Source organism: Setaria viridis, chromosome 3 (genome assembly GCF_005286985.2).
Source record: "Setaria viridis chromosome 3, Setaria_viridis_v4.0, whole genome shotgun sequence".
Classification (NCBI taxonomy): Eukaryota; Viridiplantae; Streptophyta; class Magnoliopsida; order Poales; family Poaceae; genus Setaria; species Setaria viridis.
The window spans coordinates 20,370,535-20,508,662 of record NC_048265.2 but is presented as its reverse complement, the minus strand read 5'-3'; the positions used below and the strand labels follow the sequence as shown (position 1 = coordinate 20,508,662).

Genomic DNA, 138,128 nt, shown 5'->3' with positions numbered 1-138,128 from the left:
CCGCGCGGGAGGCGGCGTGGATCGGCGGCGGCGGTGGCCGCCGCGCCGCGACTTTGGCGGTTCGAGCCGACCCGGCCTCGATCCGCGCCGGTGCCCGGCGGCCGCGCCCCTATCTCCGGGTGGCACGTGTTCTGGCGGACGGAGAAGGATGAGGACGAGAGGGGCCTCGAGGCAACGAAGGCCGCCGTGCGCGTGGTCGCCACGTCCGACTGCATCGAGGAGGACAACACGGCGGCCGCATCCACGGCGGTGTACCTGGCACGCGTGATGCGCCGAGCCGCATCTCGCGGAGCTGGTTCGCCTCATCAGCTCCGCCGACTTGAAGAGCGGGCTTGACAGGGGCACCAGGGCGGCGGGGCTTTCGTGCCTCGTGGCCGTCGCGGCGATGCGGCGGGGCCCCAACTCCGGCCTTCCCCATCGATCCATGGAGAGGGTGCACATCGGCGACCTCGTCTTCTACTTCCTGCAGGGACACCTCGAGCAGGTACCCTCCCCCGTTTCCACCCCCTCCTATCTGCTTCCATTGGAGTTAGCTCCGCATTTGATATTTCCATGGACGATGCCCTCAATATGTTCGATGAAATGGGTACACAGTACAATTTTCTTCTTTTGCCGTTCAATTTTGCTTGCTGTTTTGTACAGTCCCCATCTCTATAAGTTGTGCTTGTATATTCAGGTTCAAAATTTAGAGTTCAATAGAGAGATTGACATGAGCTCTATGAGTTCAGCGGAACTGCAATTGTTCAGTGCAATTGATTCAATTTGTGGTGTAGAGATGTAGTTGTTTGAACTTGTGCAGAGAGCGTCCACATCATCTCACTCTAATGTACGCTATTCTGTCTTTTCTGGGTTCAATCTTCTATAGGTGTATGTGTATCCCATCAATACTTACGACATCTTTTTTTTCTTTTCTGCACGTAACACGAATTATCATTTGATGTGCTCATGAAAACATATGACATAGCCTTGATGGATCAAGATTTTCTTTCACAAATTCCCTGGCACTATGCAATTATTGATGAGGCCCAACGTCTAAAAAATCCATCCAGTGTAAGTGGCCATTTTATTTATGTAGTTCTTTTGAATTCAGGGTTTGACTGGTTCCTTACCGTTACTACTGCTTTTGCCACCAAGCACCTCTTGGTACTACTGCTAAGCTACACAGGATGTACCTCCCCTCGTATTTGTGCATTATGTGATGTTTTTAGTTTTGATTCAGTAGCACGGAAGCTCAGACTTTCAGTACTGTTTGGGAAAAGAAACATCTTCACTTTCGAGCGCTGTATTGGTAAAGCATAATGACAGAGGTAAATTGGGCACTGTGACTAAGAGAAAACTAAAGAATATGACTTGGTGGCACGAAGTGGAAATATTCATATTTCACTAGCAGTTTGTGGACTTCAGGTTCAGCTGATTAGTTACAACCTGTGTTGAGCTTGAGAGGGCTGCAACCATAAAATTGCTCAAAAAACAACCCCATCAATTTCCATTACTTGTAACGAGAATATCAGAGTTTAGTTACATTGCCAGATAAAGGAAACAGAGGAAAGAGCAGACACCCCTAGGAGTTCTAACCTGATTCAAGCTAAAATCCTAGGTGCAATTCTGCATTTTTATTGGTTCATTGAGCTTGTAATCCAAGCATTAGTGTTAAAAGGAATTAGATTAATAGGTGTGCATGTGTCAAACACTCAAATGCTATATGTTACACCCTTTTCCTTTTCTCCTTTTGGTTACGATCGATTAAAATACACATATATTTTGTAACAAACCTTCCAAGTTTAACTCAGAAAGTTCTTTGCCAGGTACTGTATAATGTCCTTGAGCAACGCTTCATCATGCCAAGACGTCTACTACTAACAGGCACTCCTATCCAGAACAACCTTTCTGAATTATGGGCGTTGATGCACTTTTGTTTGCCTTCAATATTTGGAAAGCTAGATGAGTTCCTTTCCACCTTCAAGGAAGCAGGGGACTCATTAATAGGTATTACTTTCAAATTCTAGAGGGGCGCATTTTAGCATATGTCAATTGCCAGGTACCTTTTGTGCTGAACAACATTGCATTTGTGCACTCTTGCTATGAACACTATATTCTCCATGTAGCTTATGCACTGGTTTATTGTCCTTATGCAGTCTGTTCTATTGCTAAAATTTTGCATAGTTTATTCATGATTCGTGTTGTATCACATTTGTGTAGGTGAATTGCTGTTGGATGCTTAATGTTTTTACTTCTTGATTCCTTTCAGTGTCCTTCAAAAGACATTCAAAGTTGAGATCAATACTTACAGCCGGAGTGAGGTTGTTGCCATGGAGTGGCTGGTTCAGGAGGTCCTGAACTTCAAGTGTTTCGTCACAACAACTCACCATTTCCTCTGGTACCACAAACTTCCTGCTTTCTTATCTGTATCAGCTGAGCATAACGACAGGCTAACACCATTGTGTTCAAATTTCGTAGGTTCTATCTGAAGGCTGCAAAGGCAGATGACAGGGTAGTGGACCTGGCAAAATACCTGTCCTTGCTCTCACTTCTCAAACATAAGCAGCTCTCCTTCTGGCCCTAAACTGTGGCAGCCACTGTGGTAGCCCTTGCTTGCCTTGCCACAGACAAGGAGTCCTAATGCCATTTAGTCATGGAGGTGAACACCTCAGTCCTCCATTTCTAGCTATAAATTGTCATTACACTTGCTATTGTTTAGAACTCGATAAACATAAGCAAAATATGAACTGTAACATTCAGAATCTCTTGTCAGTCAGCTGCTAAACATACACCAACTCCAATTTTACATGTTCTGATTCTAGCTAGACTGGAAATGCCTAACGAGTAGCTCTTTGCATGTATGTAGACTCACATGAGGACGCAGGATGACGATCTGCCTAAATGTATAATGGTACATTTTTCTCCTCTGATTTTTTATAAGTTACTGAGCACAAAACACCATGAACCATGCTCTTACAGTTCCAGCAATAGGCATAAATCTACTTTTATCACAATACATTCATTACCCCGTGCAATCTTCTTTCATGCAGAGCCTACAGTGGCTGATCAACTACGCTTCGTGATACCCGTGACTCCCAGGTGACGAAATTGATCCACAGTTTCCCGATTCCAAAATACACAGCACAGTTCAAGCGGTCAGACGGTCATGAGGATGCGTAGGCCATACGTGAATCTTAGCATTAACAGATTATTCTGTACATGCCATAAGCCAAGGCAGCATAAAACGAAGCCTGTGATTAAACGACTTTCTGGCTAGGAGCAAGGCAAGGATCGAGAGTTTGGTATTGAGATGTCGGCCTTTAGGAACTACTGAATGACCTATTGCGCTGTCTATTATCCTTGGGTAGGCTTGGTTGTCGCCACGTCGGGAAAAAATGGGGAAAGCAGACGGTGGTCGGTGGATGGATGACTGTGCTTCACTGCACTTGTGCCATGCCACGACTTCTATTGTAGTTTACTGCAGTTGATGCGTGTGCTGTGCACGTAGATAGATGTTAAGGCATTCAGTATTACTGATGATGTCTCTGTTGTTTCATATGTAGTATTTGCTGATATCTTCCTATAAGTTTCATATTTGGTGGTAATTGTTGTTTCCTTCATAATGGTGATGGAGTAATGGTCTTTTCTGCCACTCATCTTTGATGAATTGTCTACAATATATTATGAAGCGAAGCTAACATATTATAAACAAACGTATAATAACGTGAGAGCAAGTAATGACCCGTAGCAACGCACGGGCATTTCTGCTAGTAGTGTTAAAATAACATCCAACCGACCCTCTCAACCCTTTCAACTAAACATGAGATAGCTTAGACCTATCCCTTTCAATCCAATACTAGATAAATTGGATCAAACAAAAAAAATGGAACAGAGCCAACCCCTGGTCAAAACCAAACATGCTAATATGTCCGCGGCTGGGGCGACGGAAGCATCAGCTCCTCACAGAACTCGTCCGCCTCAGCGCCGGAGTGCAAGATGACCTCATCGTGGCATTAACCTCACACCACGCGCTCTCTCCCCATCCACCTCGCGTCCCTCCATTCCCCACACCTCTACCTCAGATCCAGCGCAGGGGCAGCATCCTGGCGACCTGGGCGTGCTTGCTCGGAGGTGCCGGGGCGAGCTCTAGCTCTCGCACGCGCGGGCAGCGGCGAGCTCCTGCCCCTCGCCGAGAGCGGCGGCGCACGGCACCCTGGGGCGAGCTGCGGCCCCGGCCGGGAGCGGTGGCGTGTGGCCCCCCAGCCGAGCTCTCCCGCGCGGGAGCGGCGGGGCGTGGCCTCCCCGGCAGGAGCTCCCCCGCCGGGCGAGCGTGAGCCCCGGCGGCGAGGTCCACCGCCTGGAGCGCCGGTGCGGGCACGAGGGGAGCTCCCCCCACCGGCGGCGGCAGCGCGCGGGGCCCCGCCGCATGGAGTGCTCGCCCGCCGGTAGCGGTCGCGCCAGGCCGATTTGTTTTTTTTTCTTTTCGTTTCATTCTTCCAAAAAATTCTCTAAATTTCTAGATTTTTCCATAAATCTTTGTTACAAATTTTGCTCATAAATTTTTGTTTCATTTTTTTTAATTTTTTTTTGCTGTATCTTTCCTAAATTTTCTTCAAAACTTTTTTGCCCAAATTTTTCCTATAGTTTTGTTCCGATTTTTTTCAACAACTTCTTTCTACAAAAGTTGGTTCGCAAATTTTTGCATGCAAATAATTTTGCACGGAAATATTGTGTGTAAAAGTTTATATATAGTTTTTCTTGATGATTTGAGAAGCACGTAGGAGGATGGAGTGCCCAGGAGATGCACGTGGGCACGGGCCGATAGGTTGTCGGATCGACGGGACTCGCCTGTAAATTAGCCATGCTCGCACTTTTGTTTGTCAGCATATCCAGCTCAGCTGATCCGGCTTGGCATCTAATGAGCTTCGTTCCACGATCTGATCACCCCTAACCATGCCTGATCACCCCTAATCATGCCTGCCTATACATTGACGATCTTAGATCTAGGACAAGAACAAATTTTAAAAGGTTTATTGGGATATGGACCGCTAGATAAATTACTGAATTTCTGAGTTCTGACACATTCTTCTTGGTGAGTAACTGGATTATAAGCAGTAATATTTGTAAACATGCAAATATCATAGTGGAATTATTATACGCGCATGATTCTTTCTCACGATTTGTTCATTGAAAAGTTTTATCCATCTGGCAGATGGCTTCACGTAGTGTATGGGAGATCCCTTATTTGTTTGATCTTCCAAGCTTCGAGGAGGAGATACCTTTTTTGTTTGATGATACAAGCTTCCCGGAGGACATCCTTTTTTTTTTGTTTGAGAACCCTTGAACGTATTTTCAAAGGGTTCTAAAAAATTCGAGGGCCGAAAACAGGTGGACGAAAAAAAGTTGAATACAAGTATCTACCATGTTTAGAAAAAAATGATTTCTAAAGATTTTGTTGTAATTCTTCGAATCCAATAGAATAAAAAAAAATTCATCGTATTGTGCTCTCCAAAGAGTAACTCTTCTCAAAATCTCATTATTTTCTCTGGACCCCAGTATGGTATAAACCCAAATGTTTTAATATTTCAGGCACTTGTTGTCCTCGTCCACGACATGGGTGAAAACTGGGAGCTAGTAAGCGATGCAATAAATAACATTGTGCAGTTTAAGGTAGCCAAACATGTCGTGATAAAATCTTTTCCACTACTAGGATGATACTCCCTCCGTTCCAAATTATAAGTCATTCCAACTTTCTTGGAGAGTCAAATATTTTTATGTTTGACCAAAATTATAGAGAAAATTACAAAAGTTTATGGCACCGAATAAATATACTATGAAAATATATTTAATGAAGAAACCAATGGTACCTATTTGATATCATGAATGTTAGCACTTTATTGTATAAATTTGGTCAAACTTGAGATGCTTTGACTCTCCAAGAAAGTTGGAATGACTTATAATTTGGAACGGAGGGAGTATAATATAATTCTCATGTTTTCCTAGGGTTACAAAACCGTGGGATACAAAACCGTGGGATATAAAACTTAATTTACATCTGAAACTGTAAGGGCACATCCTTTGCGCTAGATGAACACACGTCGGGCATGGGCATCAGGGCATGATATAATACTTATCTTTTCTGTATTTTTTCAAGTGACGCAATGTTCAGTACGTTAGCCAATTTTATGATAATCAACGCCATTGTGATTAGTATACTTTCCCATTTTTATTCTGAGTTTCCATGTTTATGATTGTATCCCTAATTTCTCATACTGCACATTGAAAACCTGAGGAATGCAAGGAGCGCGCAATGCTTTTGTCGTGTAGAAGATCTTGATGGTGTACAAATACAAGACATCACCATTTATTGAAGGCCATTGAAGGAGATCAGCACTCCATCTCCATCCACTACGGCCCTATCTCTATCGCCTCTATGCCATTACATCAGTTAGATTCTTCTCCTAAATTATGCATGAATACTTTCATGGTTTGAAAGTGCACCTAGTCCCTTAAGTGAATTTTGGTTAATTGAATAATACTTAAGGGTGTTAGAGGAAGTGAGCCTAGCTCAATTGATTAGGATGGAAGGTGTGATCGTGCACCCTAACCACCCAGGTTCAAATCCCCTCTAGCTTGAATTTAGGTGCTTATTTTCTTCTTCTTAATTCTTAATGAAAACCACCTAGTTCCTCCTAAGTTGGATCCATTTTTATACTTAAGGGTGGAATAATGTATTATATGGTTGCATTTCTGCAGGGAGATAGAGAGGAAAATGCATGGATGTTGATTCCACTTAAGACCATTGTTGTTGTCAAGATTAGCGGATCAAGACTACGGCTAGTAAATTTCTTTTATGCGCGTAAGGCTTCGGATGGTGGCGTGAGAGGACACGGGGTAGACTGGTTCGGGCAAAGAAAGCCCTACGTCCAGTATGAGGAGCTGCTCGTGTTACTCACACGAGGTCTGTAGTAGGGGTTACAAACAGGCGAGAGAGGGAGCCGGTCCCAAGTCTCTTGGGTGTGTACTGATGCTCTAGAGGTGAGTGTGTGGGTTCTGTTGGCTTGAGAGTCCTGCCGGTCTCGGGCCCCCTGGTTCTCCTTTTATAGCACAAGGAGAGCTCAAGGGTTACAGGTGAGCCAGGTGTCAGGAGAAGTAAAAGAGATAAGCTAAGTAAAGTAAAGTACAAGGAGAAGGACCAAGTCCCCGGGTCGCCACCTCCTGCTCCGGCCTCGGGCTCCTGTCAGCACAGCCATCGGGGGAGGGCGGCTGTCGCCGGATCCTGTCGCCGGTCCTCTAGGCGACCGTCGCCGCCGGGCATGATGATGGTGTCCGGTCGTGGCAACTGTGCACGTTGGGGGAGACGGCTGACCCCTGTTGTCCTGCTTACGTCTCGTGGAACACGGACGTCGCGTCCCTATCGCCGGATACGCTGGGCGCGAGGAACGGGCGGCGCTCCCTCCTATGCCGGGCGGCGCATGCTATGAGTGCCCTATGGCGAATCAGAGGGAGCCGCGGCCACTGTAGCCTGTGCGGTCGTGGCTACAGTGTTCCGCTCGGGTACTTATGGCGGGTCACATCGAGGGGCGCGGGCGCCTTTCTGCGCGCTAGAGCCGCGGTGCATTTATGGCAAGATCGACGGGGGGTCCACGAGATCCACGCCCTCGTCTGCTAGTCTGCGCCCGAGGCGGATACTTGTCTTGTGGGCCCGGATGAGTCCGACCCCCTACACCTAGGGTCGGGCGAGGCGGAGCCTTGCGGCGAGGGGTCGGGCGCACCCGACCCTGGGACCGTGGGTCGGGCGAGGCGGAGTTCTGCCATCGAGGGTTCGGGAGTGTCCGACCCCGGAACCCTGGGTCGGGCGAGATGGAGTGGGATGTTCCCTACCCATGCTGGGTCGGTGGCAATCGTCATTACCGCAGGTGGGCCTAGGCCTTTATGATTTGTTGTTTAAGGGGCTTAAGGAGGTCGTTAATATTTCCCCCCAACAGTAGCCCCCGAGCCTTTGGTGGAGCAAAGGATGCTCCTCCAGAGGCTGCCTTCACCGTCCGTCGGAGACTCTTGTTTGTCCTGCAAACTGTTGTTGATCAGGGAGAAAGAATTTCCTTCATTCGGCTTGGCCGAGGAGTTTAGTTAGGCAGGGTATCCTGAGGATGGCTCGGCGCGGGAGGATTCTCTATTGTTTTGCCGACCACTTCTGCTCCAAGACTCCAAATCGCGACCACACGCGTGGTTGTTGGTTACGAGGCTAGCCCCCGAGCCCCCACGTGTTGCGGGAGACCGATCGGGAGGCTAGATCGACTTCTGATCGTTACCCCTCAAGCGTTTGTTCGCTGGGACGGAGGGGTTGAGCCGTGCCATGCTATCCTCGCTGGACGAACCGTGGTGCTCGTTGAGCTGCGAACGGGTCAGTTCGAGTGGAGTCCCGGTCCCCGTTCGGGGGGTCCGGCTCAGACCAAGCTGGTGGCGTACCCCAGATTCCGGCCAACCAGTTCATATAGTTCCCGAGTCCGTTCGATCGGATCCGGGGGCTCGTTGCCTTTCTTCGGGGAAAAACCATGAACTTTGATGCCAGTCCGGATTCGAACGTGAGGTCAGGAGGCCCTAGTGTAACGGTCCTGGACAAATATCCTTCGCGTCAATCTTAATCCGAGCTCCTGATCAACTGTCTTAGTTTTTCCAAGCCTAAGGGTTTAACCTCCAGATCTTCCGACCCCTGCGATCCGACCCCTCGTCGTGGTCTCCCCAGTTCCGACCCCGCCGACCCCCAACCCACCGTCGGATCTTCCTAAGCCATCCCGCAGCATCGCCCTCCAGTTCGAGCAGCGGACCACCGAGACTGACCGGTGGGCCCACGAGATCTTTTCCCCCAGATCTCCCGTGACAGGCGCACTCGAGTTGCATGCCCGCTTCAGTTTTCCCCCGCCGCGTGGCTCAACTCCTCCGACGTCCGCCGCTCCGCCTCGTCTTCGGCCCGCGACCGGATGGATTCTCGCGCCCCCTTCCCCAATCGCGGCGGAAGCTCCCCTGCTACCCTTTTTGCAGCACCTCGCCACCCGCGCCCATCATCACATCGCCAGATCCCGCCCGTAGAGCCTGATGCCGCCCGTCTTTTCCGTCACCTCGCCACAGTCGCACCGCCCCGGTCTTCGCTACATGACGATTCCTCCTCCGCCAACCCAGACCGCGGCAGCGACAGCTCCTTTTTCCCGCCCTATCAGAAGCCGCCCCGACAGTCTGTTGCTCCACGCTCGCCCGCGCGACCGCAGCCGCCTGTCTTCTCACCTGTGCGCCCTCGTTTCTAGCGCCGTTTTTCCGGTCACTTCCATCAGATCCACCGCACGACGACGCCCACCTTCGCCAAATCTCAACCACCGGCAAACCCGCGCCTGCGCCGCCCTGACGTCGGTGCCCAATGACCGCCGGTGTCATCCCCGAAGTCCTGCTCCACCGCCCTCGTCGCTCAATCGCCGCCCTAGCAGAGCACTCCATCGCTTCTTCCCGGCCTTCACGCCGCTCCCCCTTATCACTTCCGCGCAGCTATAAAATGGGATGCCGGAGTCCCGCCGGAGTTCCCCTTGCCCTAGCTGCCATCTCTCTTGCTCCCTATTCGAGTTCACAGCGCCACCACCTAAGTCTGAGGAACTCTCCTCTCTGCTCAAGCACCATCTTTTCTCCAATCCACCAGCCACTGCTTTCAGTGCTGCCCAAGAGTTGCTTGTGATCCACAAGAAGCACCGCCGCCGTCGGACATTCTCGCCGCCGTCCCAAGCCCTTAGTTCTTCCGCCCCAGCCTCCTCTGTGAGATGAAGGTAGGCTGTCGACCCTTGTTCGTCTCGCCCGACCCCTTTTATCCGCCCGACCCCGGTTCCGTCTCGCCCGACCCTGTCTGTTTCGCCGACCCTTCTCCGCCTTGCCCGAGGGCTCGGCTGTATCTTTTTCTTTGAACCGAGGGTGTATGTGTAAAACTCGGGGACCTTTCAGCGTTGAGTCTGAGGACCCCTAGTACATCAAACCCTCTAGATTAAGGGTCAGATCATAAGTTCCTTCCCTCCGACCCTTACCTCTTGACCTCCATCAACTCCATTGAACCTCCCCACCCTCCTGTAACTTGTCGCAAGTTTCTGGGCTCAGGCTTGCAAGTGTTGCTGTTGAAATAACCGTCTACGCTAACTAATGCATTGCATTCGTGTAGAGCTACGTCTCGCCGACGGCTACTACGAGCTGCACCTGGCGCCAGAAGACAACGGTGTAGCTGAGCTCCTGCCCCCAGAAGTCGAAGCTACCCCAGAAGTCGGGCAGTTCCCTTCCTCTTTGCTCGAAGTCAAGCCCCGGATGCATGAATCCCCTGTGTTTTACCAAACTTGCACATGCCTTCTTTAACATGCTTGTGCATTTACGTATAGGAGTTGTTTGGAACCCTAGATGCATAACTTAGCTCCCCTGATTTGAACACTAGCTGTTGGACCGAGTAGATGCTTGCTTAAATAGGAAACGGTAAAAGCCGAGTGATTCCCTGTCACTCGCGAGTTGTAGGAGTTGGATGTTTACCCTTCTGTCACAACTATAAGGACGATGGATGGGGCAGGGTTTTGGGTAACTCTTTGGTGGTCGGTTGATCGCCCCGTCTGTCTATGAAACTTGCTAAGGCCCGACAGTGGTGGTGTTCGCGATTAAGTGTTTGAAGGTACTAATCTCATACCTAGTATGGGATAGGGAAGCCTAGTACCTGATTGAACTAGGGCGTGGCTTATACCCCTGATGTCCCTAGAACGAGGTTCCCATGGTGCATCATGTGGGTGCAAGTGCGGTCACAGTACGGTAGAGGCCGGGACTGTGGAGCATTGCATGCCAAGGGAAGTTTGGACCTGACACGCGCCTGGGAATTGATGGGGACGGCCGACATAGGAAGCGGCCCTTGTGGTGCGTGGATGTCGTGAGATTAGGTTCGCCATGCATGGTTAAGAAACTCGAATCGATTCGTCTGCCTCTCACAGTTTGAGACTACTTGATCGCTATGTCACCCTGAGTAAATAAGAAATCTGATGATGACATGATTTTGTTGATGATGTATATATACCCTTTGGTTGGTTCTATGTTTGTTTAGAATAGGTTGCAAACTTAGAACGTATAATGAACTTAGAACCGGAGCTAAAACTTGAAAGTAGGTTTACATCTAGCGCTTTTGGCAAACAAACCCCTCAGCCAAAAAGCCTTGCATGTCTAGAAGAGGTAGTTTAGCGCGCTCCCTGTCGGTTAAGTCTTGTTGAGCTTAGTAGCTCAACCTTGTTGTGGCTCTTCTTTTTCAGGTGAAGTTGTTGCCCCTGAGCTTCCCTCTGTTGGCACTTGGCCGTCCCAACTCCCTCCGGGTTGGACGGTTGAGTGGGATCCCTCCTCGGACGGTGAGGAGCGGGATCACGGATGTCCCGATTGGCCTCACCAGGGATGTCCGACCCCGACGAAGTAGCTTCCGCTTGTTGTTTTATCTTCTGTGGTTTTCTTTCAAACTTGTAAACTCTGATGGTGTTTTATAACCAAACTAGATGGTTAAATTGTTTAACTTAGTGGACTTTCTGTATTCTCTGGAACCGCTCACCTTCGTGTGGGTTTGCTATTCGGTCCTGTTAAAGTGGTTAAATCGGATGAAATCCGACGGCACTTCGTGTTTACTTGGTTAAGGCATGAGTGTCGCATATCAGGCGGCTTAATCATGTTTAATCAAGCAAATCCGAAGTGGATCCGCCACACCTAGGCTGTCGTGCGCCCGGGTGATGGCCGCTAGCGGACCCGTCCCTTCGGTGTCGTCGACGGCCCCAGCACATGCGCTGCCCAAAGTCACTTGGCTTCTTCTCAAAACACCATTTTTTTTCCGAACCGACCCTTTTCTTAAACGTTTGGGCATGAAAAGGAAGGAGTGCACGAACGATGCTCAGGCAAGACTGATCGGACTGTGAAAAACCTACGCCCCAGCAGCTACGGTGCCTTCGCTCATCAGCGCTTACTGACACGCTCGACCCGCACTCTAAACTTTTCAAACCCAAAAAATAGAAAGAGGATCGAAACTTTTGTCGACAAATTATAGAAAAGGCCTCCGCGGCCATCACAAAAGCAAGTTCAAAGTTAACTAACATATTTACACATTTTGGGGCATCTAAGCCCGATACAGCTAACTCGTCCTTGGGTCCTCGGGCGGGACGGCTTCATCCTCCAGAAGCTTTGCCAAGGTACGTGGTCAAGGGTATGATGGAGCTAGTAATATGAAGGGTCATGTTAATGGTTTGAAGAAACTAATTATGGATGAGTCCCCTTCTGCTTATTATGTTCATTGCTTCGCCCATCAACTTCAACTAACACTTGTAGCGGTTGCTAAGGAGAATACTAATTGTGATTGGTTCTTTGGGCAACTTGCTTATTTGTTGAATGTTCTAGGGATGTCTTGTAAAAAGATCCGTATGCTTCGCATTGCTCAAGCTGAATACATGATTGAAGCATTGAAATTGGGTGAAATTGAAACCGGGCAAGGATTGAATCAAGAGATGGGCTTAGCAAGGCCAGGTGATACACGATGGGGATCTCACTACAGAACTGTAATGCATGTTATGTTCTTGTATCCTTCAATCAAGAAAGTTCTCTTTAGGATTGGGAATGAAAGTAAAGGGGCTGAGGCTAATGGGGCTCAAACTATGCTCACAGTATTTAAGTCCTTTGAGTTTGTTTTCCTGCTACACTTGATGAATGAAATATTTGGATACACCAATGACTTGTGCAATGCTTTGTAAAAGAGGGAGCAAGATATCGTAAATGCAATGGATCTTCTGGAGTTCACAAAGGTAGAACTGGATGTTTTGAGACAAGATTCTGGATGGCAAGAATTTCTTACCAAGGTCACTTTTTTTTGTGAGAAGCAGAATGTTAAAGTTGTTGAAATGAATGGGAAGTATATTCCTATGCAAAGATCAAGGCAGTTCTACAGAGGTGCCATTAATTATCACCGGTTTCATGCTGATATGTTTTTGAGTGTCATTGATAGACAAGTTCAAGAGCTCAATAATAGGTTTGATGAGGTAAACACAGAGCTACTTAGATGCATGGCATCATTCAGTCCAGCTAATTCCTTTTCTGCTTTTAATGTTGAGAACTTGGTTAAGCTTGCTGGGTTCTATCCATATGACTTTGAATTTCAATCAATGATGTCAGAAATGATGAAAACTTCAAAAATTTGAGAAGTCTAGCAGAGTTGTCTATGATGCTAGTTAAAGAAGGAAAGGTTTCTCGGTATGACATTGTTTATAAACTTCTCAAATTGGTGCTTGTTCTCCCTGTTGCAACTGCTGGTGTTGAGAGGGTCTTTTCTATAATGAATTTGATAAAGAACAAGAAAAGAAGTAAGATGGGGCAGAAATATTTGAATGGTTGCTTGGTCACATTGATTGAAAGGGAATTCTTCATGCAAGCTAAGGATAAGGACATCATCGCTCATTTTCAAAGCATTGCAGAACGGAAAGTTGTCCTATAGCTTGTAAGTTGTAATCTTTGTTACCATTTTACTGTTTTAGCCTCTATTTATTTCACATGTTGCCACTTTGATATGTTGATCATTAGTGGCCGGACAATTTCAATTTCTGATAAATTTTATTAATCAATGATGCTGCTACCACTTAATTATTATGTGTTATAAAACTATAATTTAGTCTGTCATTTTTTTTCCTCCATCTTCAATTTTGAATACCCATAGTCCAAATCCTGCGCCCGCCACTGGTCACCACCGTCGTCAACACCGTCATCACCACCATGGGAAGCTCGTCGACCAAGCCCGATGGTCGTGCTCTTGCTCACTCTCTCTCCCTCACTCTCGGTTGCGTCTGTTTAGATCAACCCTTGGCGGTGCCGCTTTCTGCCAGCGCCACGGCACAAGAGCGAGGCTACACATGGTTGATGGAAGCTAGCGGATCGGCGGAGGGGAGGAGGATGGACAGAACTGGGAACGGATGGTTGGATGGATCGGCGAATTTGGAAGACGGGGACGGCCATATTTATGGGAGAGATGGTGGCTCCGGCTCCGACTCCGAGTTGCTTTCGAATCTGTGTGTCAGCTGGCAGCGGGCGGACAGGACGCGGCTTCGTTTCCGATCGGTTGCCGAAGACTTCGAATCCGAATCGAAGTAACTAATCCGACTTGCAGGCTTGTACAGATTCGTTTCGACGGGGAACGAGAACGAAGGAGTAATTAATGGTGAAAAGAGAAAAACAGAGTCCTTGCCCCGGAGGATAGTTTCAGGTAGTTGCAGTGTCACAGCACTTGTGCAGGTGCCTGAAGAGAGCAATGATAAGAGGCCACATCCTGCCACAAGCACCACTATATTTCTCTCTTCTCCAATTCAACCTCTGGATCCTCGGTTTTGCCCAATTTTGAAGCCGTGACTCCAGATCAAGCATGCATACGCTGATACCCAAGGACAAGCTGAAGGTGCAGTTTCTTAATCCAATGGCAAGCAAACACAAACGAAAAAAAAAACAAAGGCTCAGCTGAAAACGAAGGTCTAAACATGCCAGGACCACAATCACTTCAGGTATTTATCAAACCAGTGGATCATGTCTTGCAGTTGCAGAGCTTCTTCAGCATTCCTTACAGCAGCCAACATCATTGTCGTTGTACCTCCACAGCCCATCCATGCGCTAGGGAAATTTTTTACGAACTGACCAATCTGTGCCGCAAAATGAACTATTGGAGAAATGATGGCTCCTCGAAAGGTTCAAGCTGAACTGAAGCGATTGCAGTTCAAAATCGGTGTTTTCACGTAAATACGAAATTTATGTTTGAGAGGATTTGATCGTCGACGGTGAAATGTCAAGATCAATCTTACATAAGTGTTCTGGGTGCACACATGCTTGTATTTCTGACGCTCGCTAATCATGAACTGTTTAATTTTTTAGTGGGAGTGCTTAAATATTGATACACCTTTGCAACTGATATACTCCAACTAAAGCAAACAAGTGCGGAGCATAACTACAGCAAACTTGTGCGGAGTACCAAATAAAGCATCATATTAATCGCGCTGAAATTAACAGCACGTTCACGTACGCGCGTACTTCATTTTCGATCACATTCAAATTGCAATCCACGACGGGCACGCCCTACTTGGGCGTGAACTTGGACTTGATGCTCTCGACCACTCCGCCGTCGATCTGGAACGCCCGCGCCAGCACGTCCGTGGGCACCGCCGGCGCGGCGCCGAACAGCGCCCCGGCGGCCGCCTGCGTCCCCGGCAGCTGGCTGTTGAACGCCGAGATCGCCACGGCGGGCGCCGCCCCGACGCTCCGCTGGAAGTGCAAGAGGCCACGGGGGAACACGAACACCTCGCCGGCGCGGACGGTGCGGCCCAGGAGCCTCCGGTTCGCCGCGGTGACGAAGCCCACCTCGAGGGCGCCCTCGACGACGAAGAGGATCTCCGTGGCGCGTGGGTGCGAGTGCGGCGGGCTGACGCCGCCCGACGGCGCGAAGTCCGTGCGCGCCATGGACACGCCCAGCGTGTTGAGCCCCGGCAGCACCTCCACGTCCGCCGCCGTCACCGCCGACCCCACCGGGTTGCCGGTGTACACGTCGGCGGCCTTCGCCAGCCCACCGAAGAAGAAGTCCTCCGCCGTCACGTTCGCCTCGCGTTTGCAGGGGAACCCGTTCACACGCAGCGCTGAATGGACAGTTGCAATTTGCAAAAACGTGCAGCACATCAGGATGAACAAATTAAAGTGAAATGATCGGTGCAGTAGAGTGGCGGCGGGGGTCACTCACGGCCCTGGATCGATTTGTAGTCGGCGACGCAGATGTCCTGGAGCATGTCGGGGTCGCCGGCGAGCAGCGGCGCGGCGAGCGCGAGGAGGACGGCGCAGGCGGCGACGAGAACGGCGGCGAGCTTGGGCGCCATGGTTCTCTCAAGTGTGAGGTGCGGGTATTTAAGCTCAGTACGAAGATGAGACTTGAGAGGCAGGGAGCTGGTATTTATAGATCGACCCCCGATGCATGGAGTTGGTTTCGTACTCTCATCAAGTCGATAGAAAGAGTCATGTCACCGGTTTCCTAATATGTGCAGTGCGATGAGGATTGGAGTACGTGAGCGTGATGAACAGTGTTACTTTCTCACGCCAAGTATCAATTGAAGTCGTGACCGTACCTGTGTTTATTTGTGCAGCAAATTAAACCATCACGCCTGCATTAACGTACTCCCGGCCACTCAGAAAGAGACGGATAGCTTAATCCCGATCCCTCATCCGCAGAAAACAAAAAACGCACAGCTTGTTGATTCCCATGCTTACTCCAAATTGTACCTCGTGTTTTTCTAATAGCTTGTACGCTACACATATTGTGTGCAGGTGCACGTATTTTCCATTATTGCAGATACTAGCGTGACTCAACTGAAATCTTCCTTTTGGAGAAACACTACTATTATGGGGCGACTGGTAGTCTGGTACGTGGGGTAGAAAATTATGTCAGTCCGTTGTGGAATTTGAATTTTTTGCATAATGGGTCCTTCTAATGACTTTTTCAGGAGCAAGAGGAAATGCTCAAGTACAATTTATCGATATACCAGTTTAGAGCAATTTACGTGGGGCTCTCTTTTTTATATTGGACGGCACCGAAGGACAGTACTCAGTGGCTAGTCCAAGTAGGCCTAGGACTACCCTGGATTTTAGCTCATCGAGTTTTTAGTAGTTCGCTTTTGTACTCAAAAATGAAAAATTGGCCCAACAGGCCAACATCTGCTCATCAACCAACCTCTCCGTGCACCGTAGCACTTGGCCCTGGCCTACCTTCAAATCCTAAGTCCGCCACTGACAATACTATTTTAAATATTATGTTGGAAAAAAAATATATCTGCAGTGTTATGAGGAAGTAGGCTCAATTAAAAGAAATATCATAGAACCAAAAGTAATTAAGAGAAATTACAAACAACTATTCAAGCTCCAATTTTAAAGAGGGCTTTTGCTCTATGCAAAATAAGAGCAAACTCATCCTTAAAGATACTCCTCCAAGTAGAGCCCAAAAGCGGGGCTGTACAGCCTGTTCGCTTCAGCTTATTCAGCCGGCTTATCAGCCACCAAACAGTGTTTTTCTCTCACAACAAATCAGCCGTTTCAGCTTTTCAGCCGGCTTATAAGCTGAAGCGAACAGGTACTTTTTAACTGATTGATGACTTCGATCTCCAAAACTTAATATATTCTAGCTCCATCAATTGATTGATAAATTCTAGCCCAAAAACACAAGCTCGATGGCGTGCAGGCAACAGTGAAATGTGCAAGTACAGAGTTGATGGAGCGAGATTTCCCATCTTAAACAAAAGTTATTCAATTGGAATAATAGTAAATATAAAACAAGTACTTGTGGAGTAAAAATTAAAGAAAATAAAGTAAATTGGTGATATAATAGTCCAAACAAATGAAATGTCTCTATTATAGAGCATGCATAATGTAGAATAACGATGTAAAGAACAGATCTAATCCCCAAACAATCGAATCAGCAGCATATACATCAATACCATCACAATCACACACTGCTACATGTCTTCACTGCAGAAAGTAGCAACCGGACAAGCATGAACGACCAGCCACGGCACTATCTACAATGGACTTGCGTCAGCAGTGAGGTCAGAGCACTCATTCTTTCCTACTCCCTCCGGTTCCACAATTTGAAAAAATTAAAACGACATATATTTGGGACGGAGGGAGTACCAAAGAATATCGTGCTGAATCTCGTCTGCACGCGCCGCCCACTAGCTTCAGCATCCACAGACAAGAACAGTGGAGGAAACAATAAAGAAAGAACTGAGAGCATGGCGAGCTCCCACTGCTTTGAGAACCCGCCGGCGCTGAACTCGGCCGGCGGACTCGGTGAGGTCGTCGACGACTTCGGCGGGCAGAAGGCCTACATCGCCGGCTCCGCCGGATCGAAGGCCGCCGTCGTCCTCATCTCTGACGCCTTCGGTAATCTCCCCAAGTAAAGCTTCAAGGATCTCCAAGTATATCTTGTGCCATTGCAAGCTCTGAAATTCATTCCCCTTCCTTGCAGGGTTTGAAGCGCCAAACCTGAGGTACGCTCTGATGATCCTTTTTACCTTTGCCCTCTCTTGTAAGCTCTGTTTTTTTCCGGGAGTAGTGATCCTTGTACCGTGTTCAATTCTCAATTTATCATTATTCTGGAACCATTTTTACTTTGCGCCACCTTCATACCTTTGAAAATGTGCCCTCCCTAGCTCCCCTTCCATATCAAATGCTAATTTATAGGTTTCTAGCTGATTTAGTGCAAGCTTTAGCATTGCTGCATACTGATGTGGGTGGAATGTGAAGTGTCTCTACCTTTAGGATTTGTATTTTTTTTTTGCCATTAAAAATCATGAGACGACGAGCAAGGTAAGGTTTTGAAAAACTTTACTTCATGTCAATGCTAATAATACGATGTGTTGCTTTTGTATTGTTAATCCTAATTTTAGCACCCTAGTACTATCGTATCGATCTCACTCTCACCTTTCAAGTCTGAGCTGTGGACGGTTGCTATAGACCATAGTGCAAACCGCTAATCGCTTTGCTCGGCTTCGGGTTTTAAATTTGTGCAGTGTGTTATTTGAACTTTGAATTGCATTAGTTTTCTACCAGTACTAACCTTTATTTATGTTTTGATACTGATGCTACATGTTTATCTCATCAAGGAAGATAGCCGACAAAGTCGCTTCATCTGGTTACTTCGTTGTGGTGCCAGATTTCCTGCATGGGGATCCATATGACCCCAGCAATCCCAATAACCCTGGAATGTGGTTGCAATCACATAATCCGGTTTGTTTTCCCTTGAGACTTTTCTGGTACTTCTTTGGTACAGGATTTAGGACACCTTATTTTTCAACTAATTTTAGTAAACTCTTTGTGTGGAAATGTGCAATGTCCATGTCGTCCTTGGTCTTGGAGTTCAGACAGTAATATTTATCAACCATATAGAAATCACGGCGAAACTCCCAAGGTCTGAACCTAATTAATAATGTTTCAATTTGACTTAGCATTTTATCGATAACATACTGAGTTATAAGTTCTTTTGGCATCCTGTTCAATAATTATCCTGACAGAAATTTATTGTTTATATATATCGTATTTAGGACGTAATCCTCTTCTAATTTTAGGAGAACAGCTGTTTTTTGTTTGTTTTACTTTGGCTAGCAGCATATTCTTTTTTGTTCCAAAGCAATGTTTCTTGCGGTGCGCACCTTGGCTTGAATACCTCTGCACTTTTACATTGCCTTCTTTGCAAAAGAATGATTTTAGAAAAAGGCCATGACGTGCACTTCTTTATATGTGAATATAGATAAATGGTGGTATTTTGTTGAGGCCTCAAATAAACAACTAGTTCTGCACTTTTACATTGCCTTCTCTGCAAAAGAATGATTTTAGAAATAGGCCATGACGTGCTCTTGTTTTCTTTTGTCTGATTTCGGATATCCTGAATAATTTAACTAAGCCCTGCCTTCATCTCTTAGCAAAAAGCATTTGAAGAGGCAAAACCAGTAATTGCTGCTATAAAGGAGAAGGGAGTGTCGAACATTGGGGCTGCTGGCTATTGTTGGGGTGGTAAATATGATTCTTCACAGCATTTTAATTTTGAAGGAACCTGAAACATTGCCATGAAGTGCATTAATTTGTGTGTTTTTTCTATTCATTCTTAAACAATGTGTACTTAAAATTTTATCTATTTCCAGCAAAGGTGGTTGTGGAGCTGGCGAAAGTTCATGAGATCCAAGCTGCTGTATTGTTACATCCTTCTTTACTAACTGTTGATGACATCGAAGGTCAGTTATTTCAGAAGAGTTTTTTCCCTGACACATTAAACTTGTTCTACTGAAAGAGCTTGAAATGCTTACTCATTGATATGCTATCTAATATTCAGAGGTCAAATGTCCCATTTCTGTACTTGGAGCTGAAATCGACAAATCATCACCGCCTGAATTGTTAAAGCAGTTTGAGCAGGTTCTTTCAGCTAACTCTGGGGTACGTTCAGTATGTTTGAAACCTTGATCTTTAAACTAGAAAATTTACTTGCTTACAGCAGTGTTCAGACTCCAACTGACCATTCAACACTGGCTAAATTGTCATATGCAAACCCCCATGAATCCCAATTACTTGGCTTTGATGGTATAATTTTTTATTATTTACTAGCAATAGAGCAGGGATGTGTTAGTAAGTATATAACTGTTCTTCATCCAAATATTTAGCCTGCAGAACCATGCGATAAGGTTTAATATACAGTAGAGATTGTGAACCCACCAAAGTGAACATTTTTTTTCCAGTTTTGTTCCTGATTAAGCCCTTAATCACTACAATTCAAAAGGTTTGGCATGCTTGGATCACGATGTGAGCATTTTAGTTGAGCTAAACCTTTCAAAGAGCCATCAGTTCTTTAATACTATTTCTTTTTTGCACTGCAGATCGATCACATTGTCAAGATTTTTCCTGGAGTAACGCATGGATGGGCTGTGAGATACAGTGAAGAAGACGCAGCTGCAGTCGCGAGTGCGGAGGAAGCTCTGCAAGACATGAGCCACTGGTTTAATAAGTACCTAAACTGAAATCTGAAGTGATCATTAGGACCTGCGTTTTCGGTTGAGTAGGTGGCATTGTTTCTATACTTGAGCTTCTGCTTGTGTATGCGTACTAGCCATGTAATTATCAGTCCACCTGTTTGTCATACATATCCTGGTATTTGTTATTTTTGTTTTGCTGCCATTGAATTAAGAACTGCGTCTTCAGTTGGAGTTTGTGTCCTTGTGTCAATACTTCAGGTTGTGCCTTTGTGTACGTATGATATGTTGTATATCCCAGTTTACCTGCCTGTGGTAGTACTTCTGTTACTTGTGTGCTGGGAAGTGGGAACCTGTCTTGTGGTCTTCATCCAAACTTGTAACTCCCAAAAATTGAACTTATGTTCGACAAAACTTCTTCGATCGCAAATTATAGGTTTATAAACTGATCAAGGGAGCTTCGAAGTATGATCAGTTAAGTATCTGTTTATTTGAATAATATAATTCAAGGCAAGATTACTTGCTGATCATAGTGTCGTATGCTAGAACTGGAATAGAAAGCCATTTGCACTCACCTTAATTAACACTCTGGATGATGGAGATAACATTTCTTTTGCTCTTTCTTTTACTCTGGTACAAGCTTTCATCATCATACATCTCTTCATTTACTGTCCTAGAATACTTAACTGTAGACAATTGATGCAACTTTATCTCTGAAAATGAGTAAATAAGTTGTCGATTGTACTTGCACGGCACGAAGAAGACTCAATTCAAAACACTGAGAAATGCAATCAGCTTCCAGTTTGACGAGGTCCAAAGGTGTGTCACCCACACCTACTCCAATCTTTTGACGAAAAACATGTATTGAATCTCGTCAGCTTCACTGGATATCATTTCTTCTTGGAAATAGAGCTCCCGATCCCAAGTATAAATGTATAGGAAGAGCCGAGGAGGAAACTAAGAAGAAGTAGCTCGAGTTGAAGCAAAGAAAGATAAATGGCGAGCTCGCACTGCTTCCAGAACCCGCCGGAGCTGGACCCGGCCTGCGGAGGGGGCGAGGTCGTCGAAGACTTCGGCGGCCAGAAGGCCTACGTCGCCGGCTCCGCCGAGGCCAAGGCCGCCGTCGTTCTCATCTCGGACGCCTTCGGTAACTGATGGAAAAGAAAAAAAAGATCAAATTTCTGATTCTTTTGTGCTCTCCTGCTGATGACTGCCAATGACCATTTCCCTATTTGCAGGATTTGAAGCGCCAAAGCTGAGGTACTTTTGTGCGCTCTAAGTTTGAAGCGCATTAGTTTTTTTGCTAGTGCAATCTTCATATATGAATTGGTACTGATCCTAAACATTTGTCTCGTGAAGGGAGATAGCCGATAAAGTTGCTTCGTCCGGTTACTTTGTTGTGGTGCCAGATTTCCTGCATGGGGATCCATACGAACCCAGCAATCCCAATCCTTTACAGTGGTTACAATCACATGATCCGGTTCGTTGTGACCTCATACTTTTTTATTCCAAGTGAAGTTTCAACACGCCTTGTTTCAACTTCCAACTACATTTGATTGTTTCCCAAAAAAAATCATAAAAAAATCCTCCTCCGGTGACATCTATATATCGCCGTCATAAGATAACTTTTCAACACTACCACAACTCCTCAAGTTCGATTGACCTTAGTGTTGAGGTTTAGGACATCGAGTAATTTGTGGGTATCTATTAGCAAAGATTAATAATATTTAAATTTATATGTTTGTTTACGAGTGACTATAAGAAGAAAAAATTAATTATTAAAACATCTAAAAATGATAAGTATACACATATCTGTACGTACATTCTTCATTCTTGCGTCTTTTGTGTTATATCTCCAACAATAAATTCATTCCATTGAAAATATTCATAAACATTAAAAAGTTCCTTTTTCTAGGAAAAAGCCTTTGAGGAGGCAAAACCAGTTATTGCTGCTCTAAAGGAGAAGGGGATGCCTACTATTGGGGCTGCAGGATATTGCTGGGGTGGTGAGTACCATTTGTTCCTTGTACTGGGCTTCTGTAATTGTGACCTCGTATTCAGGTTTGGCATGCTGAGCATTGTGTGTCTTACTGTCTTCTCTCATGTTCAGCAAAGGTAGTCGTCGAGTTGGCTAAAGCTCGTGAGATCCAGGCTGTTGTGATGTCGCACCCCGCGTTAGTTACTGTTGATGATATCAAAGGTTTAAGTTCCTTTCTTCAGAGTTTTGGACACGCAATGTCATTATTTTTCTATATAGTTCTATTGCAAAAGGTTCCTTAGTGTGAAATACTTTTTATATATAATATCAGAAGTCAAATGCCCAATTTGCGTACTTGGAGCTGAGATTGACCAATTTTCCCCACAAGAATTAGTCAAACAGTTTGAGCATGTTCTTTCTGCAACTGCGGTAAAATATCATTATTTTCAGCAATTTAATCCTCGAGCAGACAGATTTTGAGCTGCCATTATCGTTTCCACTGAGGTTTTAATTCAGAAATGCTTTGGCATACCCTTGCGGTTCACAGGTTGCTCACTTTGTCAAGATCTTTCCTGGCGTTTCGCATGGATGGGCTGTGAGATACAACGACGATGACGAAGCCGCTGTCAAGAGTGCCGAGGAAGCCTTTGCGGACATGACCGGCTGGTTTGATAAATACCTGAAGTAAAGGGAAACATGAACTAGTAGCTCTCCAGTAATAAGCACCTGTCAGGACTTGCTATATACTGTATCTTCATACTTCAGTTAAACGTCAGTGTGACTGTGTCGGTGCTTGAGCTTGTTTTTATATATCTGATGGCTAGTGTGATTTACGTTTATCGACACTGGGCAGTTGCTATTTTAGTAGCCTACCTTTGTGGTAGTAGTTCCACTGCTTTGATATATGCTTGTCTGCCATTGAGTTAATACATGATTTTTCAATTGAATCAATTGACGATTCCGCTTAGGCCATTCATATTTTTATTTATTTATTTTGTGAAAGGATATAGATCATTCACCTAGAGTGCAGAATATGGAGACTGACGTACTGCAGAAGCAAATCGTCAGACTTGAAGTGCAGCATTCTTTACTGAATACTTTTCCTGTTCCGTGCAAGCTCAAGCATAGTTGATTTGCTTCTTCTGCAGTAGGTCAGTCTCCTTATTCTACACTATAGGGCATTTGTTTACTCACTATAAATAATAAAGCCACAAAGCATCTGTTTGAATCCTTAGCAGCCCATGCACTGTAGTTTTTTTTCTCTCTATAAGAACTCTTTTTTTAGCCATTCTTATCGAGTAGGTTCACATAGGGGGTGTTTGCTTGCCAGCTTCACCCTGCCACGCCGCAGGTGAGGTGGCGCCACAGCTTGTGGTATCCAAAATCGGCGCCGCGGCCGTGGCGAAAAAAATACGAAGGAAGCCGTTGTTTTCCGCGTGGCGCACCAAAGGTTAAGTGTTAAACAAGCAGCGCTAGAGATTTTTCGGTGGCGTCGTAATTTAGGCGTGGCCAATGGAATCAATGAATGATGAGACTGCTACTTGCCTACCTCTGACAGACTGAGGCCCTGTTTGTTTGAGCTTTCTAGCAGCTTTCCACCCTGGAAGCTGGAAAGCTCAAACAAACAGTTAGCTTCTGAGCTGAGCTTTCCGAAAGCCGAAAGCCCACAGAAGCTATGTTTACATGGAAAGCTCAGAAGTAGTGAAATGTGAGCTTTCCGCAGCTTTCCACGTAAAGATTGCAAAAATTACCCACCTGCCATCGTTTATGTTGCGAACCGTTATTTTTCTTTCAGCTACATCTCCATCTGCGCCATCTCCCCCTCCTCATGTCTCCTCCCCGCTTGCGCAGCACCCTCCTCCCCGCTAGCGCACACCCGCTGCCGCCCCTCCTTCCCCTCCTCGCGTCATCTCCCTCTCCTCCGGTCTCCTCCGGTGAGCTTCTCCGGCGCGCGCCCCTCCTCCTTGCGAGCTCCTCCCCGTCCGGCGCCTCCTCCTCCGCGCAGGCTCCTCCCCGTTCGGCGCCTCCTCCTCGACGCGTGGCCTCAGCGGCGTCCCCCGCCGGCGCACGCCTGCCGCCGCCGTCCCTCCTTGTCCCCTCCTCCACGTCGTCTCCCTCTCCTCCGGCGAGCTACTCCGGCGCGGATCCGCGCACCCCTCTGGTCTCCTCCGCGAGGCACAAGCCGCCACTGGCAGGATCCGGCCACTCCACCTCCCAAGGAAGACGAACTTCGTCGCCCGCAGCCCCTCCTCGCCCGCCGTCACTCCTCCTCGCCCGCCTCCCCTCCCTGGCCGCCCGCAGCCCCTCCTTGGCCGCCGCCTCCCGAATCTCCCCCTCCGGCCGGCATCCAAGGTTGAAGAAACCATTCCAAAAGCTAGTTGCCAAACGGTGTTAGCTTTCCGAAAGCTAGCTTTCGGAAAGCCACCCTTCTAGGGAGCAGAAGCCAAAAGCTAGCTTTCTTGAAAGCTTGGAAAGCTAAAGCTCAAACAAACAGGGCCTGAAACCTTTCCACAGAGGAACTGCCCCTTGCAGCGTGGTTTTTCGATAAACGTCCAGTTCTTACGGGGTGTTTGCATTTTAGTTGCGACTAAAATTTATATCACATTAAATATTCGGATTCAGAGACTAATTAGAAGGACTAAATATGAGCTAATTATAAAACTAATTATACAGATGGAGACTAATTCTCGAGACGAATCTATTAAGCCTAATTAATTCATCATTAGCACATGTTTACTGTAGCACCACATTATCAAATCATAAACTAATTAGGCTTAATAGATTCGTCTCGTAAATTAGCCTCCATCTATGCAATTGGTTTTGTAATTAGTTTATATTAATATTCCTAATTAGTATCTAAACATTCGATGTGATTGAAATTTTATGAGGTCCTAAAGAAACAAACGGGATCTTATCTCTACACATGGAGTAGATCCACATGAGTGTCCATCACTAATATGTGGTTACATTGAACTAACAAGATATTAGTCAATGGAATCAATGAATGATGTGACTCAGGTCCGTCCATTAGGCAGCGCAACTGGAGCGACCGAGCTGGGCCCCCAAAAATTAGAGCCCCAACTATTGGACTTTAACTCGGCCAATCTACTATCCATAGAAGTGGAACAGGCGGCCGTCGGAATGTGTACCGTGAATTCCAGGGATCATCGTGGGGTACTGAAACGACGCGGACGTGTATCGTGCGAACCTTCCCATCGCAGTTCCCGTTGAAGCCGTCGTTTGTGTGATCCGCGCCGGCACCCGGCGTGGCGTAGGTTTGGTCGTCAGCGGCGGCCGGCTCCGACGGCGGGCGTCCTGCTGGCCTGCTTGTGGTACACTGGTACAGACGTACAGTGGTACACCGGGTCTCCGTATGAGGTGTGTGCATGCATCTGTGACAGGCCCGTCCATTAGGCAGCGTAACTGGAGCGATCGAGCCAGGCCCCCAAAAAATAGGGGCCCCAACTATTGGACTTTAACTCGGCCCATCTACTATCCAAAGAAGTGGAATAGGCGGCTGTCGGGATGTGTACCGTGAATTCCAGGGGTCATTGCGGGGTACTGAAATGATGCGGACGTGTATCGTGCGAACCTTCCCGTCACAGTTCCCGTTGAACCTGTCGTTCGTGTGATCCGCGCCGGCACCCGGCGCAGGTTTGGTCGTCAGCGGTGGCTGGCTCCGACGGCGGGCGTCCTGATTGCCTGCTTGTGGTACACTGGTACAGACGTACAGTGGTACGCCGGGTCTCTGTATGAGGTGTGTGCATGCATCTGTGATCTGTCATCTCTTCCCTTTCCTCACTTTTTTTTTAATCCGCGTGTCTTGGTCTTTGTCGTCACTCGTCAGCTGATCAAGTATTCAAGTATTCAAGTGAGATTGTGAGAGTATTAAAGTATTCAAGTCTTTCCTCACCTTTTTTTTAACAGCTGCGACTCTGCAGTCCGTTGGACATCTAATCAAGTATTCAAGTGATCACTGATCATCGACAATGAAAGTAGGTCAGTGAGATTGTGAGAATTCTAAACTCATTACATTAATGATTGTCGCACAAGTGCACATCCATTTAATTTGTTCTATTTTGTTTGTGATTAATTTGTTCTATTTTGTTTGTGATTCATGAAACAGGTTGGTCTATTTATTTACGATGTCTTCTAGAGTTAGAAAATATGATTCCGGTTGTGAAAAGCGTAAGAAGACAAAAAGACTAGCTCTTGCTGCTCAGGCTCAGAAGGGTGCACTTGAGAGATTTGTTGTTACAGAACGTCAAACTAGTACAGAAAATCAAACTCAGGAAGATAATGATGGGAATTGTGGTGGTAACACAAACAATGTTGAGGCTCACACTCCTGAACTTGGTTCACCTGCAACTGATCCTAACAATGTTGAGGCTCACACTCTTGAAAATCAAACTCAGGAAAATGCCAATGTTGGCGATGCTAGCCTTGATAGATCACCTAATATTGAAAGTGAAAATGATTTGAGGGTTCCTTTTCAGCCTGATATTTTTGATCCAAGATATTGGGATGGACTTGATCAAAAAATGATTGATACTTTGATCCAAAAGGGTCCTAAAAGGGACTTGTCTATTCAAAAAGGTCCAACTGACAGATTATTCAGAAGGTTTTCTGCATCACTATATACTAGAGTTCTATCAAATGGAGAAAAGAGTGATAGAGAATGGCTGGTATATTCCAAAGAGCTTGACAGAGTATTTTGTTTTTGCTGCAAATTATTGAGAAAGGGGCATTTAAGAAGTTAGCTGGCAAATGAGGGTTTTAATGATTGGTCACATGTTAACATCAGACTTAAAGAACATGAAACTAGTGTAGACCATATTACAAATACGACATCTTGGTACGACATGCGTCTCAGGTTTAATGAAAATCAGACTATTGATAAAGTTGCTCAGAGAGAACTGGAGAAAGAAAAGGACCATTGGAGGAGAGGAGAGTTTTGTGAAGAATTATTTTGATTGTTAAATTCCTTGCCAAACATAATTTAGCATTTCGTGGCACTAATAGCAAGTTGTATCAATATAGCAATGGGAATTTCTTAGGCATGGTTGAATTGATGGCTGAATTTGATCTAGTTATTCGGGAGCACGTGCAACACAAACATTACCTTGGTCATGGCATCCAAAATGAGTTGATTAATTTGCTTGCTACTACTGTGAAGTCTGAGATAATTAGAAAAATAAAGGAATCAAAGTATTTTTCAGTTATACTTGATTGTACCCCTGATATAAGCAACCAAGAACAAATGTCTTTGATCATAAGATATGTTGATACTTCTTCAGATTCAATTTGCATCAAGGAATCATTCTTAGATTTTTTGATATAAATGATACAACAGGGCAAGGAATATTTGATGTTTTGCAAGATGAATTGAAAAATCTTAGCCTTGATATAGACAATGTGAGAGGACAAGGATATGATAATGGATCAAATATGAAAGGGAAAAATCAAGGGGTACAAAGGAAACTTTTGGATATCAATCCTAGGGTATTTTATTCTGCTTGTGGTTGTCATAGTCTTAATTTAACACTATGTGATATGTCAAAGAGTTGTGGTAAGACTAAAGATTTTTTTTGGAATCATACAGCGTATCTATACAACATTTGCTAAATCCACAAAGAGATGGCAAATTTTGAAAGATAACATATCAGGATTGACTCTCAAACCACTATCAACCACTCGTTGGGAGAGTCGTGTTGATAGTGTTAAGGCTATAAGGTTCCAAATGCAGGAAATAAGAGAAGCTTTACTCCAAGTATCAGATACGGATAATGATGCAACAATAAGCAGTGAAGCTAAATCCTTGGCAACTAATGAGCTTGGTGACTTTGAATTTTTTTGTGACAATAATTATTTGGTACGAAATATTATCTGCTATTAATTTGGTCAGCAAACGGTTACAACCAAAGGATATGCTTATTGATATTGCAATAGAGAAAGTGCAGGGGCTGATTTCCTTCTTCAGTAAGTATAGAGAAACTGGTTTTGCAAAAGCATTAGAATCTGCAAAAGAAATAGCACACGAGATGGATATTGAGCCAGCATTTCATACCAAGCGTAAAATCAAAAGGAAAAGGCAATTTGATGAGACACCTGATGATGCATCTATTGCTTCACAGTCTGAAGAGGAATCATTTAGGCTCAAGTATTTTTTGCCTGTTGTTGATCAAGCAATTGATACAGTAACTAGGAGGTTTGAGCAATACCAGGGGTATGAAAAGACTTTTGGTTCTTTGTTCACTTCACGTAAATTGTGCTCCTTAGGTGATAAGAGTTTGTTATCTTCTTGTGCTCGTCTTGAGGAAGCACTTAAGAGTGGTGAACATTCTGATATTGATGGCAAAGAATTACTTGTGGAGTTAAAGTTCCTCCAAGATTTCATCCCTAAGGAAGATATGGGCCCTCTTGATATTCTGAAGTTTGTGAAACGGATGGGCTGTTTCCCAAATGCCCTTATTGCATACAGAATTTTGTTGACTATTTCTGTAACAGTTACATCTGCGGAGCGGAGCTTTTCAAAATTGAAGTTATTAAAGTCCTACATGCGCAGTACAATGACACAAGAAAGACTCAATGGGCTGGCAACAATTGCACTTGAAATTGATGTTTTGGAGAAGATCAAATATGAAGATATAATTGAAGATTTCATTTCAAAGAACACCAAATGAATGATGCTTTTTACTAGAGGTTAAGAAGATATTGGTATGTACTATTCGCCCTTTAATCCTATAACATGAGTACCTAATTTCATATTGCTGTTATTTGTATGCAAAAAGCATGTACTTGTTACTCATATACTGGAATCCAAATATATCTCGATTATTTGTATTTCACTGGTCACTACTATATAGGGTCCCATTTCTTGGTTTGTTCCGGGGCCTCAAAATCTCTGGTACGGCCCTGATGTGACTGCTACTTGCGAAAGACTGAAACCATTCCACAGAAGAGTTGGTGAGAGCCTCGATTGACCTTGCATCCAGCACAAGTTCTTTATTATCCAGCACAAAATTTTACATGAACATTATTCAAACTGAGGAATCCATGCCTTTGCAGATCGGTGCAAAAACACACCCACACAGTAAATCCTCGATTTTATTGGGTGATCACATTGACGATCTACCACGACTACACGAGTAGCAGTCCCCTCGCCGATCGAGGCGCGCAGCAACGTGTACAGTGTACTCACTGCGCCGCCAGGCCGGCAGCCACGGCGGCGTTGAACGGCCTCTGGCCGTCGCAGTCGAGGTCGCTCCCGTAGCCGATGCGGAAGGCGTGGTAGTAGCGCTTGTAGAACCCGATCCGGTCGGCGACGCGGAGGTCCGGGCCGCGCCCGCACTCGAGCCCGCCGTTGATGATGTTGGTGATGACGCCGTAGCCCGGCGCGCCCCGGCCGGCCGCCCTGTCGGCGTCCGTGGGCGTCCACTGCCCCGTGATCACGGCGTGGCACGACGGCTTGTTGTCCCGCGGCGTCATCCAGAACCACAGCGCCATCTTAAAGGACACCACGGCGTCCGTCGCCTCGAGGTCCGGGTTGTTGAGGAGGTCCACGCCGATGACTCGCCCCGCCGGCCCGTAGTTGTAGTTGCTGACGGATCAGTTTGGAACGGAGAGGCGAGAGCACGTCAGGATTGCACTCGAAAAAGCTCGATCCCCGATCGGAGAACATGGTGAACGCTACATTAAATTTGACGAGTGAAATGGATGGTTTTGCTTACAAGGAGAGCTGGATGGGGCCGCGGCCGAAGTACTTCTTGCCCGGCGCGCACGGCCACTCAGGCCGGGGGTCGCAGTAGTCGGACGGCGGGCTCCGCTCCTGCCTGAAGAACTAGCCCCACGAGAAGGGCCCGTCGGGGGCGGTCGCCCACCCGCCGGTGGTCCCGTGGGAGGTCTGGCCCAGGAACGCGGCGACCTCCCGCTTCCGCTGCTCGTCGCTGCCCGTGGTGCCGAAGCCCGGGAAGGCGGCCGCGGCGGCGATGAACGCGTCGTAGGTGTAGAACCCGCGCGCGGGGCACGCGGCGTCGTTGCGGTGGAGGAGGAGACGCTCGAAGAGATCCCGCGGCACCACGGACGCCACGTCGCCGGGGACGGGCCGGGGCCCCGGAGGGGTAACGCAGCCGGCGCCGCAGTACGGGTCGGTGTCGCCGCAGAAGCCGAAGCGGCTGCAGCAGAGGCAGTTGTGGCACAGTTTGCCGCCGGCCTGCGACCCGCACTGCTGGGCGCGCGCGACTGACGCCGCCGCGGCGGCCAGGACGACGCACAGGAACAGCCGTCGCTATCGCGGCCGGGCTCGGGGCGCCCGATGACGTCGACATGCTTTTGATCTTTTGCTGCAGCGGAGAAGGCGAGAACTTGGCCCCCTTTTTATACACACGGATTCTGTGGTCGATGGATCAAAGTCGTTGCACGCTGGTTCGTGGAACGTTCGTGGAACATGGAACATCTGCAGATGCTAGAGGGTCTCTGTGCCCAGGCAAGTCCCATGTTTGGTTTGGAGGGATCATGGATCAATGTACTTATATACCCTTATCCCAAATGTCCAGTAAGAAACCTAAGGTTGGTCTCGAAAAAAAAAGTAAACAATCAAAGGATGATCATCATCGTACTACAAGCTTTCCACCGCAAAAACCACGCAGCAAAATAGCAAGAGAGCAGAGGCACAAGGCTATAAGAGATCTTTAGGCACACGTGAACATGTTTTTTTATAGTTTCTCTGACTTGAATTTGTGTGCACAATTTGATATAATCTTTGTGCAAACTTGAATGATTCATTTTTAAATGGGATTATACACACAAAATGAAACGTGCAATGAAAAAACTAAGATATGCATTTTTTTAAACAATCTTTGTGCGGTTTCCAAAGGTGTACATGAAGGATCCATAAATGATTAATTTAATGTGATTTTTTTTGTTCATGTGTTCTTGAAAATATTAGACATTCATAACGCGTACACCTGATGAAAAATTATTACAAGTTTCAAAATGATATTTTGATAATTCTTATGTTGTCTTGGTTCATTAGGATGTTTTCATGGTAGAAATCAAATTAAGATGAATATTAGTTGGATAAAACATTGTCGATTATGTATATAAGAGAACTTTGTTCTAATATTTTAATTTCAAGTCATCATTTTTGTTTGATTCATTGGCCAATCGAGTAAGAGAACTTGATGTTAATCGGCAATACATTATAGATATTAAATGATTTTATTGTGTTTATATTTTTGTTTCATGTGGCTTTGGTCGGATCCATATTTAGTACATGCAGTTGTAGATATGGTATTTGGATAAATGTTGTCAAGATTTTTTATTTGTCTACATATGGCTTTTGATCCAATTGAACTTCCATGAATATGAACGTTTACTTATTTTAATAAGTTATGAGTTCATGTTAAAAATCAATTGTATATGCATGCTACTTGAATAATACAATATTAAGAATTGGGTGATGGCCTTCTAGTTATTAGGCTTACATAGCTACAACGAAACTAGCCCAAACTCCGGCTTCTGTCATTACTGTTAGAGAACATTTACCATATGATCTAATTCCAAAGGGTGTGAACATGTACATATCCTAATGGATATGTACCTTCGTAGTGCCCTTTCATCATATATATATTTAGCGTTAAGATGCCTTTTTGGTAAATTAGGGTACAATCGATTTATAATAAATTACGACATACAAGAATGGACATATCAATTCTAGTAAGTCGACTACGTTGTTGCCTGAAACCATTCAAGTTATTGTAACCATCCTAGTGTGTTGGATAGGCTGATCACAGAATAAGCTATTCTATAGCCGACCAAAGAGTATACTCTCCCTGTATATATGTATATATATGTATATATATAGCATGCATGCATGTATGTATATGCATAGACTTCATGAGATTAATACAACAATCCATTCACTACTCTCTTTGCCTATTGATTACATTTTACTCTTTACACGTTATCAGCACTTTTGCTCTTCCTGAGTTCGCACGTCCGAAGAAACGAAGGAGAGAGGACCGAGTGCTATACAGCCTGGGAAGAAAACGGATCAGCACTTTTGCTCTCCACCGAGCAGTTAGCGAGTTCGCGAGAACGGCAAGACGCACACCGGCGACGACGTCGAAGATCATCACGACGCAGCACACTCATCATGAGATTTTCGGTCCCTCAACGATGAAGGCACCCAACCTCTGCGTGAGGACGAAAACTTCATCAACTCGATGAACTACGACGATGTTTTCTATGCATCTCCAGTTCATCCTTGCCGGAACATCCAGAAAAGAGATAATCGGCACCCACCACAAAAAGAAGAACGGCACCATCGAAACATGTAAGCATTTATTATGCTCTACCATTTTGGTACATTCTTCATGCAAATGGAACTGCCGTTCTTCGATTTCTCCTGCAACAAGCACTACGGGAAACCTTAAATTTGCCGAGTGTTTTCTTTTTGCCGAGTGTTTTTTTCGGACACTCGGCAAACAAGCTCTTTGCCGAGTGCCAAGCCAAAAACACTCGGCAAAAAAAAAACACTCGGCAAATCGGAGCTTTGCCGAGTGTCAAATAAAAAACACTCGGCAAAGCCCCCTCTTTGCCGAGTGTCAAAAAAAACACTCGGCAAAGAGGGGGGTTTGCCGAGTGTCAAAAAAAACACTCGGCAAAGAGGGGGGTTTGCCTAGTGTTTTTTTTGACACTCGGCAAAAAAATAATGTTTTTTTTCTTTTCACCATGAAATTTTTTCTACTCCCCACATACAACATGTGGTACTCCATGTTAAAATTTGGTATATTTTTGAATTTATTTGGTATATTTATTTAATTAATTGCATTTCAAGGGAATTTTTGGTATAAGTCAAATTTGAACTGCAAGTGATTCAAATTATGGAATAAAATGAGTAGAAAAATGATATTCATGTTATTTGGACCAATTTGAGACCTGACCCATGAAATGAAAAGAAATTTCGAACATCTTGTTCAGGAAACACGACCATGAACGTGTGGCAGTAGTATTTTTAAATTGTAAAAAAAACAATCAAAGTCTAAAAATTATGAGATTTGCCATGATGTGATGATATAATACGTGGAGGCTGTGGAAAAAAATTGAGAAGGTTTTCACATTTCATCATGTACGATGATTACAAACCGAAGCATCTCAGAAGAAGAATAGTAACTTTGAGAAGGATTGCATAAGATTTGAAGTCAAAATGACGGTCCAGTTTTGATTTGACTACAAAACTTTTTGTGCAGTCAATAGAGAATATATATTATTTCATGTAAATTTTTGACAATTTTTTGAAACTGTTAGATATTTTTAAATTTTTTTTTAAAATAGCTTTGCCGAGTGTCCTAGGGTAGACACTCGGCAAAGAACCCTTCACCGAGTGTCACCCTAGACACTCGGCGACTTAATTCCCCAGCCCCAAGGACTAAGTCCCGGCCGCACCTTAAGTCCCGGCCGCACCCACTCATCCCCCCGTCACTCCCACTCGTCCTCCCACCTCTTCCTCTGATCTCCCTCCCGCCGCCGCCCGCCGCCCAGCGGCCCCCGCCGCCGCCCGGCGCCCCCGGCCCCGCCGCCAGCGCCGCCCGACGCCCGGCGCCCCCGGCCCCGCCGCCCGCCGCCCGCCACCCCCGACCCCGCCGCCCGGCGCCCCCGGCCCCGGATCCGCCGCCGCCCGCCGCCCCCGGCCCCGAATCCGCCGCCCGCCCGGCCCCTCCACCGGATCTGCTTCATGGCGTGGCGGCGGGAAGCAGTGGCTGGCGGCGGTGTGGATGGTAGCGGCGGCGGCGGCAGAGCAGGTGGCGGCGGCGGCGGCGGAGCAGGATGTGCTGGTTTGGAACATGATTTTTTTTTTATTTTTTTCAATAATTGTTCGCCGAGTGTTTTGTGGGCACTCGGCAAAGTCTTTGCCGAGTGGCCGACACAAAACACTCGGCGAACCAGTGTTTGCCGTCAAGATTTTTGCCGTGTGTCGTTTGCCGAGTGTTACACTCGGCAAACGTTTCGCCGAGGGTTTTCTGGCCTTCGCCGAGTGCCCCAGGCACTCGGCGAACTGTCTGTTTCCCGTAGTGAAGCCTAGAGGCACGACAACGCATGCTCGTCTGAGTCTCTGTGGCTACGGCTACAGCGCTCGTCCATCAGAGCCCATGTGGCACGATGGTGTGCGGCTGCTCAAGCCAGAGCCCAGAGGGCGCAGCGCCGCCGCTCGACCGCCCGTACTCCTACGCCTGCCCGTGTCCCAGTGGCTCAGCGGCAGCGGTAATGGAGCCCGACGAGGACACTCGCCCACAGCCACCGCTCTTCACGAGGAAACCGCAAGTCTGTGGCGAGCGGTAGCCGGTAGCGGCACCGGCCAGCCTGTGACCCTCCCGACCCCGGCCAGTAGCAGCGTCTGCTTGCGCTCCAGCGGCAGTGCCAACTGCCAAGGCTCGGCGGTGGCTTCGCCCGCCCACGCCCCTCCGGTGGCGGCGGAGGCTGCGGTTGGTCGGCATGGTCAAAGTGGAGGTCAGTGGTTTCTCGCCTGAAGCCACAACTGAAATGCCTCGGTCTGGAAACTATATTTCTGTTTTAGTCTGCAACTTTAACAGATTATGTATGGCAGTGTCTACTCTTTTGGAGTATTTACTCCCATACATTATATTTCAGACTAGAATATGTATGTTGTTGTTTAACATACGTAACTGTGGCTATTTTGACGAGAAGCCTGCAGGATCTCACATAATTATGCTACTTCTTGATCTTTGTTTTAGTACAAAGATTATGTACAGTTGAGTATCTACTTTTGTAGAATATTTACCCCTGTACTACATTTTTTGTGACTTTGTTAATTTAGCAATTTACTTTATAAGTTGCATTTTAACAAAATTGAATTGTCTTAATTAAGCCATACTTAATTGATAATGAATTTGTTGCAAATATACTGCATCTCTTTTACTTAAGATTGAAACACGGTGACGGAGATCTACGTATTGGCTGCAGTAAACTCTTCTCTAAGAATTTATTTGCCATGAGACTAAGCTTTTAGACAACATATTACGTGCTCATCATTGAAAGGTCTAAATCTTATGATGATTACCTACATGTGTTCTCCCAAGTAAACGTATTTGGAGATTTAAATTTTGGTCTACACCTTTTTGGTGATTACCATTTTATTTTTGAAATTTGGTCAAGCACAGGGTAGTAAAGACCTAAGCATCGGTTGCGGTATGCTCCTTTTGAATATATCAGCCCAGAGACCATGCTTTTAGACAACAAGATCCTTGCCCACCACGGGGAGATCTACTCCATTGTTTCATTACATGAAAATTATTTATATTGTGTCCACCAATTTTCAAAAAATAACTCAATTATTAGGTACACCTTCTGTGATACCTACAATTCTCCAACATAAGAAGATATGATGTTTCATATTTTGCATCAATGTTACAACATCACCGAATTTACCATCTGTAAATTAATTAAAACCAATGGTTATATCATGTTAAGGATAATTACTTTAATAAAGTTCAATGGACTCGCCCGATGGGCTTGATTATCCTCCATGTGCATTAGATATCAAGATCATTTTTGCATTCCATGAGCTACTAAAAGTGATTAGTGAACCCCAATATGGTGATCCACCTTGTCACATCTAGAAGAAGTGTGATGCTCTCTTTCTTTTAAGGTTCTACATTCATAAGTATCTCACACATGAGTACCTATTGGAAAAGAACTTATGTGCTTTGTGGCTTGCTCTACAAGCACACAATGAATAGCAAAGGAACTCATAAGACCTACTGCCTTATGAGTAGAACTATGTAGGTCTCCAACATTTGCTTGAAGTTGAAATTTTGCAAACTACCAGCATTATTCTCCATTCATTCAAAACACATAATGAATAGTTTGATGAACTTCATTTGAAGAATCATCATCAATGCACAATTTGTGTGGCGCCTCTCTCCGGAGGTTCATAGTGTTTAGAATAACATTGAGAATAACACAAGGTTCAATGGATTGACACTCCTGCTAATCTATGAACCCAGCAGATAAATGCAAACACAACAAGAGGCAAATGTCCAATGCACTCCACAAAGATAAGGGCAAGGAGAATGACAACTCACTTGTCATAAATGTGGTTACACTATACATTTTGATATAATGTCATATGCCCAAGCACCTAATCCTATTGTCGGAGATAGATCCCCAGTACCTGTAAGGAAGGAAGAAGACGAACTCCTACTATAATTCCTCTATAATCCTACTAGGACTCATACATTGTAATCCTATCAGGGCTCCTATCTTGTAACCGACTAGTAATCCCGCACCCTGGAGTATATAAAAAAGGGCAGGGGTATCTAGATCGGCACATAGAGAACCACAACAGAGGACCAAATCCTCAATACCAAACAACACCCAAGTGCAGGGCACAATATACAACACCCCAAACAGGACGTAGGGTATTACGCTACTCTGGCAGCCCGAACCTATATAAATCTTTATCTTGTGTCCTCGCTTTTACCAAAAAATTCCAGGTCTGATGATTCCCCACCAACCAATTTACTATCTCGGGATACCCCTCGGTAGGTTGCCAGGTATAAAACACCGACACCTATACCACAAGTCCCTAATGGATGCAAAGTACTCATCGGAGCCAAGATGCGAAGCACCCTTCAATCTTCAATCTAACACAACACCAGTGATTGGTTGCTTACTTGTGGCTCCTATTGGATCATGTAACAACATTTCTCTTTTCTAAGAGGACCCTATTTTGTTAGATGACATGCTCATTAAGTACTATTCAAATGATCTACTCTGAGATTTGGCATAATCTCACTGTCATTGATATCCCATTTAATGGTGTTGTAATATGTTCAAACTCATGCTATTTGAGTTGAACAAACTTATTCATAAGTGGAGTTCTACAAACTCGGTTTTGATTCGGGGAGTACGAACTCATGACATTTGAGTTGTACAAACCCGTAAGTATTGGAATGTCATACCATCGTATTGGATGTTCAATACTATGTTTCTGTATAAATTGATAAGAATTTCATTAAATTCTTGTCTTATATAGAACTGTACGGGAATTATTCCAATTAAGGAAGAAATGTGCCTTGTGGCCAATTGAACCACAATCTCTATAACTAGGGAAATAAAATATTCTCACTTTCCTTTGAAAAAAGGAGAGAATATTTTGATAATCGCTCCATGCGATGTGATGATAGTCCACTATCATGCTCTCTATGGTACTTGAGTCATCAAGGATGTTTTGTTATATCATGATTCGACTCATGTCTTACCAAATTATAGAATATCCATAAAAGTTTCTGCCATGTGGAAATACAAGATGATAGTAATGGATATGGCATATGTGTCCAAGAGAAACATTTGTCCTGGATTGTATTCTACATATATATTCCCGTACAACATATTGTGTTTGATATATTTTTTCATGCCTTTGATGCATACCACACCTGGTATGATCAACTTGGCCATTCTATCATTGGGATGAAGTGAAAAATTATAGGCAATTCTATTAGTCATGATTTTCCCATAGCTTGGATACTCTACAAGTACCATGGGAACTATATTTTAACTCCCTCTTATCTTAAAATCTGATCTAAATGTCTTAAGTTCCTTGAACTCTTTCAAGAGAACAAGTGTGATCCAATACAAAGACTGTATGGACATGTAAGACATTACATGGTTCTATGGTGCATTTATATGATTACTTCCAGTGTGTCCTACTGACAACACAAAACCATGCACTAATAATGGCTCAATTTCTGAGCACATTAGCCTACACACTACTGAATTTATCTTTTGTGCTTACAATGATGATTGTATTGCTTAGGTATTCAGAATTATATCCACAACGGATATGATGAATCTATAATTCAGACAGTTAAGATCATCACATGACCATGACTAGTGATTTGTCATTTCCAACCTTTTGTTGGAGTAAGGTGATTTTACACACTCCTGACTTGTGATTAACTGCATTTATCAGTTCCCCTCTGCTTTTAGTACATGGGAATCCATGAAGTATTTCCCATTTGCGTACATTGGGTGTATTTTTTTTCTAAAACATCCCAATCTCACCACCATAGCATACATCTATGGGCACACAGGAAACTGGGAATCTATGTGAGATTTCACTCTCCGTCAATCATTTAGAACCTCTTTGTGAGGATCTATTTATGCCCCGTACGCTATCTATATTTTAATCATGAGCATTTCCAGGCATTAGAGGGAGATTTCAAGTACCATAAATAATGCAAGGAAATTTATTGGAATGCATTAAGCATTTCAAGCTCAGGATCCCGTACTTAAGCTAAACCCTTCCAATTCAATGATTTTGAACAAATTGTGAATCAACTGCCATATGCATTTACCATCAGGTGTCATAAAATCTTACTAATCCTATGTAGTGCTAGAAAGAGTGGTGGTAACATGTAAAATCACTCAACTCCCTATTACAACCACCATTGTAAATAAGAGGGGGAGAAGTATGGTCACAAATTGGGATTAAGCTGCTTGCAAGCAACTAAAGGCTAGACCTTCTAAGATAGTAAATGCAGACCAACCTTTCGTTGGCAACCAACCTACTGTTGGTAGACACCTAAAGGATTTTGATTATCCTGTTAATGGAAGACATTCACGACCTAACTCAGTGGTGCACAATACTAAGGCTGGGATATCGGAAGCCCCTGATTCTCATTTCAGGAAGTCATGATGAATTATAAGGGTCCATAAGGTATAGACATCATGTCAATTGGAGCTCTTGAAATGTTGTTTACTCGCACTGCACAACTTTTCCCAAAGGAAGGTGCTACTTCAAATACCACCTATTTAGTGGATACATGATCTTGTTCATATTGTCTTTTTTTCATCTAGAGTATAAAAGTTGGAGCCTATTATTCATGATCCCTTAATTTCTTAAAGATTTTATTGTTATCTGTCCAGGAAATGACCCCTTAGTTTTATCATTGTGTTAATACTTTTATTCCCTTTTGGAGGAGAAATACAATGATCTGCATCTTAGGTTGCCAGTCATTGTTGCTGAGAAGCCTCTTTACACTGTTCCCAAGATTGAGCTACCTCTCTCTTTGGTTCAGATGTTCAAGGTGACCTTCTGACACATAACATCTATTAGCTCTGTTGGTTAATTACATTGGTGGTTGCTGAATTTTTAGACAAACAAATATAAGAATCCTTGCTCTTATACATTGTTTTTTTTATGTTAGGGTAAGGTATATCCGAGTATTATTCTATGGGTTCTATGCCTTATCACTTTATGTGGAACTAGTACTGCACAAGTGGATAATGTGCGGTGTGATGCAATTTACTTGGCAACGAGGATCAAAGGATATTGTATCAACAGTGAAAGACCTAATGGAGTCTGCTGCTTAAGTGTTACTAATATTATTGAAAGAGGTTATAGTGTTCCATGTCTATGCAACATTTTAAAAGCTGGAGTAAAAGCTGAAAAAGTAATTAGATTTTAGTACCGTTGTGGAGGTAAAAAAACCTTTGGTGGCTCAGCTAATAAGCCTTTGCGGAGGTGCAGACTCTTCCCCTCTCTTTCTCTCTTGTAGATGAAGTGAACACTTAGTGCTTCTCCCCTCTCTCATGTAACTTATTTTTATCTCTTATTAGGTGCTCCTCCACCTCCTGCAGAGGGGGATTGGAGACCACCACATCATCCCCATTCTGGAGGCATTGTGCTTGTTGTTGTTGTTTCTTGCATTATTGCTGCATTATTTTGTTGGTTGCTATTCAAGTTATGGAAGCGAAAGTCTCAACAACGAATTGCTATTGACCAATCCGAATCTAATATACAGCTAACTATCATCGGGTAATATTATGTCAGATACACTATTTGTAATTATTTTACAATCATATTTATTGTAATATGATTGGCTTTGCAATGTATTTGTTTTCAGAGAGTCTGAATTTGTGCAGCAGCAACAGCTATCAACCCAAAAAGAACAGGAGCTTGTAAAAGAATTGATTGAGAAGATTCCACATAAGAGGTGAGTTCATCACTAAGCTTATGATTCCACTACATCACTAAAGCTCATGACTCCAGTGTTTAATCTTCACTTTACTGAACTGTTGGAATCGAACTTTTTATAGAACTAGACGAAAAGAGGTAAAGAAACTCGAACCTCTGGGGGAGAATGTGAAAGGCTTGATTGAGAATACTCCAGATATGAAGTAACCACTAAGCTTATGATTCCGCTAACTTCATCACTAAAGCTCATGGCTCCAATGTTTAATCTTCAATTTACTAAACTGTTGGAATCAAACTTTTTATAGAACTGGACGAACAGAGGTAAAGAAACCTGAACCTCTGGGGGGGAATGTGAAAGGCTTGATTGAGAAGAATCCAGATATGAGGTAACTTCATCACTATGCTTATGATTCCACTAACTTTATCACTAAAACTCATGATTCCAGTGTTTAATCTTCACTTTACTGGAATTGTTGGAATTGTTCTTTTTACAGAACTGGATGAAAAGATTTATTGGAATAATTAACTGGAATAATGGCTCAATTTCTGAGCACATTAGCCTACACACTACTGAATTTATCTTTTGTGCTTACAATGATGATTGTATTGCTTAGGTATTCAGAATTATATCCACAACGTATATGATGAATCTATAATTCAGACAGTTAAGATCATCACATGACCATGACTAGTGATTTGTCATTTCCAACCTTTTGTTGGAGTAAGGTGATTTTACACACTCCTGACTTGTGATTAACTGCATTTATCAGTTCCCCTCTGCTTTTAGTACATGGGAATCCATGAAGTATTTCCCATTTGCGTACATTGGGTGTATTTTTTTCTAAAACATCCCAATCTCACCACCATAGGATACATCTATGGGCACACAGGAAACTGGGAATCTATGTGAGATTTCACTCTCCGTCAATCATTTAGAACCTCTTTGTGAGGATCTATTTATGCCCCGTACGCTATCTATATTTTAATCATGAGCATTTCCACGCATTAGAGGGAGATTTCAAGTACCATAAATAATGCCAGGAAATTTATTGGAATGCATTAAGCATTTCAAGCTCAGGATCCCGTACTTAAGCTAAACCCTTCCAATTCAATGATTTTCAACAAATTGTGAATCAACTGCCATATGCATTTACCATCAGGTGTCATAAAATCTTACTAATCCTATGTAGTGCCAGAAAGAGTGGTGGTAACATGTAATATCACTCAACTCCCTATTGCAACCACCATTGTAAATAAGAGGGGGAGAAGTATGGTCACAAATTGGGATTAAGCTGCTTGCAAGCAACTGAAGGCTAGACCTTCTAAGATAGTAAATGCAAACCAACCTTTCGTTGGCAACCAACCTACTGTTGGTAGACACCTAAAGGATTTTGATTATCCTGTTAATGGAAGACATTCACGACCTAACTCAGTGGTGCACAACACTAAGGCTGGGATATCGGAAGCCCCTGATTCTCATTTCAGGAAGTCATGATGAATCATAAGGGTCCACAAGGTATAGACATCATGTCAATTGGAGCTCTTGAAATGTTGTTTACTCGCACTGCACAACTTTTCCCAAAGGAAGGTGCTACTTCAAATACCACCTATTTAGTGGATACATGATCTTGTTCATATTGTCTTTTTTTCATCTAGAGTATAAAAGTTGGAGCCTATTATTCATGATCCCTTAATTTCTTAAAGATTTTATTGTTATCTGTCCAGGAAATGACCCCTTAGTTTTATCATTGTGTTAATACTTTTATTCCCTTTTGGAGGAGAAATACAATGATCTGCATCTTAGGTTGCCAGTCATTGTTGCTGAGAAGCCTCTTTACACTGTTCCCAAGATTGAGCTACCTCTCTCTTTGGTTCAGATGTTCAAGGTGACCTTCTGACACATAGCATCTATTAGCTCTGTTGGTTAATTACATTGGTGGTTGCTGAATTTTTAGACAAACAAATATAAGAATCCTTGCTCTTATACATTGTTTTTTTTATGTTAGGGTAAGGTATATCCGAGTATTATTCTATGGGTTCTATGCCTTATCACTTTATGTGGAACTAGTACTGCACAAGTGGATAATGTGCGGTGTGATGCAATTTACTTGGCAACGAGGATCAAAGGATATTGTATCAACAGTGAAAGACCTAATGGAGTCTGCTGCTTAAGTGTTACTAATATTATTGAAAGAGGTTATAGTGTTCCATGTCTATGCAACATTTTAAAAGCTGGAGTAAAAGCTGAAAAAGTAATTAGATTTTACTACCGTTGTGGAGGTAAAAAAACATTTGGTGGCTCAGCTAATAAGCCTTTGCGGAGGTGCAGACTCTTCCCCTCTCTTTCTCTCTTGTAGATGAAGTGAACACTTAGTGCTTCTCCCCTCTCTCATGTAACTTATTTTTATCTCTTATTAGGTGCTCCTCCACCTCCTGCAGAGGGGGATTGGAGACCACCACATCATCCCCATTCTGGAGGCATTGTGCTTATTGTTGTTGTTTCTTGCATTATTGCTGCATTATTTTGTTGGTTGCTATTCAAGTTATGGAAGCGAAAGTCTCAACAACAAATTGCTATTGACCAATCCGAATCTAATATACAGCTAACTATCATCGGGTAATATTATGTCAGATACACTATTTGTAATTATTTTACAATCATATTTATTGTAATATGATTGGCTTTGCAATGTATTTGTTTTCAGAGAGTCTGAATTTGTGCAGCAGCAACAGCTATCAACCCAAAAAGAACAGGAGCTTGTAAAAGAATTGATTGAGAAGATTCCACATAAGAGGTGAGTTCGTCACTAAGCTTATGATTCCACTACATCACTAAAGCTCATGACTCCAGTGTTTAATCTTCACTTTACTGAACTGTTGGAATCGAACTTTTTATAGAACTAGACGAAAAGAGGTAAAGAAACTCGAACCTCTGGGGGAGAATGTGAAAGGCTTGATTGAGAATACTCCAGATATGAAGTAACCACTAAGCTTATGATTCCGCTAACTTCATCACTAAAGCTCATGGCTCCAATGTTTAATCTTCAATTTACTAAACTGTTGGAATCAAACTTTTTATAGAACTGGACGAACAGAGGTAAAGAAACCTGAACCTCTGGGGGGGAATGTGAAAGGCTTGATTGAGAAGAATCCAGATATGAGGTAACTTCATCACTATGCTTATGATTCCACTAACTTTATCACTAAAACTCATGATTCCAGTGTTTAATCTTCACTTTACTGGAATTGTTGGAATTGTTCTTTTTACAGAACTGGATGAAAAGATTTATTGGAATAATTAACTGGAATAATGGCTCAATTTCTGAGCACATTAGCCTACACACTACTGAATTTATCTTTTGTGCTTACAATGATGATTGTATTGCTTAGGTATTCAGAATTATATCCACAACGGATATGATGAATCTATAATTCAGACAGTTAAGATCATCACATGACCATGACTAGTGATTTGTCATTTCCAACCTTTTGTTGGAGTAAGGTGATTTTACACACTCCTGACTTGTGATTAACTGCATTTATCAGTTCCCCTCTGCTTTTAGTACATGGGAATCCATGAAGTATTTCCCATTTGCGTACATTGGGTGTATTTTTTTCTAAAACATCCCAATCTCACCACCATAGCATACATCTATGGGCACACAGGAAACTGGGAATCTATGTGAGATTTCACTCTCCGTCAATCATTTAGAACCTCTTTGTGAGGATCTATTTATGCCCCGTACGCTATCTATATTTTAATCATGAGCATTTCCACGCATTAGAGGGAGATTTCAAGTACCATAAATAATGCCAGGAAATTTATTGGAATGCATTAAGCATTTCAAGCTCAGGATCCCGTACTTAAGCTAAACCCTTCCAATTCAATGATTTTCAACAAATTGTGAATCAACTGCCATATGCATTTACCATCAGGTGTCATAAAATCTTACTAATCCTATGAAGTGCCAGAAAGAGTGGTGGTAACATGTAAAATCACTCAACTCCCTATTACAACCACCATTGTAAATAAGAGGGGGAGAAGTATGGTCACAAATTGGGATTAAGCTGCTTGCAAGCAACTGAAGGCTAGACCTTCTAAGATAGTAAATGCAGACCAACCTTTCATTGGCAACCAACCTACTGTTGGTAGACACCTAAAGGATTTTGATTATCCTGTTAATGGAAGACATTCACGACCTAACTCAGTGGTGCACAATACTAAGGCTGGGATATCGGAAGCCCCTGATTCTCATTTCAGGAAGTCATGATGAATCATAAGGGTCCATAAGGTATAGACATCATGTCAATTGGAGCTCTTGAAATGTTGTTTACTCGCACTGCACAACTTTTCCCAAAGGAAGGTGCTACTTCAAATACCACCTATTTAGTGGATACATGATCTTGTTCATATTGTCTTTTTTTCATCTAGAGTATAAAAGTTGGAGCCTATTATTCATGATCCCTTAATTTCTTAAAGATTTTATTGTTATCTGTCCAGGAAATGACCCCTTAGTTTTATCATTGTGTTAATACTTTTATTCCCTTTTGGAGGAGAAATACAATGATCTGCATCTTAGGTTGCCAGTCATTGTTGCTGAGAAGCCTCTTTACACTGTTCCCAAGATTGAGCTACCTCTCTCTTTGGTTCAGATGTTCAAGGTGACCTTCTGACACATAGCATCTATTAGCTCTGTTGGTTAACTACATTGGTGGTTGCTGATCAACCTTTGGTTTGGCTATTACACTATATTTTTAGACAAACAAATATAAGAATCCTTGCTCTTATACATTGTTTTTTTTATGTTAGGGTAAGGTATATCCGAGTATTATACTATGGGTTCTATGCCTTATCACTTTATGTGGAACTAGTACTGCACAAGTGGATAATGTGCGGTGTGATGAAATTTACTTGGCAACGAGGATCAAAGGATATTGTATCAACAGTGAAAGACCTAATGGAGTCTGCTGCTTAAGTGTTACTAATATTATTGAAAGAGGTTATAGTGTTCCATGTCTATGCAACATTTTAAAAGCTGGAGTAAAAGCTGAAAAAGTAATTAGATTTTACTACCGTTGTGGAGGTAAAAAAACATTTGGTGGCTCAGCTAATAAGCCTTTGCGGAGGTGCAGACTCTTCCCCTCTCTTTCTCTCTTGTAGATGAAGTGAACACTTAGTGCTTCTCCCCTCTCTCATGTAACTTATTTTTATCTCTTATTAGGTGCTCCTCCACCTCCTGCAGAGGGGGATTGGAGACCACCACATCATCCCCATTCTGGAGGCATTGTGCTTATTGTTGTTGTTTCTTGCATTATTGCTGCATTATTTTGTTGGTTGCTATTCAAGTTATGGAAGCGAAAGTCTCAACAACAAATTGCTATTGACCAATCCGAATCTAATATACAGCTAACTATCATCGGGTAATATTATGTCAGATACACTATTTGTAATTATTTTACAATCATATTTATTGTAATATGATTGGCTTTGCAATGTATTTGTTTTCAGAGAGTCTGAATTTGTGCAGCAGCAACAGCTATCAACCCAAAAAGAACAGGAGCTTGTAAAAGAATTGATTGAGAAGATTCCACATAAGAGGTGAGTTCGTCACTAAGCTTATGATTCCACTACATCACTAAAGCTCATGACTCCAGTGTTTAATCTTCACTTTACTGAACTGTTGGAATCGAACTTTTTATAGAACTAGACGAAAAGAGGTAAAGAAACTCGAACCTCTGGGGGAGAATGTGAAAGGCTTGATTGAGAATACTCCAGATATGAAGTAACCACTAAGCTTATGATTCCGCTAACTTCATCACTAAAGCTCATGGCTCCAATGTTTAATCTTCAATTTACTAAACTGTTGGAATCAAACTTTTTATAGAACTGGACGAACAGAGGTAAAGAAACCTGAACCTCTGGGGGGGAATGTGAAAGGCTTGATTGAGAAGAATCCAGATATGAGGTAACTTCATCACTATGCTTATGATTCCACTAACTTTATCACTAAAACTCATGATTCCAGTGTTTAATCTTCACTTTACTGGAATTGTTGGAATTGTTCTTTTTACAGAACTGGATGAAAAGATTTATTGGAATAATTAACTGGAATAATGGCTCAATTTCTGAGCACATTAGCCTACACACTACTGAATTTATCTTTTGTGCTTACAATGATGATTGTATTGCTTAGGTATTCAGAATTATATCCACAACGGATATGATGAATCTATAATTCAGACAGTTAAGATCATCACATGACCATGACTAGTGATTTGTCATTTCCAACCTTTTGTTGGAGTAAGGTGATTTTACACACTCCTGACTTGTGATTAACTGCATTTATCAGTTCCCCTCTGCTTTTAGTACATGGGAATCCATGAAGTATTTCCCATTTGCGTACATTGGGTGTATTTTTTTCTAAAACATCCCAATCTCACCACCATAGCATACATCTATGGGCACACAGGAAACTGGGAATCTATGTGAGATTTCACTCTCCGTCAATCATTTAGAACCTCTTTGTGAGGATCTATTTATGCCCCGTACGCTATCTATATTTTAATCATGAGCATTTCCACGCATTAGAGGGAGATTTCAAGTACCATAAATAATGCCAGGAAATTTATTGGAATGCATTAAGCATTTCAAGCTCAGGATCCCGTACTTAAGCTAAACCCTTCCAATTCAATGATTTTCAACAAATTGTGAATCAACTGCCATATGCATTTACCATCAGGTGTCATAAAATCTTACTAATCCTATGAAGTGCCAGAAAGAGTGGTGGTAACATGTAAAATCACTCAACTCCCTATTACAACCACCATTGTAAATAAGAGGGGGAGAAGTATGGTCACAAATTGGGATTAAGCTGCTTGCAAGCAACTGAAGGCTAGACCTTCTAAGATAGTAAATGCAGACCAACCTTTCATTGGCAACCAACCTACTGTTGGTAGACACCTAAAGGATTTTGATTATCCTGTTAATGGAAGACATTCACGACCTAACTCAGTGGTGCACAATACTAAGGCTGGGATATCGGAAGCCCCTGATTCTCATTTCAGGAAGTCATGATGAATCATAAGGGTCCATAAGGTATAGACATCATGTCAATTGGAGCTCTTGAAATGTTGTTTACTCGCACTGCACAACTTTTCCCAAAGGAAGGTGCTACTTCAAATACCACCTATTTAGTGGATACATGATCTTGTTCATATTGTCTTTTTTTCATCTAGAGTATAAAAGTTGGAGCCTATTATTCATGATCCCTTAATTTCTTAAAGATTTTATTGTTATCTGTCCAGGAAATGACCCCTTAGTTTTATCATTGTGTTAATACTTTTATTCCCTTTTGGAGGAGAAATACAATGATCTGCATCTTAGGTTGCCAGTCATTGTTGCTGAGAAGCCTCTTTACACTGTTCCCAAGATTGAGCTACCTCTCTCTTTGGTTCAGATGTTCAAGGTGACCTTCTGACACATAGCATCTATTAGCTCTGTTGGTTAACTACATTGGTGGTTGCTGATCAACCTTTGGTTTGGCTATTACACTATATTTTTAGACAAACAAATATAAGAATCCTTGCTCTTATACATTGTTTTTTTTATGTTAGGGTAAGGTATATCCGAGTATTATTCTATGGGTTCTATGCCTTATCACTTTATGTGGAACTAGTACTGCACAAGTGGATAATGTGCGGTGTGATGAAATTTACTTGGCAACGAGGATCAAAGGATATTGTATCAACAGTGAAAGACCTAATGGAGTCTGCTGCTTAAGTGTTACTAATGTTATTGAAAGAGGTTATAGTGTTTCATGTCTATGCAACATTTTAAAAGCTAGAGTAAAAGCTGAAAAAGTAATTAGATTTTACTACCGTTGTGGAGGTAGAAAAACATTTGGTGGCTCAGCTAATAAGCCTTTGCGAAGGTGCAGACTCTTCCCCTCTCTTTCTCTCTTGTAGATGAAGTGAACACTTAGTGCTTCTCCCATCTCTCATGTAACTTATTTTTATCTCTTATTAGGTGCTCCTCCACCTCCTGCAGAGGGGGATTGGAGACCACCACATCATCCCCATTCTGGAGGCATTGTGCTTGTTGTTGTTGTTTCTTGCATTATTGCTGCATTATTTTGTTGGTTGCTATTCAAGTTATGGAAGCGAAAGTCTCAACAACGAATTGCTATTGACCAATCCGAATCTAATATACAGCTAACTATCATCGGGTAATATTATGTCAGATACACTATTTGTAATTATTTTACAATCATATTTATTGTAATATGATTGGCTTTGCAATGTATTTGTTTTCAGAGAGTCTGAATTTGTGCAGCAGCAACAGCTATCAACCCAAAAAGAACAGGAGCTTGTAAAAGAATTGATTGAGAAGATTCCACATAAGAGGTGAGTTCATCACTAAGCTTATGATTCCACTACATCACTAAAGCTCATGACTCCAGTGTTTAATCTTCACTTTACTGAACTGTTGGAATCGAACTTTTTATAGAACTAGACGAAAAGAGGTAAAGAAACTTGAACCTCTTGGGGAGAATGTGAAAGGCTTGATTGAGAATACTCCAGATATGAAGTAACCACTAAGCTTATGATTCCACTAACTTCATCACTAAAGCTCATGGCTCCAATGTTTAATCTTCACTTTACTAAACTGTTGGAATCAAACTTTTTATAGAACTGGACGAACAGAGGTAAAGAAACCTGAACCCTATTAGCTAACTATCATCGGGTAATATTATGTCAGATACACTATTTGTAATTATTTTACAATCATATTTATTGTAATATGATTGGCTTTGCAATGTATTTGTTTTCAGAGAGTCTGAATTTGTGCAGCAGCAACAGCTATCAACCCAAAAAGAACAGGAGCTTGTAAAAGAATTGATTGAGAAGATTCCACATAAGAGGTGAGTTCGTCACTAAGCTTATGATTCCACTACATCACTAAAGCTCATGACTCCAATGTTTAATCTTCACTTTACTGAACTGTTGGAATCGAACTTTTTATAGAACTAGACGAAAAGAGGTAAAGAAACTCGAACCTCTGGGGGAGAATGTGAAAGGCTTGATTGAGAATACTCCATATATGAAGTAACCACTAAGCTTATGATTCCGCTAACTTCATCACTAAAGCTCATGATTCCAGTGTTTAATCTTCACTTTACTGGAATTGTTGGAATTGTTCTTTTTACAGAACTGGACGAAAAGAGGTAAATGAACCTGTGGGGGCTTGCTTGGCCAAAAACCGTTAGGGCCAAACTGTTGCCCACCGATCTTTATCCATTAATGTCTAGAGCTTTGAAAACATTTGTACTAGTAGTCTGCCTATGCACAAGTGCTTTTCTGCTTTGTGCTTTTGGATGTGAGAGTAGGATGCATACATGGAGAGTCATATGGATCATAGGATTTAGCTGTAGTTACTTGAAACACCAGGGTTTCGGTGGTTCTTTTGCTGCAAATGAAAAGACCAACTAATCTCTTTTCAATATCGTATCAAAATTAGAACTTTTTTTGGCAAATATGAATGATGCGTAAAGTACTTGACAGCTCAAAACCTTCCCTTTTGTTCCACTTTATTCAACAGCAGTGTGTTCCACAATATTGTGGGTGTAATCATTGTACTATAAACTTTGCCATGCTTGACGCCACTTGATTCTACGGCTAACATTTTTATCATTTTTCCCATATCTCTGTAGCATTGATCCTGAATACTCCCTGTGTTTCAAATTGTAGATCGTTTTGGCTTTTATAGATTCATAGATGTTTGTATGCATCATTATATTTATGTGCGTACAAACATCTAAGAACCTAGAAAAGTTAAAATGATCTACAATTTGGGATGGAGGGAGTATGTAATAGTGCTGAACTAACATCTCCCTCCTCGTATGCATTAGTGCCGAAGACACATCTCATATATTCATGTGTACTTGTGCTGCACGATCCAAAGTTCGTACCGACATGAGGTGTTGAACAACACGAGAAAACACTACCAGCTCTGTGTTTAAACAATTTCTTTTACATGCATGGAGTCTGATTATAATGTTAAGATAATCGTTAGGCAGTGGGCATGACTAGTTAGTGCGAACTGGCTTAGTAAAGATTTCACATTTTTGTCACCATTTCACTTCTGAAATGAAATGCTGATGATTCCCTCATTCTCACAACACGAGTTGTAACACCTCTAGTGTTTAGGTATTTTATTATCGTTATTAATCATCCACATGGCATGATCTTTAGCATCTTACATGAGTGCAAAATTTTGGCTGATCTTCCTTAGAGGCATGATCTTTATCACAATACTCAGTTAAAAAAACTCCGCATATTTAAAAGCACTGATGTAGGCAACTGTGTTTGTATAATCACTCAGATGACCTGTTCTGGTGATTGATGTACTAGCAGCTGTAGTTGGGAGTCAAACAATTATTACTAAACCTTTTCAATCATCAAGCAGTGCTCTTCATTAATCTGTTTTCCTAGAGTGAAGATTGTGCATACATAATCTACAACGTGGTCTACATACTAGAAATCGATTGGATGCAGAATTGCAGATGATGATACTGTACCTGGCTGTTACTATTGGCTTCAGAGGCATGAAGCACTTGGCAAATGCACAAGGTACAAAGAAACCATTGTTGGCCTGGGAGCAGCTAGAGTCTGCGGCAGTGTTCCAGCCAATGGTAATACAGCCATCTTGGCTAGTCACTAGGCATCAGGTGTTAGAGTTGGAGGGACTCTGCAACTCCCTCCTGATTAGGTTTGTGAAAATGGTCTAAGTGCTGAACAAAACAACAACTTGTTTGTTTAGTTTAGTTTGCTCGTCGAATTATGCTGTGTAAGTTGTAACTATTTGTGTTGTGGTCTCTCCATGTCTGTGATATGATAAAGAGATATCAGGCATTTAGAAAATCATAAAGAACATGCTTCCTGAGGAGAACGAATTGCCGTCCTCAATGTACGAAGCCAAAAAGGTTGTTTGCCCTCTGGGTTTGGAGGCACAAAAGATACATGCATGTCCTAATGATTGTATTCTCTATCACGGTGAGGAATACGAGAAATTAGAGGCTTGTCCTGTGAGCAAAGCTCTATGTTATAGGACCAGGCGAGATGACTCTAGTGATGTTGAGGGGTGGGCCATCAAGAAGAAAATTCCTACAAAGATAATGTGGTATTTCCCTATAGTACCATGGTTGAAGCATTTGTTCAGAAACAAGGCACTTGCAAAGTTGTTGCGTTGGCACAAATAAGAACGTAAGAAAGATGAAATGATTAGACACCCCGTTGACGGGTCCTAGTAGAGAACAATTGATACAGAATTTCCCGAGTTTGAAAAGGATGTAAGGAACATACGGTTTGGTGAAAGTACAGATGGATTCAATCCATTCGGTGAGTTCATTAGTGGTCATAGCACTTGACCTGTGACCTTATGTATGTTCAACCTTCCGCCCTGGATGTGCATGAAGCGGAAGTTCATTATGATGCCGATAATTATCTAAGGCCCAAAACAACCTGGCAACAACATTAATGTTTAACTAAGACCGTTGGTTGATGAACTTCTACTGTTATGAAAGGAAGAAGGTGTATGTGTGTGGGATGAGGACAAAAAGAAGACTTTTAATCTACGAGCATTGTTGTTCGTAACCATCAATGATTGGCCAGTGCTTGATAATCTGTCTCGACAGTCAAATAAGGGATTTCAAGCCTGTACGCACTGTTTAGATGATACTTGACCATGACCATGGCAGAGCACCTCCATGCTCAAACTGGATCTTGTAAAGTGATGTAATAAAGCAGAGATAGCCTCGCTCAACTAAAAGAAGTGTTTGGACTATTTCCAACGCTTCATGGTATCTTTACTGTGGATACGAATTTGTTTTCATCCAGAAATGGATTTGGGAACAATATGGAGGTGAGAAGCAAGGCTATTAGCAACAAGGGTTTTACGCAAAGCCCAAGTATTGTTTTCAATGCTATTTATTCTCCTATAAAATCATAAATTTTTGATATTATACTTATGGGCGGTAAAATCATCTATCTATGAAGCGCTCGGGAGCTTGTTGGGATAAATCCCCAGTACCCGCAAGGAAGGAAGAAGATGGACTCCTAATAGGATTCCTCTGTAATCCCACTAGGACTCGTACATTGTAATCTTACTAGAACTCCTACCTTATAACCAATTAGTAATTCCGCCCCCCGTAGTATATAAAGGAGGGTAGGGGTATCTAGATCGGCAGATAGAGAACCACAACAGAGGACAAAATCCTCAATACCAAACAACACCCAAGCGCATGGCGTAATATACAACATCCCAAACAGGACTAGGATATTACGCTACTCTGACAGCCCGAACCTGAATAAATCTTTGTCTTGTGTTCTCGCTTTTACCATCAAGTTCTAGGTACGACGATTCCCCACCAACCAATCTACTACCTCGGGATACCCCTCGGTAGGTTGCCAGGTATAAAACACCAACATCTGGCATGCTAGGTAGGGGTGATCGTCGAGATCATCGGGCGAGCTTGAAGGACCTCATCAAGATCAATCTACTCTACAAGACAAGAACACTATTCTCCCATCCAATCGACAACTCGATGTGCAATTGCGTCGGAGTCTGAGGTGAAGTCGTCGGACAGGCTAATTCCGAGCTACCATATGTTATCGCTGAATTGGAATTCGAAACGGAGTGCGGAATGGAGCAATTCACTTGTCGTTGATCGTCTCCAAGCATCAAGATCAAGATGGAATAGAATTGGATGGCATCAAGACGAAATCCTACAGGAAATCGATTTCCTTAGTCGAGTCCGAAGTAGAGACCAGCTTTGTTGATCGGAGATGGAAAAGCACGCCAAGCATCAAAATAAAGAAACAACTGCCATTGTTCCCTCTGGCGCTGGAAATCAATGGTGTGTTCAGCTATGCGCACGCCAAAAAAAGCTACCAGAAGAACTTCAGATTGTGTGGCAACACCAACAAATCTCCGATGATGCGATCGACTACTTCTGCAAGAGCAAGACGTTTACACCAGCTCGCTAACGACTACCTCGACTACTCATCTCGACTAGAAACTAGTCGAGGGCAGGCCTCATACCATCGACAACTAGTCGGAATCAACTCCGACTAATCGGCTTCATCAACAACCATCGCGGTTTCATCGACAATCATCCATGATCAAGCTAAGTCACTTTTTTAATAATTATTTTTCTCTGGCTTTTTTTCAGCATGGTTGGTGAATGTGCTGACTACTTATTTGTGTACGTCTCTTGACGGGAATTGCCCTTCAGAGCTACACTTCGCTGACTATTCCTAGACATTGTTAACCAACAACCATGGGCTTGGTACATCGAATTACGGAGGCTATAGCCACGGATTTTGTGCACTAAGTTCCGAAAGCTCCGCCAATAGGCTTGGTACATCGAATTCGGAGGCTACGACCACAGGTTTGGTGCACTGAGTGCTGGAGGCTCACAGCAGCTACACCCTAAGAAGGCATGAATCTTATGCGTAGCAACACGCACTCTCGTCACTAAAAGATAGAAAAGTCTCAATGACTACTTTACACGCAATCTTGCTCTCTTTTTATCGCAATGTCGACTACTTATTTTTCTGTCTCCTCTTAGCGGTCACTAATCTCCTCGAGCAGAACACGCCTCAATCCGTGAAAGCCTCGGATCTTCTGCCATGCCTAAATGCTAGAACACGTACACGAGACAAAGATCTCAGACGCGTAGCAGCAGTGCCAGTATGCGTACACGAGACAAAGATCTCACACGCAGTGGCAATAGCTAAACAGGGACTGAGAGCCTAAACGAAACATGCTAACTACTTGGGAGAAATATGGCCGAAACAAGAGCATGACACATAACATTTACATTCATTACTGAATAATTTAAGTAGTATTGTCAATATATGCATCTCTTTTTGCAGGTCAAGCTTCAGCGACAACTTTCCAGGACGCTCAGCGTTCCTCCAATGGCTTCCCAAACTCGAGGGCTAAGCGCCAATTACTACTCGGAATACCTCCAGCAGCTCTGCTAGCTCTCAAGCTTAGGGGCTAAGCACCAAATGTTGGTGTTTTATACCCAGCAACCTACCGAGGGGTATCCCAAGGTGGTAGATTGGTTGGTGGGGATCGTCGGACTTGGAACTTGATGGTAAAAGCAAGTGCCAGATCACTGACATGCTTCATGTACTTGTAAGTAGGACCTGCCATTTCATGGATGTCTATCAATAGACATTAGTGGTCACTTACACCAATCATTCTATAGCAACACTACATATAGCTTTGCAAAATGATAAACCACGTACTAAGGCTATGTGGTGGTTGTGGTTCTACTAATCACTAACCATATTATATGTGAAGATAATATCACTTTGTGTTGTTGAGATGGATGCAAGTTATGTGAGGCACAATGTTACTATACATTTAGCCTACGAAATGTTTTATCCCTTTCATCGGGAAATAAACATTTTGCAAACTAAGTATTGTGATAATCTTAAAGATTATTTACATAGTCTCTACTTTACTCCACATTTTCAAATGTATTTGAGAGATTGGCATGACATGTCTTATTGATTTGCAAGTATCAGGGGAGTTTCCTCTTTGATCCATAACTTGTTTCTACATCATGTTGTGCTCTTTTCTTTGCATGAGTTTTTCCCCTTTCTGGGTTTCTCATTCAAAGTTTTTAATGAGGCTACTTCGACACAAGGTCCTATGTCGTATCATCTATTTTCCCCCGCCATCGGTTTTGAGGATGATACTTTGTGACATAATTATTGTTCTTTTGAACTAGGCTATGAGTTTACCTCACAAGAGTTCAAATGGAACAACAATATATCATGGCTCTTCTCCTTATTTTTCCCATTGGTTTTTAAGGAGTTCACATGATATATCTATATATTTTTCAGATTTTTTGACAAGATTATTTGGAGAAATATTAGTCTAAAGTATATGTCTCATCATTTATTTTCCCCCACCGGGGTTTTTAGAGATGATGGCTACAGACATATCATTCTTCTCTGGACTATACTTTGAGCTTCTCTCATGGAGGTCTGAATGGAACAATAATGTACCATGGTTCTTCTCCTTATTTTTTCCACTGGGTTTTGAGAAGTTCACCTGGAATCTATCTATCTATATATAATTTTCTCCTCAGGTTTTTCCCACGGGATTTTTCTTGGAGGAATTATTAACATAATTGAAGGATGATCAAATGAAGCTGGAATTGATAAGGGGGAGCGTTAGAGAACATTTACCATGTGATCTAATTCCAAAGGGTACGAGCAATTACATGTCCTGTGGACATGTCCCTTCATGGTGCCCCCTTCACCATGTATATATATGTACAAACTTTATTCACTGCTCTCTTTGCCTCTCGAGTACATTTTACTCTTTACCATTACTAGACCTTCCTGGTTCCATCCTGTTTTGAGAATACACATGCCTGCTAGATAAGAAAAGCCTAAATAAATAGGCACACAAATACAATTTTCAAAAACATAAGTGATATGCACGTGTTCCTCTCAATATTTGATTGTTTGAATTTGCCTTCCTTTCTTTGTGTGTTTTAATATGTTTTGACCTATAAAATATGTATTTTATAAAAGCATCGCCTACAAACAATTTGTGGTGATTATTGTTGAACACAAAGCTATTAATTTGTGTGCATCAAATGGATGTACAATGAAAAAGGATGATGGACATTTTACTGTTTGTTTTTCCTCTGCTTGGGTGTAGAACACCATATCAAGTTTGACTGCCGAGTAGTATATTGTTAATTAGAAAAGGTTCAAATTACTCCCCTCAGTTGTATATTGTTAATTAGAAAAAGGTTCAAATTACTCCCCTCAAGTACATTCCGATAACCCTTAACCTAATTATCTCTAAACTGTGCCATTTGGTTCACTTTATCCCATAACGCAATTTGTCTTTACGGGTGGAGTTTTAAGTTAAAATTTTGGAAGATGATAGCAGACATCATAACACATATTAGAAAATTTTATCATGAATTTTTTATCATTACTTTGATAGGGTATGGTATTTAATAATAAACTATTTTTTGGTATACAAAATTATACAAAAATATTGATGAAAGATTCATAATATATTTTTTTGACACACATTGTGGTGTCCACTACCCCGCAAAATTTTAAATTGAAATTCAACTTGTGTATGGAGAAATAAAAAAGACAAATTATGTTAAGAGGTAAATTGAACTAAATAGCATAGTTTATGGGGTATATTGAACCAAAGAATACTTGAGGGGTTATTCGGACTTTGGTTATACTTGAGGGTAGTAATTTGGACCTTTCCTATTGTTAATTAGAAACTTGTACTTGAATTTGAATGATTAATGTGTGGATATGTACAGGTTCAATTTATGAGAGTTCACGAGTTTTCTATGTTTACTAGAAGTAGATGAAGTGTACTAAATATTTCAGTTCAACAAAAATTAATTAGTTTTTCAAGTCATACTTAAATATTCACTTGTTCAGCGGTCAATTTGGACTGGATATACTCCTTGATTAGATTTAGGATTTCAGTGGTTGAAAGACACAACTCTTAGTTTTACGATTTAAGATCATTTTAGTCAAAAATTGTGGAAAAATAAATATAAAGTGTATATAGGATTGCTAATCTTTTGAAGCGAGGTCAATGCCAAATTTTTGGAGCGGTGAGCTTCGGCGTTAATCCAAACAACCCCTTAATTTCATCCAAAGAAATTTTTTTAATTTTTTTTACAGAGTCAACATCTACAACATTAAATTTGTTTCTTTAAATTCACTGTATTGAACTATGTTTGGATACTTTATCTGTTTATTAGTATTATAAATGTTAATATATATTTTTTATAAACTTTAACTGTCGGTGAAAAACCACCAACATTTCGGAACAGAAAGAAAATCTGAAAAAAGGGCCATGTACACAAAATACTGCCAATTAGGATTATCCACGCGTATTCGAAACAACCTTCTCCTTCCAGATTGCAGGAGCCCAGGAAGTGCCGAGAACAAAATTTGTTTTCTCGGTTAGTGCGCGAGGCTTCCTGCGCGAGTCCCGCCGCTTCCAGAACCTTCCCTCCATCTTCGGGATGCCATGCTCCGACCACAGCTTCACGGGCCATCCTGTGGCGTCCACGACTAGAGCAAAATCCAAGCAGCTCGATCGGCCACAGGCTGGCCCCAGAGTCGGCTCGCCGCACGGGAGCTCTATAAAACCCTCCTCCCCTCCCTTATCTCTTCCCCAACCTCTCGCCATTTCTCCCAATCCCTCAAAAACCCCCATCGCCCACACACTCCAATCCACCCTCTTCCTTCCTAGGGTTTCGCGAACCTTCCTCTCTGGTCAGATAAGAGGTAACCTTCTCATTCTCTCTCCTCGCTGTAGCTCTCTTCGCCGCCGTCGGCCATGGCGACCACGACCTTCCCCACCTCGACCCCCTTCTTCGCGGCCCACCACGGGCCCCGCCGGAGCCGCCCCTCCGTCTCCGCCGCGGTCTACAGCCGGAGCCGCCGGTGGCGCCCGCTGCGGGTGGCGTGCGAGAAGGTGGTGGGCATCGACCTGGGCACCACCAACTCCGCGGTGGCCGCCATGGAGGGCGGCAAGCCCACGATCGTGACCAACGCCGAGGGCGCGCGGACCACGCCCTCCGTCGTGGCGTACACCAAGTCCGGCGACCGCCTCGTGGGCCAGATCGCCAAGCGCCAGGCCGTCGTTAACCCGGAGAACACATTCTTCTCCGTCAAGCGATTCATTGGCCGCAAGATGAACGAGGTCGACGAGGAGTCTAAGCAGGTCTCCTACCGCGTCCTGAGGGACGACAACGGCAACGTCAAGCTCGACTGCCCGGCGATTGGCAAGCAATTCGCGGCCGAGGAGATTTCTGCGCAGGTATATTACTAATTTCAGATGTTTCTTCAGCATACTTAAGGTTAATTGCTGTTATGTTTCCTTTTTTCTGAAAACTTACAGTTATCTCAACAAAGTCCATGCATTCATTGTCTTGTGCTTCTACTAATGAACTAAGAATATTTTGTCCTGTAATTTTGCAGGCTATCGTGATATTAGAATTATTTTTTGCAGTATTTCCTTGGAAAAATTATTGCTTATGGTCCACATGACTACACTTACCATGAAAATTAATTTGTTATCATGGATAATAGTTTTTTTCGTGATGTCTGAAATTGTACATTTCTCAAGGAGTTGGTGCATTCATTGTCTGTTAAATTGTTATCATGGTTAATTGTTTTTCCCTGAGTTATGAAACTGTACGGTTTGCAAAAAAGTTGGTGGTGCATTCATTGTCTCATGCTGCATTTGTGTTAATATTGATGGATAATTTGACTTGAACTTAACTGGCTTATTGTGGTATTATATATTTTTGCAGTAGTTACATATGAAAAATATGTTTCTTTTAGTTCCTGACTACCTGGTAACTATAGTGACACTACATTTTCCTTGTTTACGCCTTACACGGGTGATTGCTTATGGGAGCCCAGTAATTTTGCCTTAGCTTTTCTGTATATACCTTAAATTAGAGCATGGTTGATGATTGTATCATAAGTTGGTTGAATATAATGAAATGTCCGCAAGTATTGCACATTGTTGTTTATTTGACATGATATCTATATATCTGCTTGTCATCATTCCATATTGTCCGCATAATTTGTCTGGGGTGTCTGTCGATGGGAATTGAAACAGAGGAGTAATAAGCAAAACTAACTGAGACATGATTTTGATTGTACATTTTAATAATAATGTTTCTAATCCTCTCAGGTGCTGAGAAAGTTGGTGGATGATGCATCAAAGTTTTTGAACGACAAGGTCACAAAGGCAGTGATCACAGTTCCTGCTTACTTCAATGACTCACAAAGGACGGCAACAAAAGATGCTGGCCGAATTGCTGGGCTGGAGGTTCTGCGTATTATAAATGAGCCTACAGCGGCATCGCTAGCATATGGTTTTGAGAAGAAGAACAATGAAACGATTCTGGTTTTTGACCTTGGAGGTGGCACCTTTGACGTTTCAGGTATCTGACCTGTTTCACATTTCTGTGGACACCCTTCACATAGAGATTACGTCCAGGATACACAATATTTATGGTTTTACGTAGTTGAAGTGCGGCAGAAATCACTACAGGAGATTTAGCTGATACTAAACCTTTTATTGAAATTGAATGATTTGGGCTGCTAATTCTGTCTAGATTTCTTTTTAAAATCGTGGTTGAAACAATATCTTGGAATAGATGTCAATGCTAAATATTCTGCTTTTGGTTAGTAATGTTTTACATAATTAGTTATAAATCTTTGTAGGTCCTGGAAATTGAGATTTTAAAACTCCATAGTTGTCTAAGAATAAGCAATTTTCTTGTATGCTGTGAAAAACTAATAAAAAAGGAAATGGTCTGTATTATGTGAGTGTGGGAAGTTGGGTACTATATTATGTTTATATTTAGCCATGTAAGCCCATTAAGAAAAAACGCTTGAATAGGAAAGTGGTGGGACTATAATGTCATGTAGTACTACAGAATCCAGTGGACAGAAGAATAGTAATATGTATCATTGAATTGTTCATAGGAAATTACGTAAACATTTTGAAGGGAAATTGGGAAAAATTGCTTCAGCAAAGAGAATGGACAGAGAAAATGAATTGAACTTTCAGAAGGAAGTGTAAATGAGCTTTGAGATTATTTGTTTGTCATTAAATTGTGAGCATAAAAAACCATCCCATATGATTTGGGAATTCCCTTTCCTTTTTTTTTAAAAATCTCTATGGGGACAAAATTACAGGGATTAAAATGCTCTAATTCCCTTGAAACTGCTACAGTCAAAAGAGGCCCTAATACCATGAAAATTTTAACTCTATAGTATCATTTCAATCCACATTTTTTATTCTTATGCCTCAAGGTTATTGAATTTGTTAGTTTCCAGTCCCTTTTGATCATATATTCAACTTATTAAATTTGTGGTGATGATTTCAGTCCTTGAAGTCGGTGATGGTGTTTTTGAGGTGCTGTCAACATCGGGTGACACTCACCTTGGTGGTGATGACTTCGACAAGGTTAGTCATTCTTTATCTTTTGTTGGACTGAAGATGCATTTTTTCTTTTTGCTTGAGACTAAAATAGTCTTCTTCATTTTGTTTTCTATTTGGCTTTATTGGCACATGGAATTTCTTCTGCCCTTAATGATGTAGTCTTTTGTGCTCAGTGACATTCCATCCCTAACTGAGTTGCATTTGGGTGTTGCAATGGATTTTAGCTAAAAAATGATTTTATACAATTAATTATATGATGTTTGTCATGAACCTTATCGAACTTTGATGTTAAATGTTATGCAAATTGTGTGGCGTGGACCAGCAGCAAATAATCTCTCTTAGACTAATTGTCAAAATTTTCATTTTTACATGACGAATATTTCCATCCATACAGTTAGTTTTCAGTTGGTTGACGAACTTAAGGGATGTTTGGTTGCTTACCACAATATACCACGCCATGTACCTACCACACTTGTGACAAGTTTAGGCAAGGAACTAGAGTTATGATGATGACGGCCCAGAACTTTGATGTTAAATGTTATGCAAATTGTGTGGCGTGGACCAGCAGCAAATAATCTCTCTTAGACTAATTGTCAAAATTTTCATTTTTACATGACGAATATTTCCATCCATACAGTTAGTTTTCAGTTGGTTGACGAACTTAAGGGATGTTTGGTTGCTTACCACAATATACCACGCCATGTACCTACCACACTTGTGACAAGTTTAGGCAAGGAACTAGAGTTATGATGATGACGGCCCAGAACTTTGATGTTAAATGTTATGCAAATTGTGTGGCGTGGACCAGCAGCAAATAATCTCTCTTAGACTAATTGTCAAAATTTTCATTTTTACATGACGAATATTTCCATCCATACAGTTAGTTTTCAGTTGGTTGACGAACTTAAGGGATGTTTGGTTGCTTACCACAATATACCACGCCATGTACCTACCACACTTGTGACAAGTTTAGGCAAGGAACTAGAGTTATGATGATGACAGCTGGGGCCAATTACTAAGAAAACATGGCTTGCCACATTAAGAACATTAGGAAGGCAACGAGCCAATGAACAAGTTGCAGACCAAATATATTTTTGTTTCACTTTTCAAATGAGGTCATTTGCGCTAGTTATCACAACTTCCAGGATCCATAAGCTATAAAACATGTTCAATTTGATGGGGCCAAAGACGTAAACTAAGATAGTGAGTTCAAGTCTTAGCTTGTGCAACTGCTCATCCTACTTTGAAAGACTGGTACTTGATTGATACTTGCCTTTCCTGTAGCACTATGACTATCAGTATTCGCTGTTTATTCCATAATTCAAACCCTTTGTGTGTCCTTAAAATGCAATTTGCACATACAGAGAATTGTCGACTGGCTGGCTGGAAACTTCAAGAACGATGAGGGTATTGACTTGCTGAAAGATAAGCAAGCTCTGCAGCGACTGACGGAAGCAGCTGAAAAGGCAAAGATGGAGCTATCATCCCTGACCCAGACAAATATTAGGTCAGTTCCCTCAGCCATCTTCCAACATTGCTTTCTTTCTTTTTAGTAGATTCTAACTTTTTATTTGTGCTTCTTTCAGTTTGCCTTTTATTACAGCTACTGCTGATGGCCCCAAGCATATTGAGACAACTCTTACCAGGGCTAAATTTGAGGAGCTATGCTCAGATCTCCTTGACAGGTATGTAACTGTGGCTCTTGATATGGCTTGACTTGGATTGAAACTCAGATGCCCATAGTTCTACTGTATTTCGTTGGTGTAAAATCAAGCTTGTGCATGCTTCTGATGCTACTAGTATTTGCTAGATATGGCCCTGTTGTGCTGATGAACAAATGTGTTGCTAACATCTGTTGTCAATTATCTTTCAGGCTGAGGACCCCTGTGGACAATGCACTTCGAGATGCAAAGCTGCAATTCAAAGATATTGATGAGGTAATTCTAGTTGGTGGCTCGACTAGAATTCCAGCTGTTCAGGAGCTTGTCAAGAAAATGACAGGAAAGGACCCCAATGTGACTGTCAACCCAGATGAGGTTGTTGCTCTTGGAGCAGCTGTGCAGGTGAGTGCATGGAATCCTTGCTTGGTTAATTAAATTAAGATTGTAGCAGGCTTCTACCTAACCATAGAAATGTCAGCATGTATAGTGTCCTTGTTACTTTGTGGCAAACGACTATTGTTTGCAGCTTTTGGAGATATCAATGTTGTACTGTATGTTATATGATTCCTTAGAGCTACTCTACATTGCATGTTGGAACTATTTCTGAGTGCAAGTTTTTGACTGCAGGCAGGAGTTCTGTCAGGTGATGTCAGCGACATTGTCCTTCTTGATGTCACCCCTCTGTCACTTGGTTTGGAGACATTGGGTGGTGTTATGACCAAGATTATCCCAAGGAACACAACGCTGCCCACTTCAAAGTCAGAAGTCTTCTCAACTGCTGCTGATGGGCAGACCAGTGTGGAGATCAATGTTCTCCAAGGAGAAAGAGAGTTTGTCCGGGACAACAAGTCTCTTGGTAGCTTCCGTCTTGATGGGATTCCTCCTGCCCCTCGTGGTGTTCCACAAATCGAAGTCAAGTTTGATATTGATGCCAACGGTATCCTCTCTGTGACTGCGGTGGACAAGGGCACAGGGAAGAAGCAGGACATCACAATCACTGGGGCCAGCACACTGCCAAAGGATGAGGTATGTAAATACTTTCAGCAAGAATTATGCTATCAATTTCTCAGCAACTTTTGATGGACACATTTTCACTGTTATTCAACATTGCTGATTGATTGAACTTGTATCTTCAGGTGGAGAGGATGGTTGATGAAGCTGAGAAATTCGCAAAGGAAGACAAGGAGAAGAGAGATGCCATTGACACCAAGAACCAAGCTGAGTCAGTCATCTATCAGACTGAGAAGCAACTCAAGGAGCTTGGTGACAAGGTCCCAGGTGACGTCAAGGGGAAGGTCGAGGCAAAGCTGCAGGAGCTCAAGGACGCTGTTGCTGGTGGCTCCACACAGACGATGAAGGATGCTTTGAGCGCATTGAACCAGGAAGTCATGCAGCTTGGGCAGTCGCTCTACAGCCAGCAGGGTGCCCCGGGAGCTGGCCCTACCCCAGGAGCTGACGCCAGTGCTGGTTCATCTGAGAAGCCAGCCGACGAAGGCGATGTCATTGACGCTGATTTTACCGACAGCAAATGAGGGTATGTTAGGTTGCAGAGGCATTTGTTCCACAAGATTATGTAGGATGTGGGGTGTAGTTTTTTGGTAGATATTGGCACCTGAACACGAGGTGAGCTCGGGGAGGTTCAGATTTGACTGTCAAACAAATACATAGGCCCTTTTTTGCTCTACTGCTTCCTTTGCTTCTGATAACGGCTTATGTAAATGGCTAGTACCATTTATTGCCTAGGGATCGAACGTGGTGGATGACTGGATGCTGTTGAAGTACATAAAGTCGCGAGCCCCCGTGTTTTTGAGTTGCTTTTAACCGAAAACGCACGAGTTGTGAGTTGTGTTGGTCCTTTGGGCTTCTGGGAACTTATTTCAAAATGGTAGAAACTGTGTTTATTCAGAGTTTTGTCATTGAAGGATTTTATTCGGAACGAAGTCCTTGGTTTCAGAGTTTTCAACTGAAACCTTCACATTTTGAAATTGAAAGGAAAATGCTACATAATCACCTCCGTCAAGGGAGCACTGCGGCCTGAGAGCTTCCAGTTAGCTGCAGGGATCGTCTAGGCACACGTCTCCAGTTGTATTGTATCCGCCGAGAATAAGAAGCTCATCCAGCTCCCTGGCGTCAGGCATTAGGAATCAACAGCGGCGGCTGAATCTGAATAACTGCACGTCAGTGCGGCAGCACTTTGTGGTCTTGGTCATGCAGTCGTGTCAGCTCAACGGGCAGTATTGTGTTGTCCAGGAGCTTAGATCTACTCCGTAACATGTAGCAGTGTGTCAGGCTTCATCCTCAGATGCTCACTTGCTCAGCATTTCGGTCGCTAATAATCTGTTGGAGTTATAAATTTTGGCTGCGCAAACTGAGCACTAAAACTGGTCATTTAGTATACTAGAGATGAAGCAGTTGCGGAAATCATTCACCCGTTCCACCCTTGATCGAGCTGCTCCACTCGGTTGCGATTCACGCTCCATCACTGCATGGGCATCGCGTTCGCGTTCTCTGTATAAATTGTCCTTGCGATCCTAAACCTCGATCGCCACACAACAACTGATCCAAAGATTCAGAAATCGCCATGGTTGTCGTCTCGGGCGAGCGCTGCCAACCCGAAGGCCATGACGGCCGCCCTGGCGCTGGCCGTTCTGGCCCTCGCCTACGCCGCGGCGCCCGCGCACGCCCAGCGGTGCGGCGCGCAGGCCGGAGGCGCGCTGTGCCCCAACAACCTCTGCTGCAGTAAGTACGGCTACTGCGGCCGCAGCTGCGACCACTGCGGCACCGGCTGCCACAGCCAGTGCGCCCACGGCGGCGGCGCGGCGCGCAGGCCGGAGGCGCGCTGTGCCCCAACAACCTCTGCTGCAGTAAGTACGGCTACTGCGGCCGCAGCTGCGACCACTGCGGCGCCGGCTGCCAGAGCCAGTGCGCCCACGGCGGCGGCGCGGCCCCCGCGAAGCCGCGCCGGTGCGGCGCGCAGGCCGGCGGCGCGGCGTGCCCCCACGGCCTCTGCTGCAGCCGGTACGGCTACTGCGGCCTCGGCGGCGACCACTGCGGCGCCGGCTGCCAGGGCCAGTGCGCCGCCGGCGTGGCGTCCGTGCTGACCCGGGAGCTCTTCGACCGGATGCTGCCGCACCGCGACGACGCCGCGTGCCCCGGGCGCGGCTTCTACACCTACGACGCCTTCGTCGCCGCGGCGCGCGCGTTCCCGGCCTTCGGCGCCACGGGCGGCGCCGCCGCGCGCAAGTGGGAGGTCGCCGCGTTCCTGGCGCACACCTCCCACGAGACCTCTGGTACACATGGCACGCGAATAAAACGATCATTTTTTATACGGTGGTCGATCGCAGCGTGTAAGTTGATGTTCTACTCGCTACTCCGTATGTGCGACGTGCAGGTGGGCCGTTTTCCTGGGGCTACTGCTACAAGGAGGTGAAGGGCGCCACGTCAGACGCACTGCGTGCCGAGCGCGCGGTGGCCTTGCTCATCGAACACGACGTACCATGCACGCGGGCCCATGCAGATCTCCTAGTAAGAAATCAATGAAGCCTCCGATCCCCTCTCTGTGTTGAAATTTGAACGTGATGAGCAATTAGCAAATTACCCAAGTTGTAAAGATACTGAACAATTTGCTAATCTGAAGCTCTGATCTATTTCAGCAACTACAACTACGGGCCGGCCGGGGAGGCCATCGCCGCCGACCTGCTGAGCAACCGGGACATGCTCACGGCCGACGCCGTCGTGGCGTTCAAGACGGCACTGTGGCTGTGGATGACCCCGCGCGCGCCGACCGAGCCGTCGTGCCACGCCGTCGCCACGGGGCAGTGGGCCCCGACGCCCGCGGACCGCGCGGCCGGACGCAGGCCGGGCTTCGGGCTGACCACGAGCATCCTCACCGGCGGGCTGCAGTGCGCCGCCGGCAGCGGCCGCGTCGCGTTCTACAAGCGCTACTGCGACGTCCTCGGCGTCAGCTACGGGCCCGACCTGGACTGCGCCGGCCAGGCGCCGTTCGACGGCGTCCTCAGGTCCTCGGCGCAGTAGATGTGTGATGTGCCCCGCTGCCGCCGGAGTACACCTCCGGCGATCATGTGTTTTTCTTTGCAAAGAACCGTGTAATTTTCATATGTTTGTGAACATCAGGGTCAATGCTGGACGTGCAGAACTGTTTGCTTGATTCAGTTAATACATACATATTAGAATGTGAATTTGGTCTCGTGGAGTTCATGATGAAAATTTTCCGAGGAACATGAACACGTACGATTACACATCTTCAAACACCACTGATGAAAAATGTGGCATTCTTGTGTGTAAGAAAAATGCCACTCCACATCATATTTGAAAGGTGACCTAACGATCATGATTCTCGCCATCTTGTGGTGTACCTCCGATCCACCTCTGAGTAGGGGTGGTAAAGGATTTTAATTTAGCCTATCAAATTTAAAGATCGGGCTCAATAACAGCACGTCACCACCCAATAGGTTTGTATGTTAAAAGGTCACCTTCTTCTCGACTCTTGTCTAAGCACATACGAGGCTTTCTTCCTTAGCCACACGGCACTTTTAGGATCCAAATTAACAATTGTGGAAGACAAGTGCACCAAACAAATGTCTCTTCTCCATCTGCTTAGTACTGCACGGCTTGTCCCTTTGTAACACTAGTGCCAATTAGCCAATATAGCCGAGAGGCTAGAGCCGCGTCCCTCTAGTAAAAGGTTTATCTTAACTTCTAAACGAAAAATGTTCATCCCACATTCTAAAAAAGCCAAGACTTGTTCCATCGCCAATAATGACCTCGACTTCTTGACCGAGTCCCTAGCACTCCCCGCTCCGCATTCACTGGACCTAACCTGTAATATGTGTACACTTGTCATGTTTAGCTTATGGCTCTCCTCACCGCTCCAATAACCTTGTGCTGCCTATTTATAGCCTCATGTAAATCAATGGAATGCATGGTTGCTTTACACATTCACATGGCAATTAGAGCAACCAGATTCTAAGATCTATCCTTTTCTTTTTGCTCCTCTAGTGACACCACTTACTCCATCACTGATGCTACTGTAGGTGACCTTACCTTGGAAGCTGCCATTGCTGCAGCCATTGAGGCCTCTATCTCCACATGTCTTTCTAAAGATGCCCATAGCATTAACATCAAATCCCTAGTATCGGGGATAGATCCCAGTACCCGCAAGAAAGGAAGAAGGCGGACTATATTCCTCTGTAATCCTACTAGGACTCATATCATGTAATCCTACTAGGACTCCTCCTAGTAAACGACTAGTAATCCCGCCCCTTGGAGTATATAAAGAAGGGCAGGGGTACCTAGATCGGCAGCTTAGGGACAACAGAGGACCAAATCCTCATACCTCAACACCCAAGCGCAGGGCGCAATATACAACACCCCAAACAGGACGTAGGGAATTACGCTACTCAGGCGGTCCGAACCTGTATAAATCCATGTCTTGTGTCCTCACTTTTACCTTCAAGTTCCAGGTCCGGCGATTTTCCACCAACCAATCTACTACCTCGGGTACCCCATCGGTAAGTTGTCGGTATAAAACTCCGACATCTAGGATGCCAGATAGGGGTGATCGTCGAGATCATCGGGCGAGCTCGAAGGATCACATCATCAAAATCAATCTATTTGGTGCAAGAACGGTGACTCAACACGTTCCTCCGTCGAGTCCAAGGCGGAGTACAACTCCGTATTTACTTGGCAGCAAGGTTATCTGACGATCGGATTCCAGCCAATTCCTGACGCGATCAGATTCCGAAGTCAAGTAGCAGTCGGTGACCTCATCCGTGAAAAGTTGTCCTGCCCACGTCAATTTCAATGGTCGTAAAATCAAAGCAATCATCTCGCGCACGGACCGGGGCAAAGCTCCAGGGCATCGGGCTGCTTACCATGTGCGGCTGGGAATTCAATTTGCTGCAAACCAGCTACGTGCATTACCAGAAGACGATTCCATCAAGCATGCACTACACCGCCAAAGTACCAACGACTACTTCGACTACGTCGTGAAGTTCACCAACACGCCGGAAAAACTATTCGTCTCAACTAGAAACTAGTCAGAACAAGCCTTGCACCATCAATAACTAGTCGGGATCGACTCCGACTAGCCGGCTTCACCTCAACTACTCATCTCGACTAGAAAACTAGTCGGGGCAGACTTCACACCGTCGACTACTTCGACCAATCGTCTCAACTAGAAAACTAGTTGAGGACGGTCTACTTCGACTACTCATCTCGACTAGAAAATTAGTTGAGAACGGACTACTTTGACTACTCGTCTCGACTAGAAAACTAGTTGAGGGCGGATTCCACGTGACCGATAACTAGTCGAAATCGACTCCGACTAGTCGGCTTCATCAATAAACCGTCGTGGCTTCATCGATGACCGCCACGGATTCGGCATAAATCGCCTACAAATCAAGCTAGGTCACTTTTTTAATAATTATTTTTTCTCTGGCTTGTTTTCTGCATGCAGGGCGACACGCCGACTACTTATTTATGTACGCCTATTGAACGGGAATCACCCTATAGAGCTACACTTTGCCAACTATTCTTAGGATATATTGACTGACAGCCACAAGCTTGGTACACCAAATTACGGAGGCTACGGCTACGGGTTTGATGCACTAAGTTTTGGAGGCACCGTCACGGGTTTGGTACATCGAATTTTGGAGGCAATAGCCACAGATTTGATGCACTAAATACTGAAGGCTTACAACGGCTACACCCTAAGGAGGCACAAATCTTATACGCACAACACGCGCTCTACTTGTTGGAGGGCAGCAAACTCTTACGCACAGTCGCACAGTCTCATTTTTGTCTTCTCTTAAGGTCACTGATCTTCTCAAGTAGAACATACCTTAATTCGTGAAAGCCTCGGATCAACTGTCATGCCTAAATGCTAGCACACATACACGAGATAAAGATCTCAGCTGTGCAAACGGCAGTGCCCGTACGCATACAAGAGACAAAAATCTCGCCACTCAGTGGCTACGCCTAACCAGAGATTGAGAGCCTAAACATAACAGGCTAACTACTCGAGAGAAATATGGCCGAAACAAGAGCATGACACGCAACATTTACATTATATTGATCACTGAATAAATTTCAGCAGTTTTCAATATTCTACAAATATGCTACGTAATGTATGCATCTTTTCTTTCAGGTCAAGCGTACCTCCAAAGGCACATCTAGTTCCCAAACTTGGGGGCTAAGTGCCAATTACTACTTGGAAATACTTCCAGTGGCTCCGCTAGCTCTTAGGCTCGGGGGTTAAGCGTCAATTACTACTCGGAATATCTCCAATGGCTCAGCTAGCTTCCAAGCTCGGGGGCTAAGTGCCAATAAGTACTCGACGTGGCTCCTCCGGCTCACCTGGCACATAAGCTCGGGGGTTGGACGCCGCAAAACTACTTGGATGATGACTTATGTGAAGATTCAAGATCCTTGAATTGATTATTCAATCAATCTAAGGCTCGGGGGCTGATAAACTACACCCAACAGTTAATTTTTTCAAGACGAAAAAAAAGATTCCAGATTTTATTGACTCTCAGCCTGATTCTTCGATTCAACCTAAGGCTCGGGAGCTACTCGAGTGCAACTTTTGCCGCCCTCCATATATGAAGATAACAATATCAAGATGATCAAGGCTTGAGCACACCATAGCCTCATGACAGCTTTGAGGAATTTTGAAGATTCAGCCAGACAAAGTACTCGAAGAGCATCAGAACTACTCAACGAGGATCTTAAAAGTACTCGAAGACTGCTGCATTCGACTATGAAGCTCTCGGGGGCTTATCCGGGATAGATCCCCAGTACCCGCAAGGAAGGAAGAAAGCAGACTCCTACTAGGATTCCTCTGTAATCCTACTAGGACTCATACCATGTAATCCTACTAGGACTTCTCCTTGTAACCGACTAGTAATCCCGCCTCCTGGAGTATATTAAGGAGGGCAGGGGTACCTTGATCGGCAGCTTAGGGACAACAAAGGACCAAATCCTCATACCTCAACACCCAAGCGTAGGGTGCAATATACAACATCCCAAACAGGACGTAGGGTATTACGCTACTCAGACGGTCCGAATCTGTATAAATCCGTGTCTTGTGTCCTCGCTTTTACCTTCAAGTTTCAGGTCCGACGATTCCCCACCAACCAATCTACTACCGACGGGGTACTCGGATACCCCCTCCATAGGTTGCTGATATAAAACTCCAACAGCTAGTGCCCTTCACTCTTGACATGCATCCCCACAAGCTACAAAATTGGTCGACGGCGCATCCTTTTCCCTTGAGGTGCTGGCCGCTTCAACCTCCTCTCAAATGTTGAAGGCGGTGATATAGTAGTCGCAGTCTCGAAGAACACCACTTGAAGTTTGGACCACACAGCATAGGCAGCTATTGAGTTCTTCGCCATGACTATGTTAATAGAATTCAGAGTGTGCATGTGGTGGAAAGCCACATGAGAAAGGTGAGATCATGCTACACCCAGAGGTGATTGTTAGGGTGGGGATCACTGCCATCGACGTGGGAGCGTAACTTGTAGCAACCGAGGACAGTACCAGCAGGGAAAGATTGCGCCACGGAAAATAGTTGTGGGATAACATATCAATAGTAGGAGGTGCTAGCTAGGGATTTGTTGCTGGTAGTATGGGTATCTTGAGAAATAGAGGTGGAGACAGCATACAACAATCGCCAAGGTGAGGGTAGTCGCATGGTGTCGGCAACAACGTAAGTGGTGTCACTCATGGCAGGGGAGACTAAAAAGGGTAGGTCTTAGAATCAGGATGCCCTGATTACCATGCAGCTCTCAAGGACCCAACCAGTACAATGATTATTTAGGAGAATTTAGTGCTTTGATGAAAAAAAACTTAGGCGGTGTTTGGTTCCTCGAGCTAAAGTTTAGTCCGTGTCACATCGAATATTTGAAGACTAATTAGGAGGACTAAATATGACTTAATTATAAAACTAATTGCACAGATGGAGGCTATACGGCGAGATGAATCTATTAAGCCTAATTAATCCATAATTAGCAAATGATTACTGTAGCAGCATATTGTCAAATCATGGACTAATTAGGCTTAATAGATTCGTCTCGCCGTTTAACCTCCATCTGTGAAGTGGGTTTTGTAAATAGTCTATATTTAATACTTCTAATTAGTATCTAAACATTCAATGTGACAGGAGCTAAACTTTAGGGGAGGAACCAAACACCCCCTTAATGTGTCTGGTTTGCAGGAAGTATGGAAAATAGATCTGCTACCACAAATTGAACCCTGGCTGTGCTGTCCTACTACAAAGCTCATTGGGTGGTTTGTGGCTCATCACAACAACACGATGTCACTTATGAAGAGACTTTCAACCCCTTTCATCAAGCCTGCCATGATTTGACATTTTCGTGAGTATGTATTACCACCTCAGCACATTGGTCCATCCACTAATTGCATGTCAAGAACACATTTTTACGTAGTAAACTCTCCGAAATGGCATCGAGATTTGTGCGCTCTTCTCACCCATCCCATGTTTTCAAGAACAACAAATCTCTAAACAATTTAAAACAAGCTCTACACACTTGGTTTCATTGGTTCACCAACTTTCTTAGATGCATCCAAGCCCATTCCTCTCTATTCATATATACTATACACACCCACCCATTGTGCCTATGTTATTTTTTTTATCGACCATATGATCTTTACAAGAAGTTACTCACCTAATTTTCAATTACATTCTGAACTTTCAAGTTATACTCACCTATACTATGGTCTCTAACTTTCAATTACATTCTGAATTTTCTGTGAGCAACTATGGTCCTTCAACATTTTCTTGGCGTCAATGTCACTACCGCATCTTCTTCTTCTTCTTTTTGCCAAGAACAACATGTGTAAATAACTTTATGAGGTTCTTCGCTTTGGAATTCTTGCTAAGTAAAACAAATAACATGTTTGGTCTTACTGGTTCCACTAGACGCTTATGAGGTTAATTCAAGGCGGTGAGCTCGTCTCTTAATCTCTACAGACTGTGGGGTAGATAATGTTAGGGGTTATACAATTTTGGCACTAAATGATTCAGATGCCGTTCATGGTCCGCTGGTTCAGCAGCATCTGGAAAGGACTGAGGCTGAGAGCTTCCAGCAAAGTGCAGGGGTCTAGGAATAAGCCTCTCTGCTGATCGTGTAGCTCCGTGAACTGCTTATTCTCGGATTATCAACGTCATTATGCTTCATGTCTCACAGCTTAGGCCGCTGAGCATGCCCAGCCACAACACATTCCTCCACGCATTCCTTCACGTCCACACAAGACAAAATTTAAAACATAAAAGAAAAGGCTAAAAAGAAAAAAAAATCCTTTGCCGGGATTCGAACCGAGTCTCTCGGTAACCAGCTAGACTACAACGGATTTTGGTATAGCGGTAAACTGCAGATTATAAGTACAAATTAAATCTTTTTTCTACGTGGATAATCCTTTTCGGCTGATTGGTTGCACCTGCCCGGCCGACGAATCTGCTCGCTCCCCTGCGGCGGGATCCCTTCCTTGCACTGAGCAAAAGCAACGGGCTCCAGCCTCCAACTCTCCAGACGGCAGCAAGGAATGGCGCCTGGCTTCCTCGCAAAGCAAAACTCAAGAACATCTCTGATTCTCTGCCTTGCTTTGGCGCCGATCTTACCTTTCAGCCAAAGAAACGGAGAGCCCCCAAACGCAGCTCATCATCCTTCTCTCCGGCGCGCATATATACCGGCCGCTCTGACGCCTTCACGCACCACAAGCACAACAGCGACACGCACGCGCACGGCTTAATCCCCCTCTCCGGCCGATCTCCGCCAGCGCCGAGCGAGAAGCAGCTAGCATGGCGTCGAGCGCCCAGCGATCCATGGCGTCCGCCCTCCTGTTCCTCAACCTCATTATGTACGTCGTCGTCGCGGCCATCGCCGGCTGGGCCATCAACTACAGCATCGACGAGAGCATGAACTCACGTACTAAGCCTCCTCCAGCTCTCAATGCAAATTGTCTCTGAGATTTTTCTTTTAAAAAAAGCGTACGTGGCCGCATCCATGTTGAATCTGTTGTTTGTCCCCGTGGGTGTTCCAGTGCAGGGCGCATCGCCGCCGGTGCGCCTGTTTCCGATCTACTTCCCGATCGGCAACCTGGCGACGGGGTTCTTCGTCATCTTCGCGCTCATCACGGGCGTCGTCGGCATCTCCACGTCGCTCACCGGCCTGCACGATGTCAGCCAGGGGTTCCCGGCCAACATGATGTCCGCCGCCGCATCCGCGCTCGTCACCTGGACCCTCACCCTCCTCGCCATGGGGCTGGCCTGCAAGGAGATCAGCATCAGCTGGAGGCCCGCGAGCCTGGTAACGCACGGATCCAAGGGCCTTTTATTTGTTCTGTGTCCTCTGCTCCTCTCTTGCATAGTTATATGTGCCTACCTCTCTGTGCTCTGCAGAGAACTTTGGAGGCGTTCACCATCATCCTGTCCGGGACGCAGCTCCTCTGCGCCGGGTCGCTCCACGCCGGCGCGCACGAGGCCATCGTCGCGACCCCCATCGGCGGCAGGGTTTGATAGCGTGACTGAGGCGGCAACGACCATGTCTCATCTTGGCAGTGATTGGCGGTCTGTGTGGGTGCGCGCGTGATCGATGTGTGGCGGCACACGTGTGCCGTTTGTGCTTCTGGGTGCTTAAAATTCGTGTGTTTATTCGTTTGTAAAGTGGTGGTCTCATGGTGAATTGAACGATCGGGTGTCCTTTCCATGGAAGTCTGCGAGTAAAATTGAAATGGATTTCAGGCATGGGTTGACATCTGACGAGATCTTTATACAATTAAGCATCCCATTCCCATGAGTTACAATTTGTAATAATCAAAGCTGATTCCTTTTACAACATCTGATGAAGACGGAGCTCTTTCTATTATTAAAAAAATACTTTTGACTGGATAGCAAGTGGTTTAGCACTCTTTGGTGGGAAATGATAACATTGTGCCTCATTTACTCCTCTTAAATTGCAGCGGAGGAGAGAGAGAGGGGGTAATGGTGGGAAAAAATGGAGAGGAGATCACTTTTAGCACTATTAGCACTAATAAAAAAGTGTGTGCTAAACTTTAGCACACTACTTTTAGCACACTTGTTTGGATACCCAATTGCCTTGTTACTGTTGTTTTTTAGCTAAAAGTGGGGTGCTAAAGTTTAGTCTTTAGCACTCTGTATCCAAACAAGCCTTGTTACTGTTGTTTTTTCCCTTGAAATTTTGCAAGTTTTTCGATGATGAACGAAATGTATTTTTCCAGTTAAATTTTTTTGTTTTCATTGAATCACTGCAGTTAAAAATTTTGAATTACTCGAGGAATCAAACGCCGTCCTTTCCCAATTCCCACCAGCCTTCGAGCAGAAAACCAAAATGGGTGGGCAAAACGGGTAAATTGCCTCAGTCGTGGCCGAGGTCCAGGCCGCTCGAGCCGCCCACGCCCCATCCGACGATGGCCGCCGCCGTGCACCTCCGCCCTCTCCACTCGCTCGCCCTCCCTCCCCCCGCGGCGAAGGCCGCGCCCAGCTGGCTCCACCTCCCGGCGAAACCCGGGGCACGGAGGAGGGGTAGCCGACTCGCCCTGCTCGTCTGCTCCGCGTCGTCCCCGGCGCCCGCGGGTCCCTCGTCCTCGGGCGGGGGCAGCGCCGCGGCGTCCGCAGCGGCCAAGTGGGCGGAGTGGATCCCCCGCGCGGCGGCCGGCGGGGCGGGGGCGGGCCCGGAGCAGGTGCTCAGGCTCATCTCCGGCGCCGCGGCCACGCCCGTTTGCCAGTTCGTCGACAAACCGCGCACCTTCCTCCACTCCGTCGACCCGCGCGTCAAGCTGGTACGTGCGACCCGGCTCTTCCTCGCCGCGCGTTTTGGATTGCTTCTCCGGTAGGCGCAGGCGCGGAGGGTGCACGGGAGGTGCTTGTGGGAATGTCACCGCGAGTGTGGAACGAGAAATGGAATGCGAGTGTGTCCCTCTCTGTCTCTGTCGGTCCGTGTAGCGTTATACCGATGCTATAGACTGGGATTCGATGATGAACGAGTAAATGAATTGGGAACGGAGGGAGGGTGAGCATTCCCTGCTCGCTCAGCAGCTCCTCTATTCCTTCTGATCAACTGCATAACTAATGATTGTTAACTTATTTTCCTACCCTCAAGTAGTAATTCTAGTGGTATCTAGTCATAGTTATTCTGTTAATTTTATTGTATCCTTTCACATGACTGTATATCCCTAGTAATCAGACATGAATTCAAATGACATTGCACAGATAATAAACACACATGTTATTCTCCAGCAGTCCAGCTGCTGTGACTTTAGCAACTGGCAGGTTCACAAAGAGATTCTGTCCACCTGAAAACAAAATAGATTCTGTCAGAAAAAATACTGGGAGAGGCATGATAGCCTGTGTAAAGGCCGTCCATTGATAGTGCTTTAGTATTTGGAGAATTATCAAATAGAACATCTGAAGAAGCTGTAGTTCCTTACTGAAAGTCGTAATGGCTTTGCATGAGTTTCTAGCATTATGTTTCGAGAGAGTTCCTTTGTTATGTCAATGCATTTTACAGCGACCTAGATCTAAAATTATCCAGTTGAGAAGCTATATGCAGGGCTATTGCAAGTACCTTTTTTCTTAACTTTCTTTTCTCCTTTTTCTTGCCTTTCATTACTGCATTGCGGAGTTTGTCCTGAATCTTTCTAATCAATAGAGCCATCCATTATGCCTCTAAAGTTAGAAGTGCTCGTATATACTTGATCAAACTGTGTTTTGTGTCTTATCTGTAGAACAAAGTAATCCTCAAACACGGCATTTTTTTTTCAACTGTAAATCATTGGGTTTAAGTTCATTACTTTACAGTGAATGCACTCAAGTGAATGCTTCAAGGAGTTGTTACCCTCTATATTTCAGATCATAAGTAAAATCAGCGTCTTAGACCACTAGTATACTACACTTCTATAGAACATACCTCATACTCTGTTTCCAAAGGTGGCGCCTCGGCAGAGCAGCAGTGCTTTGGTGCCTTACCTAGCACCTAGGTGTTTTTCTCCTAGAGCGGTTTAGGACTTGATATTTACTTGAAGGAGGACAAATTAGAGATGGAGGAAGACGATCGATCTCTGGCCATGTAACTCATGGATGCATGATAATGTCAAATTTGTTGTTTTTATATGCCAAACTTACTCTACTTAACATGGCATTATTCTAGCTGCTGGCAAAATGAACAATCAGCCACGCTCTGCCTAGTGCCTAGCGCTATTTGAAACATTCCTCAACTAACCTGAAGAATCTATGATGCTGTTCCTGCTTATCCTGGTGGATTAAAACTTCATCACGTCATGTTACTGTACCAGTTTTCATTGTTTTAGCCACCTTTCTGTATTAACATAGTTTAACCAAGTTTGAAGATACACCAAATGATGCCGTGGTTGCTGACCTCCTACTACAATTAAACAATGCAAATGTTTCTTTCTGCAGGTGTGGCTCTTGGCCCTTGTTGTCCTACCAGCCAGATCAAACATTTATATGCGGTTTGGTTTGGTTGCATTCCTGGCTCTTCTTTCAGTTTGGATTTTGCCAAATCATGTTTGGAAGGTATAATTTGATGTTCTGACAAGTTTGAAATGCATTTGTAGAGTTTTACTTGTGCTTGCTGGTGTACTATGGTTTTGATTGTTTTGGAGTTTCTTTATGATGATAGTTGTTTTCTGTAAATAGTTACAGCTTATGATTTGTGATATATTTCATATGAAGTTTTCATGAAATTACACCTAGTTAGGTGAAATGAAGATACAAGGTTAGGGCTTTAAGTTAACCAGTTTCAGCTGTCCACCTTATTTCTTAGGAAATTTTGGTTCCATGACATTAAAAGATCGCAATGTTAGATATTTTTCCTATGTAGTTTCGACTTTTGCTTCTAGGATTATGACAATGCTATTTACCATTTTGCTTCTTTAGTATCTGCTGCCTTGTACATCCAAACTATCCTTGTGGAGATTTGCTTTCTTGTACCTGTAAACCAAATCATATTTACTCTGTAGGATCAACTTGGAAGGGTTGCTCTCCTTTCAGGATTCATATTCATAATGCTGGGATTTGGTGCCGATGGTGCGCCTTCATTAGTTCAGACAAGAACTCCTCCCCCTTCTGTTCTAGGCATACCAAACGTTCCTTGCTCTACAAGTGGGTATTCTTACACAATCATGAAACTGGGACCACTCCAATTTACAAGGAAAGGCCTATCAGTAGCAAGTACATCGGCAAGCCTCTCCTTTGTGGTATGTCCTCCATTTGACATACAAACTATATTTTGGTAAAGACTGCCTTATGCTTTTTGTATACAGCTGACAACCACAACCTGAGTGGAGACCACGCTGTCTGTCATTCTTTTTAAATATTAATAGTGATGTAGGTGTCATCAAGAACTATTAAGAATATACTCTCAAATGTGCTGTCTGCATGCAGATATTTCAAAGCGCTAGTCTCTGCTTAACAACAACCACTCCTGAGCAGCTTGCTTCTGCTTTGTGGTGGTTTATGATTCCATTGAAGCACATTGGTGTACCGGTACCTGAGATAATACTTACACTACTACTTTCGTTGAGGTTCATTAATTTAGTATTTGATGAGGCAAGTATATTGTAACTGTCAAAGTAATGTTTATACCTTTTGTTTCTCTCTAGAACGATACTCTACTACTTGAGACCTAACTTTTTATTATGATTTTATTCAAACATTTAACTAGGTCCGCAACTCAGCACTGGCGATTGTAGCACGGCGGATAAACTGGAAAAAGCTGTCAGCTATGGAAACTATAGATGGTAAGTACTTCGTACATCTAGTGGAAAAAGTATTTTCTACATTTGCAACCATTGACTTTAAAAGAACTTATTGGCAATCACAGCCAGAATCCAACACAGAACCAATTAGTGCATGTTGTCTGCTTGCCAGGAGGAGGAATAAAAGAAAAACTAGTTTCTGATTGATTAAATATTCTGTTCATCCATATGAATGTACCTGAAATTGTTCTAAATTATCCAAAATTAGCATTTAGCCCAAAGTCACCTAATTGGCTTCAGTCATTATTGAAATGAATAATTTATGTCCACCTAATTTGTTCTGGTGAGAAGATTGAAGGAAGAATGAGATGTCTTTCATCGCAAAAATTAAAGGCGACTTGGGCCATCTCAAAATGCCCACTTAGTTTAAAGACTGAAGTTGTAGTGCAGCAGCCTAAACTGTAATTTTGCAACTTCCAAATAGTTCCTCATTTGAGACTGTAAGATGATGATTTCTGTAAAGGTGCAATTGCAAAGCATGCATCTTAGTTGAATACCCTAACTAATTTCAGCAGTATGTCAAATCCTTCTGTTTCTGTAGGATATCTTCATATGCTTAGGGCTACCATTATTGCTTTATATGGTATCTGAGTTACTGAAATATCCTTTACATGCAACATGCAGTTTTCTTCAACTATATCCAGCGAATATTCAAAAACATATTTGATCACGCAGAACAAATATCCAAGGTTTGTCTTTTTCTATCTTTTTTGCTGTCACCGACTTGAGTTACAATGAACATAATGTGGTCCTTCACAGTTCTCAAAAAATTATTTTGATGAACATGTCTGTGAGTTAATTATACTATATTGACCAGTCTATTAGAAATTTCTTTAAATACAACTTGCCTTGGCCCACGTCGCATATGCTTTAGATGTAATGTTTGTGATAATAGGATGATAATCCTGATGCATTGGATTGCTTCGACTCATTTCTATCTATTTGTCCAGGCAATGATAGCTCGAGGATTTCGTGGTGATCCAAGCAATCACAAGATCTACTTTCTTAGAGAATCTTCGTTTGGCTTTGCGGATCTATTTTCATTGCTTTGCTTGTTTGCTCTAATGGGCCTGGCTTCCTATTCTGATCAGTTGGTTTGATGGTAACAAAATGGAATTCAATTGTTCATGATCTATCCATCTTTTTTATATGGTCTGGTACATATTAACTTATTAGCAACTTCATTGTTTCAGGAATGCATCGGAATTATCATGAGAACTTCATTCCTTATTATCGCAAAATGTGATTGAACGACTTCAATTGTAGGCCTTCTTGAAGAAGCACATTGAATTCTGTGAAAACAAAGAACAGGATTTGTTGAGCAAAAAGCTAGAGTTCAAGGTGTAAATATACCCTATTACCCTCTATCCGAAACCAGTACAAAAGTGCTACACTAACACGATGTTCCAAGCAGGTGAGTTAAGTTTATGTGCTCTATATCAAATATGAGATGTCCATGCCCATTTTTCTGATCAATTTTTATTGCCATCTGATTCCAGTCATTTGTAGGCACAACAACATGCATCCTTTGGAAGGCAGGAACGATTTTTTGATTGACATCCGATTCCAGTCATTGGTAGGCAACTAGGCACAACATTACATGCGTCCTTTGCAAGGCAGCAAACGGATCATGGAAGGCTATGGCTGTGTAAATACGTTTCAATGATGCGTTGTCAGATTTGAACCTAACTTCAAAATGGGAAATGCCGAGTGAATGCTAGTCAAAGGGAATTGCCTCAGCAATGCTTTTCCATTCTGTTGTAGAAACCTTTCAAACAACTATCCAACCAGTGCCAGTGATACCAAACTAGTAACATGAAAAGAAAGTTTACTCTAATTTTGCATGCATCGAATTATTCTTTCAGTTAGATAGTACTTGACCAAAGTTATGATAATTGGTAAGATATTTGAAGATACAAATGCCTCAGAACATTGACGTGATTTGCAACAAGCAAGATGTGAATCCCAATTCATCAAAGCCAGTCAGGAAAAAAGTTTCAGTGGGGAGGACAGTTTACTACGGTTAAGAGAAATTCTAACATCTGTCTCAATACAGGTTCAAATATCCGTACAACCCTTCCTGTTGTAACACTACACTGCATTTAAGTCTCAGTTGATCACACTCAGAACATTGGAGTACTATCTTGTTCCTTGAACCATTTACACTGCTGCACCAGGATCACTGATAACACCCAAAAAGTCATCTTTTATTGTGCCAATGCAAAACTGCAGTGGAAGTGATTGAACTGTCAGATAGCACAAGTATAACATCAAACTGATAAAATGACACTACAGAGCAGGAACTTATTACACAATGAAGTTTCATAAAAAAATACTACCTTTTTTGCTTCAGGTGTCTAATATGCTTTTAGCGTGGGATAAACAGCAAAACATCTTGTCACGAAAAGATGCTAATGCCATGGCATCACATGTTTCTAGGATGGTGCTAAACAGGACTGGAGTATGTAAGGCCTAGTTGGCTACAAACTAAAGCTACAAGGCAGAACATTACATTTTTATGTGACCAAAAAAAAAGCATGGAAGCATGCCTAAATTAACATTTCTGATAATTTTAACAAGACATGAAAATGAAAGAAATAAGTGGTGATGCTTGGGCCAATTCCTGAGGGGCCAGACGCAAAGAGCACCAGAGATATGTCCTCACAAGAAACAGACTAGACCATGTATATTGGCCAAGGTTGTATGCTTCAGGAGATTCAAGTGTGTTATTTAACATGGAGATGTAGCAAATAACATAAGTTGTTGCCATTTGGTAAGCACAGGTCTTAAGAAATCACAAACTGCAGGGGGCCATGGCCCACTTTGGTCTTAACCAAGCTCCACCCCTGCTCAATCATCCAGTGGCATTGCGTAACTTATGGTTGTCATCTAAAGGTTCTATTACTCAAAATTCTGAACAATTACAGAGCACATCGAAGTTGGAGCTTTTATGGTAAAAAATGTAGACAGTAATGAACTTACAATTTCTGTTGCATCAACACGAGTACCAATAATCTTCAGCCGCACCTCACTCTCCTTCTGAATTTTTACCTGAAAAGACAAACAAGAAACTCACAACGAGCACAGGAAAATGACAACAAATAGCTTTGAACAGAAAATTCATCTTACAACAATAGCTCAATACTCACACCTACTCTTTATTAAAATAAAAATATCTTCATAATTCATTAATGCAAGTATGAATTGATGTACCATCAAAGAAAAATTACAAGAAATTTTATTTCGAAGACAGCACTAACAACACTTGATACTCAAGAGTAAACAATTATCATATAAGAGAACAACTATCCAAAAAATATCCATCAGAAAAATATTCTCCACTTACTGCGAACTTGATGAACCTAAAAAACATAACTTGCCAGCAGTGGTTACAGATGATGAGAAGACTCATAACTACTACTTTTAGGACAGAAGCATACCGATCCATCAGAAGTTGTGTAGTTTGGCACATCACCCGATTGGAACTCCATATCGTCAGGAATCAACTGCATTGTGGTCGAACAGCACACAGGGACTGAGCATTACTCAGGAAAACAATATTGACTAACAGTTTAATTTAACAAGATGCATATGCAAGTATCCTGTGGCTGTAAAAAGCACTCATGTATTTAGCAAACATATATCATAGACTCATAGTAGTTGTTATTTTTTAAGGAAGCATCAGTAACTTCCTACAAACATATATCATAGCAGTTATTTTTTTAAGGAAGTATCAATAACTTCCTACAAAATTCGATCCTACGAGGCAACCAAACAGGGTGCAATGCCTAATATGAACATGAAGAGAAGTTCTGGAGCTTATTTGGACAATTTTAACTACAAAAGCAGCACCAAGCAAGGCAGATCACTCACATGATTCGACACAAAAATCTGCACCGGCCCAGCCTCTGCGAAGAAGCCCATCTGCAGAACCAACAACGAAGATAGTTTAGCCACTAAATCAGCCCTGCAGTCACCACCTCCAACACTAATTCACTTAGCACCTCAGCACACCAATTCACACCAAATTTGAGCGAAGCAAGCACAGCCCTGAGCAATGGAGGGAAGGATGCAAGTAGACAACCCACCTTATTGACCATGGTGACGACGGCCTCGAGGATCTCACCCTTGAAGGGCCTGAAGACGACGCACTGGTACTTCACGGGGAAGGTGACGTAGCCGGTGCCCTCCCGGATGAGCCCCTTGCCGATGTCCTCCACCCCCGTGATCGCCACCACAAACCCGTGGCGCCCGCTGCGAGACAAGAGCGAGAGCAACACGCATGCCGTCTCAGCACCGCCCTAAGCCGTCCTCCTCGTAGCCCTAGATAGCTAGGTTTAGGGGAAGGGGGGAGGGGAGGGGAAACCCTACCTGCACGTGCCCTCGACGTCCTTGATGAGCTTGGAGACGAGCTTGTCCCGGAGGTGCGGCCCGAAGTGCCGCGGGTGGAGCTGCATGTTCCGCTCCAGCACGATGTGGAAGAACATCTTGCTCCGCTCCCCTCGACGGCGGCCGGCGGCGGCGAGACGAGTCGAGGCAAAGCGAGTCTTTTCTGAATGCCTGGTGCTAATGCTTCTCTGACCTCTCACCGCGATATACAGGAGTAATAAACCCGCGAAACGCCGTATCCGTCGTCGGATCCACCTTCTGGTGCATCTGGACCGTTCAATTAACGCCTCATCCCACAATCAGGAGTCGCCCTTGGTCTGGCCGTCACACCACTCGAAGCAAACACCCCGAGCGCCGCCGCCGCCACCACCGCCGGCCCGCCGCTCTTGCCCCATCCAGCCGGACCCGTTTGCCGCCGGCGGCCGCTGCACCGGTGCTGGTACGCGCCAGCTCCCATCCGTCTACCTCCCCTTTCTGCATATCGGTGGCCTAGAGGCTCGTACTTGCTCGCGCTCCTCATTTGCTTTCCTGCCGTTGTCTGTTCGCTGCTTACCAGAGTGTCGGAGGATGGCGTCGAGATGCCCGGCGAGGGTACCGTCTCCGCGGTCCGCGCCGCGGCACGGCTGGGCGGGATCGCGAGTTTCGGCCCGCCCGTCGAAATGCAGGGCCTCGGGTATGTAACTATGTATCCCCTTTTGTTTGCCTTTTTGTCTATGGCTTGGGATTGATTGGCCGTGCGTTCTGGCAGGAGGACGTTCCGTCATCTGTGCCGCTGTTAGCTTCAGGCCATGCATTGACATACACAAGGTGTGTAAGAATGGTGCCTTTAGTTTTTGTTCTCTTGATGCCTATGTGTGTGAAATCAAAAGACACTGTGGTCAGTGTGTCATCTGAAGTTCTACATGATTGCAAATTAGTGCCCTGGCTGCCCTGTGCAACAGCCAGTCTGTACGACTTGTATGCTCCTTGGTTTCTTGTTGTGTGATAAGGAGGCCATAGAATAATTGTGCTAAAACTTCTGAACTGTGGCCATTGTCCATCAATCCCCTCAGCTAAGCTAGCACTTAATAATCTTATGAGATATGTTATTGAATTTTCAGGGGAAAGTTAAACAGATTGTTGGCTCTACTCTTCGGGATTCATCAAATGATGGCACAGCACTTGTGACAAACTTTGAATCAGACAAATCTGCTGCAGAATTTGCAAAACTCTATAAAGAAGATGAACTTGTTGGCGGACATGTTATAATGCTTGGCGCGGATCCTGCAAGCCAGGCTTCATCACTGGAGGCGCTACGAGCATATCCTGGTAAGATTGTGTTATCTAGTTGCTGCAGAACTGTGGCTGTTCATTGGATTGTCTCTTGCATACAACTGTCCATACCTTTTGTTTTGTTTGCTCTTATTAGTATTATTTTGAGCACTTGCTGTTCGCCCTTTGTCTCCACTGTGTAATCTGGATATTACATATGGTTTTGGAATATCAGATCAAAATATCAGGTAGAGTTTTGTGACTGGTAGAAAGTATCCTGTTGAAATTTGGAAGTACATTTTCTTTTGATAAAGCACCATGAGCTTCATTACTTGTCCCTTTTTATTCATAATTTCTTGTAGCATGGATAATACATAGTCAAATGCTGCTGATGCTAGTTGGAACAATTATGGTTATCTCATTTTATCATCCAAATTTATGATCGATAGAATAATTAGGTGTGAGTCTGTTAAACACGGATCATGGATATCATAAATGCTTATGGTGACTCTAGCTTCTAATTTGTTAGACAACACCTAGATAATTCTGCCTATGCATACCAGTGTGTGGTATCCCATTTAATAAGATGCTGTATTAATGTACTAGGTAACTTGTTTTGTCAAATATGTGCGCATTGCATTACCACCTTTGTAATGTATCATGAAATTTACTAAACAGAAATGTGGTACTTCTTGTACAACAATTAATTTCATTGTCTTAAGTGCCATTCTGATAGGTCTCTTTCATAAAAAAAAAAACAGATATAAAGTTAGCCTGCTGAGGATTAACACATCAACATATGAGCCTAACACCCCATAGTGGGTTTTATTCAAGGCTATTTGGAGATTGTCTAGCTGATACTCCATGTACTTTAGCTACACTTATCTTTTTTGAACCCCTATTCCCCTAATATATGTGAGATCCCAGGTAACGAATGATCTCAGTGCTACAGCCTGTTGTGCTTGTTTAATTCTCTAGGGAGTCATCAACCTTTCTGTATGGAAAATTTTGTACATCATCTGTTGGTTGGTCTGTTAGCATGATTTGCTTATGCTGTAAGCCTTGAGATGCCATCATGACAAATTATAATAAACATGGGCTACCATAATACTAGGTGGTTTGCAAGTGGGAGGTGGAATAAATTTGGAGAATGCAATGTTGTACCTTAATGAAGGGGCAAGTCATGTGATAGTAACCTCAGTACGTGCTCATGCTCTAAATTTGTGTTAATTATGTTATTCTCCTTTTCCTTCATTTTGTGACATCTTGTCTAAACATGTTTGTTGGTGTGTACTTCACCAATCATCCTCCTTATTACTTCTCTTGGCCAAGTTTCCACATTTTGATGATTCCTTCAATGTCAATGTGTTTTGCGTGTTGGCTGTCTCATTTTCATGTCAATGGGCATGCTAGTTTATAGTCACATGGCTGTCGTCGAGGAATACTTTATCACCATTCTTGGACAGCCCGTATGATATGCTTCTTGTTATGCCTCTTCCAGATTGGGCTTGTCAATACTCAATAGTCTTGTTGTGGTTTGGTCGATACTCTTAGGTTGTCATCCTCGTCGCAAACATTATCCCTGGATCCCACTTAGAATTTAGTGCAAGTAGCAGATATTCCTCTCTTTTTTCAGCTGGTACTATTGATGATTCTTTGCTAATAACTCCTTTATCTTCTGCTCAACCAACCTTCGATGACAGTCCTGAGATAGCTTGTTCTAATGTGGAGGTGATAGCTTTTTTGTTGTTATTGTTTTCTTATTGCGCATTGTTGCTCTTTTTGATATTATACTTTGCACAAGAATATCTGAGATTTGCATTAATGCAGTTTGCCTTATGTGTTATTTGAATATCTGTAACTCATGAATTCAAATCTTTTATGTAGTATGTGTTTAGCGATGGCAAGATGAACATTGAAAGGCTAAGGAAACTTGTTGAGCTGGTTGGGAAACAGAGGCTTGTGTTGGACCTTAGTTGTCGAAAAAAGGTACCAAGTGCATAGGACAACTATATTAAAATTTGCTTCATGATGCTATGTTCATCCATTTGCTCTTTCATCTGTGATACTGAAATTGTCATTAAACAAGTGAACGATGTGAGGTTGTGATTTGCTGAACTATGCTATTTTTGAGCCCCAAATACACAGGAGTGTTGCTTATCATGTGTTAGGAAGAGAAATTTGAAGTACAACACACCCAAAACACGCCCTTACATCTTTTACTTGCTACATACACACCACATGAAAGTAGAGCAACCGAACGCTACTAACCAAGTAAATAACAAACTATTTCCTTTGAAGTGAGGCTAGATGCATTCTTATGTGTCCCCACTTTTGTGGTTGCAATGCAAGGAGGACTGCATACAAGGCCTGTCTTTGAGCGCAGAAAAATCATTTATGTAGTTTTAAATGGTATGCTTCTCTTCATTGCATGAACTGTAATCCTAGATAAACAAGCAGACTCCTTGTATGGACACTGTACCATCTTATTTACTATTTCAGTTGTTGGCTATCTTCTAACCAAAATTTTCCTTGTTAGGATGGCAGATATACCATTGTAACTGACAGGTGGCAGAAGTTCAGTGATGTATTTGTGGATGAACCTACATTAGAATATCTTGCTGCCTATGCAGATGAGTTTTTGGTTCATGGTGTTGATGTGGAGGGTAAAAGGTGCAACTTTGTTCCTATCTAGTCCATCTTTTACATTGATAGAAATTAGTATTGCAATGGCGATGCTGACCACCTTTTGAAACAGAGCCTATGGGATTTGATTGTTTTGTAAGTTGCCGCATCCTATTAGTCCATTATTTATATGATGGACCAGTCTTCATATGCTGATTTAATCTTTAGAAATACTTTCTTGTTCTGTGAGCTTTTTGATAAAGATGTAAATTTTGTTTTACCATTAAAAATTTGAAATTAATCTGCTGCTCCCAAGAGAAAATCCTACCGCATTAGCTCTTTTTTAGTGTCAATGACAACAACAGAGCCTTTTAGTCCCAGGAAAGTTGGGGTAGGCTAGAGATGAAACCCAACATGAACCAACAACCAAAAGGAAAACGTTGTATCAACTATAAAAAGGCCTTAATAATAGTAATATTACTAGGAGGGATCTAAAACCTAGCTCTTTGTTTTAAGTGTAACGTAGTCAAAATTTGATCTAATTCTCCGCTTGGATATACTTTGCATTATATAGTTCTTATCTGCTGAAATCATGATGATAATCCTGTTCTAGCAGTGTAAAATTTTCTATCTCACAATTACCTTTTTTCTAATTTAAGCTAGGATGTGAATTACAGGTTGGGAATTGATGAGGAACTTGTGGAACTATTGGGGCGTCATTCGCCGGTATGTAATACATTAAATTTGGACTTCTAGTTCCTTTCTTGATCTTCTTTTCACTCTTTATATGTTTTCTCTTTGTACTCCATACTAGTATAACTTTCATCTAATTTTACCATTTGTATTATGCTGTCAGTAAATTAAATGCCAAAATAGGGTAAAGCAGAGAATATCCCTTTAGTCTTTTTGATAACAAATATTTTGTGATGGCGATTGTTATTTCAAAAGCAATGCACTAACTTGCCTATGGTCTTAATTTAAAACCCTGTAGTTTTTTTAGAGGTGTCCGTCAAGTCAAATCAAGAACTAGTTGATTAGCAATCTTTCCATGCTTATTTCTCTTGACCTGGAGCTATCATCATGATAACTCTTGAAGACTATCAACAAATGAAATTTTATATTTACTCTGCAGGTGTCTTCCTGTTTTTAGAGTTTATGTTACTGTTTGTTTTTGAGATCACAGTTGTATCTTTGATTCTGTAGATCCCAGTAACTTATGCTGGGGGTGTGTCAACAATGGATGACCTAGAGAGGATAAAGAAAGCAGGCAAAAGTCGAGTAGATGTTACTGTTGGGAGTGCTCTAGATATATTTGGAGGAGATTTGCCATACAAAGACGTTGTCCTTTGGCACAAGAAGCAAAGTTTAGTTGGCCAACTGTGAAGAAACATGAGTTATGGCTTGATCATTACTATCAGCTATGGTTCAAGCTTTGACAGAAGCCAAACTTTCTGAACACTCTATTGCAAATAATTCAGTGGGCTTTCAGTGATATAATCTGAAGCTGATGTGTATGATTTGTTCTTGTGTGGGCATTAGGGTTGATTTAGCAAAAATAGGGGGTTGATTCATGATTAATGGACTGTTGTTAAACTGTTTCGTACCAGTCTGTAAGCCTGTTTGGTTTTCAAGCACAGCTGATGATGACGAATATTTATTACATTCTGTGCGGTCACAACCCACACCCACAAGCAATTTTAGTGACAACGTTTGGCTTGACTGATTCTTGGTTTTCGATTACAATTAATGTTCACCTATTTCAATTCACACTTTTGAATTTGAACCAAATGTGTATTTGGGTTGCGATTTGTTCCCAGGCTTATGAGACCAGTCTGTTAGCCTCTCTGGTGTCTGCAGAATTGGACGATGGATTGGGAAGATTAGCCAGGTAACCACTAGGCACACGCAGTGGTTGGTGAAGCTATCGAAATTGTGTTGACCAACTTGTTGCAGTATTATATCGCTGGTTTCCGGGTTTAATGATAGTGTAACTGTTGATCGTTCAAAGTATGATGAACTTATATACATGACTGAATAAAGTAACAAACAAATATTTGGAAAATGTTACTACGGTTGGTACTTGTGTGGTTGTGACGGGCAAAACTTAACCAATATTACTACGAAATATGATTGAGATATACGAGTATGGGCTTTGGAGCCTCTTTTGTTTTGCATTATTCACCCAAGCAAAAAACAACACCAGGTTCCAACATGAGCGCGGCGTTTATTTAACAGTGGCGCCCGCCGCCCGGTGCCCACTCGCCATGTGGTTTGTCAGGGAAAGGCAGCCTGCCGCGCACAGGAATAAACAAACGAGGTCAGGACAGCGACGCACGTGCCGTTTGCCTCCTCGAGGTGATGCTTCAACCGTAGCATATTTTTTAGCCTCCCACCGTCCCACGAGATTATACAAAACCGAAGTAAATTGTCGCTTCCTATGAGGTGCCATACATTCTTTTTCTTAAAAAAAAAGAGCTTCGATTTTGGGAAAATTGTGCTATCTTCCTCCAAACTTGCATTGTGCGATCGGCTCACCTAACGCTTTGGGTTTGCATTATACTTCCTCGACACCGTTGTGTAGTTAGTGGAAACTAACCTCCAAACTTGTGGTTCTCATTTGGCCCCAGTGGGCTTGCATTTTACTCCCTCCATCATAAATTATAAGTCGCTTTAACTTTTTTAGTACATCCACTTTGCTATACATCTAAACATATTGTTATATCTATATACTTCCTCTATCCCAAATTATAAGTCGCTTTGACTTTTTTGATACATTCACTTTGCTATGCATATAGATATAACAATATGTCTAGATGCATAGCAAAGTAGATGTACCAAAAAAGTCAAAGCGACTTATAATTTGGGATGGAGGAAGTACATAGCAAAGTGAATGTATCAAAAAAATTAAAGCGACTTATAATTTGGGATGGAGGGAGTAACTTAAAAGGTCTGCAAACGTAAATTTGAAGTTTAGGGCTAGGTGAGGTAGTAGCGCAAATTTGATTTGAGGTCCGATGGAGTAAACCACAGGTTCAAGGGCAGAGTACAAAATTAACACGAAATGGTAGCATCTCCCATTTTAATGTTCACCCCTTGACTCTTTGACGCCAACAGTCAATCAATTCTGCCTTCGGCACAAGGTACAAAGCATGTTTAGCCAACCATGAAGAAATCAGAGATACAAATCATCGTCAGTATTACAAACAATGCAAGATATTTCCAGTAAGAAAAAACTATCGAAGATATTCCAAAAATGTGTTTTGGAATTTTAAACTTGTGGGATGTTGCAGTGACTGATCTATATAAATGGTTATTTTTCAATTTTATATCTCTGATTTCTGTCAGATTTATGTTCCTTTAGTGTTTTTACCAGACAAAAAATTGCATTTTCACAAAGACACAAAAACACTGAAAATGAATACCTTGTGTCCGTGGAATGAAAGATCTAACGGCCTACATCTACCCCCATCCGATTAAACCCTAGCGGCCACCTCCTGATGAGGCCTCTCTCCCGACTTAACTTTTCATCCATATTCAAAATTTGATTTTTTTTTTCCTTCTGAAAGATGAAAATTTGATTTTGGATTAAAATTCTTTTTCCGGTTGCCCGTTGGGTACCAGGAAGACCGATTACGTAAACAGACTTTAAAATATTTCTCCTTCTGAATAAAACTTACGGCAAAGCTTTTGTTGTCCTTTTTTTAAAAAAAAAAGCTTTTAACACATTTAGATTTTTTTCGAAGTAAAACATTTAGATTTTCCATATTCGCTTTTTCTTCTGCATCATAACCTTTTTCACAATAGCACAAGGCAACCACCCCAACATAACTGGGAAGTAAGGCTGAACACAAACCTGCACTTGCACGGATGAAGGGATCAGATTGTCAGCATCTTATCTTGTTATCTTCTAGGGTTGCTAGCAGTATGCTATCTTGCAGATAGCCGGTGCTTTGATAGTGAGAAATGGACGGAAGGAGGAGGGTGGACGTGGACAAAGATATAGCACGGCGGATACTGAACACCAAACGAGTGCAAGTATTAGTGATGGCCAGATTACCTCTTTTCCTCTTAAGTGATGGGCACACCTCACCACCACCTGTTCGCTTCGCCGCTTGTGAGAAACGGGGAAAATTAGGCACGGAGAGGGCGCGTCTCTTCTCTATGTCGGTTATCCAAGAGGATGAGTTGAGTGATCGTCGTTGTTAGAACTCGCTCGAACCATGTGTGCTACTCTCCATCCCCTCATCTCCGTCGCTTCAGATTTTGGATCGAGCAGTCAATGACTATAAGCCTGGTGGTGTTGGATCTTTACATATACTCATGTATGAACAACCACGTTCTCACTCCTAGAGCACTGTTCTTTCTTTTTTTAAAAAAAAAAGTACGATCTTTTTTTTATTTGGAGTGGCTTTTAAATTTTAGGAAGAACAAAAAATATAATTCTCAAGAGGACACATATGGTTGAGGTACCTTTTAAAACTATTTATGAATGCTCAAGAAATTTTAGGATAGTCTTTTCACAAAAAGAATAGATAATGAATGTTTTTCTTTCGACAAGCAAGCCCGTACCTAAGTTTACGAGACCCTGGTGCGCAAAACATAAATGGTGGTCCTATATTTTTAAAATGTAAATAACAAAATGTAGATTACGCTAAATGTTGATTGCATCTGCATCCTTGTCAGCCTCGTGCCATAGGTGTCCATAAATCAATGGAAGGTGAGGAGTCATGACTGCTGACTCTCATTCTTCATGATTGTGTGATTTGCATCGCCTAAGCTGTGATTACTGAGTTTGATGTGGAAAAAACTGAATTATAACATACTTAGGTGAGCTAATTGCTACTTAGAGTGAACCCTCAAAATTGGAGGCCCCGCACATTCCTTCGCCGCTTGCGCCATGTTATGTACAGGCCTGCCGACAAAGTGTATTCTGTTATGTATGATTCAATTCAGTGTCTTTTAGACTTGTGAGATTCATCGATAATGGTATAGGTTGTTGAAATATGTTGGACTTGTATACATGATAAAACCAAAATAAACTAATACTTGTTGCATGCAGGGAGGGCCTTGCCCCCCCCCCCCCCCCCCCCCCCCCCCGATTAGAACTTCTTCACTATAGTTCGTTTACTTTGCAATGAAATTTATTTCTAACTAATCTGCATAACAAAATTTACACCGTCCCCTCTTGTTCCAATCCTGACTTCGTCCTGGTTGCATGTGACTATGCTTAAGTCTCCCTATATTTCGTAACGTCTTTTTTTTTTTGCATCCGGTCCATGTCCCTTTCGTGCCTGCGCCTAACAAAACATGTATTTTTGGCCTGCAGAGAAACCATGGAAAAGAAATTCTTTGTGTGTGAGTTTTCACGTCGATCAACAGCTGGTCCCGCTCATTACGCTTGTGCACGGCGGCACGCATTCGCTGCAAGCATGGCAGAAGGCAATGAAGAATGTCCGGTACAAGCAACAGTGACGCGCTGCACCAGGGCCACGTGGGTTTGGCGCGCAAGACGACGTCGTCAGGGATAATCAAAACAGGCGTGGGGTCTGGTTTGGACAAAAGCAAATCCCAAATCGCCCTCGCCGCTTAAAGTTTAGCCTAGATCAAACTTAATTAAAAGTATTAAATATAGATTAATAATAAAAATAATTGTATAAATGAGAACTAATTGACATATAAATCTATTAAATTTAATTAATTCATGATTAGTACATATTTATTGTAGCCTCACAAGTGCTAATCATGAATTAAATAGGTGTAATGGATTCATCTCGCGAATTAGTCCTCGTTTATGCAATTATTTTTATCATTAACCTATATTTAGTACTGCTAATGCTAATTAGCATCAAACATCCATTTTTATCATTAGTCTATATTTAGTACTTCTAATTAGCATAATTAGCGTGACCCGAGCTGAACCGTAAATTACCAATTTGTTTCCTGACGCGCTTGTCGCCCCTCCGTCAGCACACACTACCGGCCCAACCTGCCAACCACCGTGAAATCTGTGGCCCGGCCACCCGTCTCTGTTCGTTAGCATTCTTTTTTTTCTCTCCTTTTTGGCCTCGAGGTGATGTTTCAACCGAAACATCTTTCAGTCCCATGACAAATCCATGTGTATGAAACATAATGTGATAACTGATCCCGCGAACGTAATTTCTTTTTGTTTCCCCGCCTAAAATTTACATGAATTTCTTTTTTTTTTTTGCATAGAGGGCTGATATTTCTTACTTGAAGGTAGCGCTAGGGCAACATTTTATTAGGCTGCCCAACACCCCAACCCTTAGAAGGAATATGGTGGCAACGCATTGCGTAAACGCGGGTTGGCAACTTAGCTCACCACCAAATACGACACCTTTGTCTTGTTGCAAAAGGGCTGCAGCTCTAGCTAGTTTCGTCAACTCCGCACTATGTAAGAACTTGCATAATTTCCGTGATTCAGCCTGGTGATCGTACTAAGTTGGAAGGCAGATGCAAATGTGCAGTTTCATATCTTTATATTGAGATTTTAAAAATAAAATTTATGCAAGATGTAGCTTGGGGACCGAGAGCCCAACTTCTTTTGTCTCTCCAATTGTAGAAAGAAAAGGTTCCCCACATGCCCCCCCCCAACAAATATCCATAATTACTGACCAACCCTCCATATACTCCCACGTCCATAATATCTTGACAATGCAAGGGCCAAGATGCAAAGGGACAAAAAGGAGGTGGCAGGCACCCATTTTAATCATTAATGGTCTCCCCCCTGACACCCCCGACTCAAATCAAATCTGCCTTTGCCCTGCCCCAGCTCCAAAAGCGAAGCTTCAAGCATCAGCAACCTCCTCCGCCACCTCCCTCTTCACCTCCTCCTCCTCACTTGGAGTAGTAGCAAGCACCAAGCAGCACACTGCACACAACACGGCGGACCGGAGTGGAGTGGAGTAGGGAGCTGGGCAAGGGAGCCCCAGCCACCATCCCCGCCGCGGCCATGCGTTTCTCGGTGGTGCTCCTCGTCGTGGCCCTGCTCTGCCTCGGCGGCGGCGGTGGAGGTCGGGTGGCGGCGTCCACGGACTTCAACTTCCCGGCGGTGTTCAACTTCGGGGACTCCAACTCCGACACCGGCGGCCGCGTGGCCGCCGGGTTCGAGTCCATCCTCCCACCCTACGGCTCCACCTTCTTCGGAGGCCCCGCCGGCCGCTTCTGCGACGGCCGCCTCATCCTCGACTTCCTCAGTACGCTCGCCTCTCGCTCCCTCTCGATTCCATCTTCTTGAATTCGCCTGTTAGTACTATTGGGAATGTAACCATCTGAACTGCACCCGAAAGAATCGGTGCACGGGCGATCGGGTTCTCCTTGAATTGCGGGAATACGATCGTTCATGTTCAGTTCTTGGCACCCACCAAGTGCGCAACAAGTAATCGGTCGGTGTACGGATGGTATGGCCTGTCGTTGATTCCTGAGGACACCGTGGCCATTTCGTCCGGGCGGTTGTTGGGAAAAAGGGCGATTTAGTTAGGATGGTCTGTGGCCGGACGCGACAAATGCGCCCGTGCGGTGGTTAGAAGTGGAGATTGAGGCATCATTGCAACTTGCAAATGGTCCTTGCCTCCCTGGTGGTTGTATGCTCTTGTTCTAACACCCGTTGAGGAACTGTGCTTGTTGTGTGTGGTCCAATTCTTGCCATTAGGGGGATTGCTGTTCGTCCTGGCATTTTCGTGGGATTCGGTGGATCTGCAGTTAAGCGAGTGCTGCTTATTGATGAGATTCGTCGCAATTTTGCTGTTTGTTTTTGCTTAATTTATTGGGTCAACTGATTCAGCCCTACCATGTGCTTGCATTTAAGTAACTTGAAACGGACCATGGCCCACAGCTGCTTTACATTGATATTGAAATCAAATCACTGATAGATTGTGGGATTCGGAGGAGTAACCAAGAAGCAAAGAATTTGATCTGCAGATTTATTGTACAGAAATTACATACAAGGTGATTGAGCTGTTGGCCACTGCATTAGTGCAGTATCAGTTTCGTTGGCCCAAAACTTTTTTTTTTTGCAGAGTTGTATAGTTAATAAACAGAATAAGTTGGCCTAGTCATCCTGGGAAGGGCTTGAGGGGCTAATGCATTGCCCTTTGTAGCAATTCGAAACTGCTGAGAGCATTCCATTATAAGTATCAACTTTCTTAATATCAATACCAAGTTTTAAGCTCTCCCCTTTCTGTCACGGAGAATTTTGTTGTCTGTAATCTCATTCTTGTTGATAAACTTCTTCCTGCAGTGGAGGCAATGGATATGCCACTCCTCAATGCGTATTTGGATTCTCTTGGTACACCAAGCTTTCGGACTGGTGTTAATTTTGCTCAAGCTGGATGCTCAATCACACCAGCAAATCCAACATCTGTCAGCCCATTTTCATTTGGCCTTCAGGTGAAGCAATTCTTTGCCTTCAAGGACAAAGTTGCTAAGCTCCTGTCTAAAGGTATGAAAGTTTGCCTTATAGGCCTCCTTTCTAAATTGTGGGTTGCAAAGCAAGATAAGAATATCTTCTGCTATCCTATAGGCATATAACCTTCTCGGCAAAGCAATGAGCATCATCTGTGTAAATAAGAAAACATAATATAGAGTAATTTACAAAGAAATAACAATTCTGAAGACATGTCAATAGATCATAGACTGAAGAAGCTTCTGTCAGTTCATCCTAGTTAAATGAGGCATTGCGATAAAACATAGAAAGTGACACATTTGGGATAATTATACCGAACAAAATACTAATCATCTTACTCCATGGTGTTGTAATAGGTCTAGGATAGGCTATCTAAATGGTATGTGACTGGCTTCCATCATGTTAATTGCGTTTGAATTAATATATATCAACTAGATATTTAAGAAAACTAAGTTCATCGACACTGCTATTGATATCCAAACAAAGCTTTTGATTTTGACGATTGAGACTACAGGTTTATGTTGGTGATGTAACTTCTTATTTTAATTTCTTAGGAGATCTGTACAGGCAATACATTCCTCAAGATGATAACTTTTCTGAGGGACTCTACATGTTTGATATTGGGCAAAATGATCTTGCTGGTCAATTCTATTCAAAAACAGAGGATCAAGTCATTGCATCCATTCCAACTATCTTGTTGGAATTCGAAACTGGGCTCAAGGTTTGTAAAAACATAGTGCTTGCAACTTTACGTGCCTTTTTTCCCCCCCAGAGTTCAGTATAGAGACTAGATTCTGATATAATTCACTTAGGTCTCAAGTTCTGCATTTTTATTCTTTCCATAATCTTCCATGTGCTGTTTTGGGTAAGAAGGTGCTTCACACCTAACTCTTTTTCTTTGTTCCTTGTTAATTTCAGAAACTGTATGACCAAGGTGCTAGGAAATTCTGGATTCACAACACAGGCCCTCTCGGCTGCTTACCTCAAAACATAGCCTTGTTTGGCAAAGACCCATCCCAGCTAGATGAGCTTCACTGTGTAGCAAAGCACAATCGAGCTGCAAAACTTTTCAACTTACAGCTGCATGCATTATGCACAAAGTTGAGAGGTGAATTCGCTGGAGCCAGCATCACTTATGTGGACATCCACACCATCAAATATAACCTGATCGCCAACTACTCTCGATATGGTATGCAGCTTAGACTTTCCATTTTGCGTGATTATAATGCATCCAGATCATTTAAGATTTGTCAGCATATTGCAGCACTATGAAAAGATCTCTCGAGTGTTATGCATGCTTCGAATAGAAGTCTTATAATGAAGTGACATTATCAATCCTGAATAAGTGCTTGCAATCATAAACCCCACTAAAACAGGTGGAAAATAAAGATGCTTTAACTTTTTGGGCATTTTGCATCACTCTGCTCACATGTATGCACCGTTTTCCTTCATTGACTTTTGTTCTGTGGATTGTGACATTTCACTGGAATGTTGTAGACGTGTTGCTAGCTTATCAGGAAATTAAAGCAGCTGTCTACGTGAACAACTAGAAAAGAAACAACTCAACATCCACTTTTGCTTCTTGACAGGGTTCGAGCATGCCACTCAAACATGCTGTGGATATGGAGGTCCACCCCTGAACTATGATGGTAGGGTACCATGTGGACAGACAGTGTCTTTGAATGGTAAACCTGTTACAGCGAAAGGGTGCAGTGACAGTACTGAATTCGTCAATTGGGATGGGATACATTACACTGAAGCTGCAAATTTCCACATTGCATCTCAGATACTGACCGGGAAATACTCTGATCCTCCGTTCGTCGACAAGATGCCATTCGTCATAAAACCTAGATTCTAAGTAGCATACAATTGTTTTCTCTCTGATCAACCACTTTAACAGCATTGGTTGCGGATACGATGTATTTATTACTTGTTAATAACCATATATAGCTCGATCACAGAAGGGGGAAAAGTCACATCTGGCTTGGTCAGTTGCCTATCATTGTTTCTTGTGGCTGGCTTCAGCGATTTTATTCCATTGCCCTACTTGTCTAGTAAGGGTTGTAGAGTTTCACGTTGCAAGCAGTGCTAGACAGAGGTAATTACTTGATTGGTTACAGAGGAACTACGCTTTTTCACCTAATGAACCCACCAGTGAAAACATAAAAATATATGCAGTTATTATTTGTATATATGCTACCGCAGGAAAAATTAACCATTCTCCGTTCACCTCTAAGAATTCCTCCAACAGAAGAAAGCTCTGCTCACCCTGAGAGTGGGAAATGAACTTTTCCTCTTCGGTGTAAAATTACTGTACAGCACGCTAGGACTCAGCTCACTTCTTGGACACGTAGGCGTAGTACTGCGCCATGGGCACGACGAAGGCGATGACGAGCAGGCCTCCGACGACGAGCGTGAATTGCCCGCGCTTCTCCTCCGTCTCCTCCTTGGTCTTGAAGTTGGACTCCCTCTTGTTCTCCTTGAACGACGGGCCGCCCGTGTCCGGCAGCCCGTCGATCGCCGCCGCCAGCCGCTTCGCCGTGCTGAAGATCGCCTCGTTGTACTTCTCGTCCGTCGCCAGCACTGCAGGTAACAGGTTCAGGATCTGAGGCCATCCTAAGTGTCGACGTGTAAGTGACACACATGCTCGACGGCCGGCCTAAGTACCTGGGAGGTTCTCGGAGACGGTGGCGTCGAGGATCTGGTCGCCGACGGCCTGGACGAAGGCGGGGCCGCCGGTGATGGCGCCCTCCTTCTGGCTGGTGACGAGCACGATGATGCCCTTGTTGCTGCCCTCCTCAATCGTCGGGTACCACTTCTCCAGCACCTGGTCCGCGTACTCGAACGCGTCCGCTTTGCTCTGCAGCGACGAGATCCCGTCGATGGATGGCATCAGCGGATCGATCGATCAAGGTAGACGACGAAGGACGCAATGCGCACGGGCACGTACCGTGAGCTTGCGGACGGTGATGAAGTTGAGGCGGATGTTCTTGCGCTCCTCGAGGTCGCGGGCCAGCCGCTTGACGTCGGACTTGGTCACGCGGCTCAGCACGCCGGCGTCGTCCACCACGTACGAGTCCACGGGGGGCCCGTCGTTCAGCACGTCGAACTCGGATGCCACGGCCGGCGCGGGCGCCGGGCCCAGGCTGATGGCCAGAGACAGCGCGGCCGCCGCCAGGCCGTGGTGCAGGAACGACACCCAGCTCCTGCCGCCGCCGCTGCCGGAGTACCCATGGGAGGAGGCGGAAGCGGCGAGAGCCGCCACCTGCTGCTGCTTCTTGAGCGCGGCGCAGGAGACGGTGGACCTGGCCGAGACGCTCCTGGTGCCGCGGAGAGGGGTGAACAATGTGGAGGGGGAGAGGAGGGTCTCCATTGCTGCTGCCGCCGCGGGAGCTCGGGAAAAGAGGAGAGGAATCGCGCGCGGTTGTGAGGGCGCAGATCGCTGGAGTTTCTGCTGCGCCCAGCGTCCGTTTGGTCTGGATTGTGATTGGGTGGCTGGGATTCTGGAGCCGGATAAGGTGCGGTGCCACCATGGACGGCGCTTGTCTCGATGTTAGAGCTCAGAAGACATGAATATGTCCACGTGTCAGGATGAAATGCGCCAGTCAGGCAGTCACTGTGGATAGTGAAGGACCGAACACGAGCTTGTCTGGTGGCAAACTTTCTCTCTCGATAGCACAGTACTCCCTCAGTTGCATTCCAACTCTCTAAAGAGTTAAAGAGTTAAAGTATTTAATGTTTAGAGAGGATCACAAAGATTTATATCACCGAATAGATATACTATAAAAATATACATAACAAAAAATGGTACTTATTTGGTATCATGAATGTTAGTATTTTATTGTATAAATTTAGTTAAACTTGAGATGTTTTGACCTCCAAGAAAATTAGAATGACTTATAATTTAAAACGGAGGGAGTATATTTTCACTCCAAAACCGAACACCAAACAATATATATGAGTTCCCTCGAAAATTCTCTCTTAATTACCTTCACGAAACCAAACAAAAAATTAGAAGTAAAAATCAAATTCCTATCTCACTTCCCTCCATCAAGTTATATTGTTAATTTCCATGCCCCTTCTCAAACGGTTTCTTTCATATAAAAGGTTTGAGCCATTGATGTTGAGATGGGAGGAGTAGTTGAGTCTAGGAGGCATCCTTAGGGAGATCATAGAAGGTTTGAACAATTGACGTTGAGGTTCGCCTTTTCTTCCTCCTCTATCTCCACCCTTTCTTTTACTTATTCTTCTTTTTCTCTCTTACACTCATCTTCCTCTACTTCCAACGGAGCTCTGGGTGGGTGTGTTGGGGGAGGAGGGCTTGAGCCCCCTAGATCCGCCTCTGGTTAGAATGCAAGCAGCAAGTGAACCCTATTATGGGTGAATTCGACAAGGAAGCATGGTACGACGTTATATACACATAGAAAAAATGCGAGTCAAATGAAACTAATAAATAAAATAAATAGTGTATGTTTGATTCTGTCCATAGAATCTGGGAGGTTTCCTTGAGCTTATAAGATTGTGATGGACGAGTCTATTGGAAACCTTCAATCATGGAGTTAGGACCTGTGGTGAACAGGGAAGATGAAGGGTCAGCTTGGTAGCTAGGAAAGCATTGCCTAATTTTGCTTTGACGAGCAAGCCTTGCCTTGCTTTTGGTGGAGAGCTATTTTGGCTTGCTCGATTCAGCAAGCAAAAGCTTGCTCGCGCAATCCCTGAGACAATGCGTCAAGAAAATCAAACAACTTTTTTCTCCGGTGTCAACGCGGGTAAGGCAAGGCAAGCTTTGCTGGTAAAACTAAGCGCATCCGAAAAAGAGAGCAAAATAAAATGAGTTAAAATGAGAAGTAGGTTCACCTATTGTAGGAGGGTGGGTAGAGGAAGCACAACACAATATCATGTAGATGTAAAAGAAATGTGATTTGTGTTTTCAAAGGGAGTGAGCAGAAAAATTAGTTTCGGATAAGCAGTGCGTGCTTGATTTTGGGTGCAACTAAAATTGGGACGCTTGCTCTTGAAAGGAACGAAAAATTGGGACGGTTGTGCGGTAGCATCGCGCAAACTTCCACGTCACACTTCAGGAAGCCCAAACTAGCCGTAAAACCTCACTTCCGGCCCCGCCTCTAGCGTCACGAGTCACGAATAGAGTCATGACTAGCCTCTGCCTCTACCGCTTATCCAAAATCACCCCGTGCTCCCTCTCGCCACGGCTCCAACAATTGTCCAGAGACGCCATCGTCTCCGCCGCCCGGCGCGGCGCCATGCCCCCCGCCGCTCTCCTCCCGCTCGCCCCGTCGCCGCTTCACCCGAACCAGCGGCGTCACCTCTCCCGCTGCGGCGCCTCGCGCCGCGGCTTCACCGTCCACACCGCCATCGCCATTGCCTCGGCCTCCGCCGCGGCCTCGGCAGCGGAGGCGCCGCCCTCCCCGTCTCCTCCCCCGTCGCCGCAAACGCAGGCGCCTCCCTCCAAACAGGGCTCCCCAGTGCTGGGCGGCATCGCGAACACGAGGTCGTGGTCGCAGTACTACGGCAGCGGCTTCTCCATCCGCGTGCCGCCGTCCTTCGACGACATCCTCGAGCCCGAGGTGATTAATTAGCCTGACCCGTTACCTCTCTCTCCTCGGCGCCCTCTTCCTCCCCTGGGTAGGGTTGCTGGCCATTGAGGTGTGCGGGGGACCTCAATTTTTGGTTTCGGAATTCGAATTGGCAATGTTTGGTTTCGGAATTCGAAATGGTGGATGCTGACTCCTTCCGCGTCTCAGGACTACAACGCCGGGATGACGTACTACGGCGACAAGGCCAAGCCCCGGGCGTACGCGGCCCGCTTCGCGTCTCCAGATAGGTAGGTAGGTAAGGCCTCGCTCTACTCCAACTGCAGCTTTAATTTGTCTCAATTTTGTCAAGGACGATGTAGGAATGAATTTAAGTTAATTTGTCTCAATTTTGTCAAGGAGACAAGGACGATGTAGGAATGAATTCCAGTGGTGAATGAATTTCAGTGGTGCCCGTGTTGTGCATGCTAAAAACACAGTACTATCCTTTGTTTGATGCAGGGACGAAATCGTAAGTGTGGTGATTAAGCCGTCAAATCAGCTCAAGATCACATTTCTAGAGGTTCTTACAAGAGCTTTGCCATTTTAATTTTTGTCTTCTTTTACCCATCATTTGCAATCGCCACTGAGGCCCTGAATCTGTCTTTGCACAGCATATAGTCAAAAGTGGCATGGCATTTTAGAGCAGGTGTAGTGATATGTGTTTCTCATTCTCACACCAGTCAAGAGCATTCACCTGTATCCTTGACATAGAACATAAACAAGCTTGTTAAAAGCAGTGCGAATATATACAATTTCGTAGACTCAGACTTAGATACAAGGACTTCCACAATAGACACTTGTACTCACAAGCTGGAGTTATTAGTCTGAACTTCCAAAGTTTATTGATTTAGTGTTTAACAATTAACAGGCATACCAGCATATTCATCAATGACCAAAACGTTTTCTGTAAAGAGAAGGGTCAATTAATAAGGCCTCGATTACCTGACACACTGACATCGCTGCTGATTGCATTGCTCTATACCTAAACCTAGGCTCACAATGAAGGAACTTTATATGACCTGTGCAACAAAATATTGTTTTGCAGGCAAAAGATATAACTGACTTGGGCACTCTAAAGGAGGCATCAAAGATATTTGTACCTGGTACTTTGAGTCATCTAAGAGTTGGTTGCTGTGCTGTTTTCTTTTCAAGCAAATGAAAATGGATATTGGCATAAAAAGAGAGATGAAAATGAACACGAAGTGTTCAAATTTTTTCACACATCAATGATGGGCCTAGCTCATTTCGTTTTGTCATTCTAAATTGGACGATTCATTTTTTTAAGGCAATGGGACAATTCATTTTGTGACCTGCCTGATATGTGTTCAGTAGTTGATAACTTGGCTTAGTTTGCATTGAGGTTTTAAAAGGCTAGCAAAAATTCCATTACTTACTACTTTCATGATGAGTTGTACAAATAGGAAAGTTGTTTTTGCATGCTTCCATTGTTCTTTTCGAGACCTTTGTTTAACATTATATGGTCCTGGCATTATATAATGCTGCTAATCCTTAAACTTTCTTTAGTCCAATTGCTTTATTTTCATTACAGGCATATAGAGTGAAAAGTTAGATCCCATTCAGCCATACAGAAAAATTGATAAGAAGATATAAAGCGAAAATAACATTAGCAATTATTAAATTCTAAAGCATTGAAACGTACTAATCTGAGGAGATGTGCGTTATATGTTTGTTTCATCTTGTAGCTGGTGCAAAAGTGTTCTCAGCTCGAACAATCAAAGTTAAGGACGAGGAGGATATTAGGTAATATCTGATCTTTTACAAATTTTACAGACAAATATCCTCTTAAAATATTTATTCCTAGTTATAATAGTATCCAAATTTGGAAATTGTTTTCCTCGTATATTTTTTCATGAGTAAAATTTCTACAGGACATATTACTTCTATGAATTTGGTCTGGACAAACAACATGTTGCTCTAATGGCTACTGTGAATAGTGGAAAGGTATGCAACTGTCATTTGGATTTACATTCTTAAAAGAAGTATTAAGTTCTACAAATTTCTTACTTTATGTCAGGTGATTTATTGTGTATATTTCCTCCCATATGGTGGCATTTGCATTTTCAGTTGGATTATATCTACGCCATGTCTGTTTTGTTGCTTATTTGCTTTCTTACATGAATTCTTATCATGACTTTCTCTGCTTCTTTACTTTGGATTCTGACATTTAAAAATTTCCTTTGAGAATAGGTATACGTACAATGGGGTCGTACAGGCCCAACACATAGATATAAACCTTGGCTATGCTATTCTTAACACCCACTTCCGTCCTCTCAAAATTGATATAACACAATCAGAATGGTGAGAAGCTTGAAAACTAAATGGTATATGCTGAAGGGCAATAGTTGGTTGTTCAGAATGATGGTTCACAGACTAGAGGAACTGAAGCACGCCCTCCAGAGCAAGATCAGCCATGCTAGTGAAACCAGGTAGTTCCAAATTAAGAACCAGAACTTTATCCTTAGAGCGGGATTTTGTGCTCTCTTTCTAGGAATCGCATGCTTTTGAGAGAAGGGCCAGCAAGGATGCAATATCTCGTGTCATTGATCAACTGACAACTGGATCACTTATCCTTGTCCAGCTTGAATCAGAGCAATTAGGAACGTAGAGCTGATAAAAAATTGCAAATTTGCAGGTTCAAAGAAAGTGAAAACCGACCTGTCCCATCTCAACAAGTGCAATTTCTTTCAGGCTTGAATGACATAAAGAGACCTCAAGAAGTGGTGCCATACTGTTAATGCAACAAACAAAGAAAATCATGTAGTGGGCTACGGTAGGACCACTAACTGAATGGTGGAACACATTAATAACAGCAATGTCAGGTCCAGTAAGAGCAAAGTAGATAAGACTTCGAACAATGTGACTGTAGTGTTAAGGATCAAGTGGAGTAGCATCTATGCTTTGAAGATGAAGAAACATCCCCACACAAGTAGCAGCCGCCTATGTATAAGTCTAGAGTGAGCAAGCAAATATCTAGAAGTTTAAATACTACAAGGTGGAAAAAGTTACTTGCCATCGGTAGATGGCTAAAAAAGCTACACTGATCAAAGGTTCAGGGATAAGCACTGAAACACAAAGAGACATATGGAACAACAAACAGAAAATGGAAGGACTGCTCAAATAAAGAAGGTGCCATCAGAGCTTTGAAAACTGAACATTTGGGTGCCAACTTAGCCATCTGGAAACCCAAGGGAGAGTAGTAATGTAGAACTAGCAGATGATCGGCAACCTCAACCTGAAGGTCACTCAGAAGTATCTGAAGTTAACTCAACAGATCAGTTGTCGACTCCTAAGTCTCAATCACTAGCAAAGGCATAATTAGCACCACGATGATGCACATGTGATCTCCTTAGCTCAGGATACAGCTTCTAGCACCGCTCAGCCGTATGACCAGTTCCCTTGCAGTGAGAGCAGACAGTTTTAGTATGAGCGGCAGACAGAGAAACCTCCTTGATAATCAGATCAGTAAGAGCCTCATCCATGGTGGGAATCGTGGGGCGTGCAACAAGCTCAGCCACAGTAGATTCAAACTCTGGGCGAAGGCGCACAAGGAAGTCCATCAAGCGGAACTCCTGACTAAATTTCTCCTTGACTTCGGAACAATCACATGGATGACAGGTCTTCGGCATCATGCAGTCCAGCTGCCACCTGACGCGTGTGAACACATTGTAATACTCCTGGATGTGTCCTGCTGCTGCAGAACACGATGTCTCTCCAGAAGAGTCACTTCAAGTGCCCTATTGTGCTCATAGCGCTGCTTAAGATACTCCCACATTTCTTGAGCCGATGAGAGACCAATGAAGCTCAGCCTGATTGGTTCCTCCGCGCTCATGCACAATATATCCATCACTCGATCGTCACTTATCCGCCAAGCTGCAGCAGTCTCTGTGTCGGCCTTCTCATCTGGAGCCTTGTCAGTGAGATGGGCCGCCAGACCAATGCCCCTGAGTAGCATTCTGACTGTACATGCCCAGATGTGGTAGTTCTGTTCATTCAGCTTGACATCTAATATGGCCACAAGAGCATCACCGGAGGCCATAGGTCAGGAGAGCAGCAAGAATGAGTCACAGCGGCAGGAATTGCTGGAAAAGTTGCAGCAGCCAGTAACAACTCACAACTCAAAAGCCAGTCCGTCCAGTCCACAGCATCAAATGCACAATGCAGCGGCACCAAGCACCTTGAGCAAGCCCAAAAGAGAATCCACCGAAACAGCTTCTTGCTATCAGCTGTAACAATCAGCGGCCGCACTATACTACACAAATCATCAGGTGGCTTCAGGAGGTGGAAGATTGAGTGGCTGCAGACGGATCTAAGCGTCGGCCATCGGCGGTAACCACAGCGAGAAGGAGGGCCCTCGGCGGCGGCCCCTTCTCCGGGCGGAAATCCAGAGCAGCGGCGTGCGCCTGGAGCACCTCCGGGGATGGCGCTCTGTTGCGGTTGAAGGAGACTGGCACTCAAATCGGGCTGCCACCGCCAGGACACCAGGTCCCTGCCGGCGGCAAACCAATCTCTCTCAGATTCCCGTGCAGGCTGCGACGACTCCGGCGACTAGTTGGAAGGGCGGCGGCGTAGTGGAGGAGAGTCGGCGCAGACTGGCGGCGGAGATGACCCGAGGAGGCAACGGCAGTCTGATTATAAACCCAACCAAGCCCAGCGAAATGGGCGAGCCGTATGGGCCGAAGAATAGTACTTGCCACGCATAACGCGCATATGATCTCAAAAAAAAAAAAAACATAACGCGCATATAAATGAAAAATATTGGTCCTCTCAAAAGAATATAAATCAAACTTTTGCAAAAATAAAATAAAATCCCTTACGGAAAACGTGCACCAATCTGCATCCAGTTCTTGTACAACTCATCACCTTGTGACAATTGCTTAGACAATTACATTTTCTTTTCTTGCTGAGTAGTAGCTGGTGTTTTGGCTTCAATTTTCTTGAACCTTGTGTTGTTGACAGACATACATTGCGGGCGCTACTGCTCCAGAGACGAAATGGGGTGACGACGGTGTGAAGTTACGATCGGCTGCCGTATCTCTGTCCGTTTCATGATTCTGCAAAGCAGGAGGCAAGAAAACACTATGCTACAACTTCACGTTCAGCCGCATGCATAGAGGGATCGATCATTATTGCACTATACATGTAGTGATCAAAAGAAGGTAAATAGTTCTAGCAGTCGTCAACATCAACATACAAAGGAACTAGGCGAGGCTCTGTACGACGTTTCACTCGAGTCTGTGGACAATTTTTGAAAGTGGTGATTTGTCATGAAGAATGACATCATAATTGAATTTTGATTATTTAAATCTTGTTTGTCTACTGTAGTTTTTTTTTAGCATAATGACACAGGAGTGGCACAAATAGATCATTTCACTTGGCCGCCTTCAGTTTATCTTCAGATATCAAACGGATTGAATCTGCCTTTGAAGGTATGCTGGATTCTCTGATCGGTAACTTGCCATGATTTCCTCCTGGAGATGTGACTTTGCACTTCACTTGACATTTCTAACAAGAGAACAGTCTTCCTGAAGCACGAATACACAAAAAACGCAAACCAGCCACTCTCATTTCAGTACGAGTCAGTTGTGTTTATTGCTAGTACAAATCGAGGACTTCTAGGCCCAGTCCTGACACGTGAAAAATGTGCAGAGTGGTCACACTACGAATTCGGAGTCCTAACTGTCCTCTTAAGCCCTTGGTGATGGGTCCAGGTTCTTTCTGGTAAAGGTTGCTCGCAGGATGACGAGGCTGATTAGAGCACCTCCTCCTCCCGCAGCCACAAAAGCCACCGAAACGGCCTACAATTTAGGATGGTTAGGATGGATGGAATAATTGATTATGTTCAAGTCGTTATTTTTCTTCCTCTCAATACAAAGATATCTAGCGAAGAGATTGGCGTCCGTGGGAACAAAGATTCAGCAAGTGAGCAATACAAGATGCATCTTTTACCTATATAGGACTGCAAACTCAGCAGGACATGCATGCATGGCAACATCCATCAGGTTCTTCTCGGAACATGAAAAGGTGAAAAAAAATGAAAAAACAAAAAGAAACCCCTGTCCTGATTCTGACTTCACCTATCCCTACCCTCATACTCTCTCTACGGCTTCTGAACTCTGCTACTCGCTCAGACGCCCACAAACCCGGCTAAATTACAGGCAGACCAAAAACCACACGAAAGCACCACTTTCCAAGACGACGAGTCGACGACGACGCGACGCTAGTCACCGAAATACACAGGTAGGGACGTGCAACACGACCCGTTTCAAACTCAGCTGCCCGCGCGTTTCGACCCATGTTTCGTTTTCCTTCTTTTTGCTTCGAAGACGAGAGAAAACAAAAACACTCCAAGAACGCCTACGAATTGAACGATGGCTCATTGTCTCCTACTCGGCGGTTCGGTTCGACGGCGAGGTGACGCCGGGCGGGCCCTCAGCCCTGCGCCTCGATGGGCGACATCATCGCCGAGAACCGGCGCTTCTGGATGCGCGGCGGGAGGTGCTTGTTGTACCTCTTCGGCCCGACCGTCCACGGCAGGAACACGCCGGTGCCGCTGCGGCCCATCCGCTTGCCGACGTTGCCGCCGCCGCCGCCGGAGCCAGAGGAGGCCATCACCATGGGTCTCCCGGGCGCCGCCGCCACCATCATGACGGGGGCGCGCACGGCCATGCCCCACGCGGCCGGCGTCAGCACGGCCTGTGGCGCCGTGGCGTACCCGATGATGGCGCCGCCGACGGGAGCCTTCTGCGCCATGCAACCGGGCGCCGTCACCTGGGCGGCCACGGCCGGCTGCGGCTGCCAGGGCGTCATAGCCTTGGTGGGCGACGGAAGCGGGCTCAGGTCCACCGGCGTGGACGGCCTCACCCGCGCGAACGTGATACTCACGCGCCGGTTGGACGACGGGCACACCACGTGGCGCGCCATGTCCGCGCTGTTCCCACGCATCACTAGGAGGGACCTGCAGATTTGAATTGCACATTCCATGACCCATTGGTTGAAAAATGCTAGTTATTTTTATGTCATCTTTGATGCAATGAAAATAGATGATGCAACTGTTAAGCTTACCCTTGCTTTAGTGAAAGTGTGAGGGGCCCCTTGTAGTTGCCGTTGCTGTCAGTGACAAGTGACCTGCCAAATGCCATTGTAGTCTCAGAAAGCAGAAGAGTGGAAATTGGGTTGTCCAGATGAGGAGGCTTGAAGTAGGGCTGAGAGTGTTCATCCTGCAAAACAAAATCAGTAATGTGTTAAGGGGATCAAGATGTTCGATGTTCATCGAATTGAGCTACTGGTTCGTGTCCTGCAGAACATTTCAAAATTTCAAATGCCTAAAACTGAATCTTAAACCAAGGTCATATAACACCATGAACTGCAATGGAGGCGCCTATGTGCAAACAGGTTGGGATATTTTGCTAGTTGAAGGTTTACTCTTTTTACTACAATAACAACGACAACAACAACATAGCCTTTCAGTCCCAAGCAAGTTGGGGTAAGTTAGAGTTGAAACCCAACAAGAGCCACAAATCAGGTTTCGGGCACATGAATAGCTGTTTTCCAAGCACTCCTATCCAGGACTAAATCAGGTTTTGGTGACATGAATAGCTGTTTTCCAAGCACTCCTATCCAGGGCTAAATCTTTGGGTATATTCCATCCCTTCGAATCTCCTTTTATTACCTCTTCCCTTCAAAAGGTTTACTCTTTTATTTGACTCGTCAAAAGTTAAAGAAGAATCGATTTTTACAACTCGTTTCAGAATGGTCAAACAAATTATCAGTTAGTAGAGATTGATGGGAAATGGATGTGTCATTTTCGATTTTCCTCCCTTTCGGTTAAAAAGCATTTTCGATTTTTACTCTTTGCTCCTACTGTAGATGACTGCTAAACAATTTATTTTACAATAAGTGATTATGGTTAAACGATCTACTAGAGTTCACTTGTTATACTATCGAAATGTAATTTTCTAAGTTTGTACAGGTAGCAGGTTTTTAAAGGGGAACAGCAAGTATAAGGCTCTGAAATCTAGTGGATAGTGCAAAGATCTGATCAGAACTTTTATGGTTTTATAAGAAGCAAAAAGGGCACTTGGTTTCATCGAGCGTGCTGTCATGCTTATTTTATAAGGAAACAGCAGCACCTACCTCATCGAAGAAATTGATGATGACACTGTTTGGTTTCCTGCTTTCTGGTATTAAACGCCAAAGAACAAGGTGGTCAATGACAGCCTGCAGGACGAGGGGGATTGGTTCTATGTGACCTGTGGACAAGGAGAAAAAAGGACAGTTGTGACATCATTAACAAGAGCGTTTCATTGTCTGCAGATGTGAAAATATGCTACGCACAGAAGCATATTCTTGTCAGACTAAGCAAGTAGAAGAAAACGAGGTACGGAACATACAATTAGCTTCCTCGGTGGTAGGTTGAAATAATGGGACACCTAGCTGAATGATCTCCCTTTTGTTTCCTTTGATCTGCTTGTTGAAGAATATGAAGGTTTCACCTAAATTTGAGAAAAATAAATGATAAGCACCAAATTGATCGTGGAAACTGACCAAGGCATAACTCATTCACGAGACGTTTAACATAAAGTCACATTTCAAGTGATAAAATAGATAAAGACACTGACCAGAGTTAACCAGAAAATTAGTCATTTCTAAGACCAGGCAGCTTACTTGTCTGTGATGATTTCGGCCAAACCCAAATAGAAGCAGACCGAGGTTGTGGGTTCTATGTCAATTCTTGAGGAATCTACTCAGGAACTTAAGAAGTCTAGAACTTACTTGGATCAACATTTTGTCATGCACGACTTTGGACGGACGTTAGAATGTCTTGGCACGACCTATTCCAATAAAACAGAAGTGATCTAATATGTTACTAGTATTAAATTATATATTCAGTTCAAAGGTGTTTCTTTCATTCAGAGAGGTAAACTTCAAGTTAGCTGAAGTTAAGACATGTCAAATCGGTTAGTGTCATAGTCACTACGTTGATGACATTACTTTGTCTGTCAGATTCAAGTTCTAATTTACCTAGATTAGATTGACCAGCAGCTATATAGGAAGACAGATCAGTACTAGTGATCTAGTTACATAAATTTCAAAATCTTAGGTAAGTTAGGTTTTGCTGTTTCTATAATATAGAGCATAGACTACAATTGCTAGGACCTAGAACCTGTAGATATCTGAATCAGTTAGCTCAAAAGTATGTATCAGACAAAACCATCACCACCAATAGAAAAGGTAATGAATGATAGCCTGAACTAGGACCACAGTTAGATGCTACCCATAAGAGCATTTTTGGTATCCTAAAGCATCAATTGGATGGTACCACAGATATTTTGTTTCTTTTGAACACATATACCAGATGTTAGTTATGGACATAAAAAGTTACAAAGAATGAACAGATCAAGAAAAAGAAAACAACACGGCAAAAATTAATACTCTACTTTAGAAACTTATAAGCACATTTAATGGCAGAAAACCTCTGAAGCAAAACAAAACTTACCTGAAAGTTCTCCATTTCTGCCAGCCTGACGAATTTCATTGATGAAATCTGCAACTTTCATGATCTCTGATGTTGTAAACACATCTTCATATATCTTCAAGCCTTTCACAACATTAACCTGGTTGATAACATGAGGTCACGAGGGTCAGTCAAGAAAGAGTGCCTTCAGAAGAAATTAACTTAATATGAACAGAAGTGCTACTACTTCCTACAGCATCTCCTAGTCCTTCTGTACAGAAAGATTGCCGAGTGATGAGATGGAACTCGCCATGTGCCCCTTCACAGACTCCTTGGCCACGAAGCCTTTCTGGATCTTGATCCTCTCGGGACGGGCAATGCACTCCTCATGGTCAGAGCAGATGGGATAGCTCTCTGGTAGGCTGTGTTCCCCTTGAGATCCTTGATCAGTATGATCTGCTAAGTAATATACATCTCAGAGGCTTCCCAACCATTGTTGGATACGTACTATGTGTCGCAACAAAAGAAAAAACAAAAAGACACGAAATTCTTTAACCCAGCTATATCGTTTTGAACATAACATCTATTTTTGCCGAGTACTGTAACTCTTCTGAAGAAGCAAAAAAAACTAAATTAAAGTTCTTCACAGATAAAACGAGTGACTGCTGACTTCAGAAATTTGCAGATAGCTAAATATAAAAACATCACTTGCACTTTTATGCTTGAACATGGGACACGCGGTTGGATTGGCTGTTTCTTTAGTTAGCTTGGAACAGAAGCGCACGCCTAAAGCTGATGACTTCATCATAGTGTTCATAAAATGAGAAACAAAGATAGGATTATAAACTGTCACAGACAGACAGACACATCCTACTGAACATAAATAAATATAGCAGTAAAATATATGAAAATAACCTGCACTTGATCTTTGCTTTTCACGCATGGCATAATTAGATCTTCGCTTGGTAGTTTGTTAGTGGGCACAGTCACTCAGCACCAATGGGTCCAGTCTATTGCCCGTTTGAATTCTCGTATATCGTTCTGCCACATCCTACTTTGACACCCATTCGATCTTCAAAATATCCATCATAACAGAGGAAGAAATGATCTCCTTTTTTGTGGAATCCCAAGCTGCTGCACCGTTTTGGTGCCACTTTCTACGGGCTGCAGCATGAATGGAGAAGAAAAGGCGCCTTCCGTGATGATAACGTGATAAAAGAGGAGCCCGTAGACAAGAGATTCGGGCAAAGTTGGAAGAAGTGAACACGGGCATTACTAGTACATGGCATCAGTGCAGGGGCACGCACCAAACGGAAGCAGGGACCAGCAGTACATGTTCAATAATTGGACGAAGACGGGTATAAAGATATATTAGACCACGCTGCTGAAAGCACACCTTTCTTTTTCTCATCCTTTTGCAATTTTCTGCCGCACGCACAAGAAACCCAAGACTTGTTTTTTAAATCTACTTTTGTTAAGAAAAAGGTCATGGTCCATCGGTTGTCAACGTCGAAGCGATTGCCTGAAATCTTCTAAAATCCAGACCCGTTGCAAAAAGGCGAGCTGACTAACAGCAGCAACCAGACAAAGGTTAGAACATGATCGCATCATCAATGGACAGCGCATACACCGGCCACGCTGTTCAAACCCAATTAATCAATTCCACAGCACAGCTCAATCGTGCATGTGCAGAGAGATTCAGGAAGGTCCAAAAGCTCTCCACACCCTAGCGCTGTAGCGCACACCTACCCCCTGACCATGAGACCCCGACGGCCGCAGGCGGTTGGAGAAGCTCGACGGGAGCCGCCACGGTCCGCGACGGCTGTGTCCTCGACGAGATGGCGCCATACATCAGACAAGGAGTTCTTTCGCGAAGCCCAGTCGGTGGGTCCCGCGACAGTACAGGCGGCTTATTGGCCGGTGGGTCCCACGAGGCAGTGGCCCACCGGCGACCACGTGTGCGGCCCGGACTGCCCGGTGCCGCCGATCCGATCGGGACGGCACCAGATCCAGCCACCACCGGAAATCCTGGCTACCGGAACCCGATCTGGGGCCAGGTGGTCGGTCTCTCCCGCGGCGCGGGTACTCGGCTCCCTCGTGACTCCTCCAGCGTCGCTGGGGCGCTCGAGTTCAAGGCTCGCGTCACGCACGCACCGTCACCGCCCCGCCCCCGCTTCTCCATCAAGCGAGGGCCGAGAAAGTCACAAGTCTCGTCGAGCCCGGCCAACCGTGCGACAGAGCCCGGCGCCGATCTCAGACCGACACGACACGTGCCCAGGTAGCAAAGTATATTCTAAAGCCCACGCCTCTGCGGACAAGACAACGGCCAATCGCATCGCCGCTGCACACTTGCGCGCACCAGACGCGCTGGTGCGCTCGCTCGGCTCACCAGACGCCACAAACCCACAACACACCACGCGATGGTTACGAGGCCGCTGCGCCGAGCAGCGGTCGCCCTCGGCCAGGAAGGCACAGCGGGCCCCAGCCGCGGCGGCAGCGTAGGGGAGCAGTAAACTAACATTAATTGCCCAGGCAGCTCCCTCCAAAGCGCATCGCGTAATTTCAAGAGAGGCCGCCCCCGGCCGTACTGGCACCGGTACTTTACCGCGGGCCCCCCCACCCCCCCCACCCCCCGGGGCGAAGAGGGTGGCCGAGGTGGCCGCGCAGGCGGAGCTACTGCCCGAAAAAGAACGGCGAGAGGGTCGTCAGCGGACGGCGTGAGGACGAAAAAAGACCGGTAGGGTTTTTGGTTTCTCCCCGTGAGTGAATGTGATTCCGCCTCACGGGCGCCACAGCTCCTCCACCGCCGCCGCCGCCACGACCGACGGCCAGGATTGACCCGGGAGGGGGGGATGGCGACTCGATTGGACACGAGGGGAGAATTATTGGCCCTCGCGCCCCGATTTTCCACTAACCACCAGGCATAATGGACCCCGTACGCCAGTTCTGTTCCAAGCAAATGACTAGTGCCATGATAAAGCGTAGAGTAATTTGAAAGCCTCTTGGTAAATAATCTCGTTTATCCGGAAATAGATAAAAATCACCGGAAAAAGGAGGAGAGATTAATCCCGTTTTAGTCAGGCCCAAGAAAGTAGGAGATGATTAGCGCGAAAGAGCTTGCGGAGGAAGCCACGGACTGGAGACCAGATCCAAAAATCGCGAAGCTGGCCAAATTGGTTTGAGAAACTTTTACCAAGTCTGGCTGGTGCGGACGCCGAGCTAACGGAAACGACGATGGGTTCGGCGAATTCGAATGCGGTGGCCGGTTGCCGGTGCAGGAACCGGATGGGTTGCAGCAGGCGGGGTAATTGATTGACGTGAGCACGGGAGGAATTAATTCGCGGGTAGTGGTGATTGTACTTACGTCCGTCAGCGACGGTGTCGTCTTCCGTCGAGGCGGCCTTCCGCTCCGACGAATCTCCCGAGGAATCCACCTCCGCGTCCGGCTCGTGGTACTCCGCGGCGGGGCTGGCGACGGCGCCGCCGTCGGCCTCCTCGGCCGCCGGTGCCGGATCCTGCTGTACGGGATCCTGCTCCTGCTCCGGCTCCGGCTCCGGCTCGGCGGGGAGGTCCTCCATGGGCTCGTGGATCACCGTGGACGCGGCCTCGTCGGAGTAGCAGCAGGACCCCGCGGCCGCGGCGGCGCGGGCGTCCGCGACGCGGCGCAGCTCGGCGGTGACGTCGGCGACGGGGTAGAACTTCTGCATGTGGAGGACGGGGAACCAGTTGGCGCGGCGGCGGTGGAGCGCGGCGAAGGCGGCCTCGTACTCGGCCCCGCCGCCGCCGCCGATCTGCGCGAGGTGGCCGCACAGCGCGTCGATCATGGCGTTGGCCGCCGCGAACTCGCCGCGGAACCACCCGATCACCGCGTCCCTCGCCGCCACCTCCGGCGCCGCGGGGCCGCCCGCGGCCGAGCCCACCGGCGACCCCGGCATGCCCCCCGTCGTCATCGCCCCCGCGATCGCCAGCCTACGCTTCCTCCCTACCCTCTGTCCCTCACTCACTCTACAGCCCCACCCCACCTCAATTCCTTCCCTACGCCTTCCTCCCCTTCCTCTGCCTCTCCACCTCTCTCGCAGCTTTTGTAATGGCGTTGGTCCGGCTCGACCCGCTCTGGCTGGCCTTGGGAAGCAGAGGAAAACGATGTGGGGGTCTGCCTCGCCCGGGGCGCTCGTATAAATACCTCGGCGGGTGCCCGTGGCCGAGCCCCAGGCGGGTGACGTGGCGGCGAGCAAGGGCCTGGCAGGCGCGGATCCGGCGACGAGGTTGCATTGCGGTTAGTTAAGGCCGGGTCCGCCTGATGGCTGCGGCGGCCTGCGGGGGTGGTCGGGTCGGACCGGACGGGAGCTCGCCGCTCGGCTCGGAGCGTGGCAGCATCGCTCGCCTAGCGAAGTAGCGAGTCGCCTCGATGGCTCGATCACGGATCACCCCCGGCCGGCCTTCTTGGGGCGCATGCCGTGCGGCGCGGCCGGGGCTTGGGGTCCACGGCAAGGTAGCCAGCCATACGCCCATTCGCGGGCGCGTAGCTAGTCCGTTGGACCACGAATGATCCCAGCCGTCCGTTTCAGAGCCCCCACGGAATGTCCGGCTTCCTTTAATTGTTCTTAGGGCATTCACGGATTTTGAGTGGTGTAAAGCGATTTTTTCTTTTCGAAAAGACGTTGGTGAATGGTGATGTATTGAAGGTGAGGGTGTAGTGTACCACACAGATTCCAGATGATGTGGAGGGCGTCGAAGAAGAGAAGATGACACGACGGGATACGAGGGTCGTGTCGAGAGCCAACGATTCGATCTCGAGGATGGTGTTTCGCGGATCAAAGAAAAAAAAAGTCTAAATGAACTGCAATTTATTTGCTAACTTTTTTGTGGGTGTGGTTATAAAATACCATGCATTGAAGTCGGTATGTCACAATGTTATGGATGTTTAAGATAGATGCATTCATAGTTTCATGGTGTAAAGCATTTTTTTCCTTTTTGAAAAGATGTTGGGATATATTGTAGGTATGACATGTGTGATTTCGAATGACGTGGAGGATGTTGAAAAAGACACGGGAGATGATGGACCCGTCCAGAGCCAAGAATTCATTATCGGGGATGGTGCTATGCAGACCAAAGAAAAAGATATAAGGGAACTGCAATTTCTTAGCTGAATTCTTTTCAAAAAAGATGTTGGCGATGTATCATAGGTATATTCATGATGTATTCCATCCGTTCCAAATTGTAGGTCGTTTTAGCTTTTTAAAATTCATATATATTATTATGCATCTAAATATAGTGTATGTCTAGGTGCATAATAATATCTATAAACCTACCTATAATTTGGAACGGAGGGAGTTAGTCTCCAATGACATTGAGTAAAGAGTTGAGAAAGAGAAGAGGACGACATGAGATATGGATACGTGTGCTGGTACCCAAAAATTTAATCTTAGAAATGTTGTTCGGTGAACCAAAGAAAATCAAATGGAGCTACAAACTGAATAGATAATCTTGTGAGTGCGGTTCTAAAATATTATGCACTGAAGTGGTTATGTATGTTGTAGTGTTCCGATGGGTTAGATTTGATCGTTGTTCAATTAGGGCATATGGTTTGTTGTTGGAAATATACATGTATGATCAACCCAAAAGAGGTGATATTAAGGACACAAATTGTACAACACTGTAGCTCGATGGTGACTATTGTAACTTAGTTTCCTCTTAAGAATCAAACAAAGTTTCAAGGAATTATCAACAACAACAAATGGACAAGAATGCTACAGGCCGGCTCAAGTTACCTTGCCTATATGGAACCTCATGCATGCACCAATGGTCCAAAGCAAGTACCTTATCTTTCTAGAGGGCCCATCTGATAGGAACTTGCTGGAACGTTTCAATTCCAACAGCATGACTTCACCCGTCATTAACCCGATCCCTCTAGATTGGCAGAGTTTTCTCCTCATAGTCATGGGCAATGCCACTGAGTTCAAACCATTCTCTGGATCCTTGGGATCCCAATTCTAAGGTGGCATTGCGCAACATGACCGCAAAAGTTGTATTCTACTGCCAAACACATGCATCTTGTTTGATCTCCATGCTCATTCCCTTTCTTAATTGACTAGCGCCTCGGAACGCGCGACTAATGAACATGAAAAAACTACTGCAAGATTCGTGAAAAAAAACACACACACAGCAGTCATCTAGGATCCCTTTTGGTGCATGACCCTTAAGCTACAACCCTTGTGCACAGACTGTGAGCCTAGTATTTTAGCTAGGGCAGGGCAATACAATATGGACTCAATTTGTGTTGCGGTGCTGGTTTAACGTGATTGTTTTATGTTGGCGCTGATTTGGTTGTGTTTAAATAGTGGCTTGTCCATCTGGGTGGTAGGTGGACGCGCTGCGTCCGTTCTGGAATTCCCTTTTGGGAAGCTTTTTGCCGCGCCGGAGAGCGCGCGCGAGCGCACACACACTCTCCCCACCCACCAAATTATGTGGCATGTGATCAACGATTTGCGCCAATCTTACCTGTTTATGGCCCTACCTAGCCTGCATTATATGGCAATGGCAGCCAGCCAGCCAATCATATGGCGTGCCAATTTGGTGCTGCGCGTTTCGGAGTCGTTTGGTATGAAATCAATTGCCAGGCACGGGAGTGTGATCGAGAACAGAGACCAGAGACCTCAAAATTGTTGTGCGTTTTTTTTTCCCCAACTAATTAAGAGGGGACACACAAGACACAACCAGTGCTCGTTTCGGATGGGGGGCGATCGCTTTCGCGGGATTCCTGATGGGAGGTAAACCCATCCTGTAATACAGTTTCAGCTTGGTGTTTCTTTATAAGTTGGCCAGCAATCGTGCCGTTTTTATAGCGGTTTGACTTTTTGCATGACATAAGCTTGGGAGGTTTGACTTGTTTATAAGCCGAACAGAAGTTGTGACAATAGTAGTAGCATAAGGCTTGGTGCAGAATAAGCATGGCTCAAGTGCGATCGGTTTACTTTTATTGGAACGGAAGGCCAAGCCGTGCTTACGCTCGCCGCGGCAGCATTAGGTCATCAAGCACGGGCGCACACAACACAAACATTTCCCTTTCCCCTGTGCTGGAGCCGTTGACCATCCATGCTCCATGATGGCCCTCCCCAAATGGAACAGCCGGTACGTGTCAGCAGCAGCATGGAACTGCCATGTGCTCATGCGCAACAGGGCCGGTTAATTAACCCAAGACAAGACATCACTGGAAACTCGCAGGGGCAACCAATTAACCTCACCTGCATTATTAAAAGAAATTTTTAAAAGAAATGTGATGTTGTCTGTGAGAGTGATGAGACTGTGATGGTAACATTTGCGTGTACTCCTACTCACCAACAATAACAGCCCGTTGCGGCCAGACAAGAACCACGTAATGTTAACTCGATCCGGTTTGAAAAAACCGCACGATGCTTATGGAAGAGATCCGGCTGAAAACGCAAGCACAAACGGCGCGATCAAGGAGGGGCAGGGGGCAGGGCTACCAATCTGGATCGCGTTTGTTTATTTGGTCGTCGGCTAACGACCGGGGCTGCATAATTTGGGTACTTTATTGGGGGGGGGGGGGGGGGGGTCTGTATGAACAAGTTTGTCTCTTCTTTCTGAATTCAACTCGGTGCCAGGCAGCGGAGAGCTTGAGATATCTTACTTTAGCGCCCTGATGAGCCATAATGCTCAATATTCTGTCGAAAAAGAAAACAACCGTAGTGCTCGTTATCGGGCACTGCTGATTGAGTTTTTAAGGAGGTTTATTTGTTCAAATGGTCCACGCGTTGAGCTGACAGCCTTTCTCCAATTGTTTTCCCTTTTGCGGCTTCCATGACTTATGCGTACTGGTACTCTTATGGTATTGTCGAAAGTGATGTGATAATTTATAAACCATAGAATCATTTTTTTTTCAGCAAAAAGGGATCTTTTATAATTATCTTACATGGATAACACAATATCTCCAAATCGGTGCTGCGTCATCTATGTTAAAAATGGTCCTCAACTAGGTGATATGTAGCGAAAATGGGGTTATATACCTTATATATCGGGTTGGCAGAAACATTTTTATTAGAATGTGCACACGATTTCGATCATGCTCATAATTCTGTTTCTTAATTGTGACCAATGTGATGATTGCTATTGTCATTACAACTTATAAACGGAGGCCAAGTGCTTTTAGATATTTAGCGAGAGAGAGAAGGATTCCTTTTAGGAGTTGACCATATTGGGTAGCTGACTAGCTGTACAGGAGATACCCTTTGGCTAGCTAAAGTTACGAGAGGTCGTAGAATGCAGCAGGATCTCATTATGGCCTATCTTTCGCGTCCTCGAAAGGCTAAACTGGCTCGCGGCCAATAATAGCAACCTGCGAGTTGAGCTGCCCTCCGCTAGCTCCTCTAGGGTGCACGTCTTCTTATGAATAACGCAAGAAATTCAGCTGGCGGTTTCTAATATAGTGGATCGGATCAACAGATCAGATGGTGAAATCATGCAACTCGATAATTTAATTTCCCTCGAATAATAAGTGCTTGGATGGACTTTCATTAAAGCCAAAAATCGGAGGAAAATAATCATGCTTTGCAGATATTTTCAATGGCAAAGTGTGGTGAGCCATGCTCTTTGTTTGTGGTGAGCTATTTTTAGCATTGGTGTCGAACAATTTTAGCTGATTGAAAATTTCAAATGCTAAGCAAAAAAGTTGCTACATCATCAAAAAACAACGTCAGCTAAAAAAAAGGGTCCTAACGTGATACCGTTATGTGTTTCATGTTTATTCGTCCGCAACATCGACACTGAAGAACAAAAGATGCATGATTATTGCGATATTGAATTCATCGACCGAAGCAATTGAAAAATCCGGTAACCTGAAATACAGGCGATATGAAAAAATATATTTTTTTTGCCATAAACTTCAGAAATGCAGGCAACAACGGCTTCAATGACGGCCAAACATGCCTTAATTAAGCTTCAGAATCTGGAATACAGTAAAACAGTTGCTTTAACTTAAGCTTCAGCAACACAAAGTGCGAGGCCTAAACTTTTCTGTTACTTACATGTCGGCCTTTTGGAATCGTTTAACTATTGCGCCAACGGAAAAAAATAAGTATCAGATTCTAGTAACCCTCCTCGTGGTGCTACCACAGTACCATGTGAGTTTTTTAAACATGTTTACTACCCCGCCTATTAGATTTCAGAAGGCGTTTGGTTCGCGTAAATGTAACGTAAATAGATTACGGGTGTTAAGCAATACCCATACACCCATTTGTTTCAACCTCCTCCGCAATCCGATTACCCGCAATCCGATTACCCGCAGTTTCCATCCGTTTACAGGGCTCCCTCCCCGGTGTCCCGCGATACCGCTCCCCTCGTCTCCCCCGTCTGTCCCGGACACTCAATACCCCCGTCTGCCCCGGAAACTCCCCGCGTACTCGATACTCCCGTCGCCCCCATCTCGCACCGGGGAGCCGCCGGTGGCCTGTCCTCCGTCTCCCGAACATCGGCGGTGGCTGCTCCCCTCGTCGCCGGTACAAAGGTGTTGAGATCTTCCTCCCTTTCCCATCCTTCTCTCAAATCCTCTTCTCTTCTAACTCTAGATCTGTTTCTTTGCAAGGCAGCGGAGGACGGGCCTGCGGCTCTTCTGCCCCCAGTCCCCCCCACCCTCCGGCCCTCCTAAAGCCACAAACTCTAGCACCAGATCGCACCACGGATTGTTCGGTCCCTGGAAGAAGATTGGGGGAAGCGGGAAGGGAGCGAGCTCAGCCAGGATAGTTGCAGGTATCCCTATTTTACATTTTCTCTTGGCTCATAGGGGAGATTATTACGCGCGATTATTTCTACTTGTCTTTGTTCCTAGTCTCTCGAAATTTCTGTGCGCTTCCCAATCCCTTGGGGATTTTGCGAATTCTTGTGCCGTTCTTCTTGCGATTTTTTTCTCAGACCTTTTCTTTTCCTGTTTCGCGAATTCTTGTGCGCGCGTCCATGCCGTCCTGTGTGCGTGCGCGCGTGTGTGTAGGGTACAATTTGTTAGTAGAATTGTTGATAGGAATATGATAAAATAGCCCTCGAATATGCATACGCTGATTACTCATTTCTTTTTTGCCTTTGATTCTTCAGTTTTACCAGAGGAGGGAGGACCATCGTGGGACGCAATTCCAGAGGACCAGCAGATACTACGAGGTACATATTTCTGGGCCATTCGTTTTGACTCGTGGGATGATCTCCTGCATGATTTCATACATGATTCCTATTGCTTAACCCGGATTTTGAATGTTACATTTGAAATTATGAAGTAGTTTGATAATAGGCAACCTGCGCGATAATTTGTGTGTGTGTGGCACTGCTTTTGAAAATCCGAGAACCGTTAACCTTAGTCTTGCCTCTTATGCAAAAGTTTAATAGAGATGACTTCATATTAAAGTTTTGGACCCAAGGTGGAAGGGCGAGGGAGGCTTTAAGAATGGATATTGTTCAGTGCTTGAGACTCATCTGGCTGAAAAGTTACCTAACTGTGGAATATCTGCTGTTCCCCACATTGAGTCAAGAGTAAGGCACTTTAGAACAAAGTTCGGGGCACTGGAGGTAATGCTTAACAAAAGTGGCTTCAACTGGGATGAGAATAGAAAGATGCTTCAATGTGAAAAAACACAATATGAAGCACATTGTAAGGTATGTCTAAACTTTACTTCAATGTAGGTATTTCATTTCAACTTGCAATGCAACATTCTGTGTCGATTGCCAAGGTTGAGAAACACTAGTGCATTCCTTTGCAGTATCATCCTGAAGCGAAGGGCCTATATGGTGTTGCTTTCCCTTATTATGATTCATTGGCTGCCGTATATGGGAGTGACATAGCTACTGGTGAAGGTGCAGAAGGGCTTAGCGAAGCAGTTGAAAATATAGAGAAAGAACTTGCAGTTGAAGGTGGTAACCATCAAGAGGAGGAGGAGGATAGAATGTCTAGAGAAACCCCTAGACGCTCTACTGACTCAGCTTCATCAAGCTTGAAGAGGCGGAAGACAGATAGGAAGGGAAAGGATCATGTATCTGCAACATCAAGTGACCCTATTTTGGACATGTTACATGAAGTTCAAGGTGATCTAAAGGGTGTGTCTACAAATATTGGGAAAATGGCAGCAGTGATGGAACGTGAGGTCGCTGTTCAAGAGAAAAATTCTAAAGAGGATCATCAACAGAAGTTAAGAGAAAAGGCTACAGCAGAGCTGCGCAAGCTTGGGTTCACAGGGAGCGAACAAGTCAAAGCTGCTAGTGTGTTTGTGAGAATTCCAGATCAAATGAGCATGCTGTTAACATTGGATGAGACACTGAGGAGAGAATTTATCCTAAACATGCTTGGTATGTGACACTATGCTATTTTATTTCAACTGTTTATTTACTTCCATACATCAGATGCTAATTTGTGTAGTATTCTGCTAGTGTTGGCTATTTTTAAACTCTCCTTTGCAGCTTCAATCTGCTTGAGTTTTTTGGTTTTGTAGAGCAGGAGGATGGCATTGGCAAGTTAAATTCGTTCATTGAACTTTTTAGTACCGCTAGATTGGTGTACTTAGAATTGTTAAATTACAGGTCAAAGGAATGATACATGCATGATAGAATCCATACTGCTCAACACTTAATTTATCTAGGGGTTGCTTGTTTATATTGGATTTATTGACATACTTGTCATCGTTTCATTACTGCCTTAGAGATATAAGCGTTATTACGTCTCGAGAAGAATTAGTATAGAGCTTCAGTTTTTGATCATGGGATGCGGCTCAGCCTTTTTGTGCGTTTTTCTCTGGCATGTTAATAGGAAATGGCTCTGCCTCAGTTGGTGTACACTATTGTTATATAGTCCAACCTCATCAAAATAAGTGTCTTACGTGTGTCGTACATATTGTCACGTCTGGTACTACAATTATCTTTCTTTTATCCACCCATATCCCTGTGCACATAACATGCAGTCCTGATGTCTCTCAAACGTGGACTAACCTGTGGCATGACCTATGATTTCTTTCCATATGAGAAAGGGATGGCACTGCATAGAAAGTATATGGCTCGTGGAGGCATAATGACACACATATATATGCACAAGGAATTGACTGCCACATACTGATATATAAAGGATCTCAGAAAAACTGTGTAGGCGCTCATCCTGAACCAAGAAAGAATTTGTGTAACTAATTTTCAGAATTTGTGTTTATTTACTGCCATACCATACATCAGATGCTTGTTTTCCTAGAATTTGTGCAGCAAATCAATTATGTTCTTTAATTGGATACGTGGATTCCTTATCTATTGTGCAGCAAATCTTTGTCAAATCATTGTCTATTTTTCTTTCTATTCACTGATAGCTCATTACTTGTTCTGTTTTTTCTTTTGAAGAGGAAGAGAGAAGGAATAGGATAGAAGGTGGATCAAGATAGGGAGCTTGCATCTTTCCGAGTCTATATGATTAAACTATCCTATGTGAGATGGAGGTGAACAACAAGTCCATAGGGAGTCATCTACTGCACAATGTGTGAGATGGAGGTGAACAACAAGTTCATAGGGAGTCAGTCAATTATTTAGCTTGGATGTTGAACTTCTATTTAGCCTGGATGTTGAACCTGTTATGTTGAACTTCTATTTAGCTTGGATGTTGAACTTCTATTTAGCCTGGATGTTGAACCTGATTGTAGTTTCAATCTGTTCCATGTTGAGTTGCAGAAAATCGAATGAGCTTGCTCTCTGTGGGTTGAGCATTGAGTAAATTTGCAAACTACCTTGTGATACCTGAGTAGTGAACCAAATAGTTGTAACGTAATCCATTACCATTATCGCATCAAACCAAACAAAGGACGTAATCAGTGATTACACCACAAAACCAGCTGTAATCTGATTACGTTTCCCTTTGCGTTACCTGAGCCCCAACCAAACGCCTCCTCAATGAAAAACAGATCTGGAGGACCTAAATGCAAGGCTCCATTTTGCGCACCTATTCCAGGCAGCCGCAGATAGAGACACCGATCATTAGCCTCTCGCCATGCGCATCAAGTATTGGCTCCAGATTTTTTTGATCTGTCAATGTCCCGCGAAATATACGTGTATCCGATGCAAATCTAGATGGGAAAAATATACATGCATCTGATGCAAATCTGGCTGAAGCAAATCTAGCTGAGAAGTCACATGATGAGATTGCCGAACGGGACGGAAGGGTTGACACGAGGCATGAAACTAATCGAGGTAACGCCAAGGGTAAACAGCAAATTGATGTAATTAATGACACTAGGCCTCATCATGGACAGCCTGATCCGATGTGAATATATATGTAGTGTGATCATGCTTAACCTTTTTCTTGGTGATTCTTTCTGTGGAAGATTACAAACTATTCAGATTTGTAGTTTTCGAGTATCTAAGTTTGATCAAAGACTAGTTTAGCGGCTCCACGTTGGCAAAAGTGGATAAAAATCAGGAGCGAAGCTGCCTTAGCTCATTGGGGTCGTCGGACCCCGACGAAATTTATAAAATGCAGTGTAAACTACTGTTCATCTCTGTATTGACCCCGTTGTCCAAAGGGAGCTGACCCTGGTGGCAAGCTCGTCTGGCTTCACCCCTGATAAAAATAGGTTAAGACATGTATGGCGAGTGGTTTTTGCAACAAAAATATACAGGAATCTCAAAATCAGAGAGCCATATTGAATGTTTTTTTTAAAAAAATTCCCATAGAAGAGAAGTGGTTGTATCATGCCATTCAATTACGTAGAATTCAAATTGTATGGTCATTTCACATTTCTTTTTAACTACTCTCATCCAAAAAACAGTTCACCTAGAATTCAAATGTCCCACAAAACATGTTAGCATTTTTTTTAAATGGCAAATTACCTAAGCGACAACATATTAACATAGGAACTACCTCCAACAAATAGAAGCAATACGATCATTTTACCTCTTATCAATATCTAGAATCTTTTTTTAGTACGCGCTAGGGACAAACATAACCAAACGGAGCGAGAAAACGTACGCTAAAGCTGAGGACTGTGACCTATTGCACGACGCGTTGGCGACTTCAACCTTGTTGTTCGCGACAAAAAACCACGATAGCTCATTGCTGTGCGGCCCCCTTTTAAAAAATTTAAGTGGATCCCTCTCTCTCTGTCTCTGGAGCCAACAAAAGCCTGGGCCAGCCCTCGAGAGCATCATCACCTTGTTTAGTTTCATCCTGACAGATTATTCGCTGTTAATCTAACGAGTGATTAACTAATTATTAAAACCATCTCTGGCGCTTGATTTGATGTTTGGGCATGGGACACGGGCGCCTAGACAATCCATCGCGCCACCCTACGTTAGTATTAGATGGGGAAAGCACCTTCAGTTCCTAACCTCCTTTAATACTTCGGTAGAGGACTTTTAGTAACGATAGTACCAGTTGGTATAAACAACCGCTACTAAAGGTCTTTTTTTCCTATTTCTTTTCTTATTTTCTTTTCTGTTTCTTTATTCTATATTAGTATTTCGTATTTATTTCTTTTATTCTAATACACTAATATATATAAAGTTGTATTATCTATAATATTACATTTAAGATAATATTATATATATACATATATATTGTGCATACACATGTATGAATAATATTACATTGCATCAACTTTCCGAGTTCAACATTTTGGATCAACTATTTTGAACCCGAGTCCTGACGGTGATGTAGATTTGATCCATCATTATGGAACTCCCCCGCTGAATTTACTACCTCGTCCAGAAGAAATTCACTGAGTTGTTCTTGAATTGCCCTGATTTTTTCTGTCTCGAGGAGTGCTTCCTTCATGTCTCTCATCTGTGTCATTAGCAAAGGTTATTATATAGTAGATCAATGGGTTTGAACAATTAGAACTAATTTATTGTTAAGAAATTTGTATATTTACTCTAAATTTATGGTCGGTTATATGCTTGGAACCAACAAAGCTATGAATGAACTCACGTACTTAGTAGGTACTCCCTCCGTTCCAAATTATAAGTCATTCCAACTTTCTTGGAGAGTCAAAGCATCTCAAGTTTGACCAAATTTATACAATAAAGTGCTAACATTCATGATATCAAATAGGTACCATTAGTTTTTTCATTAAATATATTTTCATAGTATATCTGTTCGGTGCCATAAACTTTTGTGATTTTTTCTATAATTTTGGTCAAACATAAAATGGTTTGACTCTCCAAGAAAGTTGGAATGACTTATAATTTGGAACGGAGGGAGTAGAAGAGAGGGCGGCTCGTAACTCGTACGTCCCCGCGCATCGATCGACAGCCAGTCGCGGCTCTCTGGTCCTAGAGGGCGGCGGCGCTCCCGTTCGTCACTCCACGACCGCAGCGTCTGCCCCCGGTCCTCCTGCCCGCCGGCCAGCCGGGGGTACCGAGACGAGACGAGACTGGCTCCCGGCGACCGCCCGAGCCAGGCCGGGCCCCCGCTGCGCGTACCCGGCCGTACGCGACCTCTTCTGGTGGGGCGCCGGCCGCGCGGCTTCGGCATGTCACCGCCTCACCGTGCGGCTCACCGAGCGGTTGGGGTTAGCCACGGCGGAAAAGTGGAGAGCGGAAAAGCGCGCGGTCTCGGCGCCGGGTGCCGTTCCGGCGCAGGAATATCCCCCTCGCGCGCGTCAGCGTCGTGGCGCGCCGTTGGTGGCCAAAAGTAGCCGCCCGGTCGCACTTGTACGCTTGCTTTTCGCTTGCCCGGGCTGGGCTGTTGGATTGGACCGACGCGGCGCGGCACGCGCGCGCCCCCGGCCCCCCGCGTCAGCCGAGATGGCGTGACGAGCCGTGAACGGTGAACCCGTAGCCAGGGTCGTCAGGCGGCGCGGACCGGCTGACCGTTTGGTGGAACGGCAGGTCGCGGCTGACGAAGTGCCTGCGACGGCGCCCGTGTGCTGAAGGCTGGGGTGTTCCTTTGCCGCGCCGGAGCGGCAGGTGCGGCTGTGTTTTCTCCACCTGACGCACGGCGTGGTGTTAAAACGGTGGTCTGCGACGCCACGCTTTACAAGTTCCAACCTGAACCGATCACAAAAGGCTCTTTCACCAACGCGGCTGTACACTAAACTGTAAACTAGTGTTCGCGGCAACTTTTGTCTGGGCCGCGGAAAACATACGACCATATGCAATCACAAGTACCGGCCTCAGAGCATAGTCTGTGGTACCACGAGTACGTGGTTAACTTAAGCCTGGTCCCAGGCTCTCAGCTTGTCGTGTCGCTGTGAGCAGCCACGCCGCCTCTTGAGCGGTTCAGCAGCCCATCCCGGGCCCGTGCTAGCCTAGAACCACCCTACCGAACAAGCCACTCGCAGTACTACCGTCCTGTGGCGAGGGACCGGCACGGCACTTTGGAGCTGCAGGTCTACTACTCTACAGTCGCAGTGTACATCCCACTCCGAGGCGCCCGTGGACATCGGCACAACCAAGCAGAGTCTGCAGAGATAAGGCACATCACGGTACCTCGCATCCATCCGTCGGTCGAGTCGAATGCACGCAGCAGTGGTCTCGTCACCAAAGATCCCTCCAACGCTTCGGCAGGCGCAGATTCGCTGCGCATCCGGCGTGCCCCTCGCCCGCCCGCTCGCGTCGCGTGTCAACCCCACGCGCACCCCCGCCGAAAGATTAGGGATGGCGCCACGACAGCGCCTGCCGCCGGCGGCCGGCCGGTTGGTCCCGCCTGGCGTCGGCTTTTGCGTTGCAACAGGCTCCCATCTCAGCCTGGTAGGGCGGCAACTTGCGCGGACATCGTTGCAGATTTGCGGTGCCTGCCGGCAGCCTGCGTCTGTACCCCCTTGCTGTGTTGCAGGCTGCGGTGCGCGGGCCTAATTCCTAGATACTGTTTCACGGCTCGTGTAGACGCTCCATATAAGGCAGGCAGAAAAGGTTGCTGGTAAACTGATTAGTGATCATCCCTTTCATCTTTTCATCACCTTCTTCGTGCAGATGACCGGGAACTCCGAAACACGCGCAGCGTCGTGAAGGCAGGGCCTCTCATCGAAGATTTTTGTTTTTTTAACAAAAACTAATCATTGGCCTGCGTCAACTGTCAACCCTTGCTCCTGCTTTCTAAAGCATGGTGGTGGCGTCGCTGTCCGAGCTAAAGATCGCACTGAGATGCTCCCAAAATAAGGAGTTAAGAACGTAATCCTGAGGTCCAGCTTTTGGCGCCCATAAGTTCATCTGCCTCCGCTTTTGAGTTTTGACTTTGCAAGGTAAGTACTAAAAGTTGACGACAAAAGATCAGTGGCTAACGTCAACAATGTACCCCCCATGCGTCAAAAGATGGCGACAACGTCAGGAGAAGAGCACAACCGGCCGTTTGAGCAACGTTTTCTATTTACTTTTGTTTTATATAATAATAGTTCGCGTGAGAAACTGAGAATAAGGCTTCCAGAAGTTACCCTGTTTTGTCGTGCTCAACAAGCATGCTTGAGGCTTGAGCTTCACCAGTGTTTTTCTAAGAGAGAGAGCTTGACTAGTGTTATTTTCCTATGATTTAAATACACCTGCAGCCTTTAGAACTTGTCTCGAGGTGCCACTTAGGTCCACGAACTCGCAAAATCGAAATCTAGCACCCTGAACTTGTTAAGCTGTGCCACTTAGATCCATACTCCTTCGAATTCTGATATAGCATGCCAACGTGGCGCCACATGGACAAACATATGAAAAAAATCCTTAAATTTTATCTTCTTCTACATCTACATCCTCCTCACCTCTTTCTCCTCTCTCTCCACCAGCCCCGCACCCCCCCTCCCGCTCCCACCGCCGGTGGCCACTCCGGCCCCAGCATTCAGAGCCGCCCGCCGGCGGGCACCAATCCGCTGCCGCCTCCCGCGCTCCCCTCCTCCTCCCCTAGTCGCCAACGCTTCCTCTCTCCCGACCTGAGGGATAAGAGTACCCATAGGTCCCCACCAACCAGGATACTGGTCGGCCCTGACAAGTGGGCTCGCCCGACCATGCCGTGCGGGCCAAGGCATGAAGACACATGGAGCACAAGTCAGGAGACCGGGCGAATCAATTCAACTCGGATATCACGAGATACTTATTGTAAACCGACTCAGATTGCTTTCCATGCAACAACTGACTAGGATTAGATCCTATCCGATTGTAACCCTAGGTTGTCAGCCTATATAAGGCGGCCAGGGGCGCCCCTCGAGGGTGACTCATCCCACCTCACCTCCCTCCCTCCCCCAAACCTCTTCTCCATGGCCGGCCGAATCCTAGATCTAGGTTCAGCATCCGGCGTCGCCGCCTCCTCCACCACCACCGGCGGGCCACGCTAGGCGCAGGGGCCGGACTCCACCACGCAGGGGCTGCCCATCCCGACGGTTGGGGGGCCCTCCGCACCCGTCACCGCCTCCTCCTCCTCCACCGCCGGAGGGCCACGCCAGGCGTAGGGGGTGGGCTCCGTCGCGCGGGGGCTGCTCATCCCAACGGTTGGGGCCCCTCCGTACCCGTCACCACCGCCTCCTCCTCCACCGTCGGAGGGCCACGCCGGGTGTAAGGGGCGGGCTCCATTGCGCGGGGGCTGCTCGTCCCGACGGCTGGGGCCAGGGGTCGTCACCACTGCCCCTGGCGCCAGTGGGCTGCGCCGGTGGGGGGCCGTCCGTCCCGGTGGCCAGGGGCACCACCACCTCTCCCGGCGCTGCCACCGCCACCCCCAGCTGGCTCACCGCTCGCTCGGCCGCACCGCGCTCGCCACCCACGCATGGCTCGCCCAATGTCATCCGAAGAGAGAGGAGAAAGAGACGAGGAGGATGCATATATAGAAGAAGATAAAACTCAAGGGCTTTTTTCATATATTCGTCCATGTGGTGCCATGTTGGCACATTAGATTTTGAAGGGTATGAACCTAAGTGGCACAACTTAACAAGTTTAGGGTGCCAGATTTCGATTTTGCGAGTTCGTGAATCTAAGTGGCACCTTGGACAAGTCAGGACCGCTGGTGTATTTAACTCTGGAACGAAATTGAAGCGAATGGTCGACCTCTTCTGGATCGTGAACGGTGCAGCCAGCGGTAGATCACGCTTTTTTGTCAGTGCACGCCGCGGAGCTCTCGCTTTCAGGCGGTACCGTAAGCCGCCGTATGGTGGCGAGTACTCGTTTTCAGCGAAAGAAAGGCGCTTTCTACTTGGCATTTCCGATCAGGCAGAATACAAGCACTTGCAGGCCACGCCAAACTGCAGCAAAGACGCCACGAAACGGCCAACTTCCTTTCAATTGGTGGTAGCCTCACTTGCCTTTGTGACGACACCATCAGCTGATGAGCTCATCTCCACCACGACTGGCCACTGCTGCACCATCTGAATTGAAGCTCACTTTCACTGCATTCAAGAGCCCTCTCGCTCTAATCGGGAAACGACCTTCCTCTACTGGACACTGATTGGAGGTCTCTGCTGGAACAGCGCGACCAAACCATGAACGAAAGCCTAATCCGGGCGACCACTTGTTAATCGCTCAACTTGCCCTCTTGGCCATCACAGAGTTCGCATCAGAATTTAAGATTGTTTTTCTCTGTAACTTAACGCCGCCACCACCGAATCCGGGACTTTCCTTTTCGGTGGAGGCGTCTGGGCGGACTTTACGACAGCAGATGCTTTGTGTTTGTGTATGAGCTCCGGATGCTGACACCTCATTTAAGAAGGCAGGGGCATGTTCAGTGTACAGTTTCCTATTGCATGCAGGGAGGGGATAATGCAGCCAACTTGTTATAGGATGCACACCACAAATCGGACTCGGCAACCGTTGTTTAGTTGCTCATCAGTTGGGGGCACCATCAAGCAGCAGTTTCATCAGTGGACTATGCATGCGCACTTGTACGGTGAGCTGTACATTCCTGCCCTCGCCTCAAATTGGAAAACGAAAGATCCTTGACTGGAATATCGTGAACCGCTTGGTTGATCCCTTCACATACTGATGTAAATAAGCTATTTTGTTTGTAATAGTAGCTGTCCACTCATGTTGATTCTTCGGTTGTAAAGGAAGCCGCCTAGTGTGGCCGGGGGCCACGAGGGGCGGAAATTCAAGAAACAGCAGCACACGTATATGCCCAACTTTTCCGTACAAACTGGTCGGTGTATGCAACTCGACAGCCGAAGCTAGCATCCATGGTTGCCGCGCGTGCCGTGTCACCATCCAATCTTACCCCAGCGCTTACATAAAGCCGGCCTCGGCGAAGCCTTCCCCACTTTAACCGCGAGGCTCCCTCTCCACACGTTACATCAGATCAGGCGATGCCGCGCCGTCGCGCGGCGCGCGTCCAAGTGTTTGGGCCGACGAGGCCACCGCGAGCGCCGTGGGGTCCCGTGGTGCCCCCGCGCCTCTCGCTTTAGTTGCCATCGGCGTCACGGAGCTCAAGTACGAACCGAAGAGCGCCGGCGGGGCCGGGAAGCTGGCACGCCTTCGCGAGAAGAGAAAACCCGTCGCCATCCCGGTGCCCGGAGCGGCGCGCCCAGCGAGCGGGCAACCCTTTCGTGCCACGGGCAGGCACGGGTGCGGCAGGATAAAAGAGGAGTGGAGGGAGCAGTTGCTTCAAGGCCACGGAGGATCGGTGCCGGATGCCGTTCGACCGGTCAGGACGAGAGCTTCGTGTCTCGGCTTGGGAGAGCAGCCGGAGCTCAGAGCAGGATGGTTGGGTTGCCAGGAATATGTGCCAACTTCAACATCCCACATTGACAATTAATTGCCTGTCGCCGTGTTTCACTTGCGTCTAGCATATAAAAGCGTCCTCCTTCCGTTTTGATTATTCTCGGCGAAAGGCGTGCCTCTTTCGTCTGAATATTCACTCACACGGAATTCTATTGCTGCGAGCTTGAATCCAGATCCTATCTGAAAGGTACCTGCATGGATCGATACCTGCTCATCCAGACACTTGGCCATTTGGCTGATCATTACATCCCACGGCTTGATGCTTGCGAGCATTTTCCTACCAAATTTTGGAATTTTCATTGTTCTGTTGGGTGGTGTCCAAATTTCGATTGAGTTTCGGTCCCAACCTCTCTTCCACAGAACGTGCCAAGGAAATCCGAGTCGTGGGGTCACCGGAAGATTGTCTGCTATCGCATGCTCAGGCAGCAATTGAGACGTATATGCGAGTCCACAGCTTTTCGCTCTCACGTTCTTCCCAGCTCCTACCATTCATTCTGCCATGATCACGATGCTGATTATTCTCCAGAAAAAAAATTTATCACGACGGTGATGATGCCCTGCACACATTGGCGAATTGGTAATACTAGCTAGGTTACAAAAATTCAACCATTTCTCTAGGATACTGTCCGCCTTGATTTGTTGATACTACGCCATCACCACTTTAATAACACTGCCTAAATTTACCGAAAAATGTTTCAGCACATCAAAAGCACAAGAGATCAGTACACAGTGCACGGCATGGATGGGATCATGAGAAAGTTGCACTGTTTTTCCTCCAAATGTAGTTGGAGGAAGGAAGGTTCTTGGAGCTCGGAAATTGACATGCACTGATTGCCATCCTAGAAAAAAAAGCTTGTGATTAATTGCACACAACTGTAGTATATCAATGGCTAGCTAGATGCTTCTCTTCTTTTTATCACAAGCGCGCATGACTGACTATTCCGTTGCCTGCAACTCCATCAAGCTCGCTCACCCATCAAAAGATTGCGCGCTTTGAGGGGCTCTTCACGTGGCATCTACGACCCGCATTGAAAGCGAAAACAAACTGCTCAAGTGGGGAGGCTCTGGCTTCAGCATCACTCTGAGGGAAGGCTCATCTTTTAGGTGTGGTGGTAGTTTCCTGAAAGATGTATCTGATTCTTAGCTATATGAACTTTTAACTTTACCATTCAGTATTTAATCGCGAGATAATTTTCTGGCGAATTAACCCGGTGTTGCACGTTTCTGTCGATTCAACAGTAAAATTCTTCTGCGTTATTTAAACGTGAGAGTTAGTGTAGGATGTGGGTCATTTACATTTGTGATTTGTCTATAGGTCTGATAAGAATCGAACATATGATCTTCTCGTGGTTCAGTGATGATAGATGACATGTTTGTTGCAGAAAGATCTATCGTGATGACCACAATCTGAAGCCACTAATTCCAGATACAAATTCAGCAGCCTTTTCCAGTTTCAGTTCCATTTCCATGTATCATCACCAAGAATCCAATCTAGGTGGTGCCCTCGTCGTCTCTAATCCCGTGCAGGATGTATCCGATTCGGTTTAGTTGCTTCCCACTCTACTCACAAGATAACCACAAATGAAAAGACAAGGCGAGTCTTAGTCACCTTTTTAATGAAATGAATGCATAGTTTCATTGCACAGTTTCATAAATAGCCTAAATTATTTAATTTTTACGTTGTCCTATGACCAAATGTGTCATGCTATGAAACTATAACATGCTCAGTGCAAGTTTCATTGCATTTTATTGGATTTGGTAACTGTGCCAAAGTGGGTTTCATGTGGATGAAACTCTCCTCTCCTCTTTCCCCTCGCCAAGTTAGCAATTTTGCTGATGTAGTATAGGATTAAATGTCCATAAAACCTCTAAAATCCTCCCATTAAGACTGGCCTAAGTTACTCTACGCAAAAAATTGCATCGCTGTAACCATCGGATCTAACGGCGCCCAATTCAGCCTCGACAATGAGGCTACACCTTTATGCCTGCATAAATTCACTCCTGCTTTGTTGTAGCTAGACCGAGTCAGAAACCACACGATCTGCCCGTCATATGACAGCAGCAGCAGTCCCATACTGAATTACCCGGCACGCACTGAGCTGTTCCTCCTTTCAGAGTTTCTTGATGTATTCCAGACAGATTTGAAGTGTTCAGTCCAAAATGCGTTTTCAGATGCAACGTTCAAACCGATGCTCATTGTTTTAGCTTTTCTACGTACGTACCTTTTGCTATATATCTAGATATAGTATATATCTAGGTGTATAGCAAAATATATGTATTTAGAAAAAATCAATACGAAGTAATTTGAGACATTGCAGAGCAGAGCGTCAGAGATAGCCTTGGCCTGCAGTAGTGCATCATGGGGGCATCGTATGCTCTACGGGTGTCGCCGACCCATGGACCGGGAGGCGATGGGCACTCGATGGGCGCGGAGACGGACACCGCACCACCAGCCCGGCTGCCCTACGCGCTACACACCCTACACACACAGTGACCGGCGGGCATCGGATTCCGATGCCCTTTCCATCTCGTCCGCCCGTGCAAAGTGTTGCGGATCGCGGCCCATTCGCCGGCGCCCGGCGGCTTGGTGATGAGTGCACGCACACGGGACTGTACCAGCCGGGGCCGGGCGCTGCTGTGGTGAGCTAGTGGGATCTATCTCCTATCCCGTTACCTCCCGGTCCTCACGATCCCATCGCATTCGCGTCGGTATCCAGTCCTGCCGGCCGGCCGCGTGATCACTGCCGCGACGACGTGCTGGCGCGGAGGCCGGAGCGGATATGGCCCGGGCTCCAGGCACTCGACGCCGATCGCGACGCCGGCGTGTACGTGTCCCAGGAGAAAAAGGGCGTTGCAGGCGAGAGTTGCGTGAGCTTGGCGGTAGAAATGTCCCGAGGAAAATGACACGGGATCAATTCGATTCCAGCATTTGGAAGTACCATCAGCTACCGTGCTTAGGACTTGCTACAGCGTCTCGCCGTCTCTTAATTCTCTGTGCTCTTTTGTCATGGGAAGCAATGGGGATTCTCGTCTATCGATCCATCATCCACTGTAGCGCATCTCTGCAAGTTGGAATGGGATACGGTACGGTGGTAAGTTTCGCGGGGGGGAAAAAGGCGTACCAATCAGTGGAGAGAGTGTACACATACTTTATCATATTCTCCCTAAGGTATTGCATCGGATACACAATGCCATATTCTTCGTCTTTAATCAGGACTCTCTTCGATCCAAAAGACTACGGTGTGTCAACTTTGTACGGGTGGCCCATTAGGTACCTGCGCTATCAAATAGTTCTGCCTGTCTACTCCTTTCTCCCACTCTTTTCCCCTTTTCCAAAGGTTGTTTACGAGCATTTTCATTTAAAAATAAACAAATTTTTGTAAACCGTTACATGATCACTAAGCAATAAACGAGACCAAATTTAGAAGGAAGCGGATCGCTATGCCCGTCATGATCCAACACGATGCTCTTCCTCGATGATATCCTTAATCAGACCTGAGGCTTTTTTAGATAATATATATGTTTTCAGCTTCAGATATCATGTATCGATGAAATATGTAGTCAAGAAATCAGAAAACAATGTACACTAGAAAGAAAACAAACAAACAAAAAAGAGGAAAATAAATTCAAAGTCTATGGTTCATGGGCTAGTCTAACCTTTTAGCCACCAATGCAACAATTCCTCTCCCGAAGCTGGCATAAATGCTTGATATCCCGAGCTCCTAGTAACGTGAACTAAAGTTCATGCTAATGCATGTTCCTTGCGGTGGATCCTGCCCACCAGGGTTCGAATCCTTAGCTCGGTACTGGTGCTCGTATTTTCCTAGACTTATTCTAGAATTTAACCGGCCTAATCTTTAAGTGGTAGGCGATGTGCCCATCGACAGCGAGGCGTAAGTGGTGATTTCATCAATTTTGAGAATATGCCGGCTCAGTCTTTCGGAGATGCTCATAGGGGTAAGTTTGCGTGCGTGTGTTCGTATAAGCGAGTGTGAGTGCGTGTATGTGAGCATTTGCATGGTACTATGTGATTCGGAAAAAAAACACGCACGCAGCCTAGAAGGTGGACAACCATTTCTGCAGGTACTTGGGATTAGGCTATTCCAGGGAGTTTCATATTATGGTTTCCAAGAGTGACATGTCATCGAAAGATGTTAGAGTAGATGCATGAAATAAGGTTTCCCAATGTAGAGTTTTATTTTTGCAGTTTTATAGGATGGACATACCATTTAATTGCGAGGCATGTGATTGGACGTGGTGAGATGAGATGAAACTCTAGTCCCCAATATTAGTTTCATCAGGTTTTATAGTCTTGAAAACAGTGTATACAGAATTTCATCATGATGAAACTCATTCTCCCTCTCTCTTCATAATTAGCATGCCATGTCACCAAAATTGCTGATGTGTCGCATCATTAAATGAGAATGAACCTATGATGAAACTCCCGTTGGAAATAGCCCACGATTACGCAACCCATGCTGTACATTCGAAGGGCACAAACCATCCAAATTGCCCCCCTCCCCCACCTTCCCACCGCAGCCAATTAGATATACTTGACCGTGAAAGAAAGCTCGATGGCTTGCCGAGTATTCCATATAAGATGACCACTTACAAACAAAATGGCCCAATTCCAGTGAATTAAGGTGCGCATGTAAAACGGTCACCAAATTCCATATATTCGAGTAGAACCTGAACCTGAAAGCATCCTCATCTCATTTCTACCCATTTTGTGCTAAGAATACTTGGTGGATGCAACTTGCCGAGTATTCGAAATTGGACGACCACTTACAATCAAAATGGCCTGATTCCAATGAATTAAGGTGCACATGTAAGCGGTCCCAAAAGTGCATATATTCGACTAGAACCTGAACCGTGAAAGCATCCTCAATGTTCCTCACCCTGTTCTCGATTCCGCATCCTTGATCGTTTTCAAATTGTGGCACCTCACTATAACAGTTTGTAGTAAATGAGGAGCGATATCTTCAATTCTTGAAGCTTCAAACCATATAGCTTGTCTAGTTTATTAGCTAAGAGCGCTTGCTAAGTTGGTAGAGGAGAGTTATCTGAGCTCCCAGCAAGTATGGGTTAAAGTTCAGTATCCACTTCCTCTTAATTTAACAGCTAGATCTTCTCGTATTATATTTTTTAAAAGAAAAAATATCGATCGTCACCTCATGATGATCTGCCCATTTTGTGCTAAAAGGCACCTTTAGATTATTGTCATTCTGCTATCTCTCTGCTTGCTTTGCATAGTTAGCAGCAGGCCAGCAATTGCCTTTCTAAACCGGTCTTAAGGGAAGGGACAAGCCTCTCCTACAAGCTACAAGTACTGCACATGATCTGACATTTGCTTTCGATGCTGATTGTAAAGGAGAATGTCCATCTGTTTGGGCAGGAGCACGGTATGATTGGGAACATGCGCATTTGTAACCACCACTGGCATGGGTTTTTTGGGGTTTTCTTTTGAAATGAAAAGTTGCGACCTTTTTCCCTGGTACTTCCTTTTTTAAAATCCAAATACTTTTTCCGGATGTCTCAAACACAAAGAGGTTCTCTGCCTTGATTATGTACACGAAAGTAGTGCCACAATAGGATAGTGACTATGGATTAGTAGGATCCAAGTACTAGGCTGCAAAAGATAACAGTGATGCTATTTGTTAGAAGACAAAAAGAAATGAAAAAGCTTAGGATTGCTGAAATTTATAAATAAATCTTTGCCATTTTGGATGCTGCTGTTTATCCACTAATTGATACAATTCAAAATAATCTTTGGCTATGATTGCTTCATAGCTAGATTAATACATGCCTTATAGTGGTAGCACTAGGTCTCGTGAAACCAATTCCCGAGGGAAATTGCATTATTATTTTCGCTTGCCACATTTGACATCCTTTTCCCGTTGTTCTTCGCTTTGCTCCTTCTTTTCCCCTCTCCGGGCCATACCGTAGGTGACCTAAATTTTCGTTATTCCTTTATGATTCACAGGCCTGTTAGTTCTAAATCTTAGCGTATCAAGTGTCACGAAAAGGCATGTAATTTGAAATCGCGATATATGGCAGGCCACATTCAGGCCTGTTAGTTCTAAATCTTAGCGTATCAAGTGTCACGAAAAGGCGTGTAATTTGAAATCGCGATATATGGCAGGCCACAAAGTAAGTGGTAATACGCTCCGTGCTCATGAACTAGAGATTATGACCTGTACCGTGCTATATTTTTTGGGTAAAATCCGTGACCTTTATTTCCCTTCTCTTGGGAACATGCCTTGTGCCTGCCTGCCTGCCCGCCCTGTTGTGATGTGAGGCGGGTAGTGCGAACAGGGGCTGTTTGGTTGTGATCTTGGAGTGAATCTGTCTCGGTGGAGAGCTACCTATAACTTGCTTGGCACCTGTTTGGATGCAGCCCTAGCCAACTGCCTGGTCTAGGCAACGAACTTAGGCCCAGGGCAGTCAAAAATGAGCGCCTGGGTAGGAACGGCTCTGCCTGGCTGCTAATCGAGTGCTAAGCATTTAGATAAAGGTGGTAATTATAAAAAAGATAGCTGGGTCCCACAATATTATGGCTGGTTTGCTTCTACTTTTACTTCTGAACACATATTGCAAACAGTGGAAGCTCCACTTAACAAAATAATTGTAACGGTTTTAAAAAAAACTTCGTTTAATCGTTTTACATACTCAAATTCTTTATTAATTTTTTATTCTTCTATAATGTAGGTAAATGAGAAAGTGTGAGCTAAATAATATATGTCCGTGAATAAAAAAAATATTTATGCATATAAACACATTTATATTGTGTATTTTTCTTCTCATTAGCATCTCAGGCTCAGGCACCAACCAATGAACCAAACATACTTTCTCTATACTTACCTGGCTAGACAAAAACCATCGACGACATTTTTTCTCAGGCAGGTTGTCCAGGACTCCTACCAAAAGCCCACAGTGCGCAAAAGGGCACGGGCATGGCGCGGGGATTTGGCCCGGGGCGTTGAGCAAAAGGGCGCAATCTCCAACAGCGTGAAAGCGCGACGCGAGTGGCCGGCAGCCCGGCACACGGGAGGGGTGGGTCGACGCGCACGCTTGCCCCATCCATCCAACCATGATCCATCCATCCCTTCGGCCGCTTTTGCACGGGTGGCTGGGGATAGCCGCCGGCACGAGGGGAGGCGACGGGCGGACGGGCGGCTGGCCTGGCCACCCTGCCCTTTTTCCCGTTGGCCTAGCACGGGGGGCGGGGCCCCCAGGCGCCCGAGGTGATCGGCGCGCGGGCATGGGGAAAAGCCGGAAAGGTGCCGGGCCGCTCTCAATTTCCCCGCGATTGGGCGCACCGCGCCGCGCACAATTTCCCGCGGGGGACGCGATGGGTGAGGAACTAATCATCGTGATCCTGTTCGGACGGCCGGCCAACCAAGTGGTGGGATTTGGCTTCTCGAGGGAACGGAATTGCGCAAGTGTCCCAGGTGGATAGAGGTATAGCATAGCACACGCCGGTACGTCCCGCCTCCCGCGCGCGGCCGGGATGGGCGTGCGAGCGGCACGGGCTACGGCCTAAAAACGAGGAGTGTAGCAGGGCATAGCTGTCCCCCGTAGCCTGGTGTAACACAGGAATTGAGGCAGGATTTTGCTCTGCAAAATGAATAATGCTCGACAAGTCGATACCCTGGACACACGAAATGGCAAATCACCAGC

At 44.6% G+C, this 138,128-nt stretch overlaps 13 protein-coding genes, 1 long non-coding RNA gene and 2 pseudogenes across 22 annotated transcripts in view; 11 read left to right on the top strand and 5 right to left on the bottom strand.

The window, feature by feature from the left end:
- Positions 1–3,584, top strand: part of LOC117850155 (uncharacterized) — a 3,702-nt gene extending 118 nt beyond the window's left edge. Inside the window, exons 1-9 of one of the 7 annotated variants that reach the window (XR_004639192.2) lie at positions 1–484; positions 677–826; positions 965–1,050; positions 1,220–1,307; positions 1,806–1,986; positions 2,249–2,377; positions 2,458–2,638; positions 2,846–2,890; positions 3,030–3,584. The exon at positions 1–484 is cut by the window's left edge and continues 116 nt beyond it. This is a non-coding gene — a long non-coding RNA (uncharacterized lncRNA). Of the gene's footprint in view, positions 485–676; positions 1,051–1,219; positions 1,308–1,805; positions 2,039–2,199; positions 2,378–2,457; positions 2,639–2,845; positions 2,891–3,029 lie in introns of all 7 variants that reach the window. The other 6 variants (XR_004639191.2, XR_004639190.2, XR_004639186.2 and 3 more) reach the window with 6 other exon arrangements.
- An 11,195-nt stretch (positions 3,585–14,779) lies between these two features.
- LOC117850742 (germin-like protein 1-4) lies at positions 14,780–15,926 on the bottom strand. Its single transcript, XM_034732603.2, has 2 exons — positions 15,767–15,926; positions 14,780–15,665 (listed from the first exon to the last, which is right to left on the bottom strand). The coding sequence occupies exons 1-2, from the start codon at positions 15,897–15,899 to the stop codon at positions 15,112–15,114; spliced, it is 687 nt and encodes a 228-aa protein (XP_034588494.1). The 5' UTR covers positions 15,900–15,926; the 3' UTR covers positions 14,780–15,111.
- Positions 15,927–17,688: 1,762 nt separating this feature from the next.
- On the top strand, positions 17,689–20,767 carry LOC117850740 (endo-1,3;1,4-beta-D-glucanase). 2 transcript variants are annotated; one of them, XM_072292785.1, is made up of 7 exons: positions 17,689–17,952; positions 18,038–18,059; positions 18,675–18,798; positions 19,491–19,581; positions 19,710–19,799; positions 19,898–19,977; positions 20,436–20,767. In XM_072292785.1, exons 1-7 carry the CDS (start codon positions 17,802–17,804, stop codon positions 20,574–20,576), a joined length of 699 nt encoding a protein of 232 aa, XP_072148886.1. In that variant the 5' UTR covers positions 17,689–17,801; the 3' UTR covers positions 20,577–20,767. The 2 variants fall into 2 exon arrangements, with proteins under 2 accessions (XP_072148886.1, XP_034588491.1); XM_034732600.2 differs by having other exon boundaries at positions 17,695–17,952; positions 19,898–19,998.
- Positions 20,768–21,410: 643 nt separating this feature from the next.
- LOC117850741 (endo-1,3;1,4-beta-D-glucanase) lies at positions 21,411–23,457 on the top strand. The gene is made up of 7 exons (XM_034732602.2): positions 21,411–21,675; positions 21,767–21,788; positions 21,888–22,008; positions 22,444–22,534; positions 22,639–22,728; positions 22,838–22,935; positions 23,054–23,457. The coding sequence occupies exons 1-7, from the start codon at positions 21,525–21,527 to the stop codon at positions 23,192–23,194; spliced, it is 714 nt and encodes a 237-aa protein (XP_034588493.1). The 5' UTR covers positions 21,411–21,524; the 3' UTR covers positions 23,195–23,457.
- Positions 23,458–29,485: 6,028 nt separating this feature from the next.
- Positions 29,486–30,986, bottom strand: LOC117847901 (chitinase 2-like; annotated as a pseudogene).
- Positions 30,987–57,761: 26,775 nt separating this feature from the next.
- On the top strand, positions 57,762–63,899 carry LOC117848655 (stromal 70 kDa heat shock-related protein, chloroplastic). The gene is made up of 8 exons (XM_034730142.2): positions 57,762–58,409; positions 59,295–59,547; positions 60,499–60,578; positions 61,919–62,061; positions 62,141–62,239; positions 62,428–62,617; positions 62,843–63,241; positions 63,352–63,899. The coding sequence occupies exons 1-8, from the start codon at positions 57,927–57,929 to the stop codon at positions 63,745–63,747; spliced, it is 2,043 nt and encodes a 680-aa protein (XP_034586033.1). The 5' UTR covers positions 57,762–57,926; the 3' UTR covers positions 63,748–63,899.
- A 145-nt stretch (positions 63,900–64,044) lies between these two features.
- LOC117848656 (chitinase 7-like) lies at positions 64,045–66,414 on the top strand (annotated as a pseudogene).
- Positions 66,415–72,862: 6,448 nt separating this feature from the next.
- LOC117847980 (membrane protein PM19L) lies at positions 72,863–74,034 on the top strand. Its single transcript, XM_034729291.2, has 3 exons — positions 72,863–73,185; positions 73,301–73,566; positions 73,659–74,034. Exons 1-3 carry the CDS (start codon positions 73,059–73,061, stop codon positions 73,773–73,775), a joined length of 510 nt encoding a protein of 169 aa, XP_034585182.1. The 5' UTR covers positions 72,863–73,058; the 3' UTR covers positions 73,776–74,034.
- A 596-nt stretch (positions 74,035–74,630) lies between these two features.
- On the top strand, positions 74,631–79,892 carry LOC117847977 (protein ABCI12, chloroplastic). 2 transcript variants are annotated; one of them, XM_034729288.2, is made up of 9 exons: positions 74,631–75,058; positions 76,695–76,811; positions 77,258–77,494; positions 77,682–77,846; positions 77,962–78,037; positions 78,680–78,744; positions 79,006–79,157; positions 79,249–79,469; positions 79,565–79,892. In XM_034729288.2, exons 1-7 carry the CDS (start codon positions 74,687–74,689, stop codon positions 79,153–79,155), a joined length of 1,182 nt encoding a protein of 393 aa, XP_034585179.1. In that variant the 5' UTR covers positions 74,631–74,686; the 3' UTR covers positions 79,156–79,157; positions 79,249–79,469; positions 79,565–79,892. The 2 variants fall into 2 exon arrangements, with proteins under 2 accessions (XP_034585179.1, XP_034585178.1); XM_034729287.2 differs by having other exon boundaries at positions 79,555–79,892.
- A 104-nt stretch (positions 79,893–79,996) lies between these two features.
- On the bottom strand, positions 79,997–82,643 carry LOC117847979 (DNA-directed RNA polymerase II subunit RPB7). Its single transcript, XM_034729290.2, has 6 exons — positions 82,427–82,643; positions 82,144–82,309; positions 81,929–81,979; positions 81,496–81,561; positions 81,038–81,106; positions 79,997–80,281 (listed from the first exon to the last, which is right to left on the bottom strand). Exons 1-6 carry the CDS (start codon positions 82,540–82,542, stop codon positions 80,216–80,218), a joined length of 534 nt encoding a protein of 177 aa, XP_034585181.1. The 5' UTR covers positions 82,543–82,643; the 3' UTR covers positions 79,997–80,215.
- A 104-nt stretch (positions 82,644–82,747) lies between these two features.
- On the top strand, positions 82,748–88,043 carry LOC117847978 (1-(5-phosphoribosyl)-5-[(5-phosphoribosylamino)methylideneamino] imidazole-4-carboxamide isomerase, chloroplastic). Its single transcript, XM_034729289.2, has 9 exons — positions 82,748–82,883; positions 83,001–83,117; positions 83,193–83,251; positions 83,545–83,752; positions 84,810–84,895; positions 85,583–85,684; positions 86,235–86,368; positions 86,998–87,046; positions 87,524–88,043. The coding sequence occupies exons 2-9, from the start codon at positions 83,012–83,014 to the stop codon at positions 87,701–87,703; spliced, it is 924 nt and encodes a 307-aa protein (XP_034585180.1). The 5' UTR covers positions 82,748–82,883; positions 83,001–83,011; the 3' UTR covers positions 87,704–88,043.
- Positions 88,044–93,068: 5,025 nt separating this feature from the next.
- On the top strand, positions 93,069–96,744 carry LOC117848487 (GDSL esterase/lipase At1g54790). Its single transcript, XM_034729917.2, has 5 exons — positions 93,069–93,534; positions 94,578–94,778; positions 95,297–95,463; positions 95,661–95,931; positions 96,332–96,744. Exons 1-5 carry the CDS (start codon positions 93,291–93,293, stop codon positions 96,598–96,600), a joined length of 1,152 nt encoding a protein of 383 aa, XP_034585808.1. The 5' UTR covers positions 93,069–93,290; the 3' UTR covers positions 96,601–96,744.
- A 153-nt stretch (positions 96,745–96,897) lies between these two features.
- Positions 96,898–98,241, bottom strand: LOC117848489 (UPF0603 protein OsI_019212, chloroplastic). The gene is made up of 3 exons (XM_034729918.2): positions 97,693–98,241; positions 97,410–97,602; positions 96,898–97,325 (listed from the first exon to the last, which is right to left on the bottom strand). The coding sequence occupies exons 1-3, from the start codon at positions 98,113–98,115 to the stop codon at positions 97,078–97,080; spliced, it is 864 nt and encodes a 287-aa protein (XP_034585809.1). The 5' UTR covers positions 98,116–98,241; the 3' UTR covers positions 96,898–97,077.
- Positions 98,242–99,877: 1,636 nt separating this feature from the next.
- Positions 99,878–105,660, top strand: LOC117848490 (uncharacterized). Its single transcript, XM_034729919.2, has 7 exons — positions 99,878–100,327; positions 100,505–100,584; positions 100,796–100,856; positions 101,382–101,439; positions 102,040–102,097; positions 102,226–102,298; positions 105,314–105,660. The coding sequence occupies exons 1-7, from the start codon at positions 99,893–99,895 to the stop codon at positions 105,404–105,406; spliced, it is 858 nt and encodes a 285-aa protein (XP_034585810.1). The 5' UTR covers positions 99,878–99,892; the 3' UTR covers positions 105,407–105,660.
- Positions 105,661–106,277: 617 nt separating this feature from the next.
- Positions 106,278–113,947, bottom strand: LOC117848486 (RNA demethylase ALKBH10B). The gene is made up of 7 exons (XM_034729916.2): positions 113,176–113,947; positions 110,122–110,267; positions 109,854–109,971; positions 108,748–108,849; positions 108,491–108,606; positions 107,420–107,574; positions 106,278–107,312 (listed from the first exon to the last, which is right to left on the bottom strand). Exons 1-7 carry the CDS (start codon positions 113,759–113,761, stop codon positions 106,787–106,789), a joined length of 1,749 nt encoding a protein of 582 aa, XP_034585807.1. The 5' UTR covers positions 113,762–113,947; the 3' UTR covers positions 106,278–106,786.
- A 6,280-nt stretch (positions 113,948–120,227) lies between these two features.
- Positions 120,228–121,162, top strand: LOC117849128 (uncharacterized). Its single transcript, XM_034730716.1, has 2 exons — positions 120,228–120,467; positions 120,572–121,162. Exons 1-2 carry the CDS (start codon positions 120,384–120,386, stop codon positions 121,160–121,162), a joined length of 675 nt encoding a protein of 224 aa, XP_034586607.1. The 5' UTR covers positions 120,228–120,383.
- The last annotated feature ends 16,966 nt before the right edge of the window (positions 121,163–138,128 follow it).

What these genes read in the sequence shown, in the direction of transcription:
- LOC117850742 (XM_034732603.2), bottom strand. Translation starts at nt 15,899, where the DNA reads ATGGCGCCCAAGCTCGCCGCCGTTCTCGTCGCCGCCTGCGCCGTCCTC. An exon ending in CTACAAATCGATCCAGGGCC is followed by an intron (nt 15,666 to 15,766) that starts GTGAGTGACCCC and finishes CTGTCCATTCAG; the next exon opens with CGCTGCGTGTGAACGGGTTC.
- LOC117850740 (XM_034732600.2), top strand. Translation starts at nt 17,802, where the DNA reads ATGGCGAGCTCCCACTGCTTTGAGAACCCGCCGGCGCTGAACTCGGCC. An exon ending in CCTCATCTCTGACGCCTTCG is followed by an intron (nt 17,953 to 18,037) that starts GTAATCTCCCCA and finishes CCTTCCTTGCAG; the next exon opens with GGTTTGAAGCGCCAAACCTG. An exon ending in AACTGTTGATGACATCGAAG is followed by an intron (nt 19,800 to 19,897) that starts GTCAGTTATTTC and finishes TCTAATATTCAG; the next exon opens with AGGTCAAATGTCCCATTTCT.
- LOC117850741 (XM_034732602.2), top strand. Translation starts at nt 21,525, where the DNA reads ATGGCGAGCTCGCACTGCTTCCAGAACCCGCCGGAGCTGGACCCGGCC. An exon ending in TCTCATCTCGGACGCCTTCG is followed by an intron (nt 21,676 to 21,766) that starts GTAACTGATGGA and finishes CCCTATTTGCAG; the next exon opens with GATTTGAAGCGCCAAAGCTG. An exon ending in GGTTACAATCACATGATCCG is followed by an intron (nt 22,009 to 22,443) that starts GTTCGTTGTGAC and finishes TCCTTTTTCTAG; the next exon opens with GAAAAAGCCTTTGAGGAGGC.
- LOC117848655 (XM_034730142.2), top strand. Translation starts at nt 57,927, where the DNA reads ATGGCGACCACGACCTTCCCCACCTCGACCCCCTTCTTCGCGGCCCAC. An exon ending in CTGACCCAGACAAATATTAG is followed by an intron (nt 62,062 to 62,140) that starts GTCAGTTCCCTC and finishes TGCTTCTTTCAG; the next exon opens with TTTGCCTTTTATTACAGCTA. An exon ending in GCACACTGCCAAAGGATGAG is followed by an intron (nt 63,242 to 63,351) that starts GTATGTAAATAC and finishes TTGTATCTTCAG; the next exon opens with GTGGAGAGGATGGTTGATGA.
- LOC117847980 (XM_034729291.2), top strand. Translation starts at nt 73,059, where the DNA reads ATGGCGTCGAGCGCCCAGCGATCCATGGCGTCCGCCCTCCTGTTCCTC. An exon ending in CGACGAGAGCATGAACTCAC is followed by an intron (nt 73,186 to 73,300) that starts GTACTAAGCCTC and finishes TGGGTGTTCCAG; the next exon opens with TGCAGGGCGCATCGCCGCCG. An exon ending in GCTGGAGGCCCGCGAGCCTG is followed by an intron (nt 73,567 to 73,658) that starts GTAACGCACGGA and finishes TGTGCTCTGCAG; the next exon opens with AGAACTTTGGAGGCGTTCAC.
- LOC117847977 (XM_034729288.2), top strand. Translation starts at nt 74,687, where the DNA reads ATGGCCGCCGCCGTGCACCTCCGCCCTCTCCACTCGCTCGCCCTCCCT. An exon ending in TGCCAAATCATGTTTGGAAG is followed by an intron (nt 76,812 to 77,257) that starts GTATAATTTGAT and finishes TTTACTCTGTAG; the next exon opens with GATCAACTTGGAAGGGTTGC. An exon ending in ACGCAGAACAAATATCCAAG is followed by an intron (nt 78,745 to 79,005) that starts GTTTGTCTTTTT and finishes CTATTTGTCCAG; the next exon opens with GCAATGATAGCTCGAGGATT.
- LOC117847979 (XM_034729290.2), bottom strand. Translation starts at nt 82,542, where the DNA reads ATGTTCTTCCACATCGTGCTGGAGCGGAACATGCAGCTCCACCCGCGG. An exon ending in GACGTCGAGGGCACGTGCAG is followed by an intron (nt 82,310 to 82,426) that starts GTAGGGTTTCCC and finishes CTTGTCTCGCAG; the next exon opens with CGGGCGCCACGGGTTTGTGG. An exon ending in ACACAACTTCTGATGGATCG is followed by an intron (nt 81,107 to 81,495) that starts GTATGCTTCTGT and finishes TTGTCTTTTCAG; the next exon opens with GTAAAAATTCAGAAGGAGAG.
- LOC117847978 (XM_034729289.2), top strand. Translation starts at nt 83,012, where the DNA reads ATGGCGTCGAGATGCCCGGCGAGGGTACCGTCTCCGCGGTCCGCGCCG. An exon ending in GGCGCTACGAGCATATCCTG is followed by an intron (nt 83,753 to 84,809) that starts GTAAGATTGTGT and finishes CCATAATACTAG; the next exon opens with GTGGTTTGCAAGTGGGAGGT. An exon ending in GTTGATGTGGAGGGTAAAAG is followed by an intron (nt 86,369 to 86,997) that starts GTGCAACTTTGT and finishes TGTGAATTACAG; the next exon opens with GTTGGGAATTGATGAGGAAC.
- LOC117848487 (XM_034729917.2), top strand. Translation starts at nt 93,291, where the DNA reads ATGCGTTTCTCGGTGGTGCTCCTCGTCGTGGCCCTGCTCTGCCTCGGC. An exon ending in TGCTAAGCTCCTGTCTAAAG is followed by an intron (nt 94,779 to 95,296) that starts GTATGAAAGTTT and finishes TTAATTTCTTAG; the next exon opens with GAGATCTGTACAGGCAATAC. An exon ending in AATTCGAAACTGGGCTCAAG is followed by an intron (nt 95,464 to 95,660) that starts GTTTGTAAAAAC and finishes TGTTAATTTCAG; the next exon opens with AAACTGTATGACCAAGGTGC.
- LOC117848489 (XM_034729918.2), bottom strand. Translation starts at nt 98,115, where the DNA reads ATGGAGACCCTCCTCTCCCCCTCCACATTGTTCACCCCTCTCCGCGGC. An exon ending in TCACCGTCCGCAAGCTCACG is followed by an intron (nt 97,603 to 97,692) that starts GTACGTGCCCGT and finishes TCGTCGCTGCAG; the next exon opens with AGCAAAGCGGACGCGTTCGA. An exon ending in CGTCTCCGAGAACCTCCCAG is followed by an intron (nt 97,326 to 97,409) that starts GTACTTAGGCCG and finishes TGTTACCTGCAG; the next exon opens with TGCTGGCGACGGACGAGAAG.
- LOC117848490 (XM_034729919.2), top strand. Translation starts at nt 99,893, where the DNA reads ATGACTAGCCTCTGCCTCTACCGCTTATCCAAAATCACCCCGTGCTCC. An exon ending in CGCTTCGCGTCTCCAGATAG is followed by an intron (nt 100,585 to 100,795) that starts GTAGGTAGGTAA and finishes TGTTTGATGCAG; the next exon opens with GGACGAAATCGTAAGTGTGG. An exon ending in CTACTGTGAATAGTGGAAAG is followed by an intron (nt 102,299 to 105,313) that starts GTATGCAACTGT and finishes TGTTGTTGACAG; the next exon opens with ACATACATTGCGGGCGCTAC.
- LOC117848486 (XM_034729916.2), bottom strand. Translation starts at nt 113,761, where the DNA reads ATGACGACGGGGGGCATGCCGGGGTCGCCGGTGGGCTCGGCCGCGGGC. An exon ending in TCATCAATTTCTTCGATGAG is followed by an intron (nt 107,575 to 108,490) that starts GTAGGTGCTGCT and finishes TTTGTTTTGCAG; the next exon opens with GATGAACACTCTCAGCCCTA. An exon ending in ACACTTTCACTAAAGCAAGG is followed by an intron (nt 107,313 to 107,419) that starts GTAAGCTTAACA and finishes TCAAATCTGCAG; the next exon opens with GTCCCTCCTAGTGATGCGTG.
- LOC117849128 (XM_034730716.1), top strand. Translation starts at nt 120,384, where the DNA reads ATGCTTAACAAAAGTGGCTTCAACTGGGATGAGAATAGAAAGATGCTT. An exon ending in AATATGAAGCACATTGTAAG is followed by an intron (nt 120,468 to 120,571) that starts GTATGTCTAAAC and finishes ATTCCTTTGCAG; the next exon opens with TATCATCCTGAAGCGAAGGG.